Genomic DNA, 144,179 nt, shown 5'->3' on the forward strand with positions numbered 1-144,179 from the left:
CAGGACCTTTGATAGGAAGGTATTAGGGGACGAAGATTATTGCCAACTAATGGTTAACCAAATTCAGGAATTTTTTGACATAAATAATTGCACGGCCTCGCAAGGGGTTGTATGGGATACATTCAAGTCCGTTATTCGTGGGGAAACACTCAAATTTACTAACTATAAACATAAACAACGGTTGAGTAAGCACCATCAAGATTTTGCTGAGGTCATGAGGAAAGAACAGGAATTAGCGCAAGTAATATATCATGGTGGAGATTTGGAATCAATAAAAAAAGCACAACAAGACTTAACAGTCATCAGGTCACTGGCATATTCCAATGTGGCTGAGCAGATAGCGGAGAAATATAAACAATACAAAGAAGAAGCATACGAGTACAGTGAGAATACAGGGAGATTTTTGGCAAAAAGGCTGAGGGAAAAGGCTGTATACAGTGATATTGTTAAAATCACAGATATGAATGGGAAGCTACAAGAGGAAAAAAGGGGGATACTCCATGCATTTCACGATTTTTATCAAGCATTATATTGTGAGTCTGGAGATGGAATAAGTGGTGAGGATGAGCTGGACTATTTGGCTCCTTTAGTGACTAACGCACTGGCCGAACATCATAGGGTAATTCTGTCTGCCCCACCGATCTGGGAGGAAGTGGAAGCGGCATTAATGGGTCTAGCACAGGGAAAAGCCATGGGTCCTGATTCTATCCCTCTGGAATTCTATAGGACGTTTTGTACAGCAATTCAGAAAGAATTATTAGAAACATGCCAACAAGCATTTAATGGACAAGCACCATTTTCATGGTCGCAGGCTACAATAGTTATCTTCAAAAAGAAAGGGAAAAATGCTTTAGAAATGGGCTCATATCGGCCCATCTCTTTATTAAAAGCAGACAACAAGATTTATTCAAAAATTTTAGCTAATAGGATGAACGACCTGATGCCAGAGCTAGTGTCATTAGGGCAACATGGATTTATACAGCTTAGAGACACTACTGATCATATCCGTAGAATAATAGCGATATTGGACTGGGCTCAGAATAGCAGATCACCGGTCGGAGTGGCCCTGCTGGATGCCGAAAAGGCATTCGACAGGGTCACCTGGCGGTTTCTGTGGGCAGTTTTAGCTTGGAAGGGCTTTCCTTCTGAATTTATAAAAGCTATACAAATGATGTACCTACATCCAACAGCTACACTGCGGATAGGCGGTAGATTATCAAAACAGGTGGTTATAACTAGGGGGACAAGACAAGGGTGTCCTTGCTCCCCGCTCCTGTTTGCCCTGTATATCGATCCTTTTATCTCTATAATAGAGGCAGATACTAGCATTAACTCGGTACAGATCAGGCCACAATGCCATAAAGTGTATGCATATGCGGATGACATTGTGGTAGTAACCACTAATATAACTGAAGCACCCCCACGAATTATCCAAGCAGCTGAAACTTTTGGACGATACTCAGGGTATAAACTCAATGTGGCAAAAACACAGGTGATTCATTCGCAGGTCGGACGAACTGATAATATTAATTTAGACTCTGAGGCAATTTATTTAGGCATAAAAATTACAGCCGATGTTGAGGATATTATCGCTAAAAATCTCGACCCTATTATAATCTCGTCAAACAAAACACTGCAAAGAATTAATAACCTCCATTTATCTCTATATGGTCGCTGTAATGTTATCAAAATGTTGATATTCCCGAAATTTTTATAGGTTTTTCGGGCCATCCCCTTTTTGATACCTGCAGTATACTTTTCTCGCATTGAGAGAATGTGCTCACGATTTATATGGAGCTACCACAGGGCACGGCGTGCTATGAAATGGTGTATTTTACCACGCGAAAGAGGAGGATGGGGACTACCAGACTTTCAGCTATATCATTGGGTTGCAATTTTACAAAATATGGTAGTCTTATTGTTACCAGAAGATATAACCCCTGATTATGCGGCACCTTCAATATATGAGATGCTCTTGGGCCAAGAATCTAAGCAGTGTTTAAATCGTATAATTGAGCCTAGTTATTTTTAAAAAACGAGATTTAAGCCAGTAATAGCAGCATATACAATTTGGAGGAAAACGAAAAAAAGGTTGGGTATCGGCCAGAATTTGAATATATACACTCCATTACAAGGCTGCCACATATTACCCACAATATTTGCTGATTCGGTTATGACAAGATGGTATAATTTAGGAATATGTACTTTAGGGGATTTATATGTAGGATTACAATTTATGTCTTTTGAAAGTCTACAAAGTAAATTTAAGCTACCACGAGGGGACTTTTTTAAATATCTCCAGTTGCGCAGTTATTGTGAGAGGAAAAAAGTGCAAAATGCAATTATTTTACGGAAAATTGAGATCATGGAATCACTTAAAGCATGAGGAAAAATGGGCATCCTGTATCAGTTATTTGTGAGCAAGGTAAAAGATGACTTAGAGTTTCAGGAGGCGAAATGGGCTACTAAATTAGGCTCTGAAGGGGTTAATATGATGAGAAGTATTGAAATTTCACGTGATGTTTTGATTAACGGCCCGTTAAAAAGCCAGCACTATATGGCAATTTTTGAACTCTATTACACCCCGGGGAAATTGGCTAAATGGAATACAGGAGAGGAAATAGCTGTAGTCGTTGTGGCCAATATGCCGCTGATTCGCTCCATATGTTTTTCAATTGTCCTAAACTCAAAGATTTTATAAGGGAAATACAGACCTTTATGTTGTGTAGTTTGGGAATTCCAGTACAAATAAGCTCATCTCTGGTAATGTTTGGATGCCAAAGCAATGGGAGACCGGCCGATTTGGAGGGGATGATATTTATATGTATGGCTCTGTATCGGTTGTCGATAACCTCACAATGGCTCGATGCTAATCCACCATCTTTTGTCAATTGGTAAAAAAAGCTGCTTGTAATATATCATCTTGAGATGGCATTGTATAGAACTAAGGGTCGGCGGAAAAAAAAGCAAGGCAGTCGTATATGGCAACCTGTAACTACGTGGCTTGGATTATAGGAATGTTATATAATCTGGAGTGTATACATGTGTCAAAGATATATAATTTATTTATTTACTCTTTCTTTCTTTTCTTCTCTCTCTCTTTCTCTTTTGTTTATTGTATATATAATTGCTGCTGTATGTAAATTGTATCGTGTGCTCTAAGTGCTGACAAAAAAACTTTAATAAAAAAAATAAATAAATAAAAAAAAAGGATCTGCAGAAGCTATCTCTCTCTGGAAACAGTTTTCCTCCAAGTGTCTAAATCATGCATGCAGTGTGATATTAAAGACGCCAGAATTGCAGCTAGCTGCAGCTGCGTGCATGTTATGTCTAGAGCATGAGCCGATCAGCCCGGACAACACCTAACATTGTTATGATTTCCTTGGAGGCTTCAGCTCTCACTGTGCAAACTAAGGTCAATATGTTAGTCTAAGGATATTGGAAAACAAGCCATTCTCATGTGAAGAATTTCACGCAGCCTAACTTACAAGAACAGTTACATGCAGTGTTGTGTGCAAAAGCAGCAAAAAGGTAAAATGATGTTTAAACTTCTAATAAGCCTATGCTAACATAGCAATGAGCGCAAGCAAGGCCCTGCCTTCACTACACTACCTGCACAAAAACAAATCTTAGTGGCATTTTTCTCCTTGTTTGTGTGCTGCAGAAGGTACACATAGAAAGAGGAAAGAACAAGGAGAAATAAAGATATTTCGCCTCATTTGACCTCTGTTCGGAAGGCGTCCCATTTCGAGGCAATCCCGGGTTTACTATCTTTAGTAAATCCAGGATTGCATAAAAATCCTTGGGAGGATGCATGGGAGCACCCTTGCTCCAACCATAGAATGCTCTCCTAATGCAGTTTTATGTAAAACAGTGGTTGTGTCTCTTTGCATGATGCAACAACGATGCAAGGCTTACTAAATCTTGCCCAGGGTGTCACCATCTTCCCCCACCACTGTTATATCTGCCATTGTGCTGTGCAGGTAATACTGTGTTTAAGCTGAACTTTTTCTGTTCAAGACAGTATGAACGGCAACATGCAGATTCTACAGAGCTTGCTGTGAATTGGCAGACACCACTTGGGGGCCACAGAGCAGACAGGGGCTACTGGGCTTCGAATGTGGGGGTTGCGGTAATTTGCCACTGGTGTCCTGGGGTCCATAATACTATCACTCTGCAACTTTGCAAAGTACACCCTTTCTGCCCTTGACTCTCATGGTAGGTACGAGGAGCAGTCAGTGGTTTCTCAGGGAGATAGTGTGGGTTGTAGAAGCTCAGAACACAACAGTCAATCAATCAACAGACACAATAACATATTATACACCTTAGTGATTCTCCCTGAGTTAAAAAAATAATACTTTAATCACACAACAGTACAATTAGGGTTCAGCTATAGCTGCAGGTTTGCAATTGTGTCTGCATTCTTAAGTGAGGTGCTACACCCTTTCAATACCCTCTCTTTACTCTCCGAGTTTCCTAGAGTCTACAACCCTTAGAGTGTAAAACAGGATTAGACATGGTTAAGAAGGGGTGCAGTCAATTCAAAAGTATCCCAAAGTTTAGATGTTCACAATTGTTCAGTTTGCTTTCACCAATTCAAGACCACTCAGTAACACTCTTTGGTTCATACAGTTCTGCTACTTCCTCTGTGGTGTGTTCAACTAATGGTTGAGACACTGCTGTCACGAGGCTTACTGTTTATGGAGCTCTTGTGGTGCAGAACAGGCACTGAGAGTGGTCCTGCTCCTGTGGTGATGGTGGCTCTTGTTCTGCTGAGTCCATTGAAGCGACCTCACTCTGAAACTTGACAGCTGGGCAGGCTCAGTGTGAGAGGCTCTCACAGTAGATCACATCTTTGGCAGTAGTGCACTCCCATGCTGGGTGCCTACAGACAGGCTCCTAGATGGGCTTCAGCAATTGCAGACTCTAGGTTGGTCTTGAAGTCCATAGTGACAACAACGAGGGATCTCCAACGCTGGTAGTGGATGCTTCAGTCTCTTGGACACACAATGAGATGTTGTGGATGCAACAATGCTTGCCACTGCAAGGCTTGGCACAGTTCTCAGGAAAAAAAACACTCAGGGAGGCTAGGCTATTTGCATGCACAGGTCCCTTCTGGATTTTGCTTCTTCTTTAGTCTCTTGCTACTTCTAATTGTTCCTCATGCCACGAACAAGCTGGTTGTTTCTGCCTGGACTGTCCTCCTGCAGAGCAAGGAACACTCCTTACCTTTCAAGCAAGCAGTGTTCTAGGCTCTAGGCAGACTGTCAGTGCCTCCAGAAGAAAGTGCAGACTTCAGTCCATATCCCCTCACCTCTGGGAGACTGGCTTTTCAGTCCTTTGAATACTCTGTGGAGCATTCCCTTCATTGGTTATGAACAACTTGGATGAGGAGTAATGTAGGGTCATTTGTCTCACACTTTTGTACACAATTTCTAGACTTAGGTTATGGATCCACTGTGTAAGATTTCAAAATTGGGTTGAGTTGGTTCTATTCTAGATGTCATTTTCTGGCTACTCCTCAGACACAGCATTTTTGCAAGGTAATGTCTCTCACATAAGGTAGCAATGATGTTACCTACAAGCATAAATAGCCAAAACAAGGGCACAATGAACTATGAGATATCTGCAACTGGCTATCACTAGCCTTTCGAAAGCAGTCTTCAGGGATAGACAAAAAGGCAACCCCTGCCTAGAAACTTCCTTACCTTGAACAAAAGAAACTGGAACCCCAACAAATGCCAGAGCTCAGGAAGACATAATCCGTAATCGTTTTCTTAACCAACCCTCATTGATTAGCTAATGATATCCCTTTCTCCATCCTACCACATCCCAGTGTCTGGATCCACACCTTCCAGTCACAGGAATGCAGTCAATGCACTTCCACTATCTGGTGGACTGTCTTCACCCTGCAGAAGGTGCAATGCTAGATTGCTGAGTCCAGTGCTCAGACTCTAACTACACACAGAGTCCCAATCCATACATGTGGTACACACTCACTGCACATGCCTGAACTGAACACAGGCACAGAAAGTCAGCAGAAATATCTTGGGCTCCCATAATGTTGAGCTATACATGTGACAGAATCAGTAGACTGCACTCTCCTTAACATGTAGATAACAGTTAGGTCACACTAAAGATCCACAAAACTTGGAACACTGTCAATGTTGCTTTAAGTGATTTACCCAGTGCATGCATAATAAATCCGTTAATCAGCTCTAGTTTCCATCCATCATACCTGCTTCTCAGCCCTACTTCTCATCCATCATCCCTACTTCTCATCACTGCTTCTAATCCCAACATCGCATCCATCATACCGTCTTCTCACCCATCACCCCTACTTCTCATTTACCATTACTGCTTCTAATCCCAACATCTCATACATCATCCCTACTTATCATTCATCACCCCTACTTATCATTCATCACCCCTACTTCTCATCTATCATCCCTGCTTCTCATCCCCCCCCCCAACTTCTCATCCATAATCCCATCTTCTCAGCCAGAAGTAGGGATGATAGATGAGAAGTATGGATTATGGATGAGGATAGGAAGGAGAAGTAGGCATGATGGATAAGAAATAGGGATGAGAAGTGGGGTAATGGATGAGAAGCAGATGTGAAGCATGAGAAGTAGGGATGAGGAGCAAGGAATGAGTATGTCCTGAAAGGAGTACAGAACCAAAGGCAGCATTGTCCATGTAACCTTTGGTTCTTTTTACAATGTCCATACCCTATTCCCCACTATGTCCTGGTAAAGCCACCCCATGCAATTGATAAGTTATTTTTTTCAAAAGATGCCATATTGAACATTTCTTGCATCTAAGTCTCTTTTGTCGGGTAGTTGTTCATTCTCCATAAACTCCATACATAGAGTTTAGCAACCTCCATTGTGGTTGAAAACCATCTCTTACATCGGTAAGTCGTCTCAAGGTACAGTGATAGATCATACAATAATACTGACTGACCCACAGGAGGAACCACAATGTCCAGGATGTTCTTGATAACCTTCAATATCTCTGCCCAGTACTATTGCAACCTTCAGGACTCCCACTGAGTGTACTATGTAGACAATTAGATAAGTTACATCTCCAATATACCACCCAGGGACATACACGTGTAGCACCTAGCCTTTTGGATAGCAGTGCCACCTGCATAAAATGTAATAGTACCCTAATTTCAATTGAGCCTCCCTCAAATATTTATTGTGTTTTACAAAGAATTTGCCCATTTTTACTCGTTGCAGTCGCTTGTAATCTATATGACGACCACTCTTTTAATTGCATGGCTACTGTGCTTGAGAAAGTGTAATCTGCTATTACACTACAGCAACCCTTATACCTTCCCTTTTTAGCTCTACCAGAATTTTAGATTTAGGTATATCCCTCGGTTTTGTGTATTAGATTTTTTAATACAGTGAGTGAACGTTTGATAGATCCAACATTGTGCATGAATGAGCCCAAATTCGATGTGCACTTCAGCAACTATTTTAAGTCTTCCTCCTATGAGCAGTTGTTTGAAGTCTCTAAAACATAAAAATATTCTTTAAATGTCCACATATATTCCAAACCCTAAATACATAGACTGACATTTCTCCACAATGGGGCATCTTCATTTATTGTACGGCTCCCCATCTATGTGTGTAGTGCCCGATGTAAGTCATTGCATTTGAAATAGGAATGGATTGGTCCGGTTGTAGTTGTCTTTTGTGTAAAAGTGACTGTATTTCTCCAGCCTTGCCTTGAACACCTTTATCTATCTTTATCCACCATGGGGTTGTCGAAGTGTCATGTATCTTGTATTTAATTTGTGTGAGCTGAAACAATAACCAGTATGCCTCCAAGTCTGGTAGTCTCACCTCTCCATATCTGATGGCCACATACAACTTGGTCATTTTGATTCTTGGTTTTCTTCCCTCCCAGTTAAGTGACTTCAGTTGTTTATCCTCTTGTTTGACCAGTGTCATGGGGATTCATAATGGCTGTAATGCAAATAGGTAATTAAAACATCGCTCCATCTTCATTTTAACCTCATCTACTTTCCCCATGTTGACACAATTTGGTGGAACACTTAAAAAGAAGTGCATGACAAAAAAGGGTTGAGAAGTCAGGATTCTGTCTACCAGGGGGTTAAATCATATTGTCCCAACTGCAATTAACAAGTTCCCTAAACATTTCAGTCCAGATTCCTACCAGTGAAAAGGGCATTCCCAAAGGAATGTGGATGTGGTTCTAGTTGATCGGAGGGACTAGTACTTCTACCAGTTAATACGCTGTCACAAACCCCCCCTGAAATCTTTGATGTTAAGGTAATAAGGCCATTTATGGATTTTGATGAGTCTGACAAGGTCATTAAAATGTCATCAGCATAGGACTTTGTGCTCACCTGGCTGAGTCATTTATCCCTTAATCACCCTGTTTAGGCAAATAGATATTGCCAGGGGTTCAAGTGCTAAAATACGCATTAGTGGGGAAAGCAGTCAACCAACCCTGGTTCCTTTCTATTTCTTGAATGGGAGTGAGGTATACCTGTTACAGTGCACTTCTTCATTTGGGTTTGTATAGAATCACTTTACCCTTGTCATGTAATCCCTACCGATTCCCATAAATTCCAACACCCTGAACACTTAACCTCATCCCACCCTATCAAAACATTTTCCACATCCAGTGAGACTGATGTTGTCATCTTTATGATTCTGTCACAGTGCTAGTGATCTCATTTGGGCTATGGAAGAGCAAGCTGAACAAATCCACCTGATCTGGGTGGACCATTTGTATTAGTAAAGTTTTTAACCTATAGGCCAGACATTTTGGCAAGATCTTTGCATCAATGTTTTTTAAAATGATAGGATTATAGTTAGGCCCAGGCTTAATAGTATTTATGCTAGAGTAATTAGAGTAATTTTGGTAATTCCGAGTTACTCTTGGACGCAGTATTATAGATAATATCACAATTACTCCTGCTTGTATAATTAAGAGTAATTTGGGGGAAAACAATCCGACCACTATTTGTGTTCTGCTTCATTTGGCGCTATTTCTTAATGCAAAATGAATCCTCACATCTATTTTGGTTGCTGTTATGTTGTATATTTCTTTAATAGTACAATTTAGAATGGTGACTTTACCTTGATTCCTAGGAGGTAAGTATGTAGTGGAGTCCGTTATTAGAAGGTGTTTATGGCGAAGGTTGCCGTCACCTGTGTTGCCAATAAAAATATGGAACTGCTTTCCTTCTCTGCCTCATCAATGGAATATGTATAACAAATTTGCTGACAAGGATGGCTATAAGGATTTTATGGAAGAGGAATTGCCTAAATTTCTCATTAGTAATAACGGCCCACAGTTTAAGTATAGTAAATTCCTAGAGTTTTTTAAAAGGAATGGGATATACAAAAGAACTACATCAGTGTATCATACTGAAGGAACTGGAAGTGTTGAGAGTTTTAATCGTGTGATTAAGGGTGTGATACAATTGTCAAAAAGAAGTCACCTTAACTGGAAGAGTGACATTAAGAAAAGGCTGTAGGCTGATCACATTACACCCAATGAAGTAACAAGTAACATGATACAGTCCTTTTGCCTTAATAGGAGGAAGTATGCTTTTTGAAAAAGATAATCATGGTTGGATGAGAGAGTCACGGCATTTGGAGTGCATACCTGAATAAGTTAGGTTGAGAATCAAAAGTGAGTAAGATAAATGCAAGGAGTGGAATGATAAGGAAAATAACACAAGGGAATTTGACATTGACATGGGACAGATGGTTAAAGTAAAAGGCAGCAGGAAGGCTGATCAAGGGTGTAGTAATTTCTCAGCACCTTTATGTGTGGAAAAGATTTTTCATTATTCCCCTGTTTGGAACTATGGAAAAACTTGCCATTTGTGTAAATTATCCAGATGTGCAGGAAAAAGTGATGAGGGCAAGAAGGATCTCCGTTGAGTGGAGAGTGAGATGAAGGATGTTGAAAATTTGAGGTTGAATGTAAGATGGTTTGAAGATGAGAATGGAAGTTTTGGAAGGATGAGGAAGGGTGGACAGGCTTGTAATGTAGATAATTGTGTGAAGGTAAGGTTAGGTACGAAGGTGGTTCATCCCAAGAGATTGTAGAATTTAATGTATTCATAAATATTCCTTTGTTCTCATTTTCACTGTCCATTTGTGTGTTTTCCTCTAAGAAGTCAATGAGCTTAATGAATATGGTATGGATAGGTATTGATAAAGTATAATTAGGATTGTGTATATATTTCTTTAAGGGGTGTGATAATATTAAGTTGTATTATTTGTATTTTGGTGTGTTTTCTAGAGAGGGGAATGTGTTAAGTTCTGTCTTTCTTTTATAGAAGAATTTATAATGGTGACTGCACCCAGATTCCCAGGAGGTTAAAATGCAGTGGAGTCAGTTATTAGAAGTTGTTCACAGAGGAGGCTGTAGTCCCCTGGGTTGCCAGTAAAGATTTTAAACTGCTTTCCATCTCTGCCTCATCCATGGAATTTACATAACAGATGCAAGTGTGCATTTTGTGCTAAGAAAATGGCTCTAAATGCAAAAATACTCTTCTGGCATTTTTATGTTTAAACTAACTGAAATTTGCAGTAATTCTGTATGATTACACTGTGCTGAATTACGTGAGTTATGGCATCCCCTACTTATAGGACAGAGATTAGACTGCTTCTGATATCAGCACTTAATAGGGTGCCTTACAGTGCACTTAATAGGGTGCCTTACAGTGATTAATTTAATAATCGATTGACACATCGATTCTTGAATCATTCGACCCAGACTCGGATTAAGAACTTTTTATTTCAACTGGATGTAATGTATCTATCCAGCAACAGATCCTTGAACCTAACTGCTTGCAACTATTTTAAATTATAATCGGAGTGATTGAGCTGTCCAAACTTAAGTCATCTGCATCTGCCACAGATATATTGGCACATCGCTTTGAGCGGAACCCGCTTCTGCCCTGAAGAAGTCCATCTCTTTGGATGAAACACGTTGGCAAATCTTGGACACAGACTGTATAATTGGCAAGTATTCATATGTTGGTTCACCGACTGCTCTCTAGGTGAACTATATTACATAGCAGTATATGAACATGAGACTGATAAGATTTAAGCTGTCACAGGTAACATTCTCCTCTAGTGTTTATGGAAGGTTGGTGGTAGTTTTGGTAAGCATATAGAGGATAAGAATACCGCTTTCTGTACAGTAGTATTTTGTAATCTGAGGAGTACAGCTCCCTATAGACCTCCTTGAAGGCAGAAAGAACATCCTAGCATGCATGGCCTTTATGCACTGTGCATCATCAACTGGTGGGATAGCACGATTTGCTTCCAGTTGCTTTCTTGGTCTCTAGAAGGTTACAAGCTGCTCAAATCCATTTTTCTTTGATCACTCTAAGTCATTTGTCTAGGGATTGTGTAACTGTGTATTGTGTGGTCAGTGATGTTATCTTCTGCTTTAGGGAGATCTGAGCAGATTGCACTTTCCTTTTTCTTTATGGCTAGTCTTGCATGATCTCGTCCCTTAACCACTTCCATGCTGATGATGAGCTCAGCTCGTCATCAACATTACCTGCCGTGTGCTGATGACGAGCTGAGCTCGTCATGTAACGCGGTAATTTTTAAAATGCCGCATACAGCGGCAAAAGCCACCGCACGCATGCGGTTAAATAAGCTTTGCCCACTTCCTACAGACCTTTTGTTGGGGTAATCGTATGGTTGTCGTTCTCCAGCTATGGATGCAGCATTTATCTTCTTAAGTTGCCTTTTTCCTTAGATAGCCTATTTCATGACAAGTTAAGTCACAATTGACCCATTGGAGTTTCACAATCTCTCAGTCAATCTGGATCTGGTTTGCAATGTGATCAGAGATGCTGTTCAGTATTATGGCAATGTCAGAGGTTTAACCTAACAGTGAAACTGTGATTAGAAAAACGTCTATATGGGTGCCGTCCAATGAGTTCATGAGGTGAATTTATAATGCTGCTCTGTCTGGTGCATCAAACACCATGGGTTGGTTAGGTAATGGTCAATCATTACATCTTACAGCTGATGCCTTTGTGGTGGTCAACCATGGGTGGTGTAATTTATCTAACATCAGGTCTATCACCAATTCCTATCTCCTACTTTTAGTACTTTGATGTGGAACAATGGAACTAGTATTCCTACAAAAACCCTAAAGAACACACTTTTTGTCAACTAGGGGAGCATAGAGTGTGCCCAATGCTAACTTTCATAAATACATATTGTCCATACAGATCTGTTCATGTTGGTGATCCTGTAAGGGTAGTCCTTTTCTTACCAGGATAGTGACTCCCTGCGAAGATAGGGTTTGGTGGCAGAACATTAATCTAGTGCTTATGATTCCAAAAGGGACAAATTGGGCTATTACACCGAAGATTGCCTACCTAGGGATTGTGTAACTGTGTATTGTGTGGTCAGTGATTTTATCTTCTGCTTTAGGGAGATCTGAGCAGATTGCACTTTCCTTTTTCTTCATGGCTAGTCTTGCATGATCTCGTCACTTAAATATGCTTTTCCCACTGCCTACAGAACTTTTGTTGAGGTAATCGTATGCTAGTTGTCCTCCAGCTATGGATGCAGCATTTATCTTCTTAAGTTATCTTTGTCCTTAGAGAGCCTATTTCATGACAAGTTAAGTCACCATTGCATCATTGGAGTTTCACAATGCCTCAGTCAATCTGGATCTGGTATGCATTGTGATCAGAGCCGCTCCCCCCACCCCCCAGCGCCTTGAGACCCTCACGGGTGAGTTGCGCGCTTTACAAATCCCTGATTGATTAACTTTGCGTGTGGGTAATTATGATTGTTGAGTTTCAGCAGTTTAGGGCTGAGGCTCTTCTGCTACGAGGCATGGCTATACCATTGTACCCTCAAAGATAAGGAAATTAAAAGAGTTGAGCCCCCATTTGGATTTTAACCAGATAAATAGGGTATAACAGAGCTGAATGTTGGTGTCCACCAAACATGCCTCTCAGAAACACAAAGTAATCATACCAGTATCATGCCCTTTTATTTGTCAGGAAACTAACATTCCATTCCCAAGAACTTTATTGATTTCCCAGGAGCCCCTTGACCAACCCAATTTTATAATAATGTCACAAATCTGCTCCCTGAGACATGGCCCAACATTGCAAATCAACATAAAATCTAAGACGGATCCTTATTCGTACGTCATCAATACATATTCTTGTTAGAAAGAGTCTTATCAGTGAGCTGATTCTCTGGTTGACAGTTCAGGGTGTGTTTAGAGGTGACCTTGATATGTCGTATGGGTTGATTGACAGTTGGGTTGTTGGTTCTTAAACCCTGAGGCCCATATATTGATGACTTCTTCAATTTGTTCCTTTTGATACATAGGCAGCATTGCAATATATTGATGATGGAAACACTAGCTTTGTCCAGTATTAGATCTGAAGCATGGATGTCAATTAGAGGTTGTCAAGGCTGGCAGCTGCTACTCCTGGCTTGTTTGTTTGTACCCCTAGCACCATCGTCCTAACCCTGTTCGCAGGGGGCAAGAAGGCAGAAGCAGGAACAAAAAGTAAGCAGAGATATTAGATCCCAGTTAACTTTATATATTTCTACTCTGTCCACGTCCCATGCATCTCAGCAATAAATCAGCTGTGATTGAAGGACAAGAGATCAAACCTGTGATGTCATCAAGGATCAATGTATGCATGTGTTGTGACTGCCACAACCCTTGACATTTTGGTTAATGGACCACCATGATGGGAAGCATGATAGTTTAGTATTTGGTTCTGACCTACTTCTTTCTTAGGGCAAATGACTTTCTTTCAGCTGTGACTCAGAGGGCCTCAATAATTGCCTGGTTCAGTCCTCATTTTGTGCCGATGGGTATTTTTTGGTGGGCTGGCCACACTTTGACCACGGAGCAAAACGAAGACAGTAGAACAAAACAAAAAAGGAGTATTAGAAAGGTAGAAAAACAGTAATAAAGGGAGAAATAAAGGATAAAAATCAAATTTTAAGAGTGAGACTTCACCTAGGAAGGACAGAGTGTGGGTCAAAGAGGCCCGAAGTGAAATTGAGACTATGAAGGATTGGTACTCAGCAACCCTGGCATTCAGTTGTGCCCATGAGCTCCATAGCAAAACTTTGGGTCCCAACACACATGTATTTATTTATTTATTTATTTATATGTTTGTGTATTTATTTATGTATTTGCTATGTATTTTAACAAATTAACCACTGGCTATAAATACCTGACAATATCAAACCATCTCATGCATGATTTTGAGAAAAGTTGTTCAAAGATAATGTAGTAAATGTAGCCATGAAAATCGTACAGAATCGCAAAAATAAAACATAAATGGTAGGTTGTTTGAATGTTACAGGATTTTATTTTAAGTTAATTATCGATTTCACCGCTCACAGTGCCGCTCACAGTGTCCTCCCTGCTCCCTGTGGACTGCTGAGGGATTGAACCTCCCACAACCTGCGCATCGCTCGAAGCACAAGCCTCCCCACCGCAGCGGACTCGCTGGTGTGAGCGTGTCTTGCAATCGGCAAGACTTGACATCGCTCCCAGCTGGAGTCCACTGGGTTGAGGCTTTAAGGCGGGTCACATCGCAAAGGGCACCGACCGGGGGACTGCGAGGACCAGCATTCCACAGTTAGCCCAGCTGGTGCCTCTTCCCCCGGCGGCCACGCCCACCGCCTCCCGGCTTGATTACCTTTCGCGACACCCGCTTCGCGGGTGCCGTTTACAGTGTCCTCCATGCTCCCTGTGGACTGCTGAGGGATTGAACCTCCCACAACCTGCGCATCGCTCGAAGCACAAGCCTCACCACCGCAGCGGACTCGCTGGTGTGAGCGTGTCTTGCAATCGGCAAGACTTGACATCGCTCCCAGCTGGAGTCCACTGGGTTGAGGCTTTAAGGCGGGTCACATCGCAAAGGGCACCGACCGGGGGACTGCGAGGACCAGCATTCCACAGTTAGCCCAGCTGGTGCCTCTTCCCCCGGCGGCCACGCCCACCGCCTCCCGGCTTCATTACCTTTCGCGACACCCGCTTCGCGGGTGCCGCTCACAGTGTCCTCCCTGCTCCCTGTGGACTGCTGAGGGATTGAACCTCCCATAACCTGCGCATCGCTCGAAGCACAAGCCTCCCCACCGCAGCGGACTCGCTGGTGTGAGCGTGTCTTGCAATCGGCAAGACTTGACATCGCTCCCAGCTGGAGTCCACTGGGTTGAGGCTTTAAGGCGGGTCACATCGCAAAGGGCACCGACCGGGGGACTGGGAGGACCAGCATTCCACAGTTAGCCCAGCTGGTGCCTCTTCCCCCGGCGGCCACGCCCACTGCCTCCACGCATTTTATTGTCATCACTTCCTCCGCGACGCGGGACGCGCGCGGGACGGAGCTCGGGGCGAAGCCCGGGCAAAGGGCGGGCCCTCTACGGCCCTTCAAGGCCAGACAAGGCTCGGCTTGGCCGATCCCTTAACGATTTCCACCTTGTATTAGGGATCAGACTAACCACACGTACAGCCATACCGTCCCTGAAATGTCTACTCCTGCCGATGACGATCTTCCAACTAGGGTAGGTGTTTCTTTTTTGGGCCCCCTGGATAAATACTTTACAAGAGCTGTAGCCGAAGTTGATAGGGACTTGGCCCTGGCAGAGCGTAGAGCTGCTCGCAGGCTCTCTATCGAGCAACTTAAAAACACTGCACTAGACCCCTCTCTTAAAGTTATCCCTGATCCGCATTTGCACAACGCCTCCAGGGAAAACCCCGATGCTGACCTGTTTAACACACAAAATATCCCTCTAATTTTTCAGGTCAGCTCGTCCCCTAAAAATTCCACACCTACTGCCAGTCAACTTGATCTATCTATCTCCAGCACAAATCAAACTATTGACCTTATTGACCTTGTCACCCCTAAAACTCTCAAAGCCCCTGAACCTGTTAGTTCAAGCACCACAGAACCATCAATGCCCATGGATGTCGAACAGCTACCATCATCCCAAAATCCTTTCTCGCAACAAAGGGGCCCAAAGACATCGACGGTAAAACATTTTCGAAAACAGAAACAGCAACTTATTCGCTCGCCCCATAAAAAACGTAGGAAAAGAGGATTGGGAAATATAGATACCTTTGCTCGCAAAAAAATGCCTTCCAAGGATCTACTCAGGAAAGAACTGCTTCAAATAGTGGAAGGGGCGCCAAATGTACCTGAAAAAACACTTCCCTCTCATACTCCACCTCCTATAAAAGATTTTGTAGATGCGATGGAGCACTTATTGAAAGCACTACTACTCCCAATAATTGAGAGAGTAAAGAGATTAGGTGATCAACTGGATACTCTTATTAAAGGTCCAAATTTAAAAATTACAACTAGTAAGGTTAAAGTCAATTCATTATATACAAAGGAGGCAGAGAAGCCATCTAAAGAGGTTAACACTAGATCTACACCTGCTCCAAATATTTCCACTGTACAACCCTCTTCTGGAAAATTGAACTTAGTTAATAACATTCCAGTCGCCCCAGAAAAACAGCCTATTAATCGCCAGCCCTACTCTGTCCAAATAAATTCGCTTATGGAATCAGCCAGAACAGGGTTTAAAAATCCCGCACGGGATAAGAATAAGGCCGTTTTTAAATCTAAAAGACCTACATGTGAAAGATATGTGGATTTACCACCGGAAGCTTCACACAATGTTATTGTTCTAACGGGGGTTTTGCCCCTACCATCAGGAATATATGAACACCATACCAGTCTAAAGAACAAAGTCATTTTTTGGCTAAAAAACAACAGGCCATTGCCACCTCACATAAATGGCGACATTATTATGGTGCGAAGAACTAATTGGGTCGGTATACGTCCCAAAGACATAGAGGGAGACGTAGTAATTATTACTTTCAAAGACCCTAGAATCATCGCGCACATAAGGGACTGGTTTACAGGACTAAATAGAGGCCCGATCACACCTAAAGAGGTATCATACTTCTACCCTGAAGCACTAATGTCTACAAAGCCGAATTGCCCTAAATCGCATCATGACTTTTTTTCCATCCAACAGCACCAAAGATTACCCTATAATACTTATCCTTCTAGGTATGGTATGATGGAAGACTTACGCCCCCCACCACCTACACACACCTTTGCTGGACACGGTCAATATTTTCCCCCTAAAACCCCCACTTGGAACCTACCTTGCTACAATTATTACGAATCACTTGGTGGCCTGGACGAAAATGAATGACTCTCCTCATCTGGCACTTTCTCCAATGTACCACTCACAAATGGATCTTTGGGGCACAGTAACCGAGGAGTAAGGAGGCTTGTAAGGGATGCTATTATTACCACCATCCCAACAACCATGTTTCCCCTCGCTCAACAGCCGAACACCACAATCAATTCCTCCATCCAGCTGGAAAACCAGAAACTATCTTCTAACTTACAGATACTTAGCTGGAATGTGGCTGGCATCTCCTCAAAAATTACTCAACCAGGATGGCTGGACATGGTAACTTCCTCTTCAGTTCTGTGTTTTCAGGAAACCTGGGCACAGACCCCGATACATTTATTGGGTTATCAGACCTTCCACTCGCCAGCGACAGAGAGCAAGCATGGTAGACCTACGGGGGGCTTGACTATATATGTTAGTGTGAGCTCAGGATTAAGGATTCGCAAACACCTCCTTAGGGATTCCTACCAAATAATCCTCTTTCAAATGGGCCCTTCCTTGACTCTATTAATAATTAACTTTTATAATAATATGCTTCCAGAGGGGTTGGAGAAGGTATTAAATGACTTGTTCAACGTTGTTGTTTCGATAAAAGAATGGTGTGGGGGTGAGTGTGCGACTGCCTTCATGGGTGATTTCAACTGCCATATTTGCCAAAACACTCCAAGAGGCCTATGTGATCTTTCTCCCACACAGGAAAATGAATTTGAAGTTGATATCTCAAATCACTTCCTACACACCAAAACAGGGGAGGTACTAAACAATTTTATGGCTTCATTTAATTTAGTTTTCGCAAACGATATATGCTCTCCACCGAGACCTTTTAAACCCTCCTTTCACTGAAGAGGAGCAAATTCTACTATTGACTTTGTTCTTTTTTCAAGGACACATGCTCCCCTTATATCATCCTGGGATACCCTTGATCACCTATATGGTGACCATTACCCCCTGACTTTATCTATTGTGGTACGATTTCCAACACTTTGCCACAAATACCCTTTATTAACATACGAGCAACCCATTAAAATAGGAGCATTAAATGGCTACACCCTAAAATGGGAAAAAATTAATCCACTGAGCCTTCTTAAAAATCTTTTAAAGTTGAGGTGGGAGGAGGTACACACATGTTTGTCCCTGACCGAACAGCCCCAAGTAATCCTTGAAGCTTTCCTGAAAATACAGGAAAGTTTAAAAAAGCTACTTACCCGCCAGTTCAAACCAGGTCCTATTGCCCCCAAAGGGTGGTTCGATAAAGCCTGCACTAAATCACAAAAATTACTGAAGAAAGCCTTACACTCGAGCCCAAAGCTGCCCGCGGAGATACGTGAGGCCAGACTTCAATATCGCCTAGCCATAAAAAACAGGAAAAGAACTTTGAAGGAGGAAGCTTGGCAGACTTTGCTGACAACCTGTGGGAATCGTGACTCCTCAGCATTTTGGAAATTCGTAAATGCCCCACTGCCATGGGTAAATATCCCTGTGAGGAATTTGGATCTTGCTATTGACGGAGATACCTGGGCCGCCTACTTTCAAAAACTATATAGTGGACCTATTTCTCTCAATAATTCTCCATCGGATACCATCCCCTCCTCAACCCCGACCACAATGGCTTCAAGAAAGGGCACTTCCAGCATTGTTTTTACGTGTGAGGAGGTCATGCTTGCAATAAGGGAGAGCCCTTCTGGAAAGGCACCTGGGCCAGATGCCATCCCAGCGGATGTTTTCAAGGCGGAGCCAGACTTTTGGGCCCCAGTCTTAACCTCTGCCTTGAACTCAGCAAATGCGCATGGCCAAATACCCACCTGGACAGAGGCAATTGTGATACCCATTTATAAAAAAGGAGATAGGCATTTACCATCTTGCTATCGGCCCATCTCCTTGATTGACTCTCTAATGAAGGTCGCGGGCCGTATAATTTTAAAACGTTTACAGAATTGGTCTGAGGAGGATGGTGTTCTTTCAAGACTACAATATGGCTTTCGAACTGGAAGGGGCACAGTGGAACAGAGCCTCAATTTACATCTCCTTATGTCCAAATATGTGGAAAAAAAGGGGCAATCTTTACGTAACGTATATAGACCTAACCTCCGCTTTTGATTGTGTGGTCCATGATCAGTTATGGAAGGTTCTTGAGCAGCTGGGGATAAATCCATCTATCCTCGACTTCATCAAAAATTTGTATAGAGATGCGGGGGCCAGGGTGCGGTTTGGTCTGAGGGGGGAGTGCTCTCCAAGGTTTACCATCACCAGAGGGGTGAGGCAGGGGTGCATATTAGCCCCCCTGCTTTTCTCCATCTATATAAACGCCATCGGAGATCACTTGAAAAACATCGAATGTGACTACCCGAAAGTGGGAGGACATGCCGTACCAATCTTGTTGTATGCCAACGATGCGGCTATTTTATCTCAAACACGTCTGGGCCTACAAAGAGCAGTTACCGCTTTTTCAAATTTTATGCATGGAAGGGGTCTGAAAGTGAATATTGGCAAGACTTTTTCCATGGTATGCAGTAAGGGATTAAAGAAAATCCCATGTCCCATATTTATTGAAGGCCAAAGAATAGACACAGTTAATCATTTTCCGTATCTGGGCATCTGTGTCCATAGAAAGGTGATATGGCAGGCTGCCGTTAAAGCTAGGAAACTTGCTTTTGTTAGAGCAATTGGGGCGCTCCGAGATTTTGCTAGCAAAATAGGTGGGAGACCAGTAAAACAGCTTATTATCATTTATAAAGCCAAATGTGTCTCAACGGCAATCTATGGGGCTGGTCTGTGGGGGATTGAGAATATATCATCTATCCAAATAGTAGAAAACCATTTTTTAAGGTATCTACTAGCAACACCGAAATCAACATCAGTTTATATGACCCACATAGAGTTAGGCCTACCATACATTTCAGATGTAATTAAAGTTGAGCCACTTCTCTTATGGCATAAAATCTGGTCCACTCCTGAAGCTGCATTAAACCGTGAAGTAATTTTGGACATTCTTAAACTAGAAGGGGCAAAACACACGAAATGGCTGGCATATGTAAAAAATGTTTTTTGTGAAATTGGACGCCCAGATCTTTATACTGACCCTATGTCTTTGGAGAACATTTCTAGGAAAACCTTGAGAAAGATCTTAATGGACCATCTGGAAGCCAAGAGGTGGGCTATCCAAAAATTAAATAAAACAACCTTGGACTTCCAAATGATTACTTTAAATAAGGGTCTCCAATTGTATCTTTCCACTGATTTTTCCTACTTTTCCAGAATGCTTCTTACCAGATTTAGATTGGGCTCCTTCTACCGCCTAATAAGATTCCCTTCTTGTAATAATTGGTCTCGAAATCTGTGCCCCTGCCCTTGTGATGACCTTTCTCCTCAATAGAACATTCATTCCATATTATTCTGTACATACTATCTAGTTCCCAGGAAATGTTTATTGAGACCTCTCTTGAAGAAATGGGGCCTGAGGACCTGTAGAGATGCTTTTGTTCGGTTGCAACAGTTGGAGAACAAAGATGTCATATGCACTATGGAACAGTTTTTGAAATTGCTGCTCAAATTCAGGAAATCTTTATGATAGCCCATGTATTTTTGTGTTTTTAAATCCATGGCTGTTTTCTACTTTTTAATATTTTTATGATGATTGTGTTTTAACAAAATGTAATGATTGCTTTTATGATATCCTTTGTGAATATCGAATAAAGCTTATTTTGACTTGACTTGACTTATCGATTTCAGTACAAGAAACAACTAACACAAGCAAATATTTGCAAAGCCAATTTGTCTCACCTTCTGGACCTATTGAATTTGTAATGCTTATTGCTTATCCTGTGCAGCATTGGCTAAAAGGTTTGTATGCCGAATGATCATCGAAAATAAAAAAAAGAAGGAAAAAATGCAAAGACGTGATGACATAGGTCCCACACACCTGTACAATAAAAACAATTGCACTATTTGTAAGGCGATAAATGGCAGCTGGCGCCCCTCCAAAAATATTGAAATAAAAAGATGAAAGGCTCTCAGGATGCTGAGGTGGCAACCCAGGAGCAGGTGGGGGAGCAGGAAGGTAGGAAGCACCAGGGAGTATATGGGGGTGGTGAGGGAGCAATGGAGGCCCCAAAGGCTGGACCTGGGGAGATGAACAAAGATTATTGAAAAGAAAAGCCAGGGAAGGGATTAGGAAAACAATGGTCGAGCTTGGAGAGATGATGAGGGAGCAAGATGGAACGTGTGCGGAGAGAGTGCATGTGTTCGAAAGGAGGAAGCAGCATACACAAGGAGAGAGTCAGAAGACACGTGCTCTCATGAAGTGCTGAAATAAAAAAGAAGTTCCATGAATGTGAGTAGTGAAAGAATAGAAGTCATCAAATCAAAAAGATGGTAAAGAGACGATGGTCCATGGGAGGGACAAACACAAGGGGCCTCATTTATGAGGCCTTGTGTCAGTTTTGCGCTTCTGATGCATCACTTTTTGTGACGCATTGGCAGCGTAAAACATGCCTTCTGTTGCCCACTATTTACAAAGGGACGCATCTAAGCAGATGCGTCACTTTGTAAACCCCTGGGCTACATTATACCTGCGTCAGGTATAATGTATGCAGGGTGGGCGTTCCTCCGCAAAAAGCCTCGTAGAAATGACGCACTGAAATCTATGAGATGTCACGGCGTCACTTCTAGGATGCTGTTGCAGCAAAATCTTGCGCCTGCCTCACAGCAGGCGTAAGACTGACGCAGGTCCTTTCACATGGGGCTTGCCCCATGTGAAAGGACGCATTGCTGGAGTTGCGTCACTTTTGTGACACACTCCATCAATGCGCCACTTTTGCGCCATACAAATACGTCGGAAATACTGACGTATCTGTAACTCCTTGCGACATGATGTGTCATACTGTAAATATGACGCATCATTGGTGTCGCAAGGAGGGTGCAATGAAAAGTGACGCATCGCTGTTTTCACGCGGCGATGCGTCACTTTTCATAAATAAGGCCCAAGAAAAGGAAGACAAGCATCAAATAGGAAGTACCCAAATGAAAGTTAACATAAAGGCAACTAATAGTAAGCAATGAGCGGCATGTAACATCACTGTAGGTTTTTGGTTTGGTCCAAAAAAGGTTTTCACCTACAAAGAGCTAAAAGTTGCCTGGTAGGCGAGACCTAAAACAATCCTGAATCGAGGGCCGGACTGGCCATTGTGGGCACCGGGTGTTTCCCTGGTGGACAACACAGCTGCAATACCGGTTCCCTGTAACAGAAGGGAGTTGTTTGCCAGGGCAGGTTTCAGTTCCCAGTCCAGCCGTGTTCATGGTCAGTAGGTTAGCACCATTTCCAGTGGAATGGACAGCGGCTTCAGATGGAAAATTCCATATTTTCCAGTACAAGCTGTTAGAGTCTGTGCCCACGGCAGTAGCTTATCTGTCATGATTACATTGTAAATAAATGAGCATTGCAGGATCTTACAGTCGACTGAATGTGCCCTGCAAATATTGTGCTGTGGGGACTGTATTGTTTTCTGTAGGCGAACAAAGCCTGTGTTTTTGCGATTTATTGTCTGTTCAGAACATGATAAATGGTTTGTTGTTATGCCCTTTCTATGTGATTCTTAGAAAAGGATGTATTTATAGGCTCCTTTTGTGCCGCTTGGGATGGGTTGTGTAACTGATGCAATACCGAAAGAGGTGAGTGGAATAGATATTAGCACAGCACAGGCAACTGACATGTGAAGAAAACCCTCACATTGGCAGAAGCACTGTAGCAAGGAGTGGTTAAATGATTTAAAACGCGACTGACAGTAAAGAGTCCTTTGAATTCGGATGCACAAAGATCCCTATTACAGTACAGGTCTGACTACACACTGTCAATTCAAGCTCGTGCATGACCTTTATATTTAAGGTGGGGCTAACAAAATAACGTTTAGGCATAGATTTATGACTATCATGTCACATTCACCATCAGATCATGAATATCTATTTTGGTGAGCTTCTCATAACTAAGAGGAATTGTAGGTAGGCGGCAGTATATAAGCTAGAATAAGTTCATAGATAGAGGTTATCCAATGAAAGTTCGGTTTGAAGCTGATTCTGAAGCAGATAATTTTTATTTTTTATTTTTTTTATTTTTTTTAAAAACCTTTATTGTAAAACGTCAGAAACAAATACGGGCCTACAACCATCCGGCCGGCCTCAACAACGTTTCGAAGCACATAAGCGCACAACATGGCATCGCAGCAGTACGTCAAACAAATTACAGTCGATTCATATCACATCGGCAGACATATACCACTGGGAAACAGGAGAAGGGGAAGGACCATCGTTAAAGGTTTTCTTTTTTATGCTTGTAAATAAAATAGTAAGCTGGAAGGACTAGAAAGGATCAAGGACCAGACAGATCAACAAAATTGAAGCGGGCAACTCACAGCAAGATCCAGCGCGCATGAGAACATCGTCAAAATGGCGGCACCAACACACTACATAAGGATTGACATTCGCAGAACACGTCGTGCGCCAATAGCTACCCACCCCCGGACAGCTAAAACCCTTGACCCAGAAAAAGGGAAAGAAAAAGGCTTAAAATAAAAAAGAAATAAAGGCCCATAGAAACCAAAAAGAACGAAATAACCCCCCACCCTACATGCATGCAAAGGCTACAGCCTACCCCCCCCTTGCAATGTGTCTGTCGCCCCAAAAGAGTACCCGAAATGAAGAAGAAGAGAAAAGAACAGAAAGAAAAAGGAGGCATATATTACCGGAGGAGGGCCATCCACAAGTATCCAAAACAACCAAGCAGAATAGTATCGGCCACCCCACCCCCGACCCCTAATGAAACATAACCAACGTCCAGCTCCACCGTCCATCCATCATCAATAAGTAGGAAGGGGAAAAAACAGAGTCAACCTTGTCCCTTACGATCCAATGTGCCCATGAAGTACTGAAGCGAGGTAGTCCCACGAAACCGTGGAGGCAGCCAGAAAGACCACAGCAAGACACGGCGCCATCCACCCACGGCCATCCGACGCAGGGCAATGTGTTCCAGAGATGCACAGCACAGGCAAGTACACAGCAACAGTCCAACAAAGTGGGACAGTCCAAGCGCAGACAAAATATCCAGGAGAAGAACGTCAGTCTCGCAAATAGACCCCAACAGAGGTATCAAAGACGGCGTCCTAAGGCGATCTCCCAACATCTGTAGCAGCGCAGGACGCATAACATCCACCAGTGCCGCAACCGGCAGAGCTATGATAGTGTATGGTTCCCTCTCCCGCAGCACATCCCCGGATCTCTGAGGCAGTGGCCTGTAACAGTTGAGCCCAGGGTATGGCGAAACGCTCCGCACGCGAGCGCCAGTTCGGCAAGGCGAGGAGAGTGGGGGCAAAATGATATCTAATCGAACCTCCAGATCTCGGGCGTTGCAACACAGAGCATCACGCAAGTCGGCCAGAGCACACAAAACGTCGCCAGTAGTCAAGGGCGCCTCGTAACAGGATGACACAGCAGTCCCCCGCCCATGGGGCTCGCAGATATGTGGCGACCCCCGGCTTCGATCGCCGGAGTCACTTCCAGGCAGTCGGCCGACAATTCGGCTCCCCGACCAGCACTGCCAGGGCGTGGGGATCATGGCAGCACCCTCTATTCCAGCGCCGCGTGTGATGGCAACACAATGTGAGACAGAACAGGAGCCCACGGCAAAGATGAAGACGCGATTCACTGCGCCCAAAATGGCCCCCACTACTCCGCTCGACATCAAGGAGACTCACGGAATCATCCGGGGAGAGGGATACAATTGTTGCAGCGCCAGCGATGGAACCCAGATAGCTTGAAGATGAAAGGAGATATTGTAGCGCCGCAGCGGGAGACCCAGAGTCGTCGCCGCGTCTCGCCAACCGATGCCGTCCTGCCGTCAATGGCCGCCGTAGGTGTCGTCCGGCAGGGCACAGTTGAGAACAAAGGATCGTTCCCCTTCCCCGAGCGTCAACAGGATAACAGGACGTCCCGTCACTTCCAGCACAGGAAAACCGACGGGGAGCACATCGCTGGAAACAGCGTCGCTTCCCATACCCAGTACCGCAGCATAAACACAGATTTGCAAGCAGGATAAGAAGCGGTACGGGAGGGAAGCGGAAGGGTCGGCGGAGCCGAGGGCTCAGGCGGCCATCATGGTTGCAGGTTAGGCTCCTCCTGAAGCAGATAATTAATGTTAATAATTAATGTTCAGAGATGAGCCTTGCTAAAGGGCAAGGCATAGGGTTTTAATACCAGTGACCATTATGTAAGATTTAAAACTACCTTTTTCAACGGAGAGAAGGAAAGTAGAACAAATTCTACAAAGGTATTGGAAATTACTACATTTGAAACAATCATTTCAGGTAAACCTTAGATTGCATTTAGAAAATCAACTTCACTGTTGTTATTAAAACAAAGTAACATAATTAAATATCAGCAAAATCTGATGCTAAGGCGGTTACCATTGCGTCCTGCAGGTTTCTACAAATGTGGATCATGTATCTGTTGTATATATGCTTTGCACAGAATTTTATGTTAACAATATGAGGTATTGTGCATGTACTTTAATAAATTGTCATCTGACTTTGTGTGTCTACCTAGTTTTCTCATCATGTGACAAACTATATGTTGTCTTAATGAAAAGATCACTTAAAACATGGTGGATAGTGCATATGCAAGCAAATTACAACAAGGATCTCTCATATTCTGTTGCTAATCAATTTTAGTCACAACTTGAAAATAAAGTTATTAGAAACATTAAACTTTTGGGCATTCAGCAATTTAAGTTGGACAGGAGGGGAGGGGATAGAGGTCAACATTTGGGGATATGCAGTACGTTTCTCATCCCCTACCAATGGGCATTCCAGATGATACAGTTTCGAACATTAGCCTGGTCAGTATCCTTGATAATAGCAGTTCTGATGAATCTCTAGAAGACCCGGAGGACCAGAATGCACCATTCTTATGTTCTCTAACTGCCCTTATTAGGTCCTTACTTCTGCCCCTAGAGACTAGACTCCAAGGGATAGAACATCAGCTCCAGGCCCTTTGTCAGGAACTAAATCCCAAGGGGGGAAATATCGCCAAAGGGGTTTCTAATACATCAGCCCCCATCGGCAAACCCCCGACTTTGGCTAAGACTCATCTTGTAGGGAACAATCCTACTTCTAAGAAACTCCAGCCTAAAACCCCCTCCCAAAAAGATAATAAAGCCTGTTCTAGTCAGCCAGCTCCCACTGCCCCAACCAAATCTCAGAAACCTGCCGACCCCGTTACTTTACCCCCTAATCCCCCCTCTTCTCATTTTGAGAAACCCAGGGTACGGCGGAACATTAGTTTACCACTTGACGCTTCTCCCTATGTGTTAGTTTTAACAGGCGTCCCAGAGCTTGCACCTGCTACCTCTAAACCCTTTTGGGCACTTAAAAACAAAGTTTGCTATTGGTTAAATAGGAACTTTCCCCCTCCACCGAATATTAACAACAAAATGCTTATGGTGGAGAGGGCCCCATGGGTAGGAGAAAATAAGAAAAATATACAGGGAGATTGTGTCGTGGTAACATTTGAAGACCCGCGATTAGAGGAATATATTCGCTCTGGGCCCGATGTAAAAACGATTCCACGATTATGGTAAAACCCCTGTCATATTTTTACATGTTCCCGGAACACTGTGATAATAGGTGGAGTTGGTTGAGGGTACCTAACCATGAACGAGAGAGGATGAGACCCGAACACCTGGGTGGGCAGTACCCTTGCAATTTGGGCGGGGACGGTAACGGAGATTGGAATATAATACGAAAAGGTGCAGGGAGGTCCACCAATGGATATAAACAGTCTAATGAGGAGTGGTTGGGCCCACGGCTTAATTATCCAATCCCATGTTATAACCGTTTCAGTGGCCTGGAGGTAGTTGATTGACTCCCATCTCAGTCTTCTGGTCGATTGGGAAAAAGGGAAGTGTTAGTCACCACCGGAGAACAATCTAATTTAGCCATGGATGGTACAGTCTGCTCAGGAAACTCTAGACAAGGTCCAGGGGAACTAGAACCCAGTATCTTGGGCATAACCAGGGCAGCATCAGTAGTCTCTACTCCCATTAACATCTTGTCATGGAATATAGCAGGACTAAAACCTTGCTAACCCTGAATGGAATGATTTTATTAACGATTTCCATATATGTATGTTCCAAGAAACTTGGTGCCTGTCCCCTCAATATAAAAATGGCTATTCCACCTTTTTTATCCCTGCAGTCACAGCGGGGAAAGGCCACCCGTCTGGTGGCCTTCTTATTTGGGTTAAGGTGAACCTGAACTGTACTGTTACCACCCATAAAACTGACTCTAATGACATTTTGTATATTACCCTTACGAGTCAGATCGGGGGTTTTAAATTTGAAATTTTCAGTATTTATGCTAGAGGCCTTCAAGGCGGGGTTGCCTCACCAACAATAGAGCTGCTAGATGGAAGGTTATCGGAACTACCACCCAGATCGAAAATATTAGTAGGGGGGGATTTTAATTGCACTTTTGAACCCCTAGATGATGAAGAGACTTTGGGTTTAAACCCAGAGGACTGGAGACAGACTATACCTCCTTTAGCTCTCGCACCCATCAAGAAATGGACACCCAGAGCAATCCAGCTGAATGCTCTGGTATTAGAACATAACTTACGGGCCCTTAATGGACGGACCTTGTCGGATCGCGATGGTGCATTGACCTATAATAGGCTAGGTTGCCTATCTCGAATTGACTATATTCTTTTAGATATACAATCATGGTCTGCCCTAGTAGATATGGAGGTAAGGCAATCTTCAGATAGTGACCATAATCCATTATGCATGAAAATTCAATGGGAAAATGGGATTGATAAGCCCGAAAAACCAGTGATGATTACTAAGGAGGTTTTTCCCACTAATAATAATCGGAAATTAAAATGGAATGTGGTCAAGTGTGATGAGGAGAAACTTAAAAACATCAAAGAGTTAGTCTCAGTAGAAACCGGTAGCCTCATAGCCATGGCTCTAGCAATACCCAACACTGATGGGCCCAATCTGCTAGTCTCCTACAAGAATTTAATAACCAAACTAGGAGTTTTTTTCTGCAAAAGACCCCAAGAGAATCCAAGGTTTACTCATGAATCCTTAAAGAGCAACCCCTGGTATTCGGCAAATCGCAGGAAAAAAAGGAAAGCTATTACTCTAGCGATTAAAAGTAAGGACCCGGTAGCAATCCGAATTGCTAGAAAGGAGTACCGCAGCAGTATAATATTAGCTAAAAAAGACTGGGAGGAGGACCACTGGCAGCAGCTTAAGACTGCAGCCCATGGGAAAAATTCCATTATTTTTTGGAAATTAATCAATGCTTTCGATAGAAGGGTGGTAGAGCCAATTTTAAATCTCATAACTGAACACCAATGGGGGCGTGGCTTGCGCGCCGCTTTGGAATGGCGGTTCGCGCTTGAGCTCCGGGACGAGCGAGGGCCGTCTGCGGTTCGTCTCCGCTTCCAGGGACCCCGAACTCACAGCAAACGGAGCCTTTGGTGACGGAAGGTGCCGTGTGCCGGCGGAACGTCCTTCCTGTGCTCAAAACCTCATTATGCCTGCTCTGCTCCAGATTTAAGGTGACGCTCGATATTTCTGTGGGCGGCCGCCATTTTGGGTCGCCTTTCCTCGCCTTTCCACGCAGTTTCGAGTCTCCTCAGCAAAGGAGCTACTATGGCTACGAAGCTCTACCAAATGCCCACAAATAGGGGTTGGTGACTACTATTAACCCCTACTAGCTTATAGAGCCATCGTTTTTCATGCTGTGGTGCCTTAACTATAATCTGGTTGCATTTTACCCTACGTAATTCTGAGCGTCTTCAGTGCCTTCCACTGCTATTAACTGCTCTTTAATTCCCTGCTTTACCTGCTAGAGGTGTGCCTGCATATTTTTACTATTTTTCTTTTTTTTTTCTTCTCTGCCTCCTGAGTGACTCATTCTCCTCGGGCTTTGGGTTTTCCTTAGCTCTCTGAAGTGTTTGTCTCTTCTATTTTTTTTTTTTGGGAGGCTCTATGGCAGCAAATATGGGCTTGTCGCCAACTGCTAAAGATGCAAAGGAGTCGAAAGCTTCTCTTAAGAGACTTAAACAACTTTCTCCTACACCTGAATCCTCTCAAAAAGATACTAATTCTACTCTGGAGGCTATTCTGACACGTCTCAATGACGTACATGACATTGCGCAGTCTACTAAAACTAATACAGACTTACTGCAGGTGGAGGTATCAGCCATCAGAACTGATCTTAAGGCTCTCTCCATTCGTGTCTCTGCCACGGAGACACGCATCAGTGGCGCTGAGGATAATTTGCAGAAGCAGTCTAGATCTCTTGTACAATTCGAGCGCTCAATGGCGGCTTTGCGGAGGGATCTAACTGAGCAGGAGGACCGTAATCGTAGATCCAACCTACGCATTTTTGGCCTTCCTGAAGAGGCCGAGAAAGGTGCTCCGTCTATGATTGACTTCTTATATCAATGGTTGCCTTCTACTCTGCAAATTTCATTTCAAAAAGACTTTGAGCTGGAACGGGCACATCGTGTCCCCACTTTCCGTTCTAAATCTGCTACGCAACCACGGGCTGTCATTTTTAAACCATTGCGTCATCAGCACACGGAACAAATTCTGGCTCATATGCGGAAGATTAAAGTTCTTTCTTGGGAAGGACACCGTATTTCGATTTCTCAAGACTTTGCAAGAGACACTGTGATAAGGAGGAAAGGTTTTCTTAATCTTCGAAAGCGTCTATCTGAAATGAATATCCCTTTCTCCTTCTCTGGCCCTTCCAAATTTCGCATTACCTTCAAAGGTCGCTCTCGAATCTTCGATGAACCTGCTGACTTGGCCTCTTTTTTAGACAATCAGATGGAGCTACAGATGGAACTTCAAATGGAGGCTTCGCGTCAGCCTGGTGCTTCTGGCACTTGATGTGACTCTTTGTCTTCCTTGTCTTTTCTCTGTTTTTTCCGGGTCTATTGAGTTTACCTTTTAGACCTGCGTGCTCCGTGGTTGATGGTGCATATATGGCTTTCTTTTGTGACTGTGGTTGTCAGTCACCTTTTTCGATGATGTTTTTATTTTCGTAGTCGGTGTGTTCTTTTTCCCGTCTTCATGATGTTGTCATTTGACATGGTTTTCTTCCTCCTTATGGTTTGTGTTGTTAGTCTTCGTTCTCTCCTTCCTTATTGATATATTAGACATATCTCCTATCTGTTTCCTTGTTACGTTTTGTAGTAGTAGTCTGCTTCTGTATGATCTTTTTCCCGGTAACCATTTTTGCGCCTATTTATTTTTGGTTATGTCGCTACAATGTGTATTCATATTTCCTCTTGCCTCTATCCCCGTCCTTGGATTGTTTATTTCTTTATCGTTTTTGGAGTAGTCTACTTTCTCACTTGATTTGTACTTGATATTCCGTCGTGTGTGCTCATTCTTTTTGTACGTCTTTAGTCTTTTTGACTTCAATTTGTCTGGTTCTGTTTCGTATTATGATACAAGCGCTGGTCATAGGCTCAGTATTATGTATTTTCTATAGTTGCGTTTAGCGGCGCTCACCATGCTATGATTATTGTACCTTGCATTTATTCATATGCTTACCTAGTTATTGTTTTAATGCTTAGACTGCTTTACTGGTCTTACATGATCTTGTCTATGAGATCTCAGATAGTGGCTCATTTTTATGTTTTTACTATTACTTGTCTAATATCATATAGGACGTTCTTATCTTTTATTGTTCCTTCCTGGTTACTTATAACGGGGTTTATATACCTTTTGCATGTCAATTCATTGATTACAAGTATCTTTCAATATGTATTGTATATTTAGGTTTACTATATGCTTACATTGCTGTTTCATTGCTTGTTCTGCTTCTCAGATATTTACTATTTTCTTGTATTGATGCTAGGCTATTGCAATTCTGTGCACTTCTCTTATACTGTATAATAAGTTATTCTACTTTTATTACACTTTTTAGTCTCTTCTTTACCCTCTTCTCTCTTCTCATATCTCTAATATGTTTCTGCACTTTCGTGTCACGTATTATGACAAGTTATCTATATTTAAAGACAATTGATTGTCTGCTTATCTTGCGTTTTTTTTATTACTTGCTATGCTCTTTGTGAATTAACTTGATATATGCGTATTCTCTTTATAAATTCGTGGAGGAACTGTTTTTGTACTATTCTATGGTTATTGGTTTATGTCGCAGTTGTTCCTATATCCTAATTACGTATATTCCGTTATATACTGTTTTGGGGTTGTTCATATCAATTATAATCATTCCTCATGATGGTCCCCTTGCTCGCCTTCCCACGTTCCCCCTGGTATGAATTTGGTCTTTTTCAGACCTCCCCTGCTATTTCTCTTCTCTCTTCCTTCTTCTCCTCTCTTGTCTTTTTTCTTCTTTCGGATTTCCCTCACGGACTCTCCCGCTGCGACGTTAATGTTTGAAGTCTGCATGCCTGTATTTGTGCTGCTTGTTTTCTGTTTACCATCTATGGATTATGTTATTTTTTTCAATTTCTGTCTATGCCAGGCTTGAATGTGTTGTCCCTTAATATTAAGGGTTTAAATCATCCAGTGAAACGATCAAAAATCTTAGATTATTGCAAATCTCTCTCCTCGGATCTAGTCCTTTTTCAGGAAGCAAAGATTTCTACCAGAGAGGCGCTATTCCTAAAGAAAGAATGGGTGTCAGATGTTGTCTGTTCCGACGCTTGTGGCAAACGTAATAGAGTCATTACTTTAATTTCCAAAAATTCCGGTCTATCCATAATCTCTTCTGAGCATGATACTGAGGGTAGGTGGCAATTAACTAAGTTGTCTGATGGTAATAATGATCTTTACGTTATGAACATTTATGCCCCTAACAAGGATGATCCGTCCTTTTGGAAGACGGTTACCAAAAAACTAAATGACACACCTCATTCTGGGAATATTATGGTTGGTGGGGATTTTAATTTACCAATGGATCCCATTCTAGATAGGAATTCCGCTTTTCAATTTCGCCCTCCAAAATCCCATAAGCAAATGCTTAACATGTGTCCCATTAATCATCTTCAGGATGTGTGGCGTCTTCACAACCCTACTGGTAGTGATTTTTCCTTCTTTTCTTCACCTCATTCTACCTTTTCTCGTATTGATTATTTATTGGTTCACTCCTCTCTTGTTTCGTCTTCCTCCTCTCCGCTTATTCATCCTATTCTGATTTCTGATCATGCCGCGGTCACTTTTACATTGTTGTCCTTTGCCCCTAAATCAAGAGCTCGCTCCTGGAGATTAAATACAGAAATTTTGCATGATACTGCTCAGATTGATGAGTTCTCTAGTGCAATCGACACCTTTTTTCTTGAGAATGAAGGCTCAGTTTCTTCCCCAATTGTCCTTTGGGATTCGTTTAAATGTACTTTCCGTGGCCAGGTCATTAAATGTATGTCAAGGAGGAATGCTACTCTTAAAAAAGAACTTACAGATCTCGCAACTGAAATAAAAAAGCTGGAATCTACCTTTCGACAGTCTAAGGATAAATCTTGCTTACAGTCCATCAAGCAGTTAAAATACACATATAACACTATAGTTACCAAAAGAGCTCATATTGGAGTTCAGGCTCAGAAATCTAAAAGGCTGTTGTTCAAAAATCGAGCTGGGAAAATTCTTGCGGCTACACTAAAATTTCAGGATTCTTCCTTCAAGTCTTCTCAAATCTCTTCTATTAACGATCACCTTGGTTCTAAAAAATTTCAGACTGAGGAAATTCTTGAAGTCTTTCGTGTTTTCTATAATAATTTATATACCCCTTCTAATCAGGCCTCTTTTGAGCAGTGTCAGGACTTCTTGAAATCTGTCCCGGTGCAGGCGGTATCCGGAGAAGATAGTACATTTTTAAGTGGTCCAATTACTCCTGAAGAAATCATTGCCGCAATTAAAGCCACTCGTTCTGGCAAAGCTCCAGGACCTGATGGTTACCCTATTCTGTTTTATAAGACTTTTCTTCCTGTGATTGTTCCCAAGCTTCAATTGGTATTTGACGCTTTCATTAAGAATGGGTCTGTGTCTGGCACGGCGGCTGATGCTACCATTGTAGTAATTCCAAAAGAGGGAAAGGATCACTCAGATCCAAAAAACTTTCGTCCTATTTCCCTTCTTAACATGGAGGCAAAAATTTTTGCTAAAATCTTAGCCAAGAGATTAGAATCCTTTATTCCTAAACTGGTACATCCCTCCCAAACGGGTTTTGTAAAAGGCCGTCTTGCGCGTGATAATATACGTACTTTTTGCCATATTCTCGGTTCAGCTAAACGTTCTCATCTCCCAGCCGCGGCCCTAGCTCTTGATGCAGAAAAGGCCTTCGACAAGGTCTCTTGGCCTTTTCTTCGTGCTGTCTTGTGTGCTCATAATCTTGGGGACTCCTTTATTAATATGGTCATGGCTCTCTACTCTCAACCTAGAGCTAACATAAGAGTCAATGGAGCTACGTCATCCTTTTTTAATCTTCGCCAAGGCACTCGACAAGGTTGTCCTTTATCTCCACTTTTGTTTTTATTGTCCATTGATCCTCTCCTCAGATTGATTGAATTACACCCAGACATCAAAGGTTTTTCTTTTGGTCCTCATTGTATTAAAACTGCTGCGTACGCGGATGATGTCCTCATTTTTTCAGAAGATATTGCCTTGGCTATTCCTGCTATCTCGGATACGATTTCCCTTTTTTCAAAGGTCTCAGGATACACCTTAAATAGGGATAAAACTGAGATGTTCCCCTTAAATGCCTACTGTTTTTCTACGCATATGGGTTCTGCTGGTTTTAAATGGCAGTCTAAACAATTAAAATATTTGGGTATCTATTTTTGTTCGACCTTATATGCTACAATTACCTATAATGAATCCCAGACTCTTCTTAAAGTACGTCGTCTTTTGGACACTTGGTCCCCGAAACACATCTCCTGGTGGGGTCGCCTCCAGACCCTTAAAATGATGATTACACCTATTGTTAACTTTGTGTCCTCTATGCTCCCGGTGAAGCTTTCGGATTCCTTCTTTCATGAAATTGATGTTCTAACCTCTAAATTTTTATGGAATGATAAACGGGCTAGAATTTCCTATAAATTCTTACGGAAGACTTATGACATGGGGGGTTGCAATCTTCCTGATTGGGAGAAGTACCAAACTGCCTTTTTGGCGTCTCAAGGTGCTCTGTGGTTTTCGTCTCCCCCTAGTCCTATTCCTTCCTGGTTGTTAATCGAACAGGAGTTGGCTTCTCCGTTACCGACTGCTTCCTTCTGTACTGCGTCTACCTTGTCCATCCCTTTTTCCCGCTCTATTATTCTGGATACTCTTGCAGCGATTAGGAAAATAGACAAGAAAGTGGCGATTCCACTTCACAAATCTAGATGGTCGTCTATTTGGCGGAATTCTAAAATTAAAATCAATATTGATCCCTCTCTGGTATCTTATTGGGCTGCTAAGGGGGTCTCGCTTGTTAAACATCGTTATGGAGCTAACAATGAGCCACTACCTTTTTCCTCCTTAGCTCAACAATATTCTTTAACTAACTTAGATTTTTATACCTTTCTTAAAATCAAAGTAGCGCTCGCTAAGGTGCGTCTTCATCCTACTTCTCCTACGGTTTCTCTCTTTCATATCTGGACTAAATCGGGTCATGTAGCCTCTAAAATCTATAACTTTTTATCCACTGTTTCACTGCCTACGCAGACAGTTGCCCAGACAAAATGGTTGCACCATTTTGAACATGGTCTTACTGAACATATTTCTTCAGACACTTGGCAGTTGATTGGCAAATTTTCTCTTCGCAATAAAATCGCCCCATCACTCATGCAATCTAAATTTTTCTCTGTCAACCTTCTTCATTGGACTCCTGTTCGCTTACATTCGCTCAATCTCAAAGATGATAACCTATGTTGGAGCTGCGGTTTATTGGCAGGTGACTTTCCGCATATGTTTTTTGAGTGCTCCCTCCTTCAACCCTTTTGGGATCTCATTCACAAACACCTAATGCTCATTTTTAATATTAAGTTCCCACTTTCTTTCCCATTCATTTTATTGGGTCCATTAGCTGCTCCAACCCCTCTACCCTTGGATCCATTGGAATTACAGCTGTTGGATCTACTGTTGACTATTGCAGTGAAAGTAATACTTATGGAATGGAAATCCTTCTCCTCTGTTTCTTATCATACTTGGTGGGCTTGGGTTTCCTTTTTACGAAGTGCTCATACCTCGGTTGATCACGCTCACCTGGCTCCCTCTATTGCGAGTGGGGTTTGGACTGCTCTGGATAACTATATGGAGTTGTCGTCCAAGGGGCTGGTTGACCAATATCCCTTCGACTTGTCTGGATGAATGACGTCTTGTTTGTCGTGTTTGTCGGGTTTGTTCGTTGGGAATCCTTCTCTCTTTCTTTCTCTTTCCTCCTCCTTATCTATTTTCTATCTCTTTTTCCACTCTTTCCCTTTTCTGTTTCATTCTTTCTTCCTTCTGCTTTCCTGTCCTCTCTTCCCCTGATTATACCAACTGATAGTGATACTTTTGGTGGTAGACTCTGCCTAGGATATTAATTTATATTATTCATTAATCTTTCTGTTTTTGGCAGAATGCTTCTATATTTCGAAATATTTGCTATGATTCATTTTTGATTGTCAGCTTCTGATTGCTACTCAGCTGTTATCAATTGTATCACTTCTACTTATAATCTGTATCTTCATTTGCTTCTTTATAACAATAAAATTCTTTTGAAATGAAAAAATAAATAAATAAATAAATAAATAAATAACTGAACACCAATGGTTTTCCCATTTTTTTAATTTATATTGCGAGGATAGTGTCAAAGGATCAACGATATCACCATTCGTTGAATTTCAAAGTAGGACCTGTACGAAGTCAGACCCCAAGGACCATTCATTTTCCCAGCGTGAGGTACAGGATGCCATCTTAAAAATATTACCTGGGAAGGCGGCTGGCCCAGATGCCCTCCCGGGGGATTTGTTACTGCATGATCCTAAATTATGGGCAGATTTCATAGCATGTCTAATGAACTTAATACAGCTTGGTCACCCGGTCCCAGAATCCTGGAAGGGTGCAGAGGTCATTACCATATATAAAAAAGGCGATAGAGAGGACCCTGCCAACTACAGACCAATAAGTCTAATAGGCACCATCCAAAAGCAAGTTGGCAGGGTCATCATAAATCGAACTGAAGCCTGGCTCTTGGATAAAGACATTCTGTCCCATTTCCAGGCAGGGTTTAGGCGTAACATCGGTGCAATGGACCAGGTTTTTCGATTCTGTGCAGTCTATTGGAAGTCAGTAACAACTACTAAGGGCAGCTTATATCTGGCTTTCATAGACTTGAAAACAGCATTCGATGTTATACCACGTACTAAACTCTGGACAGTCTTATTTGATATGGGTTTCCCCGGCTACCTGCTGCAGTTTATTATTAAACTCCACGAAGGAAATTATGCAAGGATTCGCTGGGGAAGTCAGGGCCAACTGACAGGGAGGGTACCGGTCAACAGAGGAGTGCGGCAGGGATGTGTGATGGCTCCGACTTTGTTCTCCCTCTTTATAAATGGAGTGGTGGACCATCTGAGGGAGGACCCTACGGATGCCCCCGTCCGTGCCGGGGAGAAAACACCTACACTCCTCTTTGCCGACAATACCCTCTTGATGTCCAAAACCCCCATGGGCTTGCAGAAATTACTTGATCGTTTCAATAATTTCTGTAAAGATCGAGGGTTAACAATTAACACCTTAAAAACCAAGCTGATGGTATTATCTGCTAAAAAAAGCATAGGAAGGCTAATCTCTTACTGAGTGGCACCCCTCTCGAGGTAGTGGATGAATTCGATTACCTTGAAGTGAGGCTTTGTAATAAAATGAGATGGAATTCCCATATTTCTAAAATGGTTTTAAATCTCAAAAGGGTTTCTGGGGCGATATTAAAGAACCAGCGTCTTTCTATTAGTAGACCTATAGCCCCGGTTTTGGCAGTCTATGAGGGAAAAGCTCGAGCATCGGCAGTTTATGGTTCTGAACTTTGGAGTATGGAGAATACCAAAGCACTGGCTGTGGCTGAGAACAATGTTATGAGATATATAGTCTCGCTGCCCCAATCGACCCCGTTGAAACCATTATTCTCTGACATGGGCCAAAGATCGATTTCTGACTTAGTCCACATTCGCCCCTTGTTATTTTGGGTGCGTCTCAGAAGGATCCCCGAACTAGCTAACTATGCTCTAGCGCTGGATGAGCTAATTAGATTGAATACAGCCAACAAAATTAAATGGTTGAACAAATTAAAGACCCTGGTGGCATCTATAGAGCTGGGCGACTCTTGAACCACTCAAATCCCCCCCGAAACATGTTGTTAAAAAACTATATTGGGATTGGGTTGAGGCAAAGGATCTAACTAACTCAAACTGGGGTTTATTAACGAATAACTTCCTTGAACACAAGCCCTCCAGGAAGTTAGAGTTATTTTTGGACTTTATTCAGACTCCCCGTGATAGAACTTTGTTCCTGAAATTAAGATATGGTACCCTCCCTCTTAACACGTTCTTGGTGGGGTGGAAGGATAGGAGGGAATTAGACCTAAAATGCCCAGGTTGTTCATGTCCCAAAGATTCCCTTGGCCATTTTTTGTTTGCTTGTATTGCTTACAAGCAGGCTAGAGTAAAATGGCTGAAGCCGGTTTGTAGAGAGCTAGGAGTTAGGGACTACAGAACAGCTTTGCGCATTATTTCAAAAAATACATCTTCTATGTATATTGTTTGTGGGGTCGCTAAATATTTGGCAAGTGCTTGGTACACTAGGTCTAAATTGCTACCCAATGCTTGATTAGTTTTATTAAGGAAATTCCTTTTTATATATGTTTCATTTTATTGATTATCTGTTTTAAGTAAATGTTATCCCATTTGTAATGGGAGTTGTAATATTTGTAATACTATTTATGTATTTGTGTATGTTCGAATGTCTGTACTTTTATGATTTTTTTTCGAATAAAGTATTACAACAACAAAAGTAAATGGAATTACACTTTAAAATGAGATCAAAATGGACTGAATATCGATAGGGAACTACACACATTCTCGGTATGTGAATGAGATTGAGGACTGTGAACATTGTTCTCTTCTGCTACAGTAACAATTATGGGGAGAGCTGGGTTAGCACGGTGAAGTCAAGTCAAGTCAATAAAACTTTATTCGGCGACATTATGTCCATAAAATTACATTTACACAGGGGTGACCAATATAAACAAATAATAAAAACTAAGAGCAAGGGTACTTTAAATGTACAATTATTAATGATAAGTTAAAAAGTTCTTCCGCAAATTAAAAAAAAACATTCCTGCAATCAGCCCAACAGAACCCAGGGGCATATTACCAAGGACGGGCGATACATTATCGCCGCTTTTATCGGCAGGAAACTGCCGATAAAGCGGCGATAATGGGCTTGATAATATGCTCTATGAATTCCTATCGAAACCCATGTTAGATATGAAGACATCTAACATGGGCTTCGATAGGAATTCATAGAGCATATTATCAAGCCCATTATCGCCGCTTTATCAGCAGTTTTCTGCCGATAAAAGGGGCGATAATGTATCGCCCGTCCTTGATAATATGCCCCCCAATTCTTTGCTATTGGCAAGCCATATTTTTCCTTCTGTGTACTGCCCCCGATAAAAAGCTTGCAACCCCGTAACATATCAAAGGGAATGAGAGCATTTGCAGATATGTTAGGGCTGGTCCTACTTGTGCAAACTGGCAATTTTTTAAAATAGGTTAAATAAGTTTTGACTGTAAATCATTATAAAAGCCGCAGAAAAGCACAAAGTGCAACAAGTCTTGGTCTGAAAAATTATCACATAGGCAAGGTTTTAGAGTCCCTGCCTTTACGAAACCCTTAGGTACTGTAAGAAACCAATGAACACAGTTACATCTGAATCTGGATAAAAGAAAACGAGAATGCAGATCATTAATAAAAGACCAAAAAGGCTGATCTAAGATCCCAGGTCTTATTATTATATAATGTCTACATGTGGGTTTGCCAAGTTCACTAGTTTCTCTTTCCAGCCTTCTCCTGATTAGAAATTGGCTTTTAATGTTCACCCCACCATGATGGAGCTGTTTGGGTTGGTTAAAAAGTTCAGGGCGCCCTAGAGCTGAGAGCTGCTGAGAGATATAACTTAAGCAGGGAATATCTGCAGACCTATCTGACTTCATGCAGTCCTCTAAAATGATTTGGTTCAGGCAGGGTTTGGGGTTAGACCATTTTTTTAGCCACCATAATACGGGGGGGGCGCTGCAATACAATCTGTAATATAGCCCTGCCTTAGTTCTTTGTGCACCATAAAGGCAGGGGTACTTGGAGGGGCAGCTAAAAGTTTGCGTAGATATTTATTTTCCGCCCCTTGTAATTCATTAACCTCCTTGTGGCCCCAAACCACACTGCCATAAGTTGACATGGGGATGCACTTCTCGTTATAAACCTTCAAGATTGGCAATAAGGGTTTACGCCCTAATCTTCTGGCGAAGTCCAGTGTTACCACTGGGGCCCTTGCTACGGTATTTTTCTTTAGTGCACACTGTGCCACCCAAGTACCATTTTCATCAAATAGCATGCCCAGATATGGATAGGTTGCAACATTGGACAACTACCCACCTTTGCATATAGGTGATGATTTCTTCACACACTTTGTGTCACCAGATGACATTATATGGGATTTTGTAAAATTGATAGAAGGGTCCAGTGCAACCATAAAATCGATAAAAGTATTTACAAGTCGTTTTAGTGCAATTGGTGGACTGGTTAGTAAAACTGCATCATCAGCATAAAAAATGTCAGGGATGGGCTTAAAACCTACTCTAAGGGTATCCTTGCTAGCCTCGGATAGTGCGGTCAATAGATTATTAATTTAAAGTGGGAATAAAACCGGTGCAAGAATACATCCCTGTCTCACTCCTCTCTGTACCTTCCATGATTTTGTTGGGGAGACATTTTTATTATATCTGGCAGAGGCAGTTAAGTTAAGGTGAGACCGCTGTAGGAAGGACACCAAGTCTGCATCCATGCCTTTTTCTAACAATAGAGTCCATAATTTAGATCTGTTCACTCTACCGAAAGCCGATGTGAAGTCCATAAATGCCATGAACATACAACCTTTTTTAGCAAAAGTGTATTTACTGCTCATCATAAGTAGTTCATGCATTGGTCCACCGTTCCCATACCTAATCTAAAACAAAGTTGCAAATCCAATAGCACATTGCTTTCTTCTAGCCAGTTGCTTAAACGATCTAAAATTACCATGCCCATTATTTTAGCTCCCAAATCTAATAGCGAAATTGGGCGCTAACATGCTGGATCGTCCCTGTTACCCTTTTTAAAAATAGGTCAAATCAGCACTGTTGACCAATAGTGAGGTGGAATAACCACTGTAGCAGCATGAAAAACCTTTGTTAACAATTTTGCCCCTGTGCCAGGATCTGATTTATAAAGATCCACCAGAACCCCATCGGGTCCCGGGGCTTTTCGAGCTGAGGCAGCCGTAATCGCTTTCTGTTCTTCATCCACTCTAAAACCTAGTGAGAGCGATACAATACTGGGTGCCCCGGAAATATCAATTTGTTCTTTGCCCACCTCTGCGTAAATCTGCTCAAAATGGCTGAACCATCTATCTGCGGGGATAACAAACTCTGTTCGTGATATCTCATTATTCTTAAAACATTGGCTATTTACAGTTCTTGATCCCTGGGGATATTTTTTAATGTGGCCATAAGGGCTTTGTGTGTTTTGGCGCAGTCAGTATTAAACCATTTGGTCCCCTTAATAATTGCTGCTCTTCCCTTACCAATTAGGGGCATATTATCAAGGGGGTTTATCTCCGCTTTTTTGGCTTTAAAAACACAGAAAGCGGAGATAAAATTATCTCCCTATTACCTAGCTGTAGCTGACACCAGTTAGCGACAGCTAGTAGGAGATAGCGACCATCTTGGGCCCCGCTTTGCATGTCAGTGATATTTATCACTAATGACATGCAAAGTGGGCGTGCCAAGATGTTAGCGACTGGAAACAGTCGCTAACATCGCTATCTCCTATTACCAACTTTTGGAGATATTCGCGCTAAGCGCGAATATCTCCAAAAGCTAACACCTGCCCCTGAGCAGTTCTTAGCCATGTTATCCAATGGTAGGTGGATAACATGGCTAAGAGCATTAGCTCGGTAATGCATGAATATCGCCGACTTTTCATCGATATTCATGCATTTCGGCCGATTTTTATCGCTTAGGAGATAAACCTTGATAATAGCAAGGTTCCTAAGCGATAAAAATCGCCGCAGCTCAGCGATAAAAATATTGCCGCTAAGCCAACATAGCGATAATTATCGCTAGTTTTTGGTAATATGCCCCTAGGTTCTTTACAATCAACTTTGTCAGTTCATCAAATGCTTCTAGGACCTCCTCGGGCTCATTACGATATCAAGGCACTGCGTAATGTATTCTTTGCCTTCTATATACAGCTGAGTTAGAAAATGCTCCGGGATAATAATTCCCCACTTAATTTTCCAGGCCCGATCTGTGGGCTGAAATTCCATATTTGTAAGGCACTTTGGTTCAGCTCCCCGAAAAATCATCAAGTCCTTGGATTCAACAGTGATTGGGTTGAGGTCACTGTAGCCGGTCCAGGAAGAACTTACATTCAATATGTATGGAAATAATGGGGTTGGCACCACAATATAGTCATAGTTGATGATCAACCCCTCCGAAATAGGTGGGTACTATCTCTGCTTCGTTCAAGTGCTTTAAGGAATGTAAGTTGCTAACAGCAAAAAGGCTTTCTAACCAAGAACCTTGGGGTGAATATTCAAAACGAACCAGGGGAGCCAGGTTGACCGATGTCCCTCTATCCAGTATACAGTTTGAAGAGGAACAATGCACATTGAAATCCCCCATTTTGATCAATTCATAGGGGTTATGAATGACCTGTGCAGTGTGCTCTACAAAGCTTTCGAGGCCAACTCTGTGCTTGCTATCATTTTTCCTACTGAAGGAATTATAGCAGTTAATGATCACCAAAGTAGGACACCTGGGGAAAGTTGTTCTACTGCTCGCAGGTGTGGGGATGGACTGAACAGGCTCTTAATGGTGCATGACAATTTGAGCGATATTAAAATAAGCAGACCTCCCTTTGCTCGTCCTGTAACGGAGGGACAAGTGACCTTTGAGAAGGAAGCAAATCCATCCATTGCAAAAGAATCTGACATGTCCCAGGTTTCTTGGAATGCTCCAATGTTACCAGATTTTATTATCCATAACCACTGCGCATTGTCTTTTACTGCCCTCAATCCTGCGATGTTCCAAGTCATAAAATTACAAAGGGAGGGGTCTATCTCTACGAGATCACAAACTGACCGGGTCTCAATGGTCATTTGAGCTGGTAAAGGGGGTCTTATACTGGTCATGTCATCAATTGGGGCTGGTGGTCAATCAATAGTATCAAGATCCCTGAGTGGGGCAAATCTATTTACAAGGGGAATTGTCAAGTTTGTGTTAGCACACACTTCTGGACCGTGCAGCAGCTTTCCCTAATACAAACTAGGTGCATTTCCCCAAGTGCTAAGATGTTTGGCCCCTTCGGGATAAAAAAAAACGGAGAGTGGGAAGACCTGTATTCCTGTATGTGAGTCTGGTCTGAACTGAGTAGAGATCACAGCTCTTACATGTTATGGGTGTGTCAGATTAACCACAATGCAATCCACCCACCTGTCTTTATTTGTGGCTTTCCCCACCACAGTAAAGTCATTTTGTGAAGTTGGATCTAAGGGGACAGACAAATACCATATCAAGATTTTATTTAGTGAACGGGGTTGGCTGACTATTTAGTGGTTAAGTATGGACGATGATTAAGAATAAGTGTAAAATAGTGCAATAGTACAAAGGGTCTGAGGTGGCTCAATGTGAGTTCAAATCTGCTCTATGTAGAGGCTCCATAATGTTATACATTTGAAATATTTTTTACGTTTTTAATTGTATTTGTTTGCAACAAAATATGTTTTCTTATTATTTGCCGTCTCCCATTAAACATTAAGGAGGATGTTCACAAGGATATTTAGTCTTCATTTCGGCCTTATGATTCTGAAATTGCGTAACTTAGATTCAAAATCAGTGGTTTGAGTATATTTAATGAATGCAGTTTATGAAATTATGTAAATCTTATACATTATTTTTAGATAAAATTTCTAGTATTATTATGAGCTTTCTGTCTCTCTTTCTCATTTGAGGAACTTAAAGCATGTCGGTCTTACCAGCGTATTGCTGTGTCAATGGTCCCAAAAAAGACCTCTGAACTGTCTTCCGACTGCTATGTTACGATGCATGAAGCTTGAACCACAGACCACTGTCTTCGGAGTGGTCCTGCCTGGGCCGCGGCAGACTGCAATGTTGGTGATTCGTACTCCGATGCCATCACAGACGCAATTTCCAGCCAAGCCAATTACGATAACACAGTTGTACTGGAGGTACCCTAGCGGCGGTTCCCCTTCGGTGGTAGGCCGCCACGGTACGCTGTCGCAAAACACCAGAACAGTGACCATTGGATGGATTCAGAAACTGCACACCTGATATCCATTGGTCAAGTGGATACACCTGCAAATCACACTATAAAACACACCCCATCCCAGACCATGATCCTTTGCCTCTGCACAGCAGCACAGCTACTCAGAGCAGCTATTTGTTTCATATAAGGCTTAATTCTTTACCCTATCTCACATAACACTCTCCACACCTTCATTTTTGCTTTTTCCACTAATATCTCTTGGTGTTTTTGTTAATCTTTGTCACTTACTATAAATTCTAGTTATGTTACACACAAATTATTCATATTTTTCAGAGGCTGAGTTGTCAGTCATGGTGGATGACATCATAGGAGTAGAGCCATAATTGTTTGGAGCTCAAGTTCAACATAGTCCTATCAGTAGGAAAATGGAAATGTGTTTCAGGAAAGTCGCCAAAGTGAATGCTGTGGTATCACCCTGCGCACAAAGGAGGAAATTAGGAAGATGTGGCATGACCTGAGGGCGAAGATCAGTTCCTTAGCCTCCAAACACCACCTGGAGGCCCAGAGGACTGGCAGCGTTCCTCTCAGTGCCCCATTACACCTCTATTCCTAGGAGGAGTAGGTCTGCACATCTTGCATTCTGAGGGCTTGACAGGAAAAGCTGGGGGAGTGGAGTCTGGTAAGTTACACCTCGCTAACTGTCACAACACTTCTATGTCCTGTTTGCTCTCATCTCAGATTTTGCTATTGTGTGGTCTATCTAATTTCCTAACATCCAATACTCAAAGTATCAGAGATGTTTGCTTGTCAGTTTCAATGTGTATTGTTGCATATAAAATCACATGTAACACTCTACATTACATGCCACATGTTGGAATGCTGTCTGTAAGTGTATCACTATGAAATCATCATCCCAGGACCCATGATATGTGTCGACATGTGAATATATGGTCCAGCCAAACTGCACTTTGCCAACAGGTATGTTACACTAACCATTTTGCAAGACTTGGTAAGTCAAGACTGAAATTACTACGACTACCATGAGGCCCTGTTTCTCTAACTCAAAACAAGATAGAATAGTGAGTTTGCCTATTTTGATTTGTCTCACATGATACAACGGCTGTTCATTTCTCATGGACTACACCACTTGTCAAGTATTGGCCAGTTGAGATTAAAATGACTACAACTACAATGAGGTCCTCTTTCTCTAACTCAAAACTAGATGCAATAGCGGGTTTGCCCATTTTCATTTGTCTTATATGTTACAACTGCTGTTCATTTCTCATGGACTGAGCAATCTACATACATTGCTCTACTCAGAGATATTTCTGCTTACTTAGCTTGATATTATCCTGGTCTCCTCAAGTGAAATGAATTATGGCATCAGTGACATCATACCAAGTGTGTACCTCAAATATTTTTTAAAGGAGTAAGGTAACTCAGCTGATTAGAAGTGGCAGGTGTCCCTTTGACCCTGCACTCTCACATGATGTCTAATGCTAAATATACAACCAAGTTGTGTGTTTGCCTGTATTGTACATGCCTTGGAATGGTCAAATACAGATATCACTTCTCCACTGTGCTGGCTTAAATGTTTGCGAGATGTCATGTTCATTCCTTAATCTAAAATGCAGCATATTAGGACAACTAATGAGTTGCTCAATGCTAGTGCATGTATTGAATGTCTCAAAATGTTTTCTTAACAAGTTCTATATCATGGAAATATATCACGATAGTAATCTCTACCTATTTTGTTCTTCCTATGTCTCTTCTTACTGTGACACAAAACATGTATATGTAGATACCTCACTCCCACCAATAACAATGTTCTCTAATTCTCAGCATGTCAATCGGGCACAGCACCTGCCCAGAACTTGACCACCAAACAGACTCCCAATCCACTCTTAGATGAAACCCTCAATGATGACAACACTCCTGCAGGTGTGGACGTGACTGACCTTTCTGGCCCACATCTGGTCATCCTGGACAGATTGCACATCAACACCTCCCAGCCCAGCTGCAACACCTTAGCCAAGCCAACCCCAGTCTCCCTAACCAGTGTACCTGGCACAGTATCTACCATCATGTATCCCATCAGTCCTGTCTCCTGAGGTGACAATCACCAACCCAGTCACTGAGGAACCAGTGGGAGAGTGCAGCTTGGGCCAAGAGAACAGGCCAGTGAAGGGTAGGGGTCATGGGAGGATAACTGTGAGCCCGCTGAGTGAGGCCACTGGGGCCCCTCACACCCAGGCCACCATCAACCAAGTCTTGGGAGCCTATCAGGTGTCCCAAGATGTGATGGACCAGATACTTATGGAAATCCAAGAGATGAAGCAGCTGCAGAGGGACATACATCAGGAGCTGGCCACCCACAACACCAACATGGACCAGCTCAGTCGGAGTGCTGCATGAAATCAACGCCACCCTCTGCAAAGCTTTTCTACCACCATCTACCTCTTTCAGTGGTCCAACTACATCCAATCCATCAAAATCTACGGTAGCCACAGGAAAGGAGTCGCTGTCAAAGAAAGACACATCTGCAGACACCCCTGTTTGATCCTACCTCTTTCAGTGGTCCAACTACATGCAATCCATCAAAATCTATGGTAGCCACAGGAAAGGAGTCACTGTCAAAGAAAGACACATCTGCAGACACCCCTGTTTGATCTCCCCAAAGGTCACAAGCGGGCACGTCTACCCATAAATCCAAGAGGTGCTGATAGCAAGATCTTCTCCACCACCAGTAAGAAACCTCATACCTAATTTCCTCCACTGTGTGCTTCAGATTCATTTTGTGGACTATTTCTGGACACTATTCCATTTCTTATGGGAGTAGTATTTCGGAATTTGGACTTCAAACAATTTGGCATCCACAGATATCGTTTCATTCATAATAACTGACTTCTTCACTATTGGTTTTCCCTCTTTTGTTTTGCACAATGTTTATTTTTTCCTTGCTTACTGCAATAACTACACTAGTGACAAACTCATTGCCTGCTGTAGTATCTCTCACATCTAGCAATGTATGTATGTACTGCCATGTGAATTTCACAATGCCAAAACTAGCTACTTGTGTAAACATGGAGATGTTGCATGTGCACAATGTTTAACTCAGGATCACAGCCATGTCACACCAAAACATACATACAAGTGTCTGGTCTAATAACATATTTATTCCATCATTCCAATCATATTTCTGCCATGATATCAAAAATATAGCAGCAAATCATACTTGACTCAAACATTCTGTGTCAGTGATCACATTTTCTGGGGCTGACCTTACCAACATGGAAGGAGGGGACACATCAGACAATGTTCCATTAAATAGGCAAAAGAAATTTGGTCTGTGTAATAGCTGGAGCCATTTTGCCTAGCTCACACATGGAATCCCATATCATTAAAAACAATGACCAGACACATGGCAGTACAACAGTTTCTGATCACAGGGTCATTTCAATCCAGTGTGCCCCAATGGTGGAATGTCACAAACAAATGTCAGTGATTTGCCACAAACACTTTGACCTAAAATGAAGAGACACATCATCTGTTGTATTCCTCATCTCTGCCAACAACCATGGACAATTGGGAAATACTGAGTGTCCTCGATGGAAGACAGACATAGGTACAAAAATAAGTTACATTCTTTGTGATCATACTACCTGAAATCACCCAAACAAAGTAAGGACAGTTCATACTTACCAATAAGCCAGGCCCTCCACAGTAGTAGTTGTGACATCAGCTTGGGTATGGTGCTTTTCCACAGTATGAAGGAATCATGCTGGGTACCGGTAACAGATGTTTGAGATGTCAAAATCCGGTAAGCAGATAACTTGCACATTGATAGAATGGAAGGGCTACCCGTTGCGATAAATTTGTTCCCAGGCTTGCAGTGGCACTAAAGTAATATGGGTACCATTAATGGTTCCAACCGGATGTATGACGTTACAACGCCTACTTTTACAACGCCTACCTTTACATCGCAAGTTTTACAACGCATACCATTACAACGCATAGTGCTTTTGGGCGCTGGATAGTGAATAGTTTAATTTACTATTCCAACTCCAGTCCCCGTGGATAGTAGGGAAGGTGTTGGATAGTACATTAAACCTATTCCCTATCCTAGAGCGCCCCCCAGCGCAATGCGTTGTAATGGTTTGCGTTGTAAAGGTTGCGTCATAATGGTAGTGCATTGTAAAAGTTTTGTTGTAAAGGCTGTTCACCGTTCCAACCACATGTGGGTTGCAACAAAATCCAAAGAAATCCCCCTTCACATTGGCTAAATCCTCATGTCTGTGGAACTGGATGTAGCTGTCAATGTGTTTCATCATTGCTGAAAGCATGTCTTGTTACTACAAACCACTGAACATTGGTTGTGACATAGCACCAGATATAGCCACAGTGTGCTGGAGGGACCTGTGGCAGGAGAGTGCAATACTGCCATAAGGCTCACAATAGATGGAATACATGTCTGATTAATGTTTTGAGGAAAAAGATCAGGCTCCAACTGATAACATAAATCCTGTATTGTTTCCTATATAAACAGAACTTCTTGATGACATGCCTTTGTTCCATGGTCTGAAGTCCTGGAAATGAGCAGTACACTTGAGGTTGGCGTCTCCTCCCTCTCCCAGGGTACCTATGTGTGGAGTGGAAACAATTTATAACATTCATCACAGTGTCCCGAGTAATATATATGTAGAGTAAGCCAAAAGTAAAGTGAGAAATCATAAATGGTTCAGAACGCATTCCATTTAATTCACATAATAATTGTCTACTATCCCACATCAACCTATAATCCCTATTGTGGTCATCACATGTGTCTGTAAAATAAATTTACACATTATACAGCCATAAATGTAGCATGAACACTCTAAAATTGCATTTGTTTGAATTGTACTCCTAAAATATCGTCATTGTTAGTGTAAGGTGCACCCCGGTAATATAGCATTTTTACACAGTTATGCACTACACTGATGTTTGTGTAAAATAGATTATAGAGCCATGGAGTAATGTATCATGTAAACATGCTACAACACATTTGTAGTGGTGGTGATGCACTTAACAGTCATGAATACTGTAGTTCTAACAACTAAAATGACGGATGCCTGACCCTGCATCCAGGACATTCTGAACCTCTTTCTGCTGGTGGAAGTTGACCGCGTGGTGGGCAGTTTCATCCATGACAGACACTGCCATAAGCTAACGTTGGTGATTGTGATGATCACGCCCCATTGGCTGTGTATGTCTATGCTGATGACCGTGTATGTGGTGTACATGTACGCCACGGTTTGAAAAATAATTCACTTGCTTCCTGACATGGCTGCTATCAACATCTCCTTGTATTTAGCTGTTGATTGCCACCTCTAGGAGTAAGCATGCCAGGCCAAGCAGATGTGAGGTCCCCTGCCTTCTCTCCAGAGGAGCTGGAAATAAATGTGGGAGGGGTCCTTCCCTTGTATGGCCAGCTCTATGGCTCACCAGAGGAGCAGCTAAATATCTCACATACATATTTTACTCTGTTCAAATCCATCTTTTCCATTTCCACAATCTACAATGTGAATCTGAGTCCCAGAGGGAATTCAGATTTCTTTTGTAACATTTGTTGATTCCAACATAGGACAATCATGTTATGGATTGTGTATCTAGTGCACTTTGTGTATTTAACATCATCATTGTGATGTGCGTTGTGTGTTAAACACTAGATTCGTCTTGTGTAGTATGCACATATCCATGCTTGTGTACTTTTCATGGTACCTATGATATATTTGCTAATCCGATCATAGTAAATGTGCCAAGAAATGTATAGGGTTTACAGAATGAGCTGTGTATGTATACAATAAGAAGCAGTTGAGGATGATATTAGTTATATGTACAGTCCCACATATCACTCCGCCCAGATCAGGGCTTGCCAAGCTGCTGTCTAGGAGCGACCTATACCTCGCAGACCCCATCAGAATGCCAACAAATCTTGAGGTCACATATTGGATGGGCACAAGATGTACATTTATGAATTGAAGTGTTGGAAATGTTATGTTCATGTGGGATCAGTATGCTCAGCCTGCAGAGAGCAAGTCCTGACAATGAGGTGTGGCCATTATGGGCCATGGCCCAGTCTGGGGCAGAGTTACTATGGCAATACAATTGATGCATAGAGTAACCTCCCTGAAGACATGCAGATCCTTGAATGTACCCACAATGAGTTTTTTGAAATAATATTATCCCTGATTACACGGACTACAATTGGAATATTGACCAAGTTAACCCCTGGGCCCTGACATGATACTTCTTTCCATTTACCCACATTGTCAATGTGTGTCATTTACTTACGACAGGCCCCTTACTCCCACAGGTTGGTTATCACTCTTCCATAAGTAATGCTTGCATTGTACAGGCCTATTGCATATCCCACATTAACAGTGCAGATAGTTGATTACTTCTGAAGAAATTTTGATATGTGAATGACCAATTTTGTTGCAATCAACCTATCAAACAAGACATACACTGGAATGTTGAATGTCATCCTTGTAACAGTGTCACATATGGCAAAAGGTGTGTCCTGTGATGGCAGTACATACCACACAAACTCAGTCAAATGTAGCATGATATCCCATTAAGTAGTCCACATGTCCACACATCCCCAAACAGGAAACTCTCAATGACGCACATATCAGCCCTTTGTTTGTTACCTAAGTGTTAGGATGTAGCCTATACTATGGTACCACCTTGTATGGACCTTATGCACCACGTCAATGGGCCTGGCTGTTAAAGTGTCTGTACAGTCATGCACAAGTAGTTTACCCTTCAGAAGGTCATATTGGTGCGTTGTGTTTCATAGTAGCCCACATCACAGTACATGTAGGATGACCGTGGGCTACATGAAGTTATTGGGCTGGCTTAGTCTGTGTAGGTCATGAACAGGGTTGATGATAGTGAGCAGGTGACTGCAAAAGTGTGTGTCCATGTCTTTGTTTTGCTTAGCATGTGAGAATGACATGTAGGGGTATATTTACAAGAATTGCAGCAAAGCAGTTTTGTGTAGCTTAGCGGCAATTATTTTGCCTCTGTCAATCGCTGAAATCCATTGCCATGTTTGCGAAGTATTTGCTGTTAGTTGCTACATGGAGAGGGCACCACCTAGCGGCGGGAAAAGTTGCTATTAACCCAAGCGTCATGGCAATAAAAATCTTGATGCCAGCATGAAAAAAGTAACTCCTGGCCAATTAGCAGCAAGAAAATGCACATTAGGCAGCAGGATAACACACTAGCAGGAAAGAATACACAAAAACGCCTCAAACACCGCAAAGAATACACAAAAACGCCTCAAACACCCAAAAAATGAAAGCAATACTGAATGCCAAATGGAGCAGCATGGAACCAGTTCAGCACCAGGCAACAACAACCCAAAACCCTTCCAACAGCCAGTATGTCCAGTCAGAGTCCCAGGGAAAGAGGGAAAGGAAAACCAGAGGGTACATTTACAAGGAAGTGGCGGAGTGAGGAGTTAGCCATCATGACTTAACGCCTCACTCCTCCACTTCAGAAAAGCATGGTTGCACCCTATTTAAAAGGACATGGTGGAGCTTTGCGTTCCCCCCTGTGCTGACGCTACACTTAGCAGTGTTGCACCAACGGAAGCACCTTTGCACCATAGTGCAAGGGTGTCGGAGAAATGGCATTTTTTAAGGATTGTTAATGTGCAGGACGGGTCACCTTTCTACACATAAACAATCCAAGGCGTTTTGCTTTTTCCATGTGTGCTGCACAAGGCAGCACACATGGTAAAAGCAAAAACGAGGACAAATAAAGCATTTCTCCTCATTTCGCCATCTTAAGACCAGATTTTTTCTGGTCTTAATTTTGGCGCTACCTCCTATTTACGCTGCCCTTGTAACTAGGTGGCAGCGTCAAAAACAATGGCTGTTGCGGTGGAACACCCACTGCCTACCCCTTTCATGCTAAGCATAGCGTGAAAGGGGTCTTATTTACAAGGCAGCTTTAAGCCATGTTAAGTGGCTTAACGCTGCCTTGTAAATAAGGCGAGGCCCCTATCGCCAGCACGTCACTGAAAGCGATTTTGTGGTGGCGATAGGGGCTTGTAAATATGACCTCAGATTCAGTCAGGAGGAAAATGTGATTCTGATTGCGGAGGTGACGGAGAATCAACACCAGCTATTCGTCAGCTCCAATGTGTCATTGGGGACCAAAAATGGCCATTTTGCAGTCCATTGTCAGCAAGGTGAAATCTCTAGCAGAAGTCAAGAAGACAGTGACCGATTGTAAAAAGCGCTGTCATGATGCCAAGTGCAAAATCAAGCAGAAACTGGCTAGCAATTGACAGGCGGCACTGCAGACCGGAGGTGAGAGACCTGCGCCACAGGAGGAGCTAGATGCCTTGGAGGAACAGGTGTCCGCAGTTATCTGTGAGGAGTCGTGGTAGCTGAATGGTGCTGAATATGACCAACTACATCAGCAACAGGGGAAGTAATAACCAGGGACATGGTGCTGTGTGAGTAAGGTTTTTTACATCCATCTACCTATGTCTCATTACCCACCCACATGGTGTGCATATCAAATGCTAGCTACATAGGTACTCGGGGGTAAAGTCATATGTCCTTTGAGCTGTTGGTATAATTTATGAATACATTGAAATTCACATAACGTGGGTGTAAGGGCCTAGTAATCAGGCACACAAGCATACATACAATGTCAACTAACCAGTCATGTGTCTTATGACTCTGGGGCAAATTTACAATGAACGTGATGGAGTGTGACCTGGACAAGGTGCAAGATGAGGTAAAACTCAAAAGGGAATAGGGGCTGGGATACCCCGCTTTACGCCATATATTACGTAAACACTGTTGCCACATCATAGATTATTTTTTATATTAATCCACACCCACAACACACTGATCTACAACACTTACCTACCTGAAGCCATAGAGACGCAAGCACGTTGGTAGCACCTGCCAGTCATACCTCTGGTGCATACCACCTACACATGAGACGCAAACCTCCAGAGAAGCTCTTAGTTATAGCTTATGTTTTTGATTTTGTTTCTGTTATTATTTTAGATTTTTTGTTGTTTCCATTCTGCAGTTTCCACATGGATATGTATTAACTCCTTTTTGGTTTCTCCCGGTTGCCCCCTCCCCCTGGCATTGACCCAGAGTAAATTAAAACTTGTAACGCAGGAAAACATTTAAGAGACAGCTCAGAGACAGGGCTTGACCTGTGTTGGAGTAGTACGTGTGCTGCAGATTGGTAGAAAAATTATGCTGTAACTTGCTGCACAGAAAGCAGATATTTGGAACTGTACACTGTATGATAATATATCTGTAATTGGGACTACAGTTACCAATTGTTCACAACATGCCCTTTCACAAACTGTTACTGTGGGAAGATGACTTGGGTTGCGATCTATCTTTATTGTACATCAATATAAATGCCAATAAAAATGTATTAATAAAATTGTTGAGGGAGGCGGATTCATGGGGGCCCGTGCTGTGGCATTGCAGATGATACATGCAATACCATATAGCTCAAACACACAAAAGGGGATGTGAGAAATACGTACAATAACTCTAACCACCAGCAGTCACTCAGGGTACCATTCCAACCCATCACTCTTTAGCTCGCTGTGCCACTGCTGTTTGGATCCAGCCATATTCAAATCAGTCTTGCCCTACCCAATAGGAACAGACTAGCCTGAACTGCCAGGTCCTCAATGGACTGGAACACAAGCAACCCACGGCCAGTTTTGCCCTGATAAGGGTTCATAAAGCGATGTAGCTTGGTTCTAGAGACAAAGTGAGCACAGGCGTCCCTTCTGAGCATACCCTTTCTACTTATGGCAGTGCATCAAACACTCAAAAGGTGATGGGAGGAATGCTTGCAATAAGTCTAACTACTGTCAATCACTTGGGGTAGATTTTCAACCATGGCCTGGAAGTTTTGACTGGGCTGTTCAAATTGGAGCGGGTCAAGAATGATTTGCTTACAGCTGAGTCCAAATTGAGGTGGATCAGTGTGCAAGATAGTAATGGACTCGGTGGTGCCCCAGTGGAATTACCTGTGGCTGAGATTAATTCAAGTATTCAATCCACCACTTTTTTGTATAGTTCATATCACATAGCTGCGAGTGTCAACCTACAGGGCCAATTAATACGCTTCAGCAAATTGAGGCTCAAAAGAACACTGGAATGCCCACTGTTACGCCCAATCCTACCAACGCCTCACCTGCACCACCAATAAACCCACCAGCTCGATCTCCACAATTCAAGCTCAACCTCTAGTGAGCCCAGTAGTGCATAAAATGCTCATAACCTCATGCAAGGAACTCAAACAAAACTAAATTACCTTTTAATCTACCAATCAGCAATCCTTACAAAACACACTACAATTGACAGTAACCCATCCCACGACTTTTGATGTACATAGAAACACTTTTAATGTTAATCCCTTTCAATAAATTTCACTTAAAATGACTTTTAACTGGGGTTTAATTTCTTGTGTATCAAGCCATAGTTATTGGTTTACTAGAATGATGGATTGCAATGTGTTAGAGAGCATGGACATTTTACACAATCACAAACTTCTGTAAGCATTCCAATGTACACATCAAAAGTGAGAAGACAACTGTTTCTGTCTTTGAAAATAATTTTTTCTTTTATATAAAATCTGTTAATACATGTGAAAATAAATCTTCAAGGGTGCGCTTAATTAAATTATAAACTATGGTTGGGAAGGGGGGTAAGGAATAAAAACCTGGGCATTAGTCCATGAAGGGAAACCCCACTAGGAGGACAATTTAAAAAACATTCCAGAAATGACAATGGACCACTGTCATTTCACAAGGTGAAAAGATGACAATGTTCACAAAGAAAATGCTAATGTTCCAAAACAGACATTGCTGACTAAACTTCAAATGTGTTAAATTAATGTCTAAATGCCATAGTGTATATGGATAGTGGTGTAGTCAATCATTTATCATTTATGCAACACTAACAGTGTGATGCAGCAATCAAAACTAGCAGCTCAAGTGAAAAATGTGACCACTACTCTGTCAAACACCTGCAGACCTTGCCCCCTGTTCTGTGTCCCACCGAGGTATCTAGCTGGCGATGTAGTTTAGTGATAAAATCTACATGAACATCATGTTTCATGGTGAAGGTGTATAATACATAACACTCCACAATAATCTTGCACACAATTTCTGGAATATACTAGAGGACCTTCCAACTCCCCTCTCTCCCCTAGCCCCACTATTAATGGTCAAGCCATCTGAAATGTGACTTGAGGTTACCAAAGGTAAAATAGATAATGTATCGAGTTAGTGGGGGAGCCCTTCTATACCTCTATTGAGTCTTTGGGAGCCGTGTGGAACTGACCTTTGCTTGTGGGAAGCCTGCGGATTGCTGTGTCCTGCTCGTTGTGAGGGAGCCGTCTAGTGCCTCGCCGGACCCGCTTCGCGGGTCCCGCAGCGCTTGTGGAGCGCCCTGAACTGTGACCGAGTGCCTGGACATTGGGAGAGGAAAGCGCGGGGCAGGCAAGTGAGTCGGCGGGGCTGCGAGCTTCTTGGCAGGGACTCCAGTGTCCAGGAGTCCCTGCGCGCCCAACTAGAAACACCTGGGCTGCTCTCCCCGCTGGCCACGCCCCCCGCCAACGGAGTAAAACCGGACCCGTCCTACTGCTTACTGGGACCCTTTGGGAGCCGTGTGGAACTGACCTTTGCTTGTGGGAAGCCTGCGGATTGCTGTGTCCTGCTCGTTGTGAGGGAGCCGTCTAGTGCCTCGCCGGACCCGCTTCGCGGGTCCCGCAGCGCTTGTGGAGCGCCCTGAACTGTGACCGAGTGCCTGGACATTGGGAGAGGAAAGCGCGGGGCAGGCAAGTGAGTCGGCGGGGCTGCGAGCTTCTTGGCAGGGACTCCAGTGTCCAGGAGTCCCTGCGCGCCCAACTAGCAACACCTGGGCTGCTCTCCCCGCTGGCCACGCCCCCCCGCCTATCAACCTATCATAGAACCGCATTGTGTATAATAGTCACTAGGGTTACCACTTCGCGGGAGCGAGCGGGAGCGGGCCGGGAGAAGCCCGGGACAAGGGCGGGACCGTCTGTGGCCGTCAGGGGCCGAAGGAGGCTGGGCTGGGCCTACCTTCTTGGTTCTGCCGTTCGCCATCAGGACCCTAGTACAATAAGCTGATTAATTGCCCCATAGTCATTATTACATTCTAAGACACCATGCCGTCCCCGGCAAGGGAAAGTACCCCCATAAGGCAGGGAGGAGCAAAAAACATGACCCTAGAGAATTACTTTCCTCGGGCTGGGGGAGATGGGGACAAGGAGAACACACTAAATCGGCTCAGAGCTGAGCGGAGACGCTCTATAGATAACTTGAAAGGTAGACCTCTAGGAGATTATCCCCCCACACCCAGCGAAGATTTGACACTAATTGAAGATGTTCCGATCCTGCTTAGGGATCTTACAAAAACGCCCCCAGTGGTACTTATGAGCTCTACCCCAGTGAGTAGTACAAGCCCAAGTAGGGGGACGATTGATCTAATTTCTCAACCTCTCCCAGCATCGAAGCCTAGGAAAATCAAATCTAAACTAGCTGGAGCACAAGGGGTATTTGGGCCCCCCCCAAACAAACGTAGGAGGAAGTCGAGGTGTGCTCAGGCAAAAAACAAACCCAAGATCCCCCATTCTGACTTCGGGAAGTCATGTAAACCCTCCATACCGACTGTGACAACAGTGGATGACTTACATCTTAAACCCGCTGTACAGGATGGTGTGGCCCCCGCCCTGACTAAAGAGCCGGCTAGCAACACTGCTAATGCCCCCCTCTCTGTTGCCCCGTTGGGCAATTTGGAATTTCTGCTCAGGTCACTTTTGTTACCAATTAGTGAAAGCATCAAAAAAGTGGAAATTAGATTAACCATTCTTGAGGCTACACTAAGTAGTATGAAAATTCCGGCCAATTCTCACGAAAGGGCTCCTAAGCCTACTGCCACCCCAACAGCTCCAAAAAGTGTTACGCATCTCGCTCCCTTACAGGTTGCAACTGCGGCCGCCCCACTACAAACTCAGAGGAATAACCCTGCCCCAAATAAGCCATCTAACCACATAGGACCTATCCCCCCTGCAAACGCTGCTCCCCCAGTACAGCCTATAGATAGTGTTGCACCAACCCCACTAATGAAGCTTCCCCCTAGGCCACGCAGACCCAATTTACCACCAGAGGCGAATGACTTTACAGTAGTCATGGCGGGTGTTCCACCGCTAGAGGTAGATGAAGCTGAGGATTTCTGTGTCCTAAAAAGCAGGGTGATTAAGTGGTTAAATCTAAATAGACCTTTACCAGCACACTTAAATAATGAGATCATAATGGTTAGAAGGGTGCCTTGGATAGGGAGAACACGCAAATCCATCACAGGGGATTGCATATTGGTGAGCTTTAGGGATGCTGGAACAGTCGCTCATATATGCCAGGGAAAGAATAGATCACAGGTGTCAACAATTCAAACACTTCATGTGTCCTTCTTCTTTCCCCCCATCCCAGCCCCTGTACACGTGACCTGTTCATATGACACCTGGGAAAGGGTGGGTCGGAGGGGTGTTCATCACAAGTTCAATCCCAGGCCATTATTTAGCCGCCCAGAGTCACCCTTTCACACATTTAATCGGTTTCACTGCCTGGATGGTCTTGAGGGGGTAGATTGACAAACAGATAATGGTATACGGGGAGCAGGGGGTAGAGGGGTTTTAAATGATGAGCTGCAGAAGCACAGCCCTGAGGTAATGCAAACGTCATCGAGTTGTGCCCGGATGCATGCGCTGGATGAACCTAGGGTTGTAGAAATTGCATGTACAGGAGATGCACAGGGACCGGAAAGGGGAAAACAAGGGCGTGAAATACTAGGAGGGCCCCAGGGAGGAGGGGTCCAGGGGGGTGAGGCAATAAAAATCATCTCATGGAATATAGCTGGCCTGGCTGGAAAATTTAATAATAAAGAGTGGCTTGACTATATCAGAAAATTCCATGTGATTTGTCTGCAGGAAACCTGGGCCCAGGAGAATAACTTTCATTTGCAAGGGTACAAGTGTTTCTTTGTACCCGCTCAAAAATCAAGATCAGGGAGAGCCATGGGAGGTTTAGCTATTTATATAGATCTGTGCCTTCCGGGAAGTTATACTTGTCTTGATTGGAATTCCCACAGGATTCAGGCAGTCATGTTCTCTGGGAAAGGTCTTAGATTTGTTGCAGTAAATCTTTACAACAATGAGACAGCGGGATTTAACATCTCTCTTGTCACTGAATTAGATAATAGGTTGGGCCAGGTTATAACAGGCCAAAAAAAGGGGCAGTCATATGGGTTGGTGGTCATGGGAGATTATAATTGCCACTTGTGCCCGGTACTGGTCCAAACAAATACAGATTGGTCCTGATGCCCCATGGAGAAGGGACCGCACTTCTCTCACACGCCGTTAGGCTCAGCTTTTAGAACGTTACGGCTTAAGTATGACCTTGAACACACCATTAACATGGTAGGGACGCAGGAGGATGGCACACTCCCCCCTACATTTAAGGGTAGAGGATGCTCTTCCTTTATAGATTACATTCTGGTCTCAAGGTCCATAATTAATAAGACAACCAGTGCAGGGATTGAATGGAGTGGCTTTAGCGACCATAACCCTCTTGTCCTGGAGCTGTTGTACAGGGTGGGTCTAAGTATCAGAGTCCAACGCACCTTTACTGAGAGAGCAACAGACCAGGGCAGGAGATTAAAATGGGCTAAAATAGATGGGGAAAAGTTTTACAAGGGCCTGGTGGACGCAGGCAAACTTGCTATTAATGATTGTCTGGACACAGAAGTCCACGGGTCGAGGATAATGGAAGCTTTCGACCAGATCGCTAATCTGGTCGATGGTTTACTAAAGACCAGTGTGCCACTCAAGAACCACGGGAATCCCCGATGGTTCGACAAAGACTGCTCCAAAGCTTTGAGGGAGCTGAAAAGCTGCCTTAAAACTAAACCAAGGGTTCCCCACAAAGTTAAGGAGTGTAGAGATATTTACAAAAAGGAGATTAAGAGGAGGAAACTTGCCTTGCAGGCGGAAGCGTGGGCAGATTTACGAGAAGCAGGGGAAAGAAAGGATCTAGCAGGTTTCTGGAAAATAATTAATAATCCAACTTTCCAGGAAAAAGATACCCCGGATATAGGGGCCAACATTCTCCCAGAGCAGTGGGTTACCCACTATAGGAGCCTGCATAATCATGAGCCTGGTTCTACTGTAGAGCTACCGGCCATTCCAACTGAGGCTCCATTGGTAGAATTCTCCATTAAGGAGATCCCTGCAGGGATTGAGGGCCGGACCAAAAATAAAGCGCCGGGGCCTGACGGAATCCCCCCAGATCTGTTCCTGAGTAAAATCGAACTTTGGGCTCCTCTAATGACAAGGGTTATTAATACTGCTATTACCTGTGGCCTGCCCCCGTCTTGGTCCACGGCAGTAATTGTGCCGATTTTTAAAAAGGGCAACAGGGATGACCCAAAGTGCTACCGCCCGATCTCCCTGATCGATGTGTCAGCAAAACTTCTGGGGAGGGCAATTCTTAATAGACTGTCCGAGTGGACCGAGGAAAAAAACATCTTCTCGGACACTCAATACGGATTTAGGGCAGGGAGGTCCACTAGTGACCAGTGCCTGAACCTCTATATGCTGACTGCCAAGTATACCATGGCTAGTGATGAATCCGTTTATATGGGTTTCATGGATCTGGCAGCAGCATTCGATCACGTCAATAGGGAAAAATTATGGGGTATGATGCTTAGTATGGGGATAGAGAGTGGTCTAATTAATATATTGAGGGAACTGCACAGTGACACCACCGCTAAGGTCCGCTTTAATATGGGGGGGAACTGACTAGTTCTTTTCCTTGTATGAGTGGAGTCCGACAAGGCTGCATTCTTGCTCCCTTTTTGTTTTCCCTTTATATTAATAATCTGGAGCAGTTTTTGTTAGGTCTGAAGGCAGATTGCCCAAGGGTTGGGTCGCGTCATATTCCTGTTCTGCTTTATGCAGATGACGCGGTACTGATCGCACGCACACCAAGGAGCCTACAAATCTTGATTGATGGATTTGTTAGGTTCATGGGTGCCCTGGACCTTTCTGTTAATTTGAGTAAATCTTATGTGCTCCTGGCGGGGAAAAAAAACACCTCTAAATTTACATACACAATAGGGAGCCACATCATGGAAGAGGTTAAAACGTTTCCCTACCTTGGTGTAACATTTGATGGTGCCCTGCGGTTTGATACCTTGGTGGAGGAACGTTGTGGTAAAATGATTGCATCTAACGGGGCAATGGCTAGCTATGGCAGGAGGCTAGGAAGATGGTCCCCGGAACAGGTGATAAACCTGTACAGCTCTGTATCATGCTCCAAGGTAATCTATGGGGCAGAAGTATGGGGCTTTGTCAATACCACTAGTATCCAACGAGAAGAAAATAAATATTTGAAATCACTCTTAAGGGCACCACAAAGTACTGCTGGTTTGATTGCCCACAGGGAGTTAGGGAGACTATATATAGAAGATCTGATAAAACTGAGGCCCATTATTGCTTGGTTAAAAATCTGGGTCAACCCTGATGCGACACTGAGTAGAGAAATCTTATCGGACTGCCTAGAGAGGGACAAGTGTATGCGCATCCCCTGGCTCCTTTATGTGAAGAACACCCTAGAGGGGCTAGGTTTTGGGAACCTCTTTACTCATCCTGCAACTATTGTAGCCCAGAACAAACTGCAGGTAGGGAGAATTTTTCTAGAGCGGAAAAACCTACGCAGAGATGAGGCTGAAGGGTGTAAAAAGACAGTGAGGGCCCATCGCCTAGTGAAGAGCGTGGAAGGTATGGAGCCATACTTGTACCTCATGCATAATGCACAGGATAGGTTCTTGATGTGTGGTAAATAAATAATTAATTACCGGTACTATTTTTGAATACATTAAATAAAACAGATAGCTCAATAAATAAGAGGCAGGATCCGAGGAATCTGAGTCTAACAGGCTTTAATCAGGCACAAGGGAAGGGACAGGATCGGAACAGCCTGAAATAGAATGGCATGGACTGGCAGCTGCCACGTCTCATTAACAGTACATGGTATATATAGTAAAACATTATAATTGCATTACATACAGTAGGCGTAACAAGTGACAAACGTAAGATAAGAACAAATGGGCGTACAAAGAAGGCGTGCACAGGGCGTGCACGTAGACATGTGATGAGAACGTCACAGAAGTGTCATAAAGGGGTGGATACATGGAGGGGGCTACATGGGCAGCTTGGAACCTTTAACCTACTGGTGCGTGCAAACGGGCCATGACGTGCAACTAGGGAGAACTGGGGGCTATGACTTCTGTGCTAGAAGAGGAGACTAAAGTCTGCGATGTCAGGACGACATGTACCTATATCATATCTGGTATCTGGTGTTTGGAGAACATGTTGATAGAATCTAAAAGTTATCAGGGCAAAGGCTACTTGACACTAATACTGGTACATGCATATATTCTTCGTGTATTGCGTGTGCTATGAATCTTCTATGGATATTAATTCAGTAATTCACTTGCATGGAGACAGAAAGACTAGACTATAGCTGGAGATGTTTATGCGGTTCGCTAGCTTAGGAATATGAAGACGGAAAGCTGAACTGATAACTAGAGGCATAACATATTCTTGGCAGACAGGCAGGCAGAGCCAGGCCGGGCACCACGCTGCGCGGCAGAAAGTAAGCAAAGGGTCAGGGATGCGGGAGGGGGCTGCATCGCTCCTCGGAATGGTTTCAGGAGACTGGAGCTTGAATCTGGTGTTCAGGCCCTTGAGGCCTAGTAACGGGGACAGTTCGATGAATTAACGTGCAGAATGTAAAACGTGGGCAACATAGGCCTAATACTCGTTGCTTTCACGGGACTGGAAACTGGCATACTAAAGTTGGACACAACTATAATTGCGTCTTTAATCGATCATAGGGGGACATATGCATATCGATCATGCACATATAACATAGGATGGGGAACACGTAGGCACACATGACAAGGCAAAATTCAATTTTCCTCATTCCCTCCTTGTGCCCTACGTTTCCTTCAGGAAACATCAATATTCATGATTCCATCTATCTGTTCATAGAGCATAATTTGCTCGTCTCGGATTGTCTTGGAACGGGACTTAGGACTAGGAATACAAGATGTAGCGCACAAGCCGCAAATCGCAGGGCCACATTGTAAACAAAGACAGCAACTGAATATGATCATTACTGCTATACCCAGGAATGACAATACTTTCCATCCCCAGGCAGATATTATACTCCAGAGCCAACCGGACCATGTCCAGGTGCCTGGATTCTGGTGTAACTGATGGGCTATTTTATGAAGTCTGGTTATAGCTGAATATACAGACGGTGCGTTATTAGGAATGAAAATGCAGCAACTAGATCCGATGACTCTACAAGCTCCGCCCCTATCGGCCAGTATGACGTCAAGAACGAGACGATTTTGGAGCACGACAAATCTCATAGCAGATTGTTCCTCAGTTAAGTTACCTAGAGCGGAAGTAGTCTCATTCACTACTGCTTCAAGGGTTCTAGTTAGCCTACGTATTAACTTACTATTCTGGACAGGACCTATGAAGAAAAATCAATCTTTATTGAAGTCTTGATATTGTTCTAATGCAGTTTCAGTTTGATCGACAATTGGGGACTCGGTCTTCCTTCTATGTCTAACGTGTACTAGATGTGTGTTTCTGTGATAATCGGATGGGGCTAGAAAAACTGGTGGCAGTAGGAAGGCAATGTAACATGTTCCATCCCAATCCAGAGGCAGACGTACATATGCGGTCTGGCCACATACAAAATAAGAATGACGTGAGGCTTTGAAAGTAGATTTCCCACTGTCACTATACTCGACCACAGTATTACAATCACTGTGTACTAGATGTACTGAACCATTCTTTCTGACACATAATTCGCCTTTCACTGGTAGAACTGTAATAGCAGGCAAATCTGGAGTAGTCTCGGACTGAACATTCAGAACCATGAAATTTGAGGAATAATTACCTAGATCATATACTTCATTTTCTAGATCTAACCCTGTTCTATGTGAAAGACCTTACTTGTCTGGGAAACATGTTCTATTCAGAAAGGACATATCGTTTGAGGATGACGTTAACGTGGACCATGCTCCACACGAACCATTGTGTGAAAACGGATAGGGAAAGAGTGGCAGAACTCCCTTCGGTGTCTGGAAAGGGGGGAGTCGACCACACACCCAACAATTTGTGGCATTGCTAGTCTGGTGTGAATAGTGTAACATTCGGATAAAAGTATTATTGCGCATGGCAAGACGATAGGATAACTCGTGAGGAGGCAGTTCACTAAATGTGTGCTATACTGTAACATTAGAGGAAAAATGTACATGTGAAATAGTAGGAGGAAAATATATATGTAAAACATAACTTATGCCTGTAATCGTAAAACTCAGAAATAATAAAATTAATAGAATAACAATGCATCGACTTCGAAGATTCTTTTGATAACGTATTCTCTTAGAGTTTCGACTAACTCTCTAACTATGTGGGTCTATCTCATACATGTCAGGAACCTGTCTAACCGCTTCACCCGAGAGGGACTTAGACAATTAAACTGGCTGACTTACTAGACCTTAACTTTTCTTTATACTCCTGCTGTGGAGTTTTCTCTAACAGGGGATGTTTAGAGTCAGTATCTGGGCAGTCCTTGAGAACGGGGCAGTCCTTGAAAAAAGTTTTTGGAGGGAGTCCATGAAATCGCTTCACGTGACTGGAATGCAACCAGCCTTTTCGACCCTCGACCTTGATTGCAGTCCTTGTTGTCATCAGGACGAGTTTTGGTTCTTTCCATCGGGGCTCCAGCGGACTTGAACGATCAAAATTACGAATCAGAACGAGGTCGCCTGGTATGACCTCGTGCGGTTTCACTTGGGTGTTGTCTGGAAAAGCAGCGGCAACCTGTGAACGACAAGAGAGTAGTGCAGACATCAAGGAAGCCAGGTAATCTGTCAGCATATTACTGTCAACATCAGTTATTGTACGTGGTCTAGGTGTACCCCACATGTTTGGGGGACGGCCGAAAACTACCTCGAAAGGTGAAAGACCTGAACGGGAGTGTGCGACCATTCTCATGTAAAAAAGGGCGACTGGCAGTGCTACTATCCAATCTACGCCTTTCTCTGCGCATACCTTGGCAATGCGGATTTTCAGGGTCTGATTATGTCTCTCTACGAGACCAGCTGCTTCAGGATCTCGTACACAGTGGAACTTCCACTGGTACCCTAACAGAAGAGATACTTGTTTCATGAGTTCGGATGAGAATGGCTGGCCGTTGTCTGAATACACGACCCTCGGTAATCCATAGCGGGGGAAATACTCATGAACCAACTGCCTAGCAGTGGTCGCGGCAGTGTAATCTGAGACTGGATATGCTTCTGTCCATCTGGACAAAGCGCATACAACTACGAGGACATACTTGAAACCTCGACATCGATCCATCTGTATATAATCCATCTGGAGGACTTCAAAAGGGTGGTCAGGAGGATGGAATCCACCTTGTTCCACCGGGACACCTTTACCTGGATTGAACTGACAACATATCATGCAGGTACGCACTTTCTGTTTGGCTGCTGTTCGTAAATGCTTGTTAAACCAGAGGTTCTGAATGCTGTCTAACATGGCTTTTTCTCCTAAGTGTGCTGGACTATGTGCGGTGTTAATAATGACTTGAACCATAGAGTCGGGAAGAAACCATGTGGCTTTTCCCTTCGTCAACCATCCTTGATCTGTCTGGACCCCTCCTTGTTCAGACCACTTCTTGATTTCATCTGGGGTAGCATGTGACTGTATATCTAGTACGTCTTGAGTGGGGTCCTTAACTGTCATACAAATCGTCTGAACTGGAACGTCTGTCTGAGTCGTGTTAACTAGAATGTCTGGAGTCTGGGCTGTAAGCTTGGCTGTTCGATCTGCCAGGTCGTTACCCTGGGAAATGATGTCAGTGACTTTCGTATGTGCCTTGCACTTCATGATAGCGATAGCTATCGGTAAATGTATTGCATCTAACAGAGCTTGAATGATGGGGCCATGCTGAATCTTGGTTCCATGAGAAGTCATAAAACCTCTCTCTTTCCAGAGTACTCCAAAGTCGTGTACGACTCCGAATGCATAACGTGAATCTGTGTATATATTTACTTTCAGGTTCTTGGCTCGTATGCAGGCTTGGGTCAGAGCGACGAGCTCTGCTGCTTGAGCAGACAGGGTGTCAATACGATGTGTTTCTATAACTTCAGTTTCAGTAGTCACTGCATACGCGGCTACTAGTTCTCCTGTACTTGTCCTCATACATGAACCATCCACATAAAGTGTCAGGTCGGGATCAGGTAATGCAATGTCTGTCAAGTCTTGTCTTGGCTTTGTCATGGTGTTGACAACTTCCACACAGTCATGTGTGGCAGGATTTGAAGTAACTGAGGGTAACAGTGTAGCGGGATTTAAAATGTTGCAGCGTCTGATTTCTATGTGTGGCTGAAACAATGTCAGTTCATAACCTGTTAAACGTGCAATTGTCAAGTGCTGAGTCTGTGTTCGGTTTAAAAGAACTTCCACAGAGTGTGGGACTTGTACTGTCAGGGAATGTCCTAACACTATGGAATCACTTTGTCTAATAGCTAGGGCTGTGGCTGCAACTGACTTGAGGCACGCAGGCAAAGCCTGGGCCACCGGATCTAATGTGCTAGAAAAATAAGCACAGGGCTTGTGTTGTCCTGCTTGATCTTGCGTAAGAACAGATAATGCTATACCATCGCGTTCAGTGACAAAAAGTGTAAAAGGCTTACTGTAGTTTGGTGTCGCTAGAACGGGTGCTTGGCATAAAGCTTTCTTTAACTCGTTGAAAACAAGTGTATGTTCCTGGGTCCAAGGGAGGACAGTCGATGTGGCTGCCTCCTGTGTCGTTAACTGTATCAGTGGCTTGGCTAGATATGCATACTGAGGAATCCATTGTCTGCAGTAAGAAGTGAGGCCGATAAAAGCTCGTACCTCCTTCTGAGTCTTGGGCTGTGGAAGATGTGCTATTAACTGGATACGGTCTGGTGTCAACTGCCTACCCCACTTGGACAGTAAGTGTCCAAGGTAGACCACTTGCTGGACACAGAATTGCAGTTTCGAAGGGGACACCTTGTGCCCCATTTCGGCTAGAAAATACAGGACTGTAAGTGACGCACGTTCCCAGTCACGTTCAGAACGGGCTGTGATCAATAGATCATCGACATACTGGAGCAGAGCAGTGTCAGTTGGCATGTGAATATTGTCTAGTTGTCTTTTCAGTGCTTGACTGTAAATACTAGGACTTTCTGTGAAACCTTGAGGAGCTCGTGTAAATTTATAGCTCCTTCCACTTAAACAGAATCCGAAAAGAAACTGGCTGTCTGGATGAATGGGGACACTAAAGAATGCGTTCTTGAGATCAATAACAGTAAAGAACGTAGCTTCGGAATCAATGGCAGTCAATAGGGAAGAAATATCTGGAACCACTGGGTACTGGGGTATGATACATTTATTAAGTTCTCGAAGGTCGATCACTAATCGATAAACTGGAGGTGCATTGGGATCAGTACGTTTCAGAATCGGAATGATAGGAGAATTACATACATTGGAGTCAGTTTCTATAACCACTCCTTGAGCAATGAGCTCGTCAATAATTTTCGATAAGGCTGCTACAGCCTCAGGTGGCAATTTGTACTGTCGGATTCGTGGTAATACAACACCTTGCTTCAGAGTGACACGATGGGGTGTAATGTGCATACAACCTACATCAGTTGGACCTTGCGCCCATAAATGCTGTGGTACATTCAATAATCTTGGATCAAAATCACGTAATACATAATGACCTTTAAAATCTCTTAAAAACAATCTCACTCCTTCTGGGGAGCAGCATATAACTGCTCCTAATTCTTTCAGGGTCTTAATACCTAACAAGTTCTCTGGACATGATTTCGTGAGTAACAAGTCTGTAGTTCGGGATAATGGACCGACTTCTAGGGTAACTAGTTTCGATATTTCATTAACAATAGGCTTTCCTGAAAATCCAAGGGAAACATTTCTAGAGCCTGAGAGTGGAGCCCCTGGAACCTCGTCATGACTGATGGTAGTCCTACTTGCCCCTGTATCAATCAGAAACTTTCTGTCTTTCCCTAATACCTGACTGTATACATAGGGACCCTCTTGATCTACAGGAATCTCGATGAGAGGCAAGCCAACCTCCCTCTCTAGGCTGTTTCATGAATACGGCTGATAATCTGGATACTCTGACTGGGCATACTGGTACATCTGCTGTGTAACGTGTTGTGTGGCAGCTATAGGCTGCGGTACTGTAACTGTCTGTTGTGCGTTCTGCGGTGGCTGGGAATTCTGTGAAACTTGTTCTTGTCTAGGCGGACGTGGTCTCTCTTTCGTTTTACCAGTAGCTATGTTGTGTTTCAGAACTGCACATTCGTTTACATAATGACCTGGCTGTTTACAGTAATTGCATGTCCCTTTAACGGGAGCTGTAGGATGACTAGCTTGATTCGGACCCCTCTTCTGACTGTCTTGTGGAACAGACTGTGCAACTAGTACTTTCATTTTCGTGTCTTTCATACGTCTCCTTTCATGTTCCTGCTCCTCCCTGATTCTGTTCTGGTGGTACTGTAGCATCTGGAGCATCTGTGACGGAGTATTAGCTTGCCAGGTACTTTCGACTTTCAGTACTCGATTTTTAACTCGTGGTAAAGAATTCTCAACTAGTTTGGTAACAAAAAGATGTGGATACGATTCACTACTTGTTTTCAGACCACTATTAACAATGAAACATTTCTCAAATCTAGAATAAAAATCACTAGTGTCTTCGTCTTGTTTCTGTTTACAGGCTGAGATGGCATCCCAATCTTCCTTTTTCGTGGCTAGTAATCTTGGCAAGACTTGTATCAGTAACTCGGGCAATGCTTTAGCTTTATCCCCAAGACCGGTACCTGGAACTCGTGTGTTATCTTCAGTCTCTAATGCGGTCCAATCTATCTTTTTCTCTCCCACCTCCCATTCTTTTTCTTTAAGTTTTTCATATATGCCCGCAGGCAACAGGACCTTTAACATTTTGATAATATCAGGATACGTGTATTCTCCCATACGGAGCATGTCCTTTAATTCACGGTGGAACCCTGCTGGATCTTTGTCGTGACAGGGTATTAACTTTTTCATTTCCAGAAGCTCTATTTTCGTGATAGGGGTGTAAACAAATACTCGTTCGAGATTTCCTCCCTCTCCCTTAACTGGATGTACTTCTCGCAACGGATTCTGTCTGTCTATGTAGAATGATTTCCTTACTGGGGGTGGAACAGGAACAAAATGTGGATTCAGGAACGTTCTATATTTGTGGCGCTGTTCTAGAATGACACTAATTAAATCGGTACCTAGACCTTTCCATCGGTTTAGGAGTAACTCGTTCAGTACATCATGTAAAGGACCTGGATCAGAATGCTGATCCTCATACAGTGTAATGAGGTGCTGGATCATATACATACCCACCAGTCGCTGCTCGGCTGGCGGTAGTTTCAGAAACATTTGGGCCACTACTTCGTCTGGAAACGTGGCAGAATCACTAACCCATCGGACTGCTGATCGGGCTAGTTCTTGTTCATGCATGGAACTAAGCTCACTATAACCTATTCGTAATTTCAGAATTGTATCGGTGGCCTGGAATACTTGTTCAACAGAACACTGTTCTGGTACGGGAGGAGGAAAAACTTTCTTGTAATCTAGACGTGAATGTCTGTCGGGAAATCTAGTTCTACCTACATACGCTATTCTGGCGGGATTCTCGCTGTCTACCTCTTCACTTGAAGAGTCATTCTCTTTCTCGGTTGCTCTTTTTGCTTCCTCCTTCTGGTGTATACTTATAATTTCCTTACGAATTTTCCTGTACATACTTTCTATACTACCTTGTGACTTGTGTTTTCCCTCGGCTATATTGTCACTCCACCTAGTCAGGCCTTTCATCTCGTCTTTATCTTTATCAGGATAAGCTTGTTCTCTTATTAAACAGTTAATCAAGAATTGCAAAATCATGCCTTGAATCTCGACTTTCCTGTGTACCATAGCTTCGTGAATACTTCCTGGGTTCTCCCCAGTACGGATAAAATGATATATTCTGTCTAGATGTTCCTTCATCTCGGGCAGGGTGGCCAAAAAGTTGGCAACTCGCCTTAAACGTACTGAATATAATATCATGTGATCTTCGCCTGGAACTGAATCATATATGCAGTCAGTAAGATGTCGCTTGAGGTCTGCGTATGTAGTCACTTTTGGCGTGTGCTGTAACGCTGCGTCTCTCAGCGTCAGTCGTTTTACTTGAGGCGGGGTGATAGGAGCACCTCCCCCTGCTCCTCCTGAACTGGAATCGTTAACTAATACTGAATGTGCAGGTGCTGGTAAAGTGACTGGTACAGTAGGAGTACGTAATGTGGGTTGATCCTGGAGGACTGGCGCATGGACAGGACCAACGACTGGAGGCACAGGAATTACATTAACAGGAGGCTGGACTTGAACTTGGACTGGCGGAGTAGGATCTGTATTAGCATATTCTGGGACAGTGTCGTCTAAATAGGACGAAAGGAAAATTTCAGCTGCAGTCGGTTTATGACGCAGTTTAATCGGGACCAATGGTGGCGGTAAATTACAGGGTGCTTCCGGGGTTGCCTTCGGCAAGCCCTCGGCAAGAAGAGGATACATACCTTTAATAAGGGCATTTATCTGTCTGTCTGACTGTTCTGCTCTAATTCGTTCACCTTCTTCTAGAAGTTCCCTTTCTTGGGCTTTTTCTGAGGATTCTCTACTTAACTCTGCTTTTCTGAATTCTTTTTCGGTTCTTCTATGAGATTCTTTGCGCCATAACTCGATGGCATCTTTCTGAGACTGTCTGGCTTTCCTTTTCCATAATGCCTCTTCTACTCGCATGATGCACTCGGCATCCCATGTACCTGATACAGGCCACCTATATTTCTCTTCAAGATTCTTTGCATAATCTACCCATAAATCTAGATATAATATGGCATCTAAGCCATGCTTGTGATACATAAAATGTCCAGGACTGTCCCTAGGCGGGACAGGAACTGCTTCTTCGAGTAACCCTTTTCTGGTTTTTATCTGACGTAACTTTGAAAACAGAGGCATTTCGGAGTTGTACTTGAACTAGACACAATACACAATAATCACAGTAATGAAATGGCAAACAAATCACTCATACCACGACATAGAAATACATTAATAACAGTTCGAACGGAATACTACCTGATACACTGAAAACATAACACTTGAATTTCTCGAGAACGGACTTACTAGAATTACTGGATGCACTGCTAAAACAGTACAGAACATACCGGTCTCATAAAGAGACACGTCATACCGTATCCACCTAGGTGAATACTTCGGACTGGATCTGTGTACCCAAACCCATCGGACCAGGGACAAACTAATGAACCTGTCTAGATACTTCCCCCGCAACGGTACTCACCGGGAAGCAGAAACTGAAGGCCTCGGACTGGACTGGACTGCTACGACGTCGAACTACGAACTTCGGACTTCAGAAACAGGTGGGCCTCCGGATACCTCGGACCTTGCTCTCTCGGCTTGGGCTCTGGTCGGGACGAACCGCATTCCTCACCGCCTCGTCTGGATGCCGGACCGCAGTCTCCGTCTCCTCCGTGGGCCTGAGGGAGACTTGAAGCAGAAATATCTGCACGTGCACGGTAGAGTTCCGTCACGGCTGTAGAAGGGTCAGGGGGCCTGCGTTATATCGCCGGCGCGTGGGGAAGGGGCTCATCCCTATTCGGGCGCCATTATGTGGTAAATAAATAATTAATTACCTGTACTATTTTTGAATACATTAAATAAAACAGATAGCTCAATAAATAAGAGGCAGGATCCGAGGAATCTGAGTCTAACAGGCTTTAATCAGGCACAAGGGAAGGGACAGGATCGGAACAGCCTGAAATAGAATGGCATGGACTGGCAGCTGCCACGTCTCATTAACAGTACATGGTATATATAGTAAAACATTATAATTGCATTACATACAGTAGGCGTAACAAGTGACAAACGTAAGATAAGAACAAATGGGCGTACAAAGAAGGCGTGCACAGGGCGTGCACGTAGACATGTGATGAGAACGTCACAGAAGTGTCATAAATGGGTGGATACATGGAGGGGGCTACCTGGGCAGCTTGGAACCTTTAACCTACTGGTGCGTGCAAACGGGCCATGACGTGCAACTAGGGAGAACTGGGGGCTATGACTTCTGTGCTAGAAGAGGAGACTAAAGTCTGCGATGTCAGGACGACATGTACCTATATCATATCTGGTATCTGGTGTTTGGAGAACATGTTGATAGAATCTAAAAGTTATCAGGGCAAAGGCTACTTGACACTAAGACTGGTACATGCATATATTCTTCGTGTATTGCGTGTGCTATGAATCTTCTATGGATATTAATTCAGTAATTCACTTGCATGGAGACAGAAAAACTAGACTATAGCTGGAGATGTTTATGCGGTTCGCTAGCTTAGGAATGTGAAGACGGAAAGCTGAACTGATAACTAGAGGCATAACATATTCTTGGCAGACAGGCAGGCAGAGCCAGGCCGGGCACCATGCTGCGCGGCAGAAAGTAAGCAAAGGGTCAGGGATGCGGGAGGGGGCTGCATCGCTCCTCGGAATGGTTTCAGGAGACTGGAGCTTGAATCTGGTGTTCAGGCCCTTGAGGCCTAGTAACGGGGACAGTTCGATGAATTAACGTGCAGAATGTAAAACGTGGGCAACATAGGCCTAATACTCGTTGCTTTCACGGGACTGGAAACTGGCATACTAAAGTTGGACACAACTATAATTGCGTCTTTAATCGATCATAGGGGGACATATGCATATCGATCATGCACATATAACATAGGATGGGGAACACGTAGGCACACATGACAAGGCAAAATTCAATTTTCCTCAGATGTGCCGTTTCAGATTGAACCTACTCCCATTTATGTTGGCATCACCAGCGGGATTTGCTACATCAGTAGAACAGAAGGGGCCCTGCGGCTGCGACAACAGGTCTCCGCAGGACTCCCTTCACTTTGTTTTACTCTGCCCCTTTTACTCAATGCCCAGACGCAGATATCTTGTAAACCTTTTGAAAAAAGCTAATTTGGTCCACACTAGGGAGGCACTAGTATTCTTACAGAAAGCTGCGGAACCCTTAATACTGTGTAGCATTATGAATTTTATCAAGGTAGCACTTTGTTTAAGGCTTACTAGAGGAGAAGATTGAAATGTTTTTATTCTAACTTTTAAGTGTTAAATATGGCTATATTGTTGTATTTATGTTCTGTAAATCTACTGTACAAAGAACCTTGAAATGTTTAATGACTTTTTACTATGTATATTTGAGTGTGCTTTTATGGTGTTTTTTAATCACCGAATAAAGATTCTTTGAAATTGAAATTGAGTCTTTGTGATTAGATGTAAGATGGGGATGAGAAGATGGGGGAGATAAGGCTAACCTAGCATTACCTGTAACAAAGATTTGGAATATTTTTCATAAATGGGGTCAAATAAAATATAAAATGCATGGAGTGTTAGCGGTGTCTTGTTACTAAAATGGTGATATGTGTAGTGGGTTGGCAGAAGTGCCACATGGGTGCAAATAATGAAACCCAACACTTGAGGGAAAAGAGCAATGGCAACCCTCCGCTGCATACGGCCTTCATCAAATCCCCTGGAACCAGCAAATCCCATGATGGGCACAGCCTTCAGCCATGAACAGCAGAAGGGTGGAGTGTTGTGGCCAAGCCCTGTGTATAACCCTCCATAAGTGCTGTAGTCCTTCTGTAGAACAGAGTAAATGTATTTGCATATATTTGTGTTTTTTTCACTGTTTGTGTTTTTCAATTTGTTTGCACTTTCAACTAATTATTTGTTTAATATAATTGTATTGTATTTTTAACTACTGTCATTGAAACATGTCTGTATTGCTTCTTTTCTGTTTACACAATTCTTTGTGGTTTCTTTACTATTTACTTCACCACAGTTCAGTTCATTTCAATTTCTTTATTCAGATGGTACACCCTTCATAAAAGTACATGCATATAAAACAATCATCGTTGCATCATATTAACAGCATAGGTACATTTTCGTATTATCATAAATCAGATAAGAACACATCTATACATGACACTATGTATTAAAAACAAGGATGAAAAGCACAGAATAGCAGCAGATTGTTATAATAATAAAGTGCCACGTGCCCTCACAGTATGTCTCAGAAATAAGCCTCCTTGTAAGCATGTTTCACTGTCAGACAGTTGGAGAATTGATGAAAACATTGCTCCACTCTGTCTAATATTGTGGTATCTCCTTTTAAAAAGTAGGGAGCAAAGAATAGCCTTGTATACAATTCGCCACAGGCTACGGTTTTATGACAGTGTCTGCATTATATCTCGAAATGCTGCATGTTGTCAACCTCTTTTCTTGTTGCAGCACTTCCTCTGGAGCAGTTGTTTGTCTTTCAACCACTAGTTTGCTTTGTACCTCAGCACCTCTATGATGTTTGGGTTCATAGCCCTCACGTGCTTCCACGTTCCATTCGTTCCCATTGACTGCTGGCCAGTTTTCACTATATGGGGCACCTTCTGGCACAAAGTGCATTTCACCTCTTGTGCATTCATTTTCTTTTCAAAAATAACGATTAATGGACAGAATGCTGCACAATGTCAAACATCCACCACAGTACTGAGATCTGGGCCTAATTCCATTGTTTTTTTGCTCCCCATGCCTTTCCAGTTAAGCCCCAGCCATATGTATATCGGTCTTGACCCTATTCCCCATGGGAACAGTCTAGCCCGAACTGCCAGCCAGGTCCTCCTTGGACTGGAAACAAGCATCCTGGGACCGGTTTTGCTGCATCACCCCTCATCAACCAGGCTAGCTTGACTCCAGTAAGGTGGTGCAAAAGTACTTGGGAGCCCAATGACTTCAACATCTTCTGATGGTGAACCATGCACAGGTGTGCTGGATAATGCACTTGTAGTTTGCTGATCTCCAGTTCTGTGAGGCCATGATGACTTTTGATTGTTTGTACTCAAAACTGTCTCTGGTAAACACCAATCCAGAAATGGTGGTTAACAAAATCATTTGTGATTGCATCTAAAGAGTGTTTTATTTTTTGAGTATTGTCTCCTGAGAGACCAATCAAATGGATACTTTTTTTTTTTACCTTCCATAGGGAACTTCATTTTTTCCATGGGAGGGAGTTGCAGTATTAGTGGTCGGCTAGGTGTAGTATTGACTTACTATGAAAGTGTAAGTTACTACAAAAGTGTAAGTTACTACAAAAGTGCAGTTTGTGAAAAACAAAAAGTAGTAAACGTACTCAAAAGTGCAGTTTCTGAATCAGGTCCCTCTTGCTCAGAGTTCCTACAAATGGAACACACTTTACTTACTTGCAAGTACAGACAAACAATTTACCAAAAACCAGCACTGACTCAAAGACACTCCTGTTGAGATAGACTTTTCGACTTCAACATGGTTAAATCCAGGGTCCTGTGACATAATCTCGCTTTTGCTATACTCCTGTCAGCACATAAGTAATTCATAGTCTCATTCAGTAAAATAACAATAAACAAAGTTAGAATATTCACAAGCAAATGTATGACACTAATAATCACACAAATAACAGTATTATGACACATTTGACTAACTACAGAACCTATAAACATCATACAGTTCAAAGAAAAAAAACACACAGGTGAAAGAAATGGCATAAACAACTTTAGAAAATAAGTCCCTAGCCATTAAAATACCACGGTCCAATTCTAAAAGATATATTTTTACCCCTCAATGCGCATACCTCTATTTACACCTGTCAAGACCTCAGAAAAGGCCATGTAGTAAGCATATATTAATTTACTCCTACAGACATTTCCACCATGAGTTCAGAGAAATCTGCAGTGGTCATTTCCATGCAAGTGGCAGGTAGTGGGTGATATAAGGCGTAATTAGCATTGTAACTTTTATGAGATCCGGAGTATTGTAGACACATGTGTGAATGGATTACCGAATTTTTTTAAATCAATCGAAATACCGCTTCAGATTCTATTGTTTGGGACATATTTAAGGCCGGGGTGCGGGGGGAGACATTAGGCTACTCAATAGTTGAACAACAGAAAGTACTGGCTGAAATTAAGGATGGGATGAATCAGTTGAGACAACTGGAAATTGAGTTTATGGGAGAGGTAATCCATCAACAAAATACAGATAACACTTTAAAGGCCATTGCAGTTCTGAAAATTAAAATTCACTGGCATTTTGCAACAAAGGTAGCAACAAAGGTGGCCATGTATAGGGCTCAAATATAAGAAGCAGGGGAAGATTCCGGTAGGATTTTAGCTAAGAGACTCCAGCAAAAAGAAGTATCTAATAAAATGTATAGGATACAGGATCATCTTAATCATATACAGGAATTTCCAGCTGAAGTCTTGAATGTTTTTCGTAAATTCTATACCAACTTATACACAGAGGATGAAATAGTCAATATGGAAGGGAAATTGATTGTGTTCAATTTTGATATTGAGACTAATAAAGTTTCAGAAGATCAAAATGAGGTACTGGCACAAGATATAACTTGGGAAGAAGTAGAGGGAGCAATCCTATTGTTAGCTATGGGGAAAGCAGTCGGACCGGATGCTATCCCGCTTGAATTTTATAGAAAATTTTGCCAGGTTCTTAGACCAGAACTTATGACATTATTCCTTGCTGCTCTATGTGGTTTAGCACCAGACGCATGGAAAAAAAACACTATTGTAGTTTTTTTCAAAAAAAGGTAAGCCTGAGCTTCGTCTGTCTTCGTATAGACCAATCGCATTGATCAATTTGGATAGTAAGATCTTTTCCAAGATTATTGCTTTGCGTCTGGGGGCAGTTATCACTCCTCTTGTACCTGATGTTCAGCATGGGTTAATCCCAGGGAGGGACACTGCTGATCATGTAAGACAGGTGATAGCTCTTCTAGATTGGGCTCAGGCAACAGATTCTGTGCTAGGGTTGATCCTGTTGGACGCTGAGAATGGGTTTGACAGGGTCTTGTGGCAATATATGTGGGAGGTATCACGTTGGAAGGGTTTTTGCTTACAGTTCATACAAGCAGTCAAGACCCTATACATACGGCCGGTGGCCACTATACGCATATCCGGTCTAGAGTCTGACTTATTTAATATTAGCAGGGGCGCAAGGCAGGGGTGCCCATGCTCCCCTCTTTTGTTTGTTTGTATATTGATTATTTTTGAATGAGTTAAACCAGCATATAGGTATCACATCAGTTAGCCTTTGTAATGTGGAGAATAGAGCATTGGCCTATGCTGACAACATAGTTTTAGTATCCAGAGACATTGCAACTGCCCTCCCTGCAATAAAGTTATTAGCAGAGTGTTTTGGCCGCTTTTCGGGGTATAAATTGAATATAGAAAAAACTCAGGTATTATACTCAGGCAAAGATCTTCCGGCTGACGTGACCATAATTCCTGAGGCTACATATCTGGGGGTAAAAAAACATCCACGGTGGAGAAGATTCCTGAGTTGAATATCCTTCCAGTAATGGAGAAGGCAAATGCCACCTTGGTTCGATTAGATCATCTTCATCTATCCCTCCATAGCAGATGTAATGTTTTAAAAATGTTGATTCTCCTGAAATTTTAATATATGTTTAGAACAATCCCTTTGGAGTTTCCCTTGTTTTGTTTTTCAAAATTAGACAGGATGTGTTCTAGATTCTTGTGGGGATATCAAAGATCAAGAAGGGCATATAAGAAAATGGTCCTTCACAGGCATCGGGGGGCTGGGATATTCCACATTTGATAATGTACTATTGGGCAGCTATTATGCAAGTTAAGGGGCCACTAGTTGTGGGGACTAAAGCCTACATTCCTATATGTCACAGACCATCAATCTATGAATTTAGGCTAGGAAAAGATTTTAATGGCTCCTCTGTAAAGATCATTGAACCCGGCTATTATAAAAAAAACAAAATGTAAGATACTGAAGGCAGCCTATAGGGTCTGGAATCAAATTAAACAAAAGTATTGGATTCTAAATTTGAACGCTTATACCCCTTTCTCGGCTTCTGGGATGTTGCCAATAATTTTTTTAGATGGGGTTTAAAAGGAATATGCTGTGTAGGGGACCAGTGTGATTGAGGTGATGTGTTAGCATTTGCAGATTTACAAGAGAAGTATGGATTAGATAAGCAAGACTTCTTTAAAAATCTGCAGATCCGAAGCTTTCTTGCTAAACTGGGTCCAGACACAACACAACAATATGCGAAAATCTAGTTAATTGAACAAATTATGAAAAAAACACCAAATAGGTCAATTCTATCAACAGTTAGTTGAAATCCTTCTGGGTGACTTGGAGGAGCGTAAAAGGAAGTGGGAAAACAATGTGGGTGTGGAGGAAGTTGATATAATTAAATCGCTGGAACTAGCGAATAGTGTTTTAATGACAGGAAGATTATGCAGTCAACATTATATGGCCCTTTATGATCCATATTATTCTCCTAGTAAGGTAGCCCGATGGGGCGCGATAACAGGAGATAAATGTAATCGTTGTGGACTATTAGCGGCTGATTCATTCCATATGTTTTTTTCCTGTCCCAGATTAGGGGAGTTCTTTCAAGAAATAGAGAGATTTTTAAATGCTATTTTTGGAACTCCTATGATAATTACGGGAGATTTAGTGATTATTGGTGTAGGCTCTGGCCAATGTAAGATCAGAAGCCTTAACAGCCCTATTATTCATTATAATGCTCCCCAGCTTTTACCAAAAATGAAGAGTGTCTGTCAGGTTGAGGAAAGATTAGCCTGACAGACACTCTTATTGTTCAGGTCAGACAGCCAGCTACTGTGCATTAGCTAAATGTGCCGGCGTCTGACTGCCTGAACTGAACTTTGCCGGGCTGAGGATATCACAGCCGTTTGGGTGTGACCTCCTCAGGCTGGCAAAGTGCTTGAAGGTCTACCAACTTATGATGATGGGGTGCGCCACTGTTAGACTCAGACCGAGTAGCTTCAGTTTTAAGCCCTGAAGTGCCCCAGACCAACTGTTTTTCAGTGATGCCTCGTCGCAGAGTTGGGTGGGGTCAGCAACTCCCACTGACACCATCCCACTCGCTGATGAGTAAGGGACTGCCACCTCCTCTAAGCAGCAGTCCCAATCGGCCAGGAATATCAGAGGCTTTTTTCTCACCACCAAGATTACCACTGCAACCCTGTAGTTTTTTCTTTTTTTATGTTTGGCGCGTGCATGTGACTCTGTGTATATGTATGAATGAATGTGCATTAGTGCATGCACGCTTGAATGGGTGTGTTTGTGTGTATATGTTTGTGAATGAGAGATGTATGTGTGCGTGCAAGTGAATGTATGGAAGTGAGTATGCATGCAGTTGGGTGACGGTGAGCCTCTTTGAGCTTTTGTGGCCCTTCTGCCCTTGCCTGTCTAATCCAATTACCAGGTGATGGCCGGCATGGTGGGTTGAGCCTGGAGAGGTTGCCGGGGCGGGAGGTAAGTGCATGGCGGGGGGGTCGTGCATGATGCGAATATTAAAAAAACTCGAGGAACAGGAAGCAGGCCCCACTGTCCTATCACAACGCTGAAATGCTGCATTTGATTGGTAAGCACCCAGACTCCCTGACCAATCACAACGTTGCAGTGCAGAGTTGTGATTGGTCTGAGCATCCTGGTTGGATGCTCAGCCAAGGAATGGGGGCCTGGGCATGTTCTCCATGCAGGCTGTAATGCAGCCTGCATGGAGAATTGGGAAAGTGTGCCTGACTGATTTGGAAAGCTCTTAGCCATGTTATCCACCTCCCATTGGATAACATGGCTAAGAACTGCTCAGGGCAGGTGTTAGTTTTTGGAGATATTCGCGCTTAGCGCGAATATCTCCAAAAGTTGGTAATAGGAGATAGCGATGTTAGCGACTGTTTCCATCTTGGTACGCCCACTTTGCATGTCATTAGTGATAAATATCACTGACATGCAAAGTGGGGCCCAAGATGGTCGCTATCTCCTACTAGCTGTCGCTAACTGGTGTTAGCGACAGCTAGGTAATAGGGAGATACTTTTATCTCCGCTTTCTTGGCTTTTAAAGCCAAAAAAGCGGAGATAAACCCCCTTGATAATATGCCCCTTAGTTCCTTAGGTGCTTGACAGTCTCAGCTCAGCAACTCTAGCCTCAAACTCAGCAGAACTGTAGGAACGGTCTGCAATTTTTTTATATCAGGCAATAGTGGGACTGTCTTTGCAGCATTGGTGGTGTACAACTCCCAATGTATTAGTGCTGTTACCTATGGTGCAAGCTTACGGGGATGGAGCTTTAGTAAATGTTGCTCTCTACAGGCAGAGGAAAATGGTTTTCTTTATCAGATGGGAACTTGCCACCTGCTTTCTCTAGCTTTATTATCCATTCAGAACTGAATCAGGGATTTATTTCTAACAACGTCCATTTGGAGCCTCCCCTGGTGTGGTTCAGTATGCGGACAAATCCGGCAGCAACGCTAATCAGGGATATCATCCTTGAGTGTTTTAACCTCAAAAATACCTTTTCTAATCCATGGTTGAGTTATATACAGGACACCCTAGTAACCCTGGGGTTGTCTTCTCTGGCCACTGAGCCTAGCAGCATTCCTAAAGCAGACAAGTAAAAGGTGAAAGCAGCATTTCTGGAACATTCTGAAGACTTAAGAATGAAAAACAAGCTAATAAAATCCTCAGTCTTGAATTACTATAGATCTTTAGTTACAGGTGAACCCCCTATGTATTTATCTATTGATCTCACACAATGGGAGCGATCACTTCTTTTCTGCTTTAGGGCGGGCTCAATGTATTGGTCCCTGTGTTTTAAAAGTGTCCCAGACTTAGAGGGGAATATAGTATCATCTTGCCCATGTGATAGTAAATCTGCCCAAACACTATTGCACTTTATGTTTTTTTTGCAATTTACACAGTTTGCCACGTAACAACTTTTTGAAAAACTCCTTGTGCAAATTAGGATTCCAACGGAATAGAGTAGCTTTGCTTTATTTGAAGTTTTTAAGTTCGCCTGAAATTTGTTTCTCTGTCTGCGTCTTTTTTAATTCAGCGATTCAAGCAAAAAAAACAATGATAGGGTATACTGACCGATAATTTTTATTGTAATTTTAGGCTGAAGGTACGTTTTAGGAAATTTAAACATAGGCACGAATTCATTGTATTGGATCATAGGGCGACATGTATCAAACATTGTTTGAGTTCGCAAATGGACGGATCCTTAGAATCGGCCCGTTTGCAAACGCAAAAAATACTTTGCACATGTAACAAACCCTATTTTGCGATTCGACAACCTGTTACTGAATCGCAAAATGGGTTTGTGATTCGGTATTCGGAAGGGGCATGTTGAGGGCGGCCCTTTTGCGATTCGACAACCTGTTACTGAATCGCAAAATGGGTTTGTGATTCGGTATTTGGAAGGGGCATGTTGAGGGCGGCCCTTCCAAATACTGAATTGTAATGGTATGAACGAATGGAATGTTTTGTGACAGTGAATGCAGTTGCAAAACATTTGCAATTTACCACCAACTTCAAGTTGGGGGTAACCGATTCGCAAATGGGAAGAGGTCCCGAATGGGACTCCTTCCCCTTTGGGAATGATGGCAAAAACATTTTGTAAGAGCAGGCCGTGGTACCATGGACCAAGTATGCTCTTAAAAAATTTAAAGAAAACTTGTCATTTTTGTTTTTTGAAGGCAACCCGTTTTCCTTTAAGGAAAAAGGGCTGCATTAAAAAAAAATGCTTGCTTTATTTACAAGCAATCACAGACATGGTGGTCTGCTGACCCCAGCAGGCAACCATCCCCGTGATTTTAGAGATTCCTAGGGGATCGTAAATTGCGACCTACCTCAATAATATTAATGAGGTAGGTCGATTTACAAGCCCCTACCAATCGCTGAATGAACTATTGGAGTTTCATACATTCGGAATAGTGATTACCTAAATGCGAATTGCTAAAAATTGCAAATAGGTAATCACTATTTAAAATCTTGATACATGTGGCCCAAAGTGTCTCTCTCTTAGAGCATGTATATTGTAGAGTTACACTTGCATCCTCCAGTCGTTTTTATCCACCTGCCTTTTATAGCTCTCTGTATTAATTCCTGTTGTTTTTTATGACCTATACACAGTTTGAAAAAATATGTTTTTAATTGAATCGGTTTGTATTGAACCTACAGGCTTTTACATATGATTTTTGCAATAAGTAAGTCAGGCCCTCTGCCTTTATCATAACTTTTTACAATACTAACATTGTGTCTATAGCCTATGGATGGTCACCATAACAAACTCAGTGCTGCTCTGTAAACCATAAGATTTCCCACAGGACACAAGCTGAAATACAAGCACACTTATTAGTGTAAGCAGAACATTTCTACCCAATCACAATCTGTAATCAAGGGAATCTCAAGTAGGTGGAGCCAAAGCCACTCTTCCAATAGTCATGAAGATACAATAATATAAAAAATTATGTTTGGCAAAACATTATACAACACTTTCTAAAAGGAGATAATAAGAATTCATAAAGGTTAAATATGTTACACCTAGTGATTGCCAGACAAGGTAACTGTTGTACTTTGATCTTCTTTCCCTGCTGCTCAGCCTGTATGAATGTGATCTGGAATCTTAGAATGTTGATGAGAGCAGAATGTTGGTGTGCCTGGTTGTGTGAGAGAAAGACAGTTGGAGGCTGTGGGCTGAGCAGCAAAGATGCTGCTCGTGGTGGGGCCTTGAATTAGACTTGAATCATCTTAATTACCAACTTCCATCTAAGCTTGAATAAACCTCTACTTGAATCATACCTCATGGCTACATCTGGAGTCTCTACAATTCATCTTTGTAACAGTAACCAATGCCAAATCCCTTGCCTACTATGGCAAATTGTATGAGTCCCTGTAACAAAATACCTGCTACAAGCTTTAACTCACTGTAATGACAATCCACCTTTAAGAGCCCTTTGGTTTTACACATGATTTTAACAATAAATAAGTTAGGACTACTGCCTGAAATACCTTTTTATAATAAGCAGGCCAGGCTTATATCCTTTATCAGTAACTGGTAACTATAATCAACTCATTCCAGCTGTCTAGTGCATAAGCTTTCCCAAAAGGCGGAAGCTGCAATATAAGCACCTTTTTCTGCAGAAGCACAACATTTCTGTCTGATCAAAATTTGTACTCAAAGCAATTTGGGCAGGGCCGCAGTCCTTCTCTCTGAAGTACCCCTGAAAGCTCTATTTTTTTATTGATCACCTAAGGAGTGCTGTCAACAGCCCTCTATTACTCTTTAAAATTGTGCTGGCTTGAACTATGGTCATGGGAAATTCATGGGACTTACAGCCTGATTCATGTACGGGCCGTTTTGCGTGTCCCTAATAGCGATTCATAGCGACTCGCTATTGAGGAAACGCAAAACGGCATTCATGTACTTTTCGGGGAAAAAATAGCGACTCGCACGCGGGCGCTAAATCCGTTAGCGACCAACTAAAAACGCAGAAAAATCGCTATTCCCGGCTACCTGCGTCGGGATTGCGACTCGCAATCTCGTGCGATCGGGATTGCGACTCGCAATCCCGTGCGATCGGGAATGCGACTCGCATTCTCGCGCGATCGGGAAAACGGGAAGTCGCTTTCCGAGCACAGTGATGACATCACAACCAGGAAGCAGGCAGTTCCCACCCCCAAACACCACAGCGAGGCAAACCTCCGAGGGAGCAAGTCGGAAAGCAGACGCTAAACCAGCGATAGCGACTTCACAACCGACTGTAATAGCGACCTATCTGCTGCCATGTCTGAGGAACCTGTCCCTGGCCCCAGCAACAGCGCAGGACGAAAGCGAAAGCTGAAGTTCTCAGAGCAGGAGCTCGAGAACCTTATTGAAGGGGTGGTGGCCAACCATGACAGGCTCTTCGGGATCAACTCCAGGAAGGTCCCAGAGCAAGACAAACGCAGGATCTGGCTGGGAATAGCCTCCAGCGTGAACTCGGTGGGTGTGGCCGATAGGTCATTGGAGGAGCTTAAGAAGCGATGGTATGACCTCCGAGGTCGTGCCAAGGAGAGGGTGGCGGAGCGCCTTGGAGAGGCATCGGGCACTGGAGGTGGCGGACCGACAGTCCCACCCAACACACCCTTGGAGGACCAAGTCGAGAACACCCTTGAGAGGGAGGCGTGCGTTGGCGTCACCCCTCTGGACTCCTCCCGCCCCACCCAAGACACCCAAGGTAAGTGGCATGCGACTGCGACCCTGTCCCCTATGACCGTCCCTGACCAAATAGGCTCACTTATTGGCCCTTAGTCATGCCTTTGTTGCGCATCAGGGAATGCCCTGAAGCATTGTGGGAGATGTAGTATGTCCACAATGTAGTAGTACCCCAATGCAGCCAGACAGGTCCCAAAGTACGCAAATCCACAGCCATCCAGGGAATGTCACCCAGCATGCATGTAACATCAGCACGTCTGGCAGTCACATGCAACTAATGAGTATCCACTTACCCTCACAGGTGGCGCAGAAAGCAGTGACAGCGAGAGGCTGCAGATAGATGAGGAGGCCCAGGAGGAGGATTCACAACCAGAAACCCAGGCACCAGCCCCTGCCGCTGCAACAACACCAGCAGCCAGGCCCCCCACCGTTGTGGCCCCTGCATCTGCCATCCCACCCGCAGCCAAGGCCAGGCCCCCCACCGTTGTGGCCTCTGCTCCTGCCATCCCACCCGCAGCCAAGGCCAGGCCCCCCACCGTTGTGGCCTCTGCTCCTGCCATCCCACCCGCAGCCAGAGCCAGGCACCCCACCGTTGTGGCCTCTGCTCCTGCCATCCCACCCGCAGCCAGAGCCAGGCACCCCACTAATGTGCCTCCAGTCCCTGCCACACCAGCAACGCCTGCTGTGACACCACCTGCAGCTGGTGCCACGTCATCTGGGCCTGCGACAGCGGCAACACAGCGGCCAGCCACTGTGACAGGCCAGCAGAGCAGGCGTGGGAGCTCTCACGGTCACACCACAGCTCCAATCAGCAGGAGGGGCAATGGACATCTCCATGCCTGTATGAGCGTAGAGAGGCGCATGCTCAGGATCCATCAGCGCCAGTCACAGCAGCAAGGTGCCATACAGCTCCAGCTGCACAAAATTGGGCGCAATGTGGCGGGAGTGGGAGACCGCATGGACCGCATGACGGCGGCCATGGGCCGCATGACTGCAGCCATGGAGGCAAACACAGCAGCGATGAGCAATCAGCGCAGGGCAGCAAGCCGGCGCCACCACCAGCTCATGAGCCGGCTGGCCTCCTACAGCCGGTCAAATTATGTGGCTGCAAATGCAACCTCCCAGTTGTCACGCCGGTCCCTCACACAGCAGCACCAACTAGTTCAGTGCTGTGAGGACATCACCAGGGTCCTGGAGCACCTAACCACCGCGGTGATGGCACTACACCCTCCAGCTGTACCTGCCACTGTAGGGGGTGACGATGGCAGTGAGGGGGCTTCAAGCGTCAGCAGCCAATCTGCAACACTAGTCCCGCCACTTAGGCGCAGCACCAGGGCAACGCCTGGTACAGGTGCCCCGGAGGAGGATGAGCCTCAGAGGCGGCTGGGCATTACGCGCAGGAGGCGCACTTGACTCTGCCCGAAAAACACAGGCACAGGCTGACTATAAGCCTGCCATGGACTTGCACACTGCAGTATGAAGGAATACTGTTGGTTGTAAATAGTTGTACAGATTACCTTTTTCTTGTGAATGAAACAAATATATTTATTTGGCTGCACACATTAGCCTTGTGTGATCATTACATTTTGCATGCAATTGTGATATGTGGGGTGGGGGTAGAGGGTGGGCTAGAAATTGTTCGCTGTGATGTGGTTGCGACGTCTGTGGCCTTCAGCTGGGTTCTCCCCGCGTGCATGGTGCGCATGTGCTGGTGGCCGGTCGTCCCCTTCTGATTCACTGCCTGAGATCTCAACAGGTATCCGGCGCTTGGTTGCAATGTTATGAAGCATTGCACAGACAGCCACAATGCGGCAGCAGGCAGCAGGACTGTAATACATGGCCCCACCTGTCTTGTGCAGTATACGGAACCTGCTCTTGAGCAGGCCAAATGTCCTTTCTATACAGTTCCTTGTCCGGATGTGCGCAACATTGTAGCGCCGTTGCTGAGGTGTGGCAGGGTTGAGGTAAGGGGTCAGGAGGTATTCCCGTAGGGCGTAGCCACTGTCACCTGAATGAGAGGAGCAGATGTTGATTGCCTGTGCAGCGCAGTGCCTTCATTGCAATGTGACATTGTCGACAAAGTGTACTTACCAAGTAGGTGTCCTTCCCCAAACTCTCCCCTGAGCAGTCGTGTGTGGAGTCCGCTGTGCCTGAAGATAAAGGAGTCATGGGTACTCCCTGGGTACTGGGCGACAATGTCAGTGATGATGGTCTTGGCATTGCAGACCATCTGTATGTTGAGGGAGTGGTAGGACTTCCTGTTGCGGTACATATACTCCGTGGCAGCTGGTGGGCAGATGGCGACGTGGGTACAGTCTATGCAGCCGAGGACATGGGGAAAATGGGCTACATTGTAAAATTGAAGTTTTGTCAGGTCCAATTCCTGTTGGCTCGTGGGAAATGTGATGTGGCGGTGGAGCTGGGTGAGCATGGCGTCAACGAAAGTGTGGAGGCAGCGTGACATGGTGGGCTGGGATATCCCCCCAGCAGCCGCTACTATGCCCTGGAAACTGCCGGAGGCCAGGAGGTGCAGGCTGCACAATACCTGCACATGTGTAGGCACCGAATTGTTCCGCCTTGTTGGGTGCTGCATGAGGGGGTCAAGTTCATGTATCAGCCAGGTGATCATTTCCCCATTCAGCCTGTATTTGGCATATATCTGTTCTCTGGTTTGGCCCAGCAAGGTGACCCGCTGCCGGTAAATCCTTTCCTGCCTCATGCGTCTCCTCCGTGCTGCTCGCTGTAGCCTTCGCCGCCTCACCACCATGTACATTCCTGGCATTGTGGAACGCCTACTGCTGCTGCTGAATGTCCTTATGTGTGATTGGTCAGGCCTGGACCTGTTGGTGATTGGCCAACTGTTTTTCAAATTTTTGTTAATCATGGCTTTTATGGTTACCACCTGCTTTGAGTTGTCCTTAATTTGCGCCGCGCAAAATTGCGATTTTGGGGTTTTCCGCTATTGTATATTTTTCATGAATGCCGATTGAGAATATATTGCGTTTCGCTATTCATTTCGCAGATTCCGTGGTTGGTCGCTATTTCCGTATCGCTAATGCGCGACTACCGGGACTCTGCGACTATTATAGCGTAATCGCTATTTTAATCGCTATTCTGTGTTTGCGAATTCGCTATTTTGTACTTGAATGCCGATTCCGTGTTTTGCACCCGCAATTGCATTTTCGCAGCCATTGCGGGCGCTATTTCGCTTCATGAATCAGGCTGTTAATTTTTTATCATCAAACTTTGACCCAGAATAAGTGACAGAAAAACTTAAAAGGGAGAAGGAGGAAGAAAATGGTAGGAAAACAAGTGTGAGTGCGAGATAAAAAGACAGGAAGTGAAGGGTGGTGGAATAAAGTGCTATGAGGTGGAAACAAGAGTAGGCAGCATGGGTAGTCAGAAACCCTGAGATTTTGCAGTGCCAGAGGCTGTCTGGGTCGAAAGAATGTGGCCCCCTACACGTATTTTCTACAGTTAGGTACAGACCCATTGTCCTCCCACACGTGTTCACAATCTTCCTTCAATACCTCTCCTTCGTGTATCCTGCAGGGCACGAAAGGGCCATGAAGTGGCCACAAAGCAACATAGGTGGTACAACCTGTAGTGTTGGGCCTAAGGCCCCCATGGCGGCAAATAACTGACGCAGACACAGGGTAGTACTGGGCTGTAACTGGCCATGAGCACGAGCGCTCGGCCCCCTTTATTAGCCAGGTCACCTGACTCGTGACGCTGGTGGTGGGTGGGTGTATCAGTGTGGGTTACTGATTGTAAAAGACTAGAACGTGTCCAGCAGGACACTACACTCCTCCCCAACTTAATAAAAGTTGAGACAAAACAAAAGTCCGAACCTGTGGGAGGAAAAACACAAAATATGCAAACTCATAATTTTAGAAAGAGTCTCTTCAGCTGCTTGCTAGAGGACGGCGGTGGAACTTGACGCTGAAGTGTTAGTTCTCTGGGGCTCGATGTCCTGGTTCTCGGTGGGCGTGCTCTTCTGGACGGGCGCCATGGCAGTGTGTTCTTCAGTCCATTGAGATCTTGCTTTTGGGGTGACGCCGAACAGGATGACCAGATGTTAGACGTGATGGAGGTTATCTTCTACTAGTCCGTCGGGTTCCTTCACTGTAGGCAGCTTGGATTCACATTGCAAAGGAGGGAGTGGGTGAAGGACATCCCTCTCACTGGGACGCCCCTCTCGCGGTTGTTCTCCTGCCACGAGATGTACCGGAGGCCCTCTTCTTCAGGTTTCCGCTGGGCAGGGTGTTCTCTCCAGCGTTGCTCCAACTCCACAATCTGGTGTGAATGGAGGAGGCGATGAGATCACTACCTCACATCCGTAGCTCCACCTGGAGGGTGGCTGTTGACTCTTTCCTTTGCGCACAAGTTCCTCTTCTTCCTGGGACGTGCAGGGTAGACAGCGACGGATCCATCTCTCGTGTCGGGACCCTCTGCCACCGGTGTCCCCGAGGCCTTTGCCCCTTGGATATCCACGGGCTGGTGTGGAGTGATCAGTTCTCCTTCTGCCGGACATCTGAACATTCTCCGCATCCAGGCTTCCGCTCAATCCCAAAGGTGGGTGTTGCCAATGGTCCAGCCTGTTCATTCCTGCAGTCGACGGGTTGTTCGGGGAACTTGTAAGTAGATGCCTGTTCTGTTTCTAGTGCCATCAATGTTCTCCTGGACATGTGGGTCACTGTACACGGTGTTGTGGTGCGTGTCACCTCTTCTTCTGGTGGGTGTGTAGACTTGTCACACCTCTCCTCACCTTTCTGGATGTTGTTGTTCTTGATGGCGTTGTGCCACATGACTCCTTTCTTCTTCTCCTTTCTTCATGGCGTCGTGCCCTTCTTCTCCGTTTTCCTTTTCCGCTACGTGGTCTGGTCATCTCGCTGCTCTTGTCCTCCTGACCAGGTTTCTCCGAGCGGCGTGCACTCCTCCTGTTTCCCTCTGGTCTTGTCCTGGCTCTAGGACACTGTCTTCTTTTCCACTCTGTTACTGGACCGGTCGTCGTGACCTTCTCCTGTTGATGGTTTTACTTCCGGTTCTTGAGGATGTCGAAGTTCGTTGGTCCTTGTTCGTGGACCACGTCTTACTTGAACTTCTCGGACTTCTTGTCAGTCCACTCTGCCTATCTCTGGCAGTGGTGTTGTTTGGCGCAGGTGCTGATGGCTGGGGTGATGGTCGTTGCCGGCCAGGTAGTGACTCGGGCGACAGGTGTTGGTGACTTGCTGGGAGTGTTGGATGTCCGGAGAGACTTGGCAGCCATGTGCCTCCACTTTGTTGATGTTGATCTTAGGTGGTGGATTGACACATAGAGTGTACGGTTTCTCTCTTGCCTGTTGTGGGGCCACTGCCGACTCCATCTTGAGGCGGTGAGAGGGTGGGCACTCAGTGCTGATCTTCACCCGTGGCATCTGCGGACAGGATCAGGGATGCCGACTAACTCAGACTGCCGACGCTCAGGGATGGACGGTCGCCAGGGAAAGCATTGGGATGAGACGTGGTCAGCGCTTGCTACGGCTTATGTTTGGTTTATCCGTGGGGCTGTATCCTGGGACGTCGGTCTGCCTTGGTGGCTGTCTGGCGTGTCAGGGTGTGCTTCTTGGCTAGCAGTGAGTCCTCGGTCTTCTCCCTTTGTTGGCTTGTTCAGTCCACCTGTGCTCATCCGGTCATCGGGGTGACAGTGCTGTCACCCTTCTTCTTTTCTTCGAGGGCGTTGCGTTTGGACCTCGAGGCGACGCTGTCGGGGCGCCGGCTTCTGCCTTTGCTCTGGCACCCTTGTCTAGACCAGTCACTTGGTGAGGTGCTCCTTGTTTGCTGGGGCGACGTGACGTCCGGTCTTGTGTGGCTGTTCGTTGGAGCACATGGTGCTGTGGCGGCCTGCCACGTGGGTGTGCGACTCCTCTCTTGCCGATCTGGGTCGCGGCCGACTCTGTCTTGAGGCGGTGTGAGGGAGGACACTGTGTGTGGTCTTCGGCCTACTGCGTGGCTTCGCTGGGGTGGTGGAGACATGGGTGCTTTCCTGCCTGTGTTCAGCAGTGCTCCTTTGTGGAGATGTCTTCTGAGTGCGCCAGGTTTACTGGTGCTGCCTTCTGTGCGCACCTGGTATAGTACGCTCCATCTTCTGGGTGCTTTCCTGGCTCACGGTGTGCCTGTACACCAGGAGGAGGATGTCAGCGCTGTCGGTGGTGGCGTTGAGTGGCCACGGGTGGTGCTGTTCTGCACCAGTCTTTTCCTGCGCTGTCGCAGTTCCCTTTAGATATTGCTGTCTTGGCTGGTTGTCCACTCTTGCTAGTGGGGTTGTCTTCGGCGTTGCTGTTTGAGTTCCTTGCAGTGGCGGGCGGTGCTCTTGCCTGTATGATGCTGGTTTGTGTGGGCACAGCTTGGGATCCTTTGGGTGTGGCAGGTGCCTGGGGGATCTGCTGTCTTCACCGGAGTCCTGGCTGTCCTGTCCTTACATGCAGGGTGCAGAGGGCCACTCTATGAGCATTCTTTTCTGGGAGTACGTCTTGCCGTGCCCGGTGCGGTCCATCACAATCACTGGGTGTGAGCAGGCCGTCTTCCACGTGGGGGCGGTGTCAGGGTCTGTCCTTCGATCCCTGGTGCTGTTTGGGCTGACTGTTGCGGGTTACAGCAGGCTGGCTGCTCTGGCCAGGTGGTATTTCAGTCCTTCAGGGGATTGCGCCTCGGGGTGGGGGCAGCAGGTGGCGCTGTGGCCGTTTGTGGTGGCTTGCCCTGGTGGGCTTTGGGTGCTGTTGCAGGGTTCTGTTCAGTGACTGACTGTCTCTGGCTACAGTGTGGAGCTGGGAACACTGTGTGGTTCGCTTGGTGCTATGGTGACGTGGCTGCTCCTTACACTTGTGTGGGCTTAGGCATTCCTTTCAAGTTAGCCTTACCACTGGGCGGGGGGCCCATCTGTGTCAGTAGTGCTGTAAAGAGGGGTCCGAGATCTCCCTTGCATGATGAAGTCCCCATTCTGTCACTGCAGGCGTTCCTTCACACTGTATTAGGGTGGTGTAGCTGCAGTACTGCAGGTTGCCATTGGGTGGCAGTGCAACACTCCAGTTGCGCTGGTACTCGTTTTCCTTAACCGCTTCCGTGCGGCGCCGATTCCGCCCCTGTGCTGGACATTCCAGAACAGGGTGCGGTCGTGACGGAACCGTTACGTCATCAGCACAGCTCAGCCGTGACTGATGACGGAACGGTTCCGTCACAAGCATCGAAGGGGTTAAAGTAGGGACTGTGCAGCTCCTGCTGGCGATGTGTGCTGTGAGTCTTCAATGAAGGTAGGTGGAGGATGCGTTTGTTTGTTGGCACTGGTCGGTGCTGCAGGCTCCTCACGGTGGGCTGTTCCTCTTCCCCCTGGGTCAGGGAGCTCATGCGGGGAAAAGAAACACTGGCTGATGTTGCTGGTTCAGGGAATATGTTGACAGAGACAGTGACTTTTTCAGTTAGTTCTTACCGCTTCTTGTGGCAGGTGCGGGGCTGCTCGTGTTAGCCTGATAGCGCTGCAGGCACCTCGGAGGTCAAGGCAAGGTTCCCCTTATTGAAACGGCACTCGATCCGAGCTGGCAGTGCGGGAGGGGGCATGCAGTGCTGGGAGGCCGATTGTCTCGATCCCAGTTGGTGTTTGCGCTACTTCACGCATTCTTGCACAGCATGGCGGGCTGCTCCTGACTGTGCCGGCATTGCAAACAGATTGCAGGGGGTACGTCAATTGCTCCTGAGTATCGTGGATACTCTCGCTCCCCCTCGGTGCGGATGCTTCCTGGTGCAGGGATTAGGGTCGGCCTGAATTTTGCTTGTCCGAAGTGGAGGCCGCTCAACTGGCAGTCTCTTTTGCGGCCTTGGTGCAGTAGCGCATCGTCCTGCTGACGCTCTTCCTGTGTCCCCGGCGGAGGTTGTGGCAGATGGATCTTAGGTCGGCGAGAGGTGGTAGGGCTGCGTGCTCTCACCTCTGTCCCGGAGTCTTCGAGCCTCACAGCTCCAGCACCGCAGGACCTACTCCTCGCCCCTCAGGCGGCTCTGATGGGGCAGTATTCTCTGTTCTGGTGAGTCCCGCAGTGCTGGGCAACAACAGGCGGTGCAGGGTGTGGCGTGGCATTCGGAGCTGGGTTCGTCGCAGCGCATCCCTTGTGCAGCAGACGCAGGGTGTGCAGTAGACGCAGGGTGTGCAGTTAGCGGAACGGTGCTTTTGTTCCGAGGTAGCAGGGTCGCTGTAGGGAGATGGTCGTGGGCCCTTTAATTGCGGCGGCGATTGCCTGAGCGCGGCGGCGGCCATACAGTAAGCATGGTGGGGAGACTCACGCTTTCACCGGTGTGTAGGTGGCCGCTGCGGGGTGTTCGTCCACACACTTATCTTGCCATAACTGCCATTGGTGGACGATAGCCAGGCTCCGTGTCACCCTCCTTACGGGCAGAGGGCCGCGTGGCGAGGTTGAGCCCAACCTTCCCAGCAGTCACGAGTGGCAGCTCATTTCCTCCTCGCGAGGGAGGACAGAGCACTGAGCGGGAGGCGTGTGCGGGGTTGGCTACCCGCCTCGTCGCCAGTGTAGTGTTGGGCCTAAGGCCTACATGGCAGCAAATAACTGACGCAGACACAGGGTAGTACTGGGCTGTAACTGGCCACGAGCACGAGCGCTCGGCCCCCTTTATTAGCCAGGTCACCTGACTCTTGACGCTGGTGGTGGGTGGATGTATCAGTGTGGGTTACAGATTGTAAAAGACTAGAACGTGTCCAGCAGGACACTACACAACCTAAAACTCCTCAAATAGAGAAAGTTAAAAAAATAATGAAGATGGGTAATGGAAAACAAGGATCGGGAGAGTGAAGGATTCTGGGAAAGATATGCGTGAATGCAGACCTAAACATAATTGCATCCTCTAGTGACAGCTATCTCCATAAAAATATGATTTGAATCCCTGGAATTTGGGCCTCTCTCAGATCCCCTACCCCCTGCCGGCAGAGAAATTGCATCAGATAAAGAGCCGGAGCGGGAGGCTCCCCCCTGAGCGGCGGCGCAGCCCGGCTCCCCACAGGAGATGCTTTGCAGATAATTACGGTAAGAAATTATCAGCCTGCAGGAAGATGAGAAATGTCTGGATTTAATGGAGGAGAAAACAAAAAAAACAGTCAAGTCTGCGTGTTGTTTCCAAAGTTTGACTTGGCTCCGCTGAAAGGCTGCGCATTATCAGCTACGCGCCTCAGCTCAGCAGTTTCGGATGCATGCTGGGAGGCGGGAGAGGCGGCCTTTTAACGTGGTATTTAGTACTATAAATGGATTCTGGCTGACTATAAGTCCAGGCACTGATCAGAGGGAATTATAACTCTCAATTTATGCAGCCGCTGTATCTAAAACACTTTAAAAGAACATTTTAATGCATAATTATCGTTACCTAAATCAAAATTGGCATCCATTTTATCAGGATGAAAAAGGGATGAAAAGCACATCTACCCTGCCAGGCGTTGACACCGCAGCTCGAACTGAATGTTTTAATTACTTTATACATTTATATAGTTTTATGTGAAATAGAGATTTGGGATCATTAAAACCGATGTGTTTGTTTTAAGGTACGGGCAACATAGAGAAGTACATTAAGCACACGATTTCCTTGGTCTGTGGACAGTCCAGGCAGTTCTTGGGGTTCATATTGCACTTTCGCATCAAGAACCCCTGAAAGTGTATGAACCGAGAAAACCTTTCGAAATTTATTCATTTATCCGGTTGGCCTGCAGATCAAATTTGGGTATTATATCCACCTAAAACCGGTCTTTATCTAAATTAAAAAAAAGAGTCAGATTTTGCGTGCTTTGAAATTTGCAAAATATTTTCAAGTATGTCCACAAAGCAAACAATGTTGTCTCTATCCTCATTCTTACATAGTTGATACCGCTGAAAGTAATCGGTTGCTGGTTGGATGGGACTGCAAACATTTATTTATTTATTGAGTTTTATATAGCGCTGGCTAGACCCGGAGGTATCAGAGCGCTTTACATGAGGAAGAAACATTGTTCAGAACATGGTTGCAAAGTTACATCAGTTACTGGAGCGTAGTTACAGGAATTACAAGAGTACAAAAGCATAGCATAAACATGAGGAAAAAAATAGGCGAGCGGAGAGAAGATTAGGGAAGAGAAGGAAGGAATAGGGGACGTAAACGGAGAATAATGGAGGGAAGAAGAGGGGCAGGGTGTAGGAGGCACAACGGCTGGCTAGTTGACGGCGAGGGGTGAATCAGAGCTAAACTCCTCTATAACTGTGTGGGACAGCTCCACCGGTCATCGGCCAAAGGTTGCTTGGGCACCGCAGTACATACAGAAAGGTTATGGTTTCCGCCTAGGAGGGGGCATAGTCAAAAGTTCCATCGAGCGTGCCGGTCACGGTGTACGGTGCTGTGCTCCCAGAGGTAATGACATAAAAAACCCAGGGAGGGGCGTGGCCAGCCAACAAACATGGAGGACGCGACTTACTAGAGCTCCGTCCTTAGACCCCTAATTCTCCTGCATTTATCCACCAGAGGTGCCTCTCCGCGCCCAAGTTGAGTGGAGGTGGTGTGGGGATGCGGTGAGTAGTCCCGGGCACGCAGTGAACCCCAGACTACGGCGGCGGGGATAACGAACAGTCTGTGGCAGCGTCGCCCTGCAGGCAAAGGCGCAAATGCGCCCGGAGATCTGGCGCCCGCTGGCGAGCCCCACGCTGCTGCAGTGGCCCTGCCGGGAGACGATAGGAGCTGCTCTGGACCCAGACGCCCGCAGACCAGGCTGAGCACGACCCTACGGAATGATCGGCAGACCCCGTGACTGACGTGGTGGGCGGTGAGCTGAGGCGAGACCCAGGGGGCATCGGCAAGCGACAGGCGGCGCCTGGGAGACCCCGACGGGGCCTGCACCTGTGGTCCGGGTGGGAAGACGAGATCTAGGTGACGGAGACTGCAGTGCCTACGGCAGTAGGTGGAACGGCGCTGGGGGAGGCTGCGGCGACCCCCGCGGCCCACGAAGCCAGGACCTTGCCCACCCCTCGGACTGCCGGCCCACATTACCAGAGACGCAGGAGCGGCTGGGTGTCTTGAGCTACACGCGGTGAGGAGCGAGCCAGGGACTGGCCTGAGGCGTCTGCACGACAGGGGGTGCCCACTTGTTGTCCGGAGTGGTTGTGGCGGCGCACTGAGGCCCCTCGTGATAATTTGAAAGGTGCGGATTTAGGGCCCGGAACACAAGGACCTCCGCCTGCAGTGGTGCGCTCGAGGCTGAGGGGCGAGTCTCTGGTCCCTGTGCAGGCCTGCTGGGTGGAGGCCCGGACCTTGGGCCTTGAGCGCTGAACTCTGGCTGCGAGGTGCTGCCCTGCGGGTGTTGCCTGCGCTGGGGGCCTCTAAGAGTGATGGCGTCGGCAGCTGCGGCGGCTGGGGACAGTTGCCCACGCGATCTAGATAAGGCCCCCGGGGACTCCTGGACATTGAGACGGCGAGCCGCGGCACCGTCCCGAGGGCGATGACGGAGGAAGTAGCGCGCTAGTGGAGACGGCCGCGACTAGGCCGTGCGGCTGCTACACCGGGACACTGGGTTGAGTCTCGCTGGTACGGACAGATTGGTGGCGGCCAGACACATTGGGGCCTGGGCACAATTCTGAACTAGGCACTATTTTAGGTGCAGTCATAGCCAGCGCACCCTGTTCTCACGGCAACCTCAGCGCCCTGCACAGACATCAGGTGTTTGGGGATGTGCTGGGCACTCTGGGCCCATTTCCCCACGCTATTGAGGCCCCTGTAACCTGGGGTACAGGTCCGGAGCGAGAGCTTCTTACCGCTGAGGGCACACGCACAAAAGAACCCCTGGAGTCGGGGCGGACGGCGGACTCTCCCTGGGACAGATGACACGGCTCGTGGCGGAGACAGCCCGTTTCTTTGAACAGCTCCCTCCCGCCACTGCCGGAGCGGCAACCGATTTGGTGAAGCGTTTCTTCCTCTAACCTCTGAAAGTCCGGCATCACGCGTGGATGCCTACGGCGCAGCAGCTGGTGTTGGGCAGACTCAGGGATAAATCCGAACTTAAGCAGCAGACGGCGGGCGATCTGGGCTCCGCACAGGAGCATAGGCATGACAGCATGGAGCCGGCGGCAGTCCTGTCAGCCAAAATGGACTCTGTACTGGTGGCGGTGGAGCGCATCGGAACCACTTTGGAGCAAACTAAAGTGTCCCTAGAAGCCCGGATAGATAAGGTCACCTCCGACTTCAACCTACAACATGCGGACCACCGTAAGCTGTCGGAATCTGTCGCCGCACAACGTCAGTCGGTCCAAGAACTGCAGCCTGTGGTGCAAAATCACGCTTCAGCACTACAAGATTTAACTGACAGGGTTCACATGCTGGAGGACCGCATTGAGGACGCGTAAGGGTGCTCTCGGCGCAATAACGTCCAGGTGGTTGGACTGCCGGAGGGGGAAGAAGGGAAAGACCCAGAGTTGTATACCGAGAATTGGCTGTGGGAACTCTTGCCTCGGGGAACGCTGTCCCCGCACTTTGTGGTAGAAAGAGCGCACAGAGTGCCAACGCAGGCTCCGCGACCTGTAGCTCGGCCTCGCCCGTTCCTTCACAAGCTTCTCAATTATCGCGACCGAGATGTGGTGCTCCGTGAAACCAGGAAGTTGGGCGATCTCAAAGTGGAGAACAGCTGAGTGATGTTTTTCCCAGACTATATGGCAGCAGTGCAGAGGAGGAGAAGCACATACATAGCTGTGAAGAGACAGCTGAGGGAACTGGAGCTGCCCTATTCTAAGCTGTTCCCCTCTCCTCTCTGTGTGGTCTCTAAGGAAGGTGCCCGCTTCTTCGATGCCCCATTGGACATCTGGGACTGGTTGGTAGAGACGGGACAATGGTCAGGAAAGAGACCCGCGGGCCCAGAGGAAGGACGGGTGGCAGGAGCAGCGATCGAGGAGGCGAAGAAGGAGGGGGGCTTGTCGGGGTGCGGGCCTGGGCCAGGTCGCACCCAGCCCAGAGAAGATGTGGATGGAATGTCAGGAAGCACTTGAAGCGGTTGCAACATTGGGAGTGGTGAGCACCGCTACCCGCACGGACGCCCGACCGCACAGTGACCTAGACATGAGTGGTTCGTCCTCCCCATCTACTGTGCTTTCAGAAGACATGGGCCTGCCCGTGGTGACGCCCCAGACAGCTGACCAGATTGTGTGACTGAACAATGGAATAAGGCAACCAGGCAGGAGTTCCTGTCGCGGAATGTTCTCTTTCATATAGCCTTCTAATGCTGTTGTTTCGCGCGCTGCTGCTATGTGCCTTTAGCCAACTGTGTTTGCGCTGTCTTGCGAGCATGCATAGTTTAGTGTATGCAGGCGTGTTTCCAGGCCCGCGATTAAACGGCGCTGAGCGATCAGTACATGCAGGGGCTCCTCTATTGGTGGCTCACACTGGCTCTGCGCGCTTCCCACCCCAGCATTCCTTAAGCACCTCTTGGACGCCTGGGGGTCCGAGATAGGGGTGTAACATAATTTGATTGTTGGCTGAGCGCTCACCAACATAGCCACTGTGCTCGGTTAACACAACACTAAGCGGTAGATTGATTTTCGGTTTGGACGTATGCCCCGTTGGGAACTCGCCCACTTTGTTACACTGTTTGTCACTGTTCTCATGTTTTAGATGCGGCACACTGATTCCCCCTTCCATGATGACACCCGTAGGTACCCCTTTGATGCGTTCCCCTAGCCCCGGGCGGGTGTGCTGCCTCCCGCCACATGACACACACTAACATAATGACCTGGAACATCCGCGGTATGCACACCCCATCACGCCGCTGCTCTGTCTTCTCCTATCTGCAGCGACATGGGGTGGGGATTGCTCTCCTCCAGGAGACGCACATGACCCAGATGGAACTTGATTGGCCCCGCAGGCGCTGGAGCGGGCAAATCTATGGTACGACCTTTTCTGCGTATGCGCGCGGCACACTGATTTGGGTGAGGGCGGATGTCCCCTTCATATGCGAAGATGCTCAGGTGGACCCAGAGGGGAGGTACTCCTTAGTGCGGGGGCGACTGAACGGTCAGGAAGTCCTGCTGGGATCTCTATATGTGCCTAACACAGACCAGCCCTTCTTTCCTAGCGAGCTTAAATCACATCCTTCACCTGTATGCTGGCCTCCCATGGTTGCTTGGCGGGGACTTTAACCTGGTACTGGATGTACACCTAGACCGATCCTTTCCTCCCCTCCGAGCCGCAGCGGTAATGTCGAATGCGCAGGCATTCCGGGACTGGCTCTCACACTGGGGGGTACATGATTTATGGCGTGTGCAGCACCCTGTAGATGAAATATACTCCTACTACTCACCAGTCCATGACTTGCATGTCCGGTTAGACCGAATAATTGGCTCCCAATCACTGCTCCCGCTCCTGGCCAAGTCAGAATATCTGGGTAGGACACACTCCGATCATAACTCCCTATGGTCCCAAATTAGCTGGAAGGCGGACCGGCCGCCTGTACCCACGTGGAGCATGCAGCCTGCAGCACTCGAATACGCTGAGTTCCACTCTTCACTGGGCACAGCCCTCCTAGCCTACTTTGAGGACAATGCAGGTACGGCGAACGACCCTATGGTGGAATGGGACGCGCACAAAGCAGCCATTCATGGGCATTTCATGGGAACCTAGTGGAACATCGGTAAAACATTGTCTGCTTCCCTGACGCGCCTGGAGTCTGAACTCCTGCGGTACGAGAGGGAGGGTGAGGGGACTGGTGGGCACTCACGCACGCTGAGCGACCTCCGTGGTAAACATGCGGTTCTCATGGAGCAGCTAAGGTGCCACAACTACGCGGCGCACGCGGCCAGAATGCACGCCAAGGCGGAGAGAGCGGGTCGGCTGCTGGCCTGGTTAGTACAAAAAGCAGGTCACGGTGCCCTGATAGGAGCCATTTGTGCAGGGGGAGGGGAGATGGTCTACACGCAACGTGAAATACATCGAGCCCTGACTAACCATTATAAGCAGTTATTCCAGGCCCGCGGCATTGGCCCCAGACACGTGCTAGATGAGTTCCTAGACTCTGTTACCCTGCCCACAGCCTATGAGGAACACAGAGACGCACTTAATGCCCCCCTCGTGCTGGAGGAAGTGGGAGACGCGATTCAGGCTTTGGCGACGGTGAAAACCCCAGGACCAGATGGCCTGCCAGCCAAATACTATAAGGCGAACAGGGAAATCCTAACGCCCCGACTCCTTCAGTTGTACAATACAGCGATTGACTCAGGCTCGTTTCCCACATCTATGTGAGAAACATTCCTGGTATCACTGCCCAAGCCGGATAGAGACCCCACAGCCTTGGGTTCCTATCAGTCGCTGGCAATGCTTAACGTTGACTATAAAGTCTTCACAAAAATACTTGCAGAACGCCTGGCGCCAGTGGTCCCCCACTTAATTCCCCCAGATCAAAATGGATTTGTGCCAGCGAGGTCCACGTCCCTGAACCCCAGGAGATTCTTCAGAGTAGCGGCTGAGGCAACGAGGGAATGGCCAAAGGCAGGGTGCCTGGTGTTAGACTTGAAAAAGGCCTTTGACTGTCTGTACTGGGGCTACCTGTCGGCGGTGCTAGAGAGATACAAGCTGGACATGGACTTCTTGCAGATGGTGACCTCCTATTTCGAAACCCAGTAGTCTGCCTACGACTGGGGCCATATGTCTCGGAGGCAGTGGCGGTGGGCAGGGGCACTCGGCAGGTATGTCATCTGTCCCCGCTGCTGTTTGCACTGGCCATGGAACCTCTGGCTGCGGCCATGAGGCAGACCCTGGGAGATGGCATTCCCCTGGGTGATGCTACCCATCAGGTATCACTATATGCCGACGATCTGTTGGTGTTTGTGAGGGATGTAGGATGCATACCGGAACAACTGGCCCGATTGCTGCGTTGATTCGCTGCTGTCTCGGGGCTTCGGGTGAATGCAGGCAAGTCCTGCCTCTATGCATTTGGCAGTGGGGTAGATGATCCGGGGTAGTGCCTTGATGGCAAGAGAGTCCAATGGAAGGCTGACACCTTTAAGTATTGGGGATTCAGATCTACCGTCAGCCGGCTGATTTATTTGATGGAAATCTGGGACGGGCGGTGGCAGCGCTTAGATCTCAGATATGCTTCTGGTCCACACTCCCGCTGACACCCACGGGCAGAGTGGCCCTTGCCAAAATGATCATGCTCCCCCGCCTCCTGTACTATTTTGTTAATCTTCCCTTATTTATACCGTCATCCTTTTTCTCCACACTCAACATGGTCCTGCGAGACTTCATTTGGGGCACGTCCCGGCACCGACTGGCGCTGTGGAAATTGTTCCTACCCACGGACAAGGGAGGATTGGCCGCTCCCTGCTTTGAGCATTACAATTTGGCCGTGCAGCTCCAATGGATTGCCCGCTGGTTGGCAGATAGGGGGAGAGACGACACGGCCACGGTTGAGCCGCCATACACTCTGGAACGTGTCACTAAACTCTTTCACCCACTGGCGGCTAGTGAGTGACCCACCCCGCTGCTGCTGCGGTAGCGTACAAATGCTTCGGCAGAGCACTGTTCCTCTCGCGAAAGGTGCTTCCCTACGCGCCTGCAGTACCCTTAGAGGGTGCACTGGGTGGCGAGGGGGTTCCCATGCGCCCCATGTTAGAGCAGTGGCAGGAGGTAGATGTCCAGACACTGGGTGACCTCTATATGGATGGAACACTGACGCATTATGAGACGCTGGTCTCCGAAGACGGGCTTCCTCCAGGGGGGTTCTTACTACATCACTCCCTAATAGCGAAGATGACGCCCAGGTGGGGAGATGTCACGGCGGAGCCTGAGCAGCATCTAACCATGCAATATCTTCACGTCATGGGTAGGGGTAGACAACAGGTCCAATGGTTTGCCGAGTCCTTACGGATGCACACGGAGTTCAGTTTGGCCCCACTTCGAGGAAAATGGGAACGGGACCTGGGACGGACACTCACCGATAAAGAATGGGAGAAAATTCTTAAAAGCCCCGTGCGCATCCCCAGAAACATGCACTTTCGTCAAATCCAACTCTACGTTGTTCATAGGGCCTATCTCACACCTGAACTAATAAACAAATACTTCCATAGATCTGACGCGTCCTACCCCAGGTGCGGAGAGGTGGGAGCAGACCTTCTTCATCTCTTGTGGAACTGTCCTGGGCTGGGCACTTACTGGAGTGACATCAGTGAGCTGCTTAGGAACTGTACCGGGCGTACTATCCCCTTTAACTGGCCTGAATACCTTTTACATCACTTCTAGAGACCACCCAAAGACAAGGTGTTGTTCCGTTTCTTAGACCTGGGGATGGTAGTGGCAAAGCGCCTCCTCACGAGGAGATGGAAGGCGCACGACCCGCCCAGTGTGCAGGCGTGGGTTTCTTCCTTCCAGGCATGGGCCCAAGCGGAATGGACTGCCATACGCAGGGAGAAAACGGTGGGACTGAGGAAAATTGAATTTTGCCCTGCTATGTGTCCCCTACGTGTTCCCCATCATGTAGTATATATGCATGACCTCCATGCATTTTCCCTCCATGGCCGAAAATAAAGACGCATTTACAGTTGCGTCCAACGTTAGTATGTCAGTTATTCAGTCCTCCGTGAAAGCAACGTGAATTAGGCTTTTAGGCCTATGTTGCCAATGTCTTTACATTGTGCACGTTAAATCATCGAGATGTACCCGTTTCTAGGGCTCCACAGGGCCCGGACACGAGATCCAGGCCTCAAGCCTCCTGAAACGTTCCGAGAGATGCAGCCCCGCCCGCATCCCTGACCCTTCACTTACTTCCTGCCAAGCAACACGGTGCCCGGCTCGGCCTGGCCTGCTTGCCAAGAATATATTATGCCTACAGTTATCTGTTCAGCTCCCCGGAGTCACATTCCTAGCTAACGAACAGGATAAACATATCCGTCTATAGTCCAGTCCTTCTGCCTCCATGCAAGTGATTTACTGAATTAGTATCCATAGAAGACCCATAGCCCACGCAATACATAAAGAAATATATGCATACACTAGCCTTTAGTGACAAGCAGCCTTTGCCCTGATGACTTTTAGAATCAAGCAACATGTACTCCAAACACAAGATATCAGATACGCTATAGGTACAGGTCGTTCTGACATCCCAGACTTCAGTCTCCTCTACTAGTGCTAGGAGTCAGCGCCCCCCGGCCCTCCCCAGTTACACGTCATGACTCGTTTTGCGCGCACCAGTAGGTTAAAGGTTCCAGCTGCCCATGAAACCCCCTCCATATGTCCACCCACCTATGACACTTCTGTGACGTCTACATCACACACCTCCGTGCACGTCCTGTGCACGCCTTCTTTTACGCCCATATGTTCTTATCTTTCTTTTTTTCACTTGTTACGCCTACTGTATTCAATGCAACTGTACTGTTTTACTATATATATTGTATGATGTTAATGAAATGTTGAATATCCCTTCCTGAACCTTAGTAGGTGATGGAACCCGATGTCCATTGGCTCGAGCCACTTAATTAAAGCCCGTATGACTCAGATACCACGGACTCTGCCTCTCATTTATTGAGCTATTCTTATAATCATTTAATGCATAGAAAAATAGTCCTGGTAATTATTATTTACCACATAATGGCGCCCGAATAGGGACTTCCCCTTCCCCACGCGCCGGCGATGTAACGCAGGCCCCCTGACCCCTTCTACGGCCGTGACGGACCCCTTCTGCGCACCTGCAGGTTTTTCTGCTAATCTCCCTCAGGCCCACGGAGGAGACGGAGACTGCGGTCCAGCATCCAGACGAGGCGGTGAGGAATGCGGAGAGTCCCGACCAGAGCCCAAGCCGAGAGAGCAAGGTCCGAGGTATCCGGAGGCCCACCTGTTTCCGAACCCCGAAGCGCATGCGTAGTGCGTAGCAGTAACCAGACGTCGTAGCAGTCCAGTCCGAGGCCTTCAGTTTTGCTTCCCGGTGAGTACCATTGCTGGGAACGCATCTAGACGGGTACATTAGTTTGTGCCCGGTCCAGACGGGTCTGGGTACACAGATCCGGTCCAGACGTGTTCACCTAGGTGGATACGGTATGACGTGTCTCTTTATGAGACCGGTATGTTCTGTACTGTTTTAGCAGTGCATCCAGTAATTCTGTTTTCTAGTATAGTCTCTCGAGATTTTCAGTATTATGTTTTCAATGTACTAAGTAGTATCTGTTCGAACTGTTTTTAATGTGTTTCGATGTCGTGGTATGAATGATTTGTTTGCTATTCATTACTGTGTTTATTGTGTTCAAATATGCCTCTGTTTTCAAAGTTACGTCAGATAGGAACCAGAAAAGGGATACTCGAAGAATCAGTTCCCGTCCCACCAAGGGACAGTCCCGGACATTTCATGTATCATAAACATGGCTTAGATGCCATACTGTACTTAGACTTATGGGTAGACTATACCAAAAAATCTGGAAGAGAAATATAGATGGCCTGTTTCAGGAACCTGGGATGCTGAGTGCATCATGAGAGTAGAGGAAGCATTATGGAAAAAGAAAGCCAGACAATCCCAGAAAGATGCCATAGAATTGTGGCGTAAAGAATCTCATAAAAGAACAGAAAAAGAATTCAGGAAAACAGAACTAAGTAGGGAAGCATCAGAAAAAGCCCAAGAAAGGGAACTACTAGAAGAGGGTGAACGAGTTAGAGCAGAACAGTCAGACAGACAAAGAAATGCCCTTATTAAAGGCATGTATCCCCTTCTCGCCGAGGGCCTGCCTAAGGCGACCCCGGAAACACCCTGTAATTTACCGCCACCATTGGTCCCTACTAAGCTACGTCATAAACCGACCGCAGCTGAAATTTTCCTTTCTTCCTATTTAGACGACACTGTCCCAGAATATACAAATCCGCATCCTCCTCCGCCTGCTCAACCTCACAACCCTGTTACTAACGCGATTACTGTTCCTCCAGCCACTGGTCCCGGAAATCCTTTTAATCCGCCAGTAACCCAGGACCAACCTACATTACGTATGCCTACTTTACCAGTCACACTACCAACAGCGACGGCACACCCAGTATTAGTTGATGATTCTATTTCAGGAGGAGCAGGGGGAGGTATCCCTATCACCCCGCCTCAAGTAAAACGAATGACGCTGAGAGACGCAGCATTACAACGCACGCCAAAAGTAACTACATACGCAGCCCTCAAACAATACCTTACTGATTGTAGATATGACCCAGTGCCAGGCGAAGACCAGATGATATTATATTCCATACGTCTACGACGAGTTACAAACTATTTGACTATCTTACCAGAAATGAGGGGACATTTAGACAACATATATCATTTCATCAGAACAGGGGAAAGACCAGAAAGTATTCACGAGGCTATGGCACACAGGAAAGTCGAGACTCAAAATATGATCTTGCAGTTTTTTATAAACTGTTTAATAAGAGAACAAGACCATCCTGGTAAAAACAAAGACGAGATGAAAGTCTTGACAAAATGGAGTGACAACATAGCAGAAGGAAAACACAGTAAACAAGGTTGTATAGAATCCATGTATAGAAAGATTCGTAAAGAAATTCTAGGCATACACGAAAGGGAGAAAGCAACGAGAGAGCCCGAGAAAGAGAATGACACATCAGACGAAGATGTAGACACAGAGAACCCAGATAGAATAGCGTACGTAGGAAGGGCGAGACCTTTTGACAAAGCCACACGTCTAGAATGTAAGAAAACTTTTCTTCCTCCCGTACCAGAACAGTGTTCTCTTGAGCATTTATTCCAAGCTACCGATAGAGTTCTGAAACAACGAATAGGTTACAGTGAGCTTAGTACCATGCATGAACAGGAACTAGCCCGATCAGCAGTTCAATGGACTAGTAATTCTAGCACATTTAAAGACGAAGTAGTGGCCCAGACGTTTCTGAATATTTCCCCAGACGAACAGCGACTGGTGGGTATGTACATGATCCAACACCTCATTACACTGTACGAAAGTCATCATTCTGACCCAGGTCCCCTATATAATGTATTGGACGAGTTACTCCTAAACAGATGGAAAGGCCTAGGTACCGATTTGATTAATGTCATTTTAGAACAACGCCACAAATACAGAACGTTCCTGACTCCACATTTTGTTCCTGTTCCACCCCCAGTAAGGAAGACATATTACATAGACAGACAGAATCCCTTGCTAGAAGTCCATCCTGTTCGGACAGGGGGAGGTGCGCTCGAACGAGTATTTGTTTACACCCCTTTAACGAAAATAGAACTATTGGAAATGAAAAAGTTAGTGCCCTGTCACGATAAAGATCCAGCAGGATTCCACCGTGAATTAAAAGACATGCTTCGCATGGGAGAATACACGTATCCCGATATCATTAAAATGTTAAAGGTCCTGTTGCCTGCGGGCATATATGAAAAACTTAAAGAAAAAGAATGGGAGGTGGGAGAGAAAAAGATTGACTGGGCAGAATTAGAGGACGAAGATAAAACACGAGTTCCTGGTACTGGTCTCGGGGAAAAAGCCAAAGCATTGCCCGAGTTGTTAATACAAGTCTTGCCAAGGTTACTAGCCACGAAAAAGGAAGACTGGGATGCCATCTCAGCCTGTAAACAGAAACAAGACGAAGACACTAGTGATTTTTATTCCAGATTTGAGAAATGTTTCATTATTAATAGCGGCTTGAAAACAAGTAGTGAATCGTATCCACATCTTTTTGTTACCAAATTAGTAGAGAATTCTTTAGCACAAGTTAAAAATCGAGTACTGAAAGTTGAGAGTACCTGGCAAGCTAATACCCCGTCCCAAATGTTACAAATGTTACAGTATCACCAGAACCGAATCAGAGAAGAGCAGGAACATGAAAGGAGACGTATGAAAGACACGAAAATGAAAGTACTAGTTGCACAGTCTGTTCCAGTGGATAGTCAGAAGAGGGGTACGACTCAGACCAGTCATTCTGCAGCTCCTGTAAAAGGGACATGCAATTACTGTAAACAGCCAGGTCACTATATAAACGAATGTGCCGTTCTGAAACACAACATAGCTACTGGTAAGACGAAAGAAAGACCGCGTACTCCTAGACAGGAACATGTTCCACAAAACACACAACCACCGCAGAACGCACAACAGACAGTAGCAGTACCGCAGCCTATAGCTGCCACACAACAAGTTACACAGCAGATGTACCAGTATGCACAGTCAGATTATCCAGATTATCAGCAGTATTCATGAAACAGCCTAGAGAGGGAGGTTGGCTTGCCTCTCATCGAGGTTCCTGTAGATCAAGAGGGTCCCTATGTACACAGCCAGGTATTAGGGAAAGACAGAAAATTTCTGATTGATACAGGGGCAAGTAGAACTACCATCAGTCATGACGAGGTTCCAGGGGCCCCTCTCTCCGGCTCAAGAAATGTTTCCCTGGGATTTTCAGGAAAGCCTATTGTTAATGAAGTATCGAAACCAGTTTCCCTAGAAGTTGGTCCATTGTCCCGAACTACAGACTTGTTACTCACGAAATCATGTCCAGAAAACTTACTTGGTATGAAAACATTGAAAGAACTAGGAGCAGTGATTTGTTGCTCTCCGGAAGGAGTGAGATTGTTTTTACGCGATTTTAAAGGACATTATGTGTTAAGAGATTGTGATCCGAGACTACTGAATGTACCACAGCATTTATGGGCGCAAGGTCCTACTGATGTAGGTTATATGCACATTACTCCATACCGTGTCACTCTGAAACAAGGAGTTGTACTACCGCGAATCCGACAATACAAATTGCCACCTGAGGCTGTAGCAGCCTTATCAAAAATCATTGACGAGCTCATTGCTCAAGGAGTGGTTGTAGAAACTGACTCCAATGTATGTAATTCTCCTATCATTCCGATCCTTAAACGTACTGACCCAAATGCACCTCCAGTCTACAGACTAGTGATTGACCTTCGAGAACTTAATAAATGTATCATACCCCAATACCCAGTGGTTCCAGATATCTCTTCCCTATTGACTGCCATTGATTCCGAAGCTGCGTTCTTTACTGTCATCAATCTCAAGAACGCCTTCTTTAGTGTCCCCATCCATCCGGACAGCCAGTTCCTTTTCGGCTTCTGTTTAAATGGACGAAGCTATAAATTTACACGTGCACCTCAAGGGTTCACAGAAAGTCCTAGTATTTACAGTCAGGCACTGAAACGGCAACTAGATAGTATTCACATGCCAACTGACACTGCCCTGCTCCAGTACGTTGATGACCTATTGATTACAGCCCGTACAGAAAGTGACTGCGAACGTGCGTCACTGACAGTTTTGTATTTTCTGGCAGAAATGGGGCACAAGGTATCCCCTTCGAAACTGCAATTCTGTGTCCAGCAAGTGGTGTACCTTGGTCACTTGCTGTCCAAGAGGGGTAGACAGCTGACACCTGACCGTATCCAGTTAATTGCACATCTTCCACAGCCCAAGACACAGAAGGAGGTACGAGCTTTTATCGGCCTCACTTCTTACTGCAGACAATGGATCCCTCAGTACGCATATCTAGCCAAGCCACTGATACAGTTGACAACACAGGAGGCAGCGACATCGACTGTCCTCCCTTGGACCCAGGAACATACACTTGTTTTCAACGAATTAAAGAAAGCTTTATGTCAAGCACCTGTTTTGGCGACACCATGCTACAGCAAACCTTTTACACTTTTTGTCACTGAACGCGATGGTACAGCATTATCTGTTCTCACACAAGATCAAGCAGGACAACACAAGCCTTGTGCTTATTTTTCTAGCACATTAGATCCAGTAGCCCAGGCTTTGCCTGCGTGCCTCAAATCAGTTGCAGCCACAGCTTTAGCTATCAGACAAAGTGATTCCATAGTGTTAGGACACTCCCTGACAGTACAGGTTCCACACTCCGTGGAGGTTCTTTTAAACCGAACACAGACTCAGCACTTGACCATAGCACGATTGACCGGATATGAATTGACACTGTTTCAGCCACACATAGAGATCAAACGCTGCAACATATTAAACCCTGCTACGCTGTTACCCTCGATTACCTCAAACTCTGCAACACATGACTGTGTGGAAGTTATTAACACCATGACGAAGCCAAGACAAGATTTGACGGACATTGCATTACCTGACCCAGACCTGACACTTCATGTGGATGGTTCATGTATGAGAACAAGTACAGGAGAGTTAGTGGCAGCATATGCAGTGACTACTGAAACTGAGGTTATAGAAACACATCGTATTGATACCCTGTCTGCCCAAGCAGCAGAGCTCATCGCTCTGACCCAAGCCTGCCTACGAGCCAAGAACCTGAAAGTAAACATATATACAGATTCACGTTATGCATTCGGAGTTGTTCACGACTTTGGAGTCCTCTGGCAAGAAAGAGGTTTTATGACCTCTCATGGAGCCAAAATTCAGCATGGCCCCCTCATTCAAGCTCTGTTAGAAGCAATACATTTACCTACAGCTATAGCCATCATAAAGTGCAAAGCACATACGAGAGTCACTGACACCATTTCCCAGGGTAATAACCTGGCAGATCGAACAGCCAAGCTTACAGCTCAGACTCCAGACATTCCAGCTGACACGACAAAGACAGACGTTTCAGTCCTGACGACTTGCATGACAGTCAAGGATCCTACACAAGATGTACTAGACATACAGACCCATGCTACTCCAGACGAAATCAGGAAATGGACTGAACAAGGAGGGGTCCAGACAGATCAGGGATGGTTGACGAAGGGAAAAGCCACATGGTTTCTCCCCGACTCCATGGTTCAAGTCATCATTAATACAGCACATAGTCCAGCACACTTAGGAGAAAAAGCCATGTTAGACAGCATCCAGAACCTCTGGTTTAATAAGCATTTACGAGCAGCAGCGAAGCAGAAAGTGCGTACCTGCATGATCTGTTGTCAGTTCAATCCAGGTAAAGGTGTTCCAGTGGAACAAGGTGGATTTCATCCTCCTGACCATCCTTTTGAAGTCCTCCAGATGGATTATATACAGATGGATCGATGTCGAGGATTCAAATATGTCCTTGTAGTTGTATGCGCTCTGTCCAGATGGACAGAAGCATATCCAGTCTCAGATTATACTGCCGTGACCACTCCCAAGCAGCTGGTATGTGAGTTTTTCCCTCGATATGGTTTGCCCAGTGTCGTGTATTCAGATAATGGACAGCCATTCTCGTCTGAACTCATGAAACAGGTATCACTTCTGTTAGGGTACCAGTGGAAATTCCACTGCGTGCGACACCCCGAGGCAGCTGGCCTCGTCGAGCGACACAATCAAACTCTGAAAACACGATTAGCGAAGGTCTGTGCAGAAAAAGGTGTAGATTGGATGGTAGCCCTGCCGGTTGCCCTCTTCTATATGCGAATGGTCGCCCACTCTAGATCTGGTTTGTCACCGTATGAAGTTGTTTTTGGTCGTCCCCCAAATATGTGGGGTACACCTATGCCTCGTAAAATCACCGATGTTGACAGTAACATGCTGACAGATTACCTGGCTTCCTTGATGTCTGCACTACTCTCTTGTCGTTCACAGGTCGCGGCTGCCTTCCCGGACAACACCCAGGTGAAACCGCACGAGGTCGTTCCTGGAGATCTAGTTCTGGTTCGGAATTTCGATCGCTCAAGCCCTCTGGAGCCCCGCTGGAAGGAGCCAAAACTCGTTCTGATGACCACAAGGACCGCCGTAAAGCTAGAAGGAAGAAAAGGCTGGCTCCATTCCAGTCATATCAAGCGCTTCCATGGACCGTGTCCAAAGACTTTTTTCAATGACTGCCCCGAGACTGACTCTAAACTGCCCCTGTTAGAGAAAACTCTGCAACAGGAGTATAAAATCAAACTGAGGTCTAGTAAGTCAGACAGCGTTTAATTGTTTAAGTCCCCCTCGGGTGAAGCGGTTAGACAGGTTTCTGACATGTATAAGATAGACACACATAGTGAGAGAGATAGACAGAACTTCAAGAAAATGAAATATTGTAAAAATCTCCGAAGCAGATGCATTGTTACATTATTGTTTATGTTTATTCTGAGTCTTACGATCACATGTATAAGTTGTATGTTACATGTATTTTTTCCTCCTCTTGGTTCACATTTACACCTTTCCTCTAATGATACTGTAGAGCACACATTTAGTGAACTACCCCCTCACGAGTTATCCTATCGACTTGCAATGCGCAACAATACTTTTATTCGTATGTTACACTATTCGCATCAGACCAGCAATGCCACTAATTGCTGGGTATGTGGTCGACTCCCCCCTTACCAGACCATGAAGGGAGCTCTGCCACTCTTTCCCTATCCGTTTTCACACAATGGTTCGTGTGGAGCATGGTTTACATTGACGTCATCTTTAGACGATAAGTCCACAGTTTCCCTTCTGAATATCGTTATGAATAAAACCTGTTTCCCAGACAAGGACGGTCTTCTCCATAGAACAGGGATAGATCTAGAAAATGAAGTATATGGTCTAGGTAATTTTTCCTTTAACCTCATGGTTTTGAATGTTCAGTCCGAGACTAATTCAGACTTGCCTTCTATAACAGTTCTACCAGTGAAAGGTGAATTATGTGTTAGAAAGAATGGTTCAGTACACCTAGGACACAGTGATTGTACTACTGTGGTCGAGTACTGTGACAAAGGGAAGTCTACTTTCAAAGCTTCACGTCATTCCTATTTTATATGTGGTCAGACCGCTTATGTACGTTTGCCCCTAGATTGGGATGGAACATGTTACATTGCATTCCTACTGCCACCAGTTTTCCTAGCCCCATCCGATTATCACCGAAATACCCATCTAGTACACGTCAGACATAGGAGGGAGATTGAGTCCCCAATTATCGATCAGACTGAAACTGCATTGGAACAGTATACGGATTTCAATAAAGGTTTCTTTTTCTTCATTGGTCCCGTCCAGAATAGTAAATTAATACGCAGGTTAACCAGAACCCTTGAAGCAGTAGTGAATGAGACTGCTTCCGCCCTAGGTAACTTAACAGAAGAGCAGTCTGCTATGAGACTTGTTGTTCTTCAGAACCGCCTTGTTCTTGACGTCATCCTGGCCGATAGGGGCGGAGCTTGTAGAGTCATCGGATCTAGTTGTTGCGTTTTCATTCCTAATAACGCACCGTCTGTGTATACAGCAATAACTAGACTTCATAAAATAGCTCATCAGCTACACCAGAATCCAGGCACCTGGACTTGGTCCGGTTGGCTCTGGAGTGTAATATCTGCATGGGGATGGAGAGTACTGTCATTCCTGGGAGTAATAGTAATGATCATATTCAGTTGTTGTCTCTGTTTACAATGTGGTCCAGCGATTTGCGGCTTGTGCGGCACAGCTTGTATTCCACGTCCACAATCCCATACCCAAATGAGAAAAGACGAGCAAATGATGCTGTATGAACAGATAGATGGCCTCATGAATATTAATGTTTCCTGAAGGGAACGTAGGGAACAAGGAGGGAATGAGGAAAATTTAATTTTGCCCTGCTATGTGTCCCCTACGTGTTCCCCATCATGTAGTATATATGCATGACCTCCATGCATTTTCCCTCCATGGCCGAAAATAAAGACGCATTTACAGTTGCGTCCAACGTTAGTATGTCAGTTATTCAGTCCTCCGTGAAAGCAACGTGAATTAGGCTTTTAGGCCTATGTTGCCAATGTCTTTACATTGTGCACGTTAAATCATCGAGATGTACCCGTTTCTAGGGCTCCACAGGGCCCGGACACGAGATCCAGGCCTCAAGCCTCCTGAAACGTTCCGAGAGATGCAGCCCCGCCCGCATCCCTGACCCTTCACTTACTTCCTGCCAAGCAACACGGTGCCCGGCTCGGCCTGGCCTGCTTGCCAAGAATATATTATGCCTACAGTTATCTGTTCAGCTCCCCGGAGTCACATTCCTAGCTAACGAACAGGATAAACATATCCGTCTATAGTCCAGTCCTTCTGTCTCCATGCAAGTGATTTACTGAATTAGTATCCATAGAAGACCTATAGCCCACGCAATACATAAAGAAATATATGCATACACTAGCCTTTAGTGACAAGCAGCCTTTGCCCTGATGACTTTTAGAATCAAGCAACATGTACTCCAAACACAAGATATCAGATACGCTATAGGTACAGGTCGTTCTGACATCCCAGACTTCAGTCTCCTCTACTAGTGCTAGGAGTCAGCGCCCCCCGGCCCTCCCCAGTTACACGTCATGACTCGTTTTGCGCGCACCAGTAGATTAAAGGTTCCAGCTGCCCATGAAACCCCCTCCATATGTCCACCCACCTATGACACTTCTGTGACTTCTACATCACACACCTCCGTGCACGTCCTGTGCACGCCTTCTTTTACGCCCATATGTTCTTATCTTTCTTTTTTTCACTTGTTACGCCTACTGTATTCAATGCAACTGTACTGTTTTACTATATATATTGTATGATGTTAATGAAATGTTGAATATCCCTTCCTGAACCTTAGTAGGTGATGGAACCCGATGTCCATTGGCTTGAGCCACTTAATTAAAGCCCGTATGACTCAGATACCACGGACTCTGCCTCTCATTTATTGAGCTATTCTTATAATCATTTAATGCATAGAAAAATAGTCCCGGTAATTATTATTTACCACAGGACTTCGCAGGGGAACCTATTGCAGAGCGATGGGAGCACATGCTTAACGCCCTACAGCTAACAGAAAGACCCGCGAATGCTGGGGCTGCGAGGGATTAGATAGGCACACTAGGGGTTGGAGTACACCGCGGGATGTTCCCCTGTCTGGGCATTACATCTACTGTCCCACTGGGATGTACAGGTTTACTACATAGGAACAGTTGTGGTTGGAGGTGCGGGCGCGCGTGGGGGTGGGGGGGCGAGGGGGAGGGGGGATTGGAAGGGGATCAACATGAATGTATGTCTGTGCTCATGCCGCTGTTCGTTTTGATTTTTTACAGTTGTTACATAAATATCCTCTCTGTATGCGGGTCTGGGATATACAGACTCCACACGTTGCAGACAGCTTCAGGGGCTTACTCGTAGTCTATGAGATACTTATATGCAATGTTGTGGCGCCTAATTGACATGCTATTTTGTAAATGAAAGAATACTCGACATAACCACGTGGATGTGTTGTATAGAATGCTGCACCTACTGTACTGTTAAAATTCTAAATGACAATAAACAGATTTGACAAAAAAATGAGATAAAAAACCCAGGCCTCCTCTGTGTGAGACTCCCTTGTCGCTGTGGACTCTCTTAGAAGGGTCTCTGAGACTCCAGATCATAAATTCTGGATCACTCCCCAACAAGGGGAGAAGGAGTGCTTTGGAAAGGGGCCCACTCATGGTGGCCATTATTAGAAAATTAGTGTCAGATTTCCCCAGAGGCGGCCATCTGAGGGTCAGGCTGCCACACGCAAGTCAGGGCTCTGTGTTCTACTAGCGTGATCCCTGGGGCCGTGTACCCTGGGGGGGGGGAGGTATTAATTTATAATCATATCTGACACTCTTGATGGAGACTCCTGCAATCTGGGAGGCGATTTCCCTTCTGATGGCCAGGTGAAGCCTTGTTTAGTGCCTTTGCCTGCCCACTTGTATCTCTGTCTCACTCTTTCCACATCTGGATACACAAGGCAAGATCCCCTCGACCTTCATTATTTACACAACAGACTAAGTGCTTGAGTACCTTGCAGACGGTTAAGTTATTCGTGCTCTTTGCACTCCACACGTGACGCTGACGCGTCTTGTACATAGCTTGCAGGGCTGGTGCCTAATGTGTAATAGTGGAGGCGCGCATTCATAAAAGCTGAATAAACAGTGCCCCCTCAGCCTGGCTCCTTGTCAGCAAGAGGGGGAATTCTTCAAGAGGACCAATTGGGCTGGCATCTCCTAAGATCACCTACGTACATGTAAGACCAATAATGCCCCCTAGAAGTCATATTTAGATCATAGGATGATTTTCTAGTATTTTTGTCTTTTCGTCCATTATGCCCAGGACACGGAAAGTGCTCAATTGCTGACCAGTTCAACCCTGGACATGCTGACAACTGTTGCTACATTTGTAGTTCAACTGGTTCTTAACAGTCGAAAAACAAAAAGAGAAGGGTCTGCTTGCAATGGTTGCCTGTTATTAGTACTGATGTCACTGCTGGTACAAATAGATATTTACTGGGGAAGCTTTCTTTTTTTATTTTCTTCTGTAGTTTGGCAGTGAATTAATGACCATCTCAGTTATTCAGTGTGTCTATGTCATTTATGCAATGGCATGAAGTATCATCATAAAGAGGTACTCAATAGGGTTAGTGTCACAGTCTAGTCTTACATTCGTCATAGGCAAACCCGTTTTCCCATAAAGAACCCTTTGAAACATTGTTTTAGCAGCAACGCTCTACTCTAAGGAAAAGTGTTTGTGGTGCATCTAACACAATTAACAACAAAAGTGCAATTATACAATGTAATGAACTTTCAGGTTTGACGGCTTAGACAGATTTCCTCGCAGGAGTAGATGCAATGGGGTCTCCTTACCACTTTAAAGTACCACCGCTTGTCAACAAATCAAGCTGGAGAGTGAAGGGTCCTCGCTTGGGTTAGGGAATTTGTAGTGACACCAAGGAAGGTGATGCAATATGCAGAAAATAATCATTCAAACCTTTTAGAGTACAATTGGAGTCTATGTTCTCCCTAATCCATTGCTCAATGCAAGATTTATTCACTGTAGTACCTGATCTGGAATGCACTGCTACTGATAATCTGTATCCTCAGCAGCAGCTTCTTAAAGTTGAAGACCAATCTTTTTGGGAAATTACAGAAGGCAATTATAGAAGGCAGTTGACACATTCAGAGGAGGCCAGCTTTAACTAGGGCGGTAAACAACCATTACAACGCAGTCATTACAACGCACTACATTTATAGCGCAGTTATTACAACGCAACATCCTTTACATCGCATGCCATTACAACGCATGTCGCTACAACGTACGTCACTACAATGCATGCCATTACAGCGCATGCCACTACAACGCATGCCATTACAACGCATTATAAGGTCAGTAATGCGAAATAGTAATTTTTACCCCTACACTATCCAACACTTACCCTACTGTTGCACTCACTGGAGTGGGAAAAGTAATTTTTACCCCTACACTATCCAACACATACCCTACTGTTGCACTCACTGGAGTGGGAATAGTAGTTTTTACCCCTACGCTATCCAACACTTACACTATTGATGCCCTAAAAGTATTATGCATTGTAATGATATGCGTTGTAATGGTGTGGTAAATAAATAAATAATACCTCTATTTTTGAATGGATAAATGAATAACAGATAGCTCAATAAATAAGAGTCAAGATTCGAGGTAGTAGGAGTTTTGCAGGTTTAATACAGCATAAAGGACAGGAACAGGACAACCTGCACAGGAATAGGATGGCAGCGCTGCCGGGGGCAGGATCGGAATCGGCGTAACATTTAATAACAGTGCACGATCATATATACTAAAACAGTTGCATTACAATACATACGATAGGCGGAGCAGTGGGTGGAGCAAAGGGTGTGACGCGTAACAGTCGCGAAAGATAAGGGTGAAAGTAGGTGTAACAGGGCGTATACATAGACATGTGATGCAAACGTAACAGAATATGTCATGAATAGGGCGGGAACATGGAGGGGGCTACCTAAGGAGCCGGGACCTCTAACCTGATGGTGCGCGCAAACTGGCAATGACGTGTTACTAGGAGAAGCTGGGGGCTACGAACTCTGTGCTAGGAGCAGAGACTGAAGTCTGGAGAGTCAGGGCGACATGTACCTAAACAGTATCTAGTATCTGATGTTTAGAGAACATGTTGATATAAACTAGAAGTCAGGAGGGGAAAGGCTAACTTGATTCTAAGACTGGAGCATGCATTATTCTACATGTAGTGCGTGATGAAGAATATTAAATGACCATAAATACAGTATTTCTCTTACATGGAGACGTAAAGGCTAGACAATGACGGAAACTATTGATGCGGTTCAGTAGCTTAGGAATGCAGAGAAGGAGGGCTGGACTGATAACTAGGATCATAACATACTCTTGGCAGACTCAAAGGCAGAGCCAGGCTGAACCAGGCACTGTGAGGCAGGAAGTAAGTGAAGGGTCGGGGATACAGGTGGGGGCTGTATCGCTCCTCAGCGAGGGCTTCAGGAGACAGGAGCTGAATCTGGTGTCCGGGCCCTTTTGAGGCCTAGAAACGGGGACTTTACAATGGAATAACGTGCACACTGAGAAACGTGGCAACGTAACTTTACATAGGCCTGATATTCGTAGTATTCACGAGAACTGGAAACTGGCATACTAGAGATGGACACAACTGTAAGTGCGCCTTTAATCGGACATGGGGGATACATATGCATATCAATCATGCACACATAACATATGATGGAGGACGCGTTAGGGACACAGAACATGGCAAAATTTACTTTTCCACAATGGTATGCGCTGTAATGAAATGCGTTGTAAGGGTAGTTTTAAAAAATGGATTTTGTTGGCATGCGATGTAAAATCATGAGTTGTAATGGATGTTGCGATGTAAAAACTGTATTGTAAAGGCATGCGTTGTAAAAGTTTGCGTTGTAACGTGTCCTTTTCGCTAGAGCGAACAGCAAGGGATGATTCATTTAAATCAATTCAACTCATGACATTTATAGAGAGCACAGCTACCTCAAAGGAGGCGTCTTGGCACTAGCAGATAGCTCATAAGTAAAATATGTAAAAAGGACCAACAAACATTACACACCCATAAGAAAGGTGTAAAAGAGAAGGGCTTTAAGATTAAGTCTAATAACCAATCCTGAGGAGCTGCAATACAAGCTGAATGGCACAGCATTCCACAGTTTGGAGGCCAGATAGGTGAAGGATCGCCCTCCCCTTCTAGCTTTATATATACTGGTTACTTGGAGCAGTTTGATAGATCTCAGAGCTCTGGAGGGGAGGTACGGCTTAAGTCTTCTCCTCAGGTAAAGAGGGGCTTTATGAGTGAAGGTTCTAAAGATAAAAGTCAATGCCTTAAACAGGATCCTCTCAAAAACAGGAAGCCAGTGGAGATGCCGATGAGAAAATTGTCCAGCGTGGGTGGATCTTAAGAACGTGGCACAAGGCAGAATTCTGGATGATTTGGAGCTGTTGGATCAAAGAAGCCTGTAGGCCCAAATATAGACTCTTAGCGCAGTCCAATTTAGAAGTAGCCAGGATCTGGACAATAGTTTTTCAGTAGTCCACAGGAATGAGATGGAGCATGCTTCTAAGAGATCTTAGGGTAGCATGACAAGTGGTGGATAGGGACTTAACTGGGGCCCAAAAGTGAGATCAGTGTCAAATAATTTTACCCCAAGGTTTCTGGTCATCTGTGCTGGTAGGGGAACAACAGCACCTAGTTCAGGTGGTCACCATAGACTAGCCTCCGCAAAGGACTTAGTGTAAAAAAGAGGATCTCAGTTTTTTCCTAAGTTCAATTTAAGACAGTTCCTTTCATCCATTCCTCCACTGCCTTCATGAAGAGCTTGAAGGAGCTAAGGGTTGTTGGTGTGTTTTCAAGCAAGACCAAGAGGAGCAGGGTGTCATCAGCATAGGAGACCACCCACATCCCCAGGACTCAACCAGTTTCGCCAGGGGGTCAAGGTAAATATTAAACAGTGTAAGTCGGAGTGCCAAACCTTGAGGAACACCACAAGACAGAGGTTTGGAAGAAGAGGTGAAAGGAAGAAGGGAGTCTGCTTGAGAACAATGAGACAAAAACGATTTTAGCCAGAGCAGAGCATGGCCTCTGATACCAATCCTGTTGATTCTATCAAGTAGGATGGTATGGGAAACAGTATCAAAGGCTGAAAACAGATCCAGCAGCATGATCATATCTGGAGATTTTTGATCAAGATTCTGATACCTTGAGTAGGGCATACCCAGTACTGTAGCCAGCCTGGATCCTTTTTGGGAGTCATGCATAGAGAGCCTAGATTCTAGGAAGTATAAGGATTGTTTATTGACCCTTTTCTCTAAAGGTTTGGCAGAAGTAGGAAGAAGGGAAATAGGTGTATCATTTCTGAGAAGCTTAGGATCGGCCAATAGTTTTTCAGCAGGGGGAGCAGTCATGCATGTTTCCAACAAGCAAGAATCACATCAAATTCTAGGGAGTTATTCAACAACTCATTGATAATGAGGTTCTCTACACCAGAGGCCACATTTAAAATAGCCAACATGCAAGGGTCTAGAGGGGATCCTGACTTGCACCTAGCTAGTTCCAATGCTGAGTCTTCTAAGGAAATAGGGTCAAACCTCGTGAGAAGAGGACCTGATTGAGTGAGAGCAGAGGTAAAGTTAGCAGTATGAATTGATCATAGAGGTTTTTAATTTTCTTAATCATTGGATCATGTGTGGAATTGGGTCAATATAGGATGCAATAGGATAAAACGCAAAGTAGGTAAGAACAAGGACCATGCAAATTCCCCTCAATGAAGACTATGAGAAAGGCACGAACTGGAGCATAGTCATTAAAAAGTCTCTGTACTTAAGCAGTCAATGAAACAAGAGGAAGCAGGTAAAGGTCGGTCAGAGCACAGTATATTAGGTTGTATCTCAAATTGAGGAAGTTGTCAATACACTGCACTTCCTTGGCTATACATTTTATAGGCCTTTCCCTGCTCACTAGTTGGTTTGATGTGCATTGGCAGGATATGTCTGTAAGGGGTGAGTCCCCACAACGGTGTACAGTCATAATATCGAGTCAATTATTTCGACTGGACAGAATATCGAGTAAAAAATATAGAATGGACATAATATCGACTAGACATAATATAGACAACAAAAATATCGACTAGAGAAAATTAATATCGAATAGAATGGACATAATATCGAATCAAAAATATAGAATGGACATAATATCGACTAGACATAATATAGACAACAAAAATATCGAATTTAAGGTAAGTTAATAATAATTTTTATTTTTTGTGTAATATAAGTCTGTAGCGGGTTGTGGGTTTATAGGGGAATAGGGTGGGAAGTAATTTAATTCTAATTAATTAAATATGTTAATTTATTTATTGATATATATTTAGAATGAATTGTTAATTAATTATTAATTGGTAATTAATTAAAATATAATTGGTAATTAATTATAATTGATTAATTGATAAATATTTTAATTTTAGTAATTTATTTTCTGTAGCGGGTTGTGGGTTTATAGGGGAATAGGGTGGGAAGTAATTTAATTATAAATAATTAAATATGTTAATTTATTTATTGATAATAATTTAGAATTAATTGTTAATTAATTATTAATTGGTAATTAATTAAAATATAATTGGTAATTAATTATAATTGATTAATTGATAAATATTTTAATTTTAGTAATTTATTTTCTGTAGCGGGTTGTGGGTTTATAGGGGAATAGGGTGGGAAGTAATTTAATTATAATTAATTAAATATGTTAATTTATTTATTGATATTTTTAAAAAATTAATTGTTAATTAATTATTAATTGGTAATTAATTAAAATATTATTGGTAATTAATTATAATTGATTAATTGATAAATATTTTAATTTTAGGGTTCAGGGTCAGTTGTCAGTTTTTGGGTAAAGGGGTATTTTTAGGGTTCAGGGTCAGTTTTCAGTTTTTGGGTAAAGGGGTATTTTTAGGGTTCAGGGTCAGTTTTCAGTTTTTGGGGTAAAGGGGTATTTTTAGGGTTCAGGGTCAGTTTTCAGTTTGTAGGTAAAGGGGTATTTTTAGGGTTCAGGGTCAGTTTTCAGTTTTTGGGTAAAGGGGTATTTTTAGGGTTCAGGGTCAGTTTTCAGTTTTTGGGTAAAGGGGTATTTTTAGGGTTCAGGGTCAGTTTTCAGTGTTTGGGTAAAGGGGTATTTTTAGGGTTCAGGGTCAGTTTTCAGTTTTTGGGGTAAAGGGGTATTTTTAGGGTTCAGGGTCAGTTTTCAGTTTGTAGGTAAAGGGGTATTTTTAGGGTTCAGGGTCAGTTTTCAGTTTTTGGGTAAAGGGGTATTTTTAGGGTTCAGGGTCAGTTTTCAGTTTTTGGGGTAAAGGGGTATTTTTAGGGTTCAGGGTCAGTTTTCAGTTTGTAGGTAAAGGGGTATTTTTAGGGTTCAGGGTCAGTTTTCAGTTTTTGGGTAAAGGGGTATTTTTAGGGTTCAGGGTCAGTTTTCAGTTTTTGGGGTAAAGGGGTATTTTTAGGGTTCAGGGTCAGTTTTCAGTTTGTAGGTAAAGGGGTATTTTTAGGGTTCAGGGTCAGTTTTCAGTTTTTGGGTAAAGGGGTATTTTTAGGGTTCAGGGTCAGTTTTCAGTTTTCGGGTAAAGGGGTATTTTTAGGGTTCAGGGTCAGTTTTCAGTTTATGGGTAAAGGGGTATTTTTAGGGTTCAGGGTCAGTTTTGGGTTTTTGGGGTACAGGGGTACTTTGTAAAAATAAGGTAAAATTACATTTAAATTACATTTATTTAATAAAATTAAATTATATTAAATTATATTATAATATTTTTTATTAATTTATATTCAAAAAATTATTATATACTTACCAATACTTATGTTGTAATGGTATGCGTTGTAAAGGTATATGCGTTGTAAAATCTTGCGTTGTAAATGTATGCGTTGTAAAAGTTTTTGCGTTGTAAAAGTTTTGTTGTAATGGTAGGCGTTGTAAAAGTATGCGTTGTAACGTCATACATCCCTGGAGTGGGAATAGTAATTTTAACCTCTACGCTATCCAGCGCTTTCCCTACTGTTGCACCCACTGGAGTGGGAGTAGTAAATTTTACCTCTACGCTATCCAACACTTTTGCTAATGTTGAACTCACTATAGTTGTAACAATAAATTTTAAACATTTTCTAAAATGTTATATATGTTTATTTAATAATATGTTTAAATATATATATATATATATATATATATATATATATATATATATATATATATATATATATATATATATATATATATATATATATATATTACCTACTGGCGGTCGCCAGTAGGTATATATAGTTAGGATTTTTTCTCTATGGGTTTTTTGAAAATTCTATGTCTAATAACTTTGGCGTTTGTGGACGGAATTGGCTGAAATTTTCAGGAAAATGGCACATTTTGTTTCTGAGCAGCCCTTGAAAATTTGGGGGGGGTTCGTCCAGTGGGGGCCGAGAAAAAAGGGGGGTCCCAAAACGTGTTTTTAACATTGAGTTTTCCATAGGGCGGTTGGCCTCACTTTTAGCCCGAACGGCTGAATGGATTTGCACGAAACTTGGCAAAATTGTAGGGACTGGTAGCCCGATGTGCCTTTTGTAGGTCTCAATATATGTGCTCCAGTGGATTTTGAGAAATTAACGTTTAAAAAAAGATATATATCTGTAACAGCGGACCGGGCAGCGCTCTGGTTCGCGGACTTTTCGCGCAACGGAGCTTTGTGAAGCGAAGCTGATTGGTTCTCCGGCGTCTGTCAACATTCCAAACAGTCCGTAGCGGCCGCCATCTTGTCTCTCGGTAGGATCGAGAGACAAGAGGAGGTCAAAACAAAGGGGGAAATAACTATAAGGGGGCATAGTAGATCCTCGCTGACCCCCTAGGTTTGATGGGGAGGTTTTAAAAGGGCCCCGCGGGGCAAAAAAAAATAATAATAATAATAATCGAACGGCTGAATGGATTTGCACGAAACTTGGCAAAATTGTAGGGACTGGTAGCCCGATGTGCCTTTGCTAGGTCTCAATATATGTGCTTCAGTGGATTTTGAGAAATTAACGTTCAAAAAAAGATATATATCTGTAACAGCGCACCGCTTCGCGTACTTTTCGCGTTACGGAGCTTTGCGAAGCGAAGCTGATTGGCTCTCCGGTGTCTGTAAACATTCCAAACAGTACGTAGCGGCCGCCATCTTGTCTCTCGGTAGGATCGAGAGACAAGAGGAGGCCAAAGCGAAGGGGCAAATGACCATAAGGGGGCATAGTAGATCCTCGCTGACCCCCTAGGTTTGATGTGGAGGTTTTAAAAGGGCCCCGCGGGGCAAAAAAAAAAAATAATAATAATAATCGAACGGCTGAATGGATTTGCACGAAACTTGGTAAAATATTAGGGACTGGTAGCCCGATGTGCCTTTGCTATGTCTCAATATATGTGCTTCAGTGCATTTTGAGAAATTAACGTTCAAAAACAAGATATATATCTGTAACAGCGCTCCGCTTCGCGGAGATAAAATTATATCTGTATTACCTAGCTGTTGCTAACACCAGTTAGCGACGGCTAGTAGGAAATAGCGACCATCTTGGGTCCCACTTTGCATGTGAGTGATATTTATCACTAATGACATGCAAAGTGGGCATGCCAAGATGTTAGCGACTGGAAACAGTCGCTAACATCGCTATCTCCTATTATCAACTTTTGGAAATATTCGAGATAAGCGCGAATATCTCCAAAAAGTAACAGCTGCCCTATATAGTTAGGAATTAGCATTTACAAAACCTTGAAAATTCACTGAAAAAACCATAGGTTATAGACCATATATAGTTAGGAATTAGCATTTAAAAAACCTTATTTTACTCACACAAAACCATTGAAATTCCATATATAGTTAGTTGCACTAACTATATATCGCGCACCTGCAATCCACTGCTGATCATGTCACATATTACATCATTCATGACATGGTCAGTGACATCACTGATGACATCACTGATGACATCTCAAATGACATCACTGATGACATCACTGATGACATCTCATTTGACATCATTCTTGTGCTAATACGATAAACCTCTTCAGACTCTAATATAACCTTAGATACACTCAGTGTATACAGACACTCACACACTGCCACTCATCCATGGAGTTACTCACACACCCAGTCAGTCATGCAAAGAAACAATCTCATCTCCATTTCTTCAACTATACAGTTAAACACACCTTACTTATTGAAACATATACTAACACATATTTACTCTCTTATACAATCCCTGATACAAGTTCACAATGATCGATACAACCACTCACTCATTCGGTGGCTCTCATGCACAGTTATTTATATATGCCAACTCTCACATGTACTGTGTTTTACATATGTACTTACTATGACATGTAGCATTGAGATATCCATTCACTCATCAATACACTCATGCACACAGTCAACTGCCCATGTAGCTGTTTCCACATGCACTCTTGAACTCATACACCTAGTGAATAAACTGTTCACACATCTATGCATAGAGTCACACACCTTCCAGCCACCCCCACACAAACTCAATCTCCCATAGAAATACTTGGGCAACCAATTAATAACACATATAGCCTCTCGTATAGCTAATGATCAACACATGCAGCAGTTTACAGAACAACAGACATAATGATGCACAAATTAAGACAGTTTAGTCACTAACCCATGCATTCAGTGAGACACATTTAATCACTCACTCATACAGTCAGTCACGCACCTACTAAATCCTTCATCCAGACACTTATACATCCACTCATTCTTCAATATGTAAGACATATTTTAACTTTACAGAAACATACAGTCACTGGGTGTTGTCATCAGTGATGTCATCAGTGATGTCATTTGAGATGTCATCAGTGATGTCATCAGTGATGTCACTGACCATGTCATGAATGATGTAATATGTGACATGATCAGCAGTGGATTGCAGGTGCGCGATATATAGTTAGTGCAACTAACTATATATGGAATTTCAATGGTTTTGTGTGAGTAAAATAAGGTTTTTTAAATGCTAATTCCTAACTATATATGGTCTATAACCTATGGTTTTTTCAGTGAATATATATATATATATATATATGTGTGTGTGTGTAATTTTTGGTGATATAATTTTTTTAATTATATAAATTATTTATTAAAATTATATTTTTTTAATAATTATTTCTAAGTTTATATTAAATATATTTATTACTATATTAGTTTTAACTTACTTTTAAGACATTTTAAAAAATCGATATTTTGACAGTCTATATTTTTGTAAGTCGATATTTTGGAGTCGATATTTTGGTACTTACCTGTTTGAAGATAGGGAGTCGATATTTTGTCAATCGATATTTTTGACTCGATATTTGTGTATCTCGATATTTGTGTCGTCGATATTATGTCAGTGATCCCCCACAACATTGAGCAACACCGAAATGTGTCAAAAGGTCTTTCGTCAATCACCCATATTTTACATACTTGGATATGCTCTCTTTGCAGTGATATTATGTATTTCCTTCCAACAGAATGTTCCATGTGACTGAATCTCCCATAGACTTGCACATTTTAAAATCAACCATGGCAGCTAGAAGACTCCCTGGAATATCTGGTCCCAAACCATCATGAATTTAGTTTAACCATTCCCACAGAATATCAAAAAATGTTTTTCGCTAGCACACATAATGCACTTTTTGGAGAGGTAATGCTGAGTTTTGATATTCAGTATTTAAGGATCAGCACCTTGTCTACATGGTAAACAGTGCTCTTACTGGACCGACCTTCTGATACATTGAGAGACAGTCATCTTAAATGGGTCTTTTGGGAAGAGGCTAAAACAGCAAAACGTTCTCTTCCAGACAGGAACTGTCACCAACACCATTCTGTGCACATGGAAACAGGGCGTGTCCAATCAAGACTTTATGCCTGTGCAAAGTCATGCAAAATCACGAAAATAATTTCAAAGTCTTGGTAAAGTGTTTACTTCAGGGGCAAATCCTTTTATCCGCTGAAAAGTTGCCCTTAAAGTGAACTCAATAAGTTCTTCTCTGATTACTTTGCATGAAAGAGGGTATCCCATGGGTTTTACGTAGGCGCTCCCATGCTGCCACGCGTTACATAGGCGCTCCCATGCTGCCACCCATTTTTTTAATGTAAATCCCTATCTACTAAAATTGGTTGACAGGTAATTTTTGCCAGAAAATAGCACTTCTTTGAGGCAGACATTTGTAACAGAGTGAGACTCCCCATGAATTTGCTCTTGATGACATTTCCTCTGAAAACAATGAAGTCTACCCAAAATGAAGATCAGAAAATTTATTTTTCCTCAATTTGGGCCCTAGTCATAGTTTAAAAGTTAGAATATCTTATATGCATGTACCACTATTCTACTTAACACATGCTCAGGAAAACCTGACTGCCACTTAGACTCTAATTGTGTTACTGTCACCTTCACAAAAGAGTTAAATGTCCCATTTTTCAAGCAGACCAGCCATAGACCACATTTCCTTCTAAACTGCCACCCCATTTTTGGACTTTCTTAGTTCTTTGATATATTAAAAAGAACAGAAGTCTACCAGCTATTAAGGTTTCTGATAAGTAAGCACATCTCGAACCTTGCGAATTCGTTTTTTTGTCCAGGCAATGATCCTGAGACTGCTTGGTGTCTCTTTAGAATATTGTCCTTGATCCCACACTCCCCTCATTCTTCTAAGCCTATCTACAGCCTTTGATATCATCATCCATAACGTTCTCCAAGATCGATTGATGTGCGTTACTGTGGTGATTTGACCCACAATCAGCTGGTTCCAACCGTTCCCCTGTAATAAAGAAGAATGTGTGAGGCTAGGGGGCATAGTTAAAAATGTCGGAGCATGGAGCTGCACCAAATTCAGCAGTGTCATGCCCTGACATTTTTGAAACACAGGATTGCACCATATTCACAAGAATACGGTGCACTCCTGTGTTTTCTCTAGCGCTGGTGCAAAAAAGCTGCATAGCACCATTTCAGTCCCCCTGATACCATGTTGCAAGGGTGCCTGCACTGCAGGGGCCATTGTTCATGTGTAGGAAGGGTCTCCTTCTTGTACATAAAGAATCATTCATGATGATTTGCTCTTTCTATGTGTGCTGTGCATCATACATGGAAAGAGCAAAAAAACTAGACGAAATTAATATCTCCTCGTATTGCCATTCTAATGCCATGGAATGGTGTTGTTTTCGGTGCTGCCTCACCCTTGTAAATCTGGCGCAGCATCAAAAGCAATTTGTGTGGCATTGGGGCGCTCACAGAGACACCCATTGCATGCCCCTTTGCCGCATAGGAAATAAACGGAAAGTTACATATTTACAAGGTGTCTTTAAGCTATGTTAAGTGGCTTTGCGCCACCTTGTAAATATGGGAAATAGTGCTATGCCACCGGAGCATCAGAAAAGTGACGCTCCTGTGGTGTTGGGGGCTTGTACATATGCCCCTAGGATCCTTCATTTCTTCACAAGATTCCTTTCGTGGCCCTTATGGCTTCCCCCTGCCTCTGCCCTACTCAACATTTCATGCTTACCAAAATGCATCTGCTACATAAATATTTCCTCATCTTCCGCTCCTGTGCTGATAATACATAGAACTATGCATGTATTGTACCTCAAAATGAATATGTCTACCATATATCAAAAATTCGCTCCTTTCTGGAGCAGTGGACTAAAATGAAAGTGCTTCAGTTCAGTTGTAACCTCGTACTTAAATTCCCTTCTCAAATCATTGCTCCTGCTTAGGGCTGATGAAAGCCATTCACATATGCCAAATCTACTTGATAACTCGGATTCTTTCTAAGTTTGAGACTTTAAATAACTCTCATATGAATATGGTTAAAAAGCAAGCTTATTTTTCCTTTGACAACTTAAATGCCTTTCTCTCTTTCATTTACCTAATGTTCCCCACTATGTGAATGAATCATTGATCAACTCTAAAACAGAGCGGTGTCTCCAAATACCAGATCAGACAACTCTAAAAACTGAAAAATATCCTAGACTGACTAGAAAATGATCTTTCGCTCAGTGCTTAATTTGTAAAAAAACGAATTGCAGGTGCTGAAAATGTTGCCAAGGAGGCCACAGCTCACTTCTTCCTCCGGTGAGCCCCACTTTCAACACTCACTGCCTCAGTCTCTATCTTCTAACATTGATCTGTTGTCTGTCCCCTAAGTCTTTGCCCTAAGACAGTGGTTCCCAAACTTTTTTGACCTGCGGCTCCCTTGACCTAATCAGCAGTTGGCCGTGGCTCCCACCATTTTTTTACCACGCCCCTTTAAGAGACTCCCTCCACACCCACAGCCACCCTCTGGATCCCACTTAAAACACTGGTTAAACCCCTCCATTTGTACGAAGAGGCCTCTGGTGTCCGTGGTAACCCCAGCCCCCCACGCTTTATAATGTGCTGCCACTATCACCATGTCGCAGAACAATGTTGAATGTGCACATCAGTTCTCATTTTTGACTTTTGTTTATTGAGTTAATTCACCTTCCAGGTTCTCTGTATTTCTGGCTTTATTTCGAGGAGCTGAGGCAATGTGCCCTTTCTCCTTCCCTTCATTTAGTTACTCCTATTAATCTGTATTCCTCTCACTTCCCACTGCCTTTTAAGCCCCTCTCATTTAAAACATTTTTTTTTTAGAATTTTATATAGCGCAAACTAGACCCAAGAAATCGGGTATCATAGCGCTTTTCATGAGCACCAGTTTCGTTATAGATGGACACATTTCAGTTTTAGGCACGGAGAGATTAAGTGATTTGCCCAGAATCACAGGATGTTGAGCATCGTTCCCGAGACTCGAACCCGGTACCCCAGTTCCGAAGTCGACTGCTCTAGGTGTAAGGCTACATCATGCATCCTGCTTGTCATATAATCTATTTCAGGGGCGGCTCCTCCACAATGGATTAGGAGCATCGCCCCACTGGCTCAGAGCCAGCAGCTAAAAAATAAAACAATATATTTTAACTTTATTTGCCAGCGTGATGGTTGAAAAATCTGATGCTCAACCCTTCCCAATCTTACTGACCAAGTTACGCCCCTGCTCATGGTCTGAATGTATTCCGTTTTATTTTCAGGTTTCCAATCTGTCTTAGTTTAATTCGTTTTTATGTGAAGTACCCAAGGCTTCTGAGCACTATACAAAAAAGAACAAAACAATTATGAATACAGAAAAACATAAAACGAAAATAACAGTAATAGTTACCGAAGGGTAACATGATTTTACTGCACTTACAACACTCCCCTAAAATTGCAGTGCCTCATTTAAGTGGCATCGACCTGCACCTTATCCACAAATGTATGCCCACCAGCCTCCTTACTTTTTATTCAGAACGCACCCCCTCTAGGTGTGCGGTGCTACCCCCCGTGGCAGTCGCCCATTGGACTGAAAGGGCTTCAGCCACTCCCCCCCCCCCCCCCCCCCCCCATAAGTGATGCATTATCAAGTCAAAGGGTAAGAGGTAAGCATAGGATGGATACACAATTGAGGTTCTTCATAGAACATGTGGTGTGAAAAGCACGGGGTCTTCAAACTGCACACGTTTGCGACCTGGAAACCAGTGGGGCCCTCTTGAGTAAGGTGGAATATGACAGCGGAGAAGTAGGGCAATTTGAATCTGTGGGATTAGTTGAAAAGCCATTTTAAGGCAGGCTAAGGAAAAGCACATTGCCGATGCATGACACAATGAGAGCACAGACCACTGTTTTTGGAACAGATCCCGGAAGGTGAGGGAGGAAGTTTTATAACCAGAATTGTCTAAGATGGTAGAAAGAGGAGGACGTAAAGGAGTTAATGTACCTGGCAAAGTAGAGGAACGTATCCTCCAACCCCCACTCAGGTCACCACTCTTACCTGAACGGGCCGCCGGCGACTGGCGCCGCTGTGACAGTTGTGTGCGCATTCGATTAAGCATATTCAATTACCCTCTAAGCGCCCGTCGGGTCAGACGTCAGATCTCGGACTGAAACATGGGGAGCTCTCCCCTTTGCATTTCACACTTGCCATTAAAACCATTTCTATCAGTCTGCATGGAGGGGGTAAACATGGGCTATCTCCTTGAGTGGCAGTATGCATGCAGTTTCCGGTTGCACGGACGATTTGCTGTTGTTCTTAAAAGGTGTCACATCCATTTCCCACATCGTGCGCGCGGCGCCCCTGGCACCTCTTTACGGCGCACCGGGGTGCCGCGTCGCACAGTTTGGGAACCACTGCCCTAAGAGTCTATCCTCTTATCTGTCTAATTGTTTTCTATCACCTGGTGTGTTACCTTATTCCCTGTATTTCTGATTTGCCCTCTATTCATTCTAGCCCTGCCCTCTTTCCTCTTCACTTTTATCCATGCTCTGTTCTCTCTCTCGCCTCGATCTTGGCTCTTTACTATCACTCTTCTAGAAGTGATTAGCTGAGTCACCGTTTTATCATTTGTCTGCTTTTTTTCCTCTGTCCTGTCCTCTACATCCTTTCATTCTATCTTCACTCTTCTTAATGCTTTCTTCTTCACATCATAGCTGCTTTCTCTTTGTATCTGATTTGCTCTCCATTTCTTCTACTTAGCTCCGTCTTATCTCTCTCCTCTCCTGTTGTTTCTTTCTCCTCTTTACTCCTGCTCTCTCTCTCATCTATAACATTGCTGCTGCCTGTGACCCCTGTTGTCAGCCTGTACATGTCCCTGCTACTTTGAACTCTGCGTTTTCCTGTTGTCTTTCCTAAAGAAGAGGAAGATGACATGTGCTTTACTTTCTTACCTACACCAAGTGCAATAACAAAATGTACACCAATTGAAAATACTTTTTTTGCATATATTAATCAGTGCAGTATAACTGGGTTATTTGCAGAACAGGTGGCTGCTCGAGCACAGCAGGTGATGTCACTGCCAGTGCTGCCTGTAATTAGTAGGTCCAGGGATGGCGAAGGCATCGACATCCACTGCTCAGCTTGCTGTGACCCTGCCTGCTACAGCACAGGCATTGTCCCCAGCCGTAGTGCTGCCAATGCCGGTAAGTATGGCTGTGGTGCCTACTGAACTCACGCACGCTCAGCAATTACCATGCTGGGGTGCAGCGCACAGATTCTGCAGGTGACGCCATGGCTCACAAAAGTTGTGTTGGGCCACAGACCCATCGATCACGTTGAGGATAGCAGCAATGCAGGGCTGCAGGATATGCTACTCTGGCTACACAGCAAGTGGAAAGTCCACACTTACTTTCGTTTATTCTTCCTCAAGAGCCCTCACTCTCAAGTTCCAAATGCGCTCTCGCAGCTTCCTTGCCTCAACTCCGTCATGAGCCAGCTCCAGGCTACAATCATCCAATGGGAGGCTTAGGCTCAGGGAGTGGCAGGTTGCAGCAGACACAGGGAATAGAATGCAAGACATAGTTTGTCAATGACTTCTTGGATTTATGATCGGCATGATGACATCATCACTAACGTGGTGATACACAATCATGCCTGCCTGGACAGGCCTATGCTGTCTATGAACCTTTACCAGCCAGTCACCATGCAACGTATGTTATTCTTTTTATTTTGAATTTGAACAATTAATATTGAGACCACCACCTGCAGGGTCAGAAATTGTAGCCCCGGCCCTGTGAAAGAAGTGCTTGTGCTGAGCACCTGAAAGCACAAGCTCAAATTAAGCACTGGCATGTTGCTGTTCTCTAAAACAAGCTATAGTATATTCCCTTCCTGAACGGATATTACGTTTTTTTTGTTTATCTTGAACATTAGGTATTTAGAAAAGGAAATATTGTAGGAGGGTGGATGCCTGACTATGGTTACCCCAGACTTTTTGCCTAGTGTTTAGCTGGTTTTCGACTTAGTTGGCCTGGGATCCTGCTAATCAGGGCCCCAGGCTATCTGCTCTCTCTTAAAATGGACTCCATGTACCCTAGGTGCATAAACACATTGGTACTGGACTCCTTGTCAGCCCCTGTACAGTGCACTATAGGTGCCCAGGGCATAGGGGCATCCAAGGCCTACCAGGGGCTGAAGCATAGCTTTTGCCACCCCTGGCTGGTTCCTAAATTGACACAACTGGCTGATCACTCAGCTGGGGCAAGGTGGTGTAATCACCCCTTGCTTAGACATAGTATACCTATGTCTAAACCTATATCTGGACACATATATACCTATCAGCCACTCCTATAGCAGGCCTTAACAATCCTGGAGGCAGAGTGCTTAGTTTTATGTGAGATAGTGCTATGGCATGAGCTGAGCCTGTCTGCAGCTTGCGGGACCATTTCCCTATAGCTGTTCCAGTGATACTGCCATACCATATACTCTTAAGTGCATTATAATCCTTACGATTATTGCAACTCCGGTTTGGCTTTATCAAAACATGTCGTGTTTGGTGTCATACAACGTGGAATGCTACCCCCTCGACAATTCTGACGGTGGGGGCAGCGTCCCACCCCTCCAGGAGGGGAAGACATGTTACTTACTGTAAATGCGGTTAATCCAAACCAGAGCCCCAGCATCACGAAATGGATGCTGCTGCCACAGACACTAGTCTGGCCTCCTGCTGCTGACCGATACTCGACAGAGGAGGCTTGATCAAAGGATCTCCTGTCACAGGGAGGTGTCACACCACCCCAGACAGGAGATAGTGGATTGTAGCAGGGAGGGTTGAAAGAAACTAGACACTGCCTGGGGCGCACAAGGTGTCCCCAAGCAAATGCCAGCCAAACCGGTTCTGGGGCTTTCCAGCCCCAGTCCTGGCGGGAAGCTGGACAAAGGAAAAGGGGTGTAACCACCCCCTTCCTGGGTCCCACCTATAGGAGGGACCTAGCAGGTAATCCAGCCCCCAGATTCGGAATATAGGTGGGAGCAGTGCCAATGCACATCAGATTATCCTGACTGAAACTTATGAAACGAAACTCTGGACTCTTCGACAAACCACTCGACGTGGAAGACTGAAGAATCTCCCTTGTGGTCAGGGAGAGACCAGCCAGTGCAAACAGGCACCATCCAGCACCTCGACATTTGCTTTGTTGCAGTTCCCGCCGGAACTCGGCAACAGAGACGGACAAGAGCCAGCTTTCCTGACTTCCAACAGCCCGATCCACAGTCCATGCAGAGCTGGGACCCGTGGAGGCGACCTGAAGCGTGGGAGCGGCCATCTTGAATAAACCACGAAGCGCTGACCGTGCAGCACCCGAGGCTTCCTCGACAATGTGCATTAGAGTGTGAGAAGCTCCAGCCCCGAGCAGCTTTTGCACCAAAGCTCACCCCTCCACACTTGACAAGTGCTGCGTGGGGCCCTTTTGCATTTTCCTGCTCGACGCGTTGGTCTGGTCACTTGCCCGTTGGCTAGTGGCCCCAGAACCAACAAATCTTCAAACTTGAACAGCTGGTCTCGTTGCTCCAGACTGGTACTCGCTCCCCTGAAAAGGAGCACCCGCTCAGACCTTGCTGGTCCGAGTATTAAGCCATCTTCGAATCATGCGTGGGTTGCCTTTGCCACGGCTTGTTGACTCCGATCGTTAAGCCGAAAGCGCCGACAGCAAAAGCCTTTGTGGGACAGCTCGTGATTCACTCCAGGATATCCTCGGTGCCCCAGAGACCACGTGGCAGTGGAGAGAAGCTGCATGACATCGACCTGATTGCGCCCGACATTGCCTGGTTCCTTCCTGGTTCCTTCCTGGTCACTGCCCAGTGACCCAGACTCTGTCCCCTCTGCTTTCAGGTACCCTCCAGCTTCGATCCACCCTTGGATCGCACCGGACACTTCTCTTCTGGACGCCTGCAGCATCTTCATCTTCAGGCACCATCGAACTGCGTGACGAAACCCGACACACTTTGGCACCTATGCACCCGCTTCCTGTGGCTGAGGTAACTTACTAGCGCCGGTGTTCTTACACTGGTACACACCTCTAGTACCTAACTCTAAAGTTTGGTAGTCCTAGTTCAGTCAGAAGACTCTTTTATCTGTAAAACGATAAATTTTACGCACCATTGACTTTACATTGGTGCATGCGTGTGCTTTCTTCACTGCACCCGAATCCCGCGGGCTACTCCCGTCCTAACTGCTGTTAGTCCAGTGTAGTCCCAGCGATTCTCAAGGCCCCAGGCCTTACCCCTGATCGATTAGTGATTGTTATACCACTTTTTTGATATATGGTTTGAGTGGCCACCGGCCTCATCCAAAAACGTGCAACTTGTATATGTTATATTGTGCTTTTGTTTAAACGCTTGTGCTTCATTGCTCATAAAGAGTAGTGGGGATTATTCTGAGAATAAATACATATATTTTTATAATATATAACTTGTGTCGGGTCCTTTCATTTGGTATTACAGGATTGCATATGGTAAAACAGCTGGCTTCACATGCCCTCTTGAGTTAAGCCTTTAAGGCTGCTTAGTCCATGCTACCCCTAGGATAGCGTGTCTATAAGGTTGACTTACAACCATCACCATAAGGGATTGTTTGGGCTGATACAAGGTGCCCACAGAACTGTGGACATCATATACCAGGCCAACTTCTCACATTGGTGAGCAGCGGTGCGGATTTGAGCTTGCTGTTGTTTTACCATTGCAATCTTTATATCAAATTGAAAGATTACATTAAGTACCTAGGTACATATAAACAAAGCTTAGCATATTAAGTTCTACTGGACTTAGTATTTGTAGAGAAAAGGGCTTAGCACACCCTGACTACAACTCACTAGTAAGGTACAGTAGGAAAACACTTAGTGTAGGTAGGTGCATCACTTACACCACACTAGAGTCATGTCTACCACAGGTGAACCTACAGGGTCTCTACCTGTGGTGGTTGACCCCCCAAAGGCAACCTCAGACTATGACAGATTCAGCCATAGAGACTTGAGTGCCTTGTGTACTGCAAGGAAGCTGAGAAAGGGTCACAACCCTACCATTCCTATCATGATAGCCATCCTAGAAAAGGATGACCTTGAGAAAGGCACATAGTCCCCTCAGGATCAGGAGAAGGAGTGCACCCCCCAGACCCAGAGAACACCCCCCAGATGTAGAAGATGAGGAGGCAGACCCTGAGTCAAATGGAGAAGATTCAGATGTGGATCAAGGGGTTAGCCGGGTACCAGTTGGAAAGCTTAGCCGGGCCAACTTGGACCTACATGGAAATGGAGAGGGCCAGTCCCTCCCCAGAGTACATAACAGGATTCTCCCAGGCAATAGGAGAAATAGAAGCCCTTCCAGGGATTCTCACATTTCTAGTGCCTCAAGACAATCACAGAGAGGAATGACTTCCCCTCAAAGAAAAGAGCATAGGGCCAGGATGGGAGCAGTTAATCTCCAAATAGAAAGAGAGGAATTAGCCCTGGCCCAAGCTAGACTAGCTCTTGCAAGAGAGCAAACGTTAAGTGGGGAGATTCCCACTGGTGGCAGCAATATCCCAAATGATAAAGACAGGTCCTATGATACTAGAAACCTGAGTAAGATTGTGCCCCCCTACAGAGATGGGGATGACATCCACAAATGGATAACTGCTCTGGAGAGGGCCTGCATGGTACAGCAGGTCCCTTCAGATCAGTGGGCAGCAATCTTGTGGCTCTCCTTTTCTGAGAAAGGGAGAGATAAGCTCCTCACGGTTAGAGCTGAGGATGCTAAAAATTACACTGTCCTAAAGAGTGCTCCTATTGATGGGTTTGGATTAACCACTGAACAATACAGGTTGTTGTTCAGAGACACCCAAAAAGCTCAGACTCAGGACTGGACTGATTTTGTAGATTGTGCTACTAAGGCTCTGGAAGGTTAGCTCCATGGCAGCAAAGTACATGACTATACAGGATTGAATAATTTGATTATGAGGGAGCAGATCCTAAGTAATTGTCAGAACCAGCTTTTACACCAGCACCTGGTGGACTCAGATCTGACCTCTACACAAGAATTGGGTAAGAGGGCAGACAAATGGGTCAGAACCAGGATTAGGCCTACAAATCAGGGTAATGACCAGAAGAAGGATACTTCCAAGGCTCAAGAGAAGGGTGGGGATAAATCTAAAGACAAGTCTCCCACAGGCCCCCAAAACTCCAAGGATGGGGATGGGTCCCAAAACAACTCCTCTGACCAGAAGAAACCTTATTGACATGCTTGTAAAAAGCCTGGCCATTGGAAAACAGACAGCTGTTGTCCAAAGAACAGTAATAAAGAAAATATTCCTCCAAGTACAGCTCCAACACCTCCTGTTACTACTATTAGTAATCCCCCAGGTGGTGGGAGCACCCCCAGGAATCTGGCTGGGTTTACTTTTGGAACCCAGGTGGACTCTGGCCTAACCAGGTCCCCTAATTCAGATACTCTTGTCTGTGAGAATGGCTTGGGGTTTGCCAACTTCACCTATTGCCCAAATACTTTGAGCAAGTATAGACAGGAGCCCATCATCAATGGTCAAAAAGTTGAGGCCTATAGAGACACAGGGGCAAGCATCACTATGGAGACTGAGAATCTAGTCCCCTCAAGGCAACTTTTACCTGGTGCCACATATCAGGTGACAAACATTGATGGAGTGCAGAGAAATCACCCCATGGCAGTAGTAAATCTTAGCTGGAGAGGTGTCACTGGCCTAAAGAGAGTGGCAGTGAAATCAAACTTGCCTGTAGATTGTCTACTTGGGAATGATTTAGAAATCTCAGCCTGGGCTGAGGTGGAACAAGAAACCCATTCTAAAATGGTAAATCTCCATGGAAAGGTTAGTGGGGCTGTCATGGCTACGGCCCCAATCCAAGATGTCCTTCCTGAAAAAGTTGGTAGGGCTGTGCAAGACTCAGCCCCATCTTCAACAGAATCCCTTCCTAGACAGATTAGCAGAGCTGTTATGTTAACAGCCCATACCCAAACTGAGTCCCCTCCTGGAAAGGTTGGTGGGGCTGTGATGGCAACAGCCCAAACTCAAACTGATTCATGTGTTGTGAAGCCTGAAACTATGGATCACTCCACACAAACAGAGAGCATTGAGGAGGAGGAGAAATCTCCCTCCTACCAGACATTAGGAGAGGATCAGCCTCCTCAGGGAACTGATCTTACCCCTTGTGAAGGAACTGCCCCAGAGGTAGTCAGGCCTAGCCTGGCAGAGCCCCTGATGTCAGTGGACCCTTCCAAGGTGGGACCCAGCCTGGAGCAGGTAACCTGCCCCTCTCTACCCTGCCTCAGTCAGCCCAGGGCTACAGAGGTCAAGGAGGTCAGTGAGCCCCAAAGGGCCCCCTGTCAAATAAAGCACCCCCATCAGCAGATTAGGGGCACCAAAGCTAGCAGCCCTAGCAAGGTGAAAACTTTAAAAACTTCTGAGGGATCCCCCTTACCACTAGTTAGGGACCTCCCCAAAATGGACACTCTTGGGCACAGCCAAACCTGGGACGCCAAGGCCCCAAACCTGATCTGTCCCTCCAGTATGCCAACCAAAGGGACCCAGCCTCCAGCTGTAGGCAGCCAGAGGTTGACCCTGAGAGCACAGTGCAACTCAGTCAAGGAAAGAAAGGCACACATGGTGGAAGATGATTGGAGGAAGCTGAGCCCTACATTAGTGGAGCCTCACTTCAGTACTCCATCTCAACACCAGCCTTTTACTTTGCCAAAACACACCACAGGTAGTAATTCCCCATTGTGGAGACCCTCTGATACCCATAGGGTGAGGAATTACTTGGTGGACCATGACACAGGGAGTAACCATGCCAGTGCAGGTTCCTCCTTATATGGCCACTCAGGTAATATAGGCTTACCTGGTCAAGGACAGCCTTATCTCCTTTTATCTGGTGGGGGGGGGGGTTATGTAGGAGGGTGGATGCCTGACTATGGTTACCCCAGACTTTTTGCCTAATGTTTAGCTGGTTTTTGACTTAGTTGGCCTGGGATCCTGCTAATCAGGGCCCCAGGCTATCTGCTCTCTCTTAAAATGGACTCCATGCACCCTAGGTGCATAACCACATTGGTACTGGACTCCTTGTCAGCCCCTGTACAGTGCACTATAGGTGCCCAGGGCATAGGGGCATCCAAGGCCTACCAGGTGCTGAAGCATAGCTTTTGCCACCCCTGGCAGGTTCTTAAATTGACACAACTGGCTGATCACTCAGCTGGGGCAAGGTGGTGTAATCACCCCTTGCTTAGACATAGTATACCTATGTCTAAACCTATCTCTGGACACATATATACCTATCAGCCACTCCTATAGCAGGGCCTAACAATCCTGGAGGCAGAGTGCTTGGTTTTATGTGAGATAGTGCTATGGCATGAGCTGAGCCTGTTTGCAGCTTGAGGGACCATTTCCCTATAGCTGAACCAGTGATACTGCCATACCATATACTCTTAAGTGCATTATAATCCTTACGATTATTGCAACTCCAGGTTGGCTTTATCAAAACATGTCGTGTTTGGTGTCATACAACGTGGAATGCTACCCCCTCAACGATTCTGACGGTGGGGGCAGCGTCCCACCCCTCCAGGAGGGGAAGACATGTTACTTACTGCACATGCGGTTAATCCAAACCAGAGCCCCAGCATCACAAAATGGATGCTGCTGCCACAGACACTAGTCTGGCCTCCTGCTGCTGACCGATACTCGACAGAGGAGGCTTGATCAAAGGATCTCCTGTCACAGGGAGGTGTCACACCACCCCAGACAGGAGATAGTGGATTGTAGCAGGGAGGGTTGAAAGAAACTAGACACTGCCTGGGGCGCACAAGGTGTCCCCAAGCAAATGCCAGCCAAACCGGTTCTGGGGCTTTCCAGCCCCAGTCCTGGCGGGAAGCTGGACAAAGGAAAAGGGGTGTAACCACCCCCTTCCTGGGTCCCACCTATAGGAGGGACCTAGCAGGTAATCCAGCCCCCAGATTTGGAATATAGGTGGGAGCAGTGCCAATGCAAATCAGATTATCCTGACTGAAACTTATGAAATGAAACTCTGGACTCTTCGACAAACTACTCGACGTGGAAGACTGAAGAATCTCCCTTGTGGTCAGGGAGTGACCAGCCAGTGCAAACAGGCACCATCCAGCACCTCGACATTTGCTTTGTTGCAGTTCCCGCCGGAACTCAGCAACAGAGACGGACAAGAACCAGCTTTCCTGACTTCCAACAGCCCGATCCACAGTCCATGCAGAGCTGGGACCCGTGGAGGCGACCTGAAGCGTGGGAGCGGCCATCTTGAATAAACCACGAAGCACTGACCGTGCAGCACCCGAGGCTTCCTCGACAATGTGCATTAGAGTGTGAGAAGCTCCAGCCCCGAGCAGCTTTTGCACCGAAGCTCACCCCTCCACACTCGACGAGTGCTTGTTAGGGCCCTTTTGCATTTTCCTGCTCGACCCGTTGATCCGGTCACTTGCCCGTTGGCTAGTGGCCCCAGAACCGACGAACCTTCAAACTTGAACAGCTGGTCTGGTTGCTCCAGACTGGCACTCTCTCCCCTGAAAAGGAGCACCCACTCAGACCTTGCTGGTCCGAGTATTAAGCCATCTTTGAATCCTGCGTCGGTTGCCTTTGCCAAGGGTTGTTGACTCCGATCGTTAAGCCGAAAGTGCCGACAGCAAAAGCCTTTGTGGGACAGCTCGTGATTCACTCCAGGACATCCTCGGTGCCCCAGAGACCACGTGGCAGTTGAGAGAAGCTGCATGACATCGACCTGATTGCGCCCGACATTGCCTGGTTCCTTCCTGGTTCCTTCCTGGTCACTGCCCAGTGACCCAGACTCTGTCCCCTCTGCTTTCAGGTACCCTCCAGCTTCGATCCACCCTTGGATCGCACCGGACACTTCTCTTCTGGACGCCTGCAGCATCTTCATCTTCAGGCACCATCGAACTGCGTGACGAAACCCGACACACTTTGGCACCTATGCACCCGCTTCCTGTGGGTGAGGTAACTTACTAGCGCCGGTGTTCTTACACTGGTACACACCTCTAGTACCTAACTCTAAAGTTTGGTAGTCCTAGTTCAGTCAGAAGACTCTTTTATCTGTAAAACTATACATTTTACGCACCATTGACTTTACATTGGTGCATGCGTGTGCTTTCTTCACTGCACCCGAATCCCGCGGGCTACTCCCGTCGACTAACTGCTGTTAGTCCAGTGTAGTCCCAGCGATTCCCAAGGCCCCAGGCTTTACCCCCGATCGATTAGTGATTGTTATACCACTTTTTTGATATATGGTTTGAGTGGCCACCGGCCTCATCCAAAAACGTGCAACTTGTATATGTTATATTGTGCTTTTGTTTAAACGCTTGTGCTTCATTGCTCATAAAGAGTAGTGGGGATTATTCTGAGAATAAATACATATATTTTTATAATATATAACTTGTGTCGGGTCCTTTCATTTGGTATTACAGGATTGCATATGGTAAAACAGCTGGCTTCACATGCCCTCTTGAGTTAAGCCTTTAAGGCTGCTTAGTCCATGCTACCCCTAGGATAGCTTGTCTATAAGGTTGACTTACAACCATCACCATAAGGGATTGTTTGGGCTGATACAAGGTGCCCACAGAACTGTGGACATCATATACCAGGCCAACTTCTCACATTGGTGAGCAGCGGTGCGGATTTGAGCTTGCTGTTGTTTTGCCATTGCAATCTTTATATCAAATTGAAAGATTACATTAAGTACCTAGGTACATATAAACAAAGCTTAGCATATTAAGTTCTACTGGACTTAGTATTTGTAGAGAAAAGGGCTTAGCACACCCTGACTACAACTCACTAGTAAGGTACAGTAGGAAAACACTTAGTGTAGGTAGGTGCATCACTTACACCACACTAGAGTCATGTCTACCACAGGTGAACCTACAGGGTCTCTACCTGTGGTGGTTGACCCCCCAAAGGCAACCTCAGACTATGACAGATTCAGCCATAGAGACTTGAGTGCCTTGTGTACTGCAAGGAAGCTGAGAAAGGGTCACAACCCTACCATTCCTATCATGATAGCCATACTAGAAAAGGATGACTTGAGAAAGGCAAGATAGTCCCCTCAGGATCAGGAGAAGGAGTGCACCCCCCAGACCCAGAGAACACCCCCCCAGATGTAGAAGATGAGGAGGCAGACCCTGAGTCAAATGGAGAAGATTCAGATGTGGATCAAGGGGTTAGCCGGGTACCAGTTGGAAAGCTTAGCCGGGCCAACTTGGACCTACATGGAAATGGAGAGGGCCAATCCCTCCCCAGAGTACATAACAGGATTCTCCCAGGCAATACGAGAAATAGAAGCCCTTCCAGGGATTCTCACATTTCTAGTGCCTCAAGACAATCACAGAGAGGAATGACTTCCCCTCAAAGAAAAGAGCATAGGGCCAGGATGGGAGCAGTTAATCTCCAAATAGAAAGAGAGGAATTAGCCCTGGCCCATGCTAGACTAGCTCTTGCAAGAGAGCAAAAGTTAAGTGGGGAGATTCCCACTGGTGGCAGCAATATCCCAAATGATAAAGACAGGTCCTATGATACTAGAAACCTGAGTAAGATTGTGCCCCCCTACAGAGATGGGGATGACATCCACAAATGGATAACTGCTCTGGAGAGGGCCTGCATGGTACAGCAGGTCCCTTCAGATCAGTGGGCAGCAATCTTGTGGCTCTCCTTTTCTGAGAAAGGGAGAGATAAGCTCCTCACGGTTAGAGCTGAGGATGCTAAAAATTACACTGTCCTAAAGAGTGCTCCTATTGATGGGTTTGGATTAACCACTGAACAATACAGGTTGTTGTTCAGAGACACCCAAAAAGCTCAGACTCAGGACTGGACTGATTTTGTAGATTGTGCTACTAAGGCTCTGGAAGGTTAGCTCCATGGCAGCAAAGTACATGACTATACAGGATTGTATAATTTGATTATGAGGGAGCAGATCCTAAGTAATTGTCAGAACCAGCTTTTACACCAGCACCTGGTGGACTCAGATCTGACCTCTACACAAGAATTGGGTAAGAGGGCAGACAAATGGGTCAGAACCAGGATTAGGCCTACAAATCAGGGTAATGACCAGAAGAAGGATACTTCCAAGGCTCAAGAGAAGGGTGGGGATAAATCTAAAGACAAGTCTCCCACAGGCCCCCAAAACTCCAAGGATGGGGATGGGTCCCAAAACAACTCCTCTGACCAGAAGAAACCTTATTGACATGCTTGTAAAAAGCCTGGCCATTGGAAAACAGACAGCTGTTGTCCAAAGAACAGTAATAAAGAAAATATTCCTCCAAGTACAGCTCCAACACCTCCTGTTACTACTATTAGTAATCCCCCAGGTGGTGGGAGCACCCCCAGGAATCTGGCTGGGTTTACTTTTGGAACCCAGGTGGACTCTGGCCTAACCAGGTCCCCTAATTCAGATACTCTTGTCTGTGAGAATGGCATGGGGTTTGCCAACTTCACCTATTGCCCAAATACTTTGAGCAAGTATAGACAGGAGCCCATCATCAATGGTCAAAAAGTTGAGGCCTATAGAGACACAGGGGCAAGCATCACTATGGAGACTGAGAATCTAGTCCCCTCAAGGCAACTTTTACCTGGTGCCACATATCAGGTGACAAACATTGATGGAGTGCAGAGAAATCACACCATGGCAGTAGTAAATCTTAGCTGGGGAGGTGTCACTGGCCTAAAGAGAGTGGCAGTGAAATCAAACTTGCCTGTAGATTGTCTACTTGGGAATGATTTAGAAATCTCAGCCTGGGCTGAGGTGGAACAAGAAACCCATTCTAAAATGGTAAATCTCCATGGAAAGGTTAGTGGGGCTGTCATGGCTACGGCCCCAATCCAAGATGTCCTTCCTGAAAAAGTTGGAAGGGCTGTGCAAGACTCAGCCCCATCTTCAACAGAATCCCTTCCTAGACAGATTAGCAGAGCTGTTATGTTAACAGCCCATACCCAAACTGAGTCCCCTCCTGGAAAGGTTGGTGGGGCTGTGATGGCAACAGCCCAAACTCAAACTGATTCATGTGTTGTGAAGCCTGAAACTATGGATCACTCCACACAAACAGAGAGCATTGAGGAGGAGGAGAAATCTCCCTCCTACCAGACATTAGGAGAGGATCAGCCTCCTCAGGGAACTGATCTTACCCCTTGTGAAGGAACTGCCCCAGAGGTAGTCAGGCCTAGCCTGGCAGAGCCCCTGATGTCAGTGGACCCTTCCAAGGTGGGACCCAGCCTGGAGCAGGTAACCTGCCCCTCTCTACCCTGCCTCAGTCAGCCCAGGGCTACAGAGGTCAAGGAGGTCAGTGAGCCCCAAAGGGCCCCCTGTCAAATAAAGCACCCCCATCAGCAGATTAGGGGCACCAAAGCTAGCAGCCCTAGCAAGGTGAAAACTTTAAAAACTTCTGAGGGATCCCCCTTACCACTAGTTAGGGACCTCCCCAAAATGGACACTGTTGGGCACAGCCAAACCTGGGACGCCAAGGCCCCAAACCTGATCTGTCCCTCCAGTATGCCAACCAAAGGGACCCAGCCTCCAGCTGTAGGCAGCCAGAGGTTGACCCTGAGAGCACAGTACAACTCAGTCAAGGAAAGAAAGGCACACATGGTGGAAGATGATTGGAGGAAGCTGAGCCCTACATTAGTGGAGCCTCACTTCAGTACTCCATCTCAACACCTGCCTTTTACTTTGCCAAAACACACCACAGGTAGTAATTCCCCATTGTGGAGACCCTCTGATACCCATAGGGTGAGGGATTACTTGGTGGACCATGACACAGGGGGTAACCATGCCAGTGCAGGTTCCTCCTTATATGGCCACTCAGGTAATATAGGCTTACCTGGTCAAGGACAGCCTTATCTCCTTTCGTCTGGTGGGGGGGGGGGGGTTATGTAGGAGGGTGGATGCCTGACTATGGTTACCCCAGACTTTTTGCCTAGTGTTTAGCTGGTTTTCGACTTAGTTGGCCTGGGATCCTGCTAATCAGGGCCCCAGGCTATCTGCTCTCTCTTAAAATGGACTCCATGCACCCTAGGTGCATAACCACATTGGTACTGGACTCCTTGTCAGCCCCTGTACAGTGCACTATAGGTGCCCAGGGCATAGGGGCATCCAAGGCCTACCAGGTGCTGAAGCATAGCTTTTGCCACCCCTGGCAGGTTCTTAAATTGACACAACTGGCTGATCACTCAGCTGGGGCAAGGTGGTGTAATCACCCCTTGCTTAGACATAGTATACCTATGTCTAAACCTATATCTGGACACATATATACCTATCAGCCACTCCTATAGCAGGGCCTAACAATCCTGGAGGCAGAGTGCTTGGTTTTATGTGAGATAGTGCTATGGCATGAGCTGAGCCTGTTTGCAGCTTGAGGGACCGACCATTTCCCTATAGCTGAACCAGTGATACTGCCATACCATATACTCTTAAGTGCATTATAATCCTTACGATTATTGCAACTCCAGGTTGGCTTTATCAAAACATGTCGTGTTTGGTGTCATACAACGTGGAATGCTACCCCCTCAACGAGTCTGACGGTGGGGGCAGCGTCCCACCCCTCCAGGAGGGGAAGACATGTTACTTACTGCAAATGCGGTTAATCCAAACCAGAGCCCCAGCATCACAAAATGGATGCTGCTGCCACAGACACTAGTCTGGCCTCCTGCTGCTGACCGATACTCGACAGAGGAGGCTTGATCAAAGGATCTCCTGTCACAGGGAGGTGTCACACCACCCCAGACAGGAGATAGTGGATTGTAGCAGGGAGGGTTGAAAGAAACTAGACACTGCCTGGGGCGCACAAGGTGTCCCCAAGCAAATGCCAGCCAAACCGGTTCTGGGGCTTTCCAGCCCCAGTCCTGGCGGGAAGCTGGACAAAGGAAAAGGGGTGTAACCACCCCCTTCCTGGGTCCCACCTATAGGAGGGACCTAGCAGGTAATCCAGCCCCCAGATTTGGAATATAGGTGGGAGCAGTGCCAATGCAAATCAGATTATCCTGACTGAAACTTATGAAATGAAACTCTGGACTCTTCGACAAACTACTCGACGTGGAAGACTGAAGAATCTCCCTTGTGGTCAGGGAGTGACCAGCCAGTGCAAACAGGCACCATCCAGCACCTCGACATTTGCTTTGTTGCAGTTCCCGCCGGAACTCGGCAACAGAGACGGACAAGAACCAGCTTTCCTGACTTCCAACAGCCCGATCCACAGTCCATGCAGAGCTGGGACCCGTGGAGGCGACCTGAAGCGTGGGAGCGGCCATCTTGAATAAACCACGAAGCACTGACCGTGCAGCACCCGAGGCTTCCTCGACAATGTGCATTAGAGTGTGAGAAGCTCCAGCCCCGAGCAGCTTTTGCACCGAAGCTCACCCCTCCACACTCGACGAGTGCTTGTTAGGGCCCTTTTGCATTTTCCTGCTCGACCCGTTGATCCGGTCACTTGCCCGTTGGCTAGTGGCCCCAGAACCGACGAACCTTCAAACTTGAACAGCTGGTCTGGTTGCTCCAGACTGGCACTCTCTCCCCTGAAAAGGAGCACCCACTCAGACCTTGCTGGTCCGAGTATTAAGCCATCTTTGAATCCTGCGTCGGTTGCCTTTGCCAAGGCTTGTTGACTCCGATCGTGAAGCCGACACCGCCGACAGCGAGAACCTTCGTGGGGCAGCTCGTGATTCACTCCAGGACATCCTCGGTGCCCCAGAGACCCGTGGCAGTGGAGAGAAGCTGCACAACATCGGCCTGATTGCGTCCCTTGCTCACTGCACCATCAGGATTCAAGCAAGCCGGGCCGAAGACGGCTGCAATGCCAGAAACCGGTCCCCGGAAGCTTGTTTCCTTTCCAGTAAAGAATTGGCTTGGTAGTTTGGTCTGCCCTGTTCCCATGATGCACTGGGCCAGGGTCAGACTAATTTGCATGTAGCCAGGTTCTGAGCTGGGATGGTGCAGTGAGCTAAAAAACGGTGATGGATCAAGCCCTGATCTTTAGACTGGGTACGAGTGTTCTGTTTAATTCAGATGCTCTGTCCATCACCACCCCCACTTTTTGAATCGTTTTAGCCACCACAAGTGTGGCAGGGTATACTCAGATGTGAGTCCCTTGCTCACTGCACCATCAGGATTCAAGCAAGCCGGGCCGAAGATGGCTGCAATGCCAGAAACCAGTCCCCGGAAGCTTGTTTCCTTTCCAGTAAAGAATTGGCTTGGTAGTTTGGTCTGCCCTGTTCCCATGATGCACTGGGCCAGGGTCAGACTAATTTGCATGTAGCAAGGTTCTGAGCTGGGATGGTGCAGTGAGCTAAAAAACGGTGATGGATCAAGCCCTGATCTTTAGACTGGGTACGAGTTTTCTGTTTAAT

This window comes from Lissotriton helveticus, chromosome 7 (genome assembly GCF_964261635.1).
Source record: "Lissotriton helveticus chromosome 7, aLisHel1.1, whole genome shotgun sequence".
NCBI lineage: Eukaryota > Metazoa > Chordata > Amphibia > Caudata > Salamandridae > Lissotriton > Lissotriton helveticus.